The sequence below is a fragment of the Cotesia glomerata genome, linkage group LG9 (assembly GCF_020080835.1).
Source record: "Cotesia glomerata isolate CgM1 linkage group LG9, MPM_Cglom_v2.3, whole genome shotgun sequence".
NCBI classification, from domain to species: domain Eukaryota; kingdom Metazoa; phylum Arthropoda; class Insecta; order Hymenoptera; family Braconidae; genus Cotesia; species Cotesia glomerata.
In genome coordinates, this window is record NC_058166.1 from 12,652,680 (window position 1) to 12,796,858 (window position 144,179).

At 30.4% G+C, this 144,179-nt stretch overlaps 5 protein-coding genes and 2 long non-coding RNA genes across 7 annotated transcripts; 2 read left to right on the forward strand and 5 right to left on the reverse strand.

Annotated features, from left to right (window-relative positions):
- The first annotated feature begins 3,388 nt into the window (after positions 1–3,388).
- Positions 3,389–23,112, forward strand: LOC123272252. The gene is made up of 3 exons (XM_044738950.1): positions 3,389–3,611; positions 21,979–23,006; positions 23,095–23,112. Exons 1-3 carry the CDS (start codon positions 3,389–3,391, stop codon positions 23,110–23,112), a joined length of 1,269 nt encoding a protein of 422 aa, XP_044594885.1.
- An 874-nt stretch (positions 23,113–23,986) lies between these two features.
- On the reverse strand, positions 23,987–26,083 carry LOC123272253. The gene has a single exon (XM_044738951.1). The coding sequence runs from the start codon at positions 26,081–26,083 to the stop codon at positions 23,987–23,989; it is 2,097 nt and encodes a 698-aa protein (XP_044594886.1).
- A 1,154-nt stretch (positions 26,084–27,237) lies between these two features.
- Positions 27,238–29,515, reverse strand: LOC123272254. The gene is made up of 3 exons (XM_044738952.1): positions 29,509–29,515; positions 28,946–29,055; positions 27,238–28,463 (listed from the first exon to the last, which is right to left on the reverse strand). The coding sequence occupies exons 1-3, from the start codon at positions 29,513–29,515 to the stop codon at positions 27,789–27,791; spliced, it is 792 nt and encodes a 263-aa protein (XP_044594887.1). The 3' UTR covers positions 27,238–27,788.
- Positions 29,516–33,413: 3,898 nt separating this feature from the next.
- LOC123271603 (general transcription factor IIH subunit 3) lies at positions 33,414–42,553 on the reverse strand. The gene is made up of 6 exons (XM_044737985.1): positions 42,443–42,553; positions 41,568–42,067; positions 37,264–37,386; positions 33,873–34,008; positions 33,612–33,648; positions 33,414–33,530 (listed from the first exon to the last, which is right to left on the reverse strand). Exons 1-6 carry the CDS (start codon positions 42,456–42,458, stop codon positions 33,455–33,457), a joined length of 888 nt encoding a protein of 295 aa, XP_044593920.1. The 5' UTR covers positions 42,459–42,553; the 3' UTR covers positions 33,414–33,454.
- Positions 42,554–56,457: 13,904 nt separating this feature from the next.
- On the forward strand, positions 56,458–82,568 carry LOC123271484. Its single transcript, XR_006510885.1, has 4 exons — positions 56,458–56,469; positions 56,663–56,669; positions 72,287–72,299; positions 82,364–82,568. It is a non-coding gene; the product is annotated as an uncharacterized LOC123271484 (long non-coding RNA).
- On the reverse strand, positions 73,863–88,075 carry LOC123271483. Its single transcript, XR_006510884.1, has 2 exons — positions 87,193–88,075; positions 73,863–74,057 (listed from the first exon to the last, which is right to left on the reverse strand). It is a non-coding gene; the product is annotated as an uncharacterized LOC123271483 (long non-coding RNA).
- Positions 88,076–111,496: 23,421 nt separating this feature from the next.
- LOC123272255 lies at positions 111,497–113,025 on the reverse strand. Its single transcript, XM_044738953.1, has 2 exons — positions 112,567–113,025; positions 111,497–112,510 (listed from the first exon to the last, which is right to left on the reverse strand). The coding sequence occupies exons 1-2, from the start codon at positions 113,023–113,025 to the stop codon at positions 111,497–111,499; spliced, it is 1,473 nt and encodes a 490-aa protein (XP_044594888.1).
- Between the last annotated feature and the right edge of the window lie 31,154 nt (positions 113,026–144,179).

The window sequence follows — 144,179 nt, forward strand, 5'->3', positions numbered from 1 at the left end:
TAGCAGAGGATTCTTATTCAGCACCAGTATTCCGTAAAAATACAGCCGATCAAGTACAACCGGCGATTCAGAGGCGATAGCCACCCGAGTTCAAGTCGGGGGCCATTTATATGCGCACCAAGGGGTCTCCGCAGCACAAACCTTACACAGTTATTCAACATCACTGTTAGTTTTTTCTCAAGACCGAGACTGAGGTTTGTAAGTACAACAGCACAGTAGTCAAAAATTGGTAACACTAAGCTGGTGATTAGTTGCCTCTTAAGTGCCACATTCAGACAATTTGTGGATTGAATAAAATAATAATAAATAAATATATTATTATTATTATTACTATCTAATTCGTAACAGGTCTGTTTTTGATCTACAGGCGATCAAAAACCGACTAAAAATTATGCAACGTTTTGGTCTGTTTTTGACCTTGATGCGATCAAAACCAGTTAAATGATTGTGACAAAAAAAGTCTGATTTTGGTTTTGAAACAATAGAAAACAATTTTATTATAACATTAAAAATGATCTGAAATTGGTCTGAATTGGGAATAGTACGGGCAAAAACAGATTAAATTCTTATATAAAATAGATTCACATAATAAAATTAAATTGAATGAAAAATATTAAAAATTTTTATTAATCATAAAACAGACTAAATTTTTTGACCCCGGTTCTACTTTTATAAATTTCCACTTATAAAATATTTATAACAATTGACATCAGCACCCCACGCTTTTTTACGATTAAATGAATTTTACCGAGTTGAAAAAGTTAACTTAAATGAACTTAACTGCTATATTAAAACAATTGATGTTAGCTCATCTAAGTTCATTTCTTTAACTCGGATTTTGTTAATCACTCTTTTCTTATTTTAAATTTATTAATTATGTAAATGTTATTTTCAAGATTTAAATTAATTTGGTTTTCTATTAAAGCGTATTTTTTATTTTTTCTAAAACTATCATTTTGAAAACTATAATTTATTTTTCCTTGTTTTTTTTTTTTTTGGAACTCGAGAAATCTCAATGTAAGTTGTTATGTACGTTCGCTTCTTCTACTTTCTTCTCCTCTCTACAAGACTTTGTCTCCCTACTACTTTACATCAGAAAAATGTAGACGACCTCGTCTACTACACGGAAAGAACAATAACCCACTGTACATCCTTGTATATATAGTATACTCCGTGGTATTTGTAGTGAAAAAAAATTTCAGACTATTGTCAATATCCTTCAAAGTATACTAAATTATTTTTGGACTGTACTCAGTGAAGTCTCCGATTTAATCGATTAATTTTTCTGGTTATATCGCGTAAAACTTCACGGGATATAATCTGAAAAATTATTTCATGTAAATTAAATTATACTCGGTTGAAATTTGGATTATGCCCACGGTGACTCCGCCATTTTTTTTTCTAGGGCCTGCGCGTAAAGTGCTGTTTATAATTTGTGAGTTATAGTCAATCAGCATATTGGACATTAATTAAAATATAATCAGTGAATTATATGAGTGTGTGACTATTTATATATTTTGATATGTAAAAATATTTTTTTCTTAGCCTAACATTTTTAAGTTCGAAAAGTCTAAGAAAAGAAAAAAAAGAAAAAAGAAAAAATCACTTTGATTAATGCATAAATTAACATTATAAATTTTTTAATCATAAAAACTTACCCTTTAATCTTTGATAAATTTACGATATGTATTATTGTAAAAATTGCACAGAAATTCAGCTACCGAACACTCTTTGTACAACCGAGTTACAGCACCGGAACAATGAGAAATTAATATATTATATTCGTTTTTCTAGTCGAACTATACCGAGCCTAATTACGTTCAGAAGTAAGTCATTAGGTTTTCTGTATAGACTGTTCATCACCTGGCGCCTAAGTAATTGTCAACTAAGTTAAAAGATCATTTGGTCTGCGTAATGCGATATTATCTTTGTCAATCTACGGTTGTCCGTGATTTAAACCATGTACTTTAAGATGAACTGATTCATGGCATTTTTAAAATACTAACATATTTCTGAAAATATCAACTTTTGTATTTATCGTTTTTTTGAATAAAAAATTATCTTTCTGAGAGGTTTACATACGGCCACACACACACACACACACACACACACACACACACACGGGGGGGGGGGGCAGAAGAGATACTGCTACCGGGCGCGTCTCCCCAAGCGGATGGGAGAACGCTCGCTGTCCTTGTATGACACTGAGTCTCTTAGTTGACAAGGTACAGAGGGTAGGAGCTAAATAAAATACGCTCCCGTGGACAAAACTCCCCTTAATGGGTTGGTCACACTAACTGACCTAGCAAGAAGAAGATCGTTCTCTGTTGTAACCCACTGGGAGTGTCCGGAACCTGTGTCGTAGTTTCCGACGACGCAGGCCACGACTGATGTGAGCTTGCTCTGCCGAGGTGTAAGTTACAGCAGTAGATCAGGAGCCAGCCACCTCGGGCCTTGATCAGGGAGTACGCAGTGAAAGCTAGAGATCGGAATCTTCACCGCTCCGAGCGAGTCTAGTCCGTCCGTGTATTCCGGGACTGGCTAAGTGTCGACTAGGCCTCAGGAAACTGGGGTAGGAGTACTATCTCCGAGGGTACACTCGTTCCTAGTTATGACAACCCGCTCCACTCCGTACGATGCGCTGGTAAATCAAAAAAGTATGAGTAATTTACAGGAAACAAACAAGAGTGGAAACGGGCTACATGCCCAACAAGCAGCGATTGAAAAGCTCAAACGCCTTGAAAAGCTGATCAGTGAGTTGAATGATTTCGTCCACCCAAAGGTCAACATTCACAAAGAGATAAAGGCCAAGACGACTGGTGTAGCTAACGCCCTTCAAAGATTTGAGAAGCTGGACGAGGAGTGGCGCTAATCATTGCAGCGCATTTCCTATGCTACACCGGAGAAAGCCTGTCAGGCTGTCGTCGTGACTGACGAAGCAATGGACACCGGAGCCGAAGGTGACGGTGAATCAGTCGCGGAAGACAAAAGTAAAGCCAGCAGCAAGTCAGGTAAGAGAAAAGATCGACCTTCTCCTGACCCAGCAATCAGCCAAGTCGTGAAGAAAAAGGATTTGAAGAAAAGCCCTCCGCAAGGAGCGGCAGTACGAAGCGACGAACAGGAAAAAGCGTCGGTTTGGCAAAAAGTTCAGTCCAAGAAAGAGCTAAAGCGACAGAAGAAAGAGGTGCTCCCAAAACAGATGACAAAGAAACCCCGATCTGAACCCAAGCGAAAGAAACCGCGAAAATGGATCAGACCGGATGCCCTTATCATCCAGCTGACAGAGACAGCAAAGTACGCCGAGATCCTGCGCTGAATAAAACAGGACGTCCCTGATGATCAGGTCTGTAGTACGGTAGAGAAGATACATAAGACCAATGCTGGAGATATGCTGATAGCTCTTTCGAGGAAGAACACCGACAAAGGCCAAACATTGAGAAAGACCATTGCAGACATACTGAAAGAAGTCGCAAGAGTAACTTGCAAAGGACCACAGGAGGTAATTGTGATCCGAGACGTTGATGATGACACAACGAAGGACGACATCCAGGGTGCCCTACAAAAGGAAGCTGGAGATGGCTGTGAGATACCACTAGAGGCAATCAAGATCCGTAAGGTCTATAGAGGTACTCAAATTGCCACAGTAATTCTACCAGCAGCAACAGCACAGAAACTACTGGATGGAAGTAGCAAAATCCGGATTGTTTGGGTTAATTGCCGAATAAGGGCAACGAAAAGACCTATTCAATGCTTTAAATGCTGGCATTTCGGACATCATGGATCCCAGTGCAGAAGCAAGGTGGACCGGTCGAAGCTTTGCATCAGGTGCGGACAAGAAGGGCACAAGGTTGCTGATTGTAAAAATCCAGCCAAATGTGCATTATGTGCTGAGATTGAAAGTGCAGAGAATGTTGCCCACCATGCCGGTACTTATAAGTGCCCGTTATTTCAGGAGGCACTCCAGAAGTTGACGAACAAACAAACATGAGGATACTGCAGCTCAATCTCAACCATTGTGAGGCAGCGCATGACCTGCTCATGCAATCCGTGCGAGAACTAGAGCTTGACTTGGTACTGATAGCAGAGCCATATAAACACCTGAGTACCCAACCCTGGGAATCTGACAGCACATCCAAAGCTGTCATCTGGTCATGTGGCAAGCTCCCTTTCCAAAATGCAGTCAACAACAGCAATGCCGGCTTTTGTAGCAGTATCAGTAGAGGGCATCCGCTTCTATAGCTGTTACGCACCACCTAGCCTCTCTACTGTCGAATTCACCGCAGTTCTGGATCGACTTACCGAGGACGCGAAGCATTATCACCCAGTGGCAATAGCCGGGGACTTCAACGCCTGGGCAGTAGACTGGGGCAGCAAGCATACAAACGCGCGAGGAAAGGAACTACTAGAAACCTTTTCTACATTAGATGTAGTACTGCTCAACAGTGGTGATACACCAACCTACACCAAAGGAGACGCAAGTTCTATTGTAGATCTCACTTTCGTCAGTAGCAGCCTCACCAGAGGTAATATCAATTGGAAGGTGATGGATATCTACACAGCCAGCGACCACAACGCGATTCTCTGGGAAATATCAAACGTCCAGAGCCCGAGAAGACCTAAAAAGCAACTTAACACCATTGGTTGGAAGGTAAAAACTCTTGACCCAAGTGCATTGTTAGTAGCTCTCAATAGTGACCAGTTTATCGCGGGCTGCGCAGAAGAGAAGACCAAGGACCTGATGAAAAGAGTGACCCAGGCTTGTGACGCCAGTATGTCTCGTAGACGTGGCATGAACACAAGACCTTCTGTTCACTGGTGGAACGACCACATCAGCGCCCTTCGTAAAGAGTGTCATCAGAAGAGAAGAATATCTCAGCGTGACTACCGACGATCTAACTCTGCGGAGCTGGTCGCAGAGTACAAAAAAGCCCGTCGATCCCTGAACAAAGCCAATCAAAAATAGCAAAAGAAAATGCTGGAAGGAGCTCATCAACGAGGCGGACAGAGATCTGTGGGGTAGGCCGTATAAGGTGGTCATGTCCCATCTTAAAAACCAGCTAATGCCATCACCCACGTGTCCTCAACTCCTACAGAAGATCGTAAACGCGTTGTTCCCCGAACAAAGCGAGTTTAACTACCTATTAGCGCAGAATGAAATGGATGACATTCCATCTGTCACGGAGGAAGAACTGATGGAGGCTTGTAATCGTGTAGGAAACAATAAAGCGCCGAGATTGGACGGGGTCCCCAATATTGCTTTAAAAACAACTATAAAAGCAGTGCCATCATTGTTCCTGGACGTCTACGACACATGCCTCAAGAAAGGGATTTATCCTCGAAAGTGGAAGCAGCAACAACTAGTACTACTTTGAAAAGGGAAAAAGCCACCAGAAGAACCGTCATCTTATCGACCACTTTGTATGTTAGACACGGCAGGTAAGATATTTGAGCGTATAATCCACCAAAGAATAGAAGCAGTTATCGATCCACTTCTGGCAGACAACCAGTATGGTTTTCGGAAAGGACGATCAACCCTGGACGCAATCAATCTGGTTGTTGCAACGGTCAAGGAGGCAATCGAAGGGATCAGATGGAAGGGTGGAGCGAAGAAGTACTGCCTGGTGGCCACTTTGGACATCAAAAATGCCTTCAACTCCGCCAACTGGGACTGCATTATGCAAGCCCTGGAAGAGAAAAACGTACCAGGATACCTACGTAGGATAGTGGCTAGCTACTTCACGGACAGAATCCTGAGATACGACACGAAGAATGGTCCAAAAGAGTATAATATTACCGGAGGTGTACCCCAGGGTTCCGTTCTGGATCCACTTCTGTGGAATTTCATGTATGATGGCCTGCTGAGACTGACTCTTCCAAGAAGTGTCAAGCTTGTTGCATATGCAGATGATGTAGCTGCGTAATCGTTGCTAAACACCTAGATGAGATAAACCACATGTTCGGTATCACTTTTGAGAAAGTTAACCGGTGGATGGACTCAATGAATCTACAACTGGCTAAACAGAAGACTGAGGCTGTGCTTATTACCAGCAGAAAAGTGATAGAGACTATAAAGCTGAAAGTCGGAGAACAAGAAATCACATCACAACCATATATCCGATATCTGGGAGTGATGCTTGATGCCCGACTCAACTTTAAGCAGCAAGTCGAACACGTGAGTGCAAAAGCATCAGCAGTGGTAGCTAGCTTAGCACGACTAATGCCAAACGTCGGAGGCCCAAAGCAGAGCAGAAGACTGCTATCATCTGTAGTCACATCAATGCTCACTTTCGGAATATCTATCTGGGCGGGCGCACTAGAGAAGCAAGAATCATGGAGAAAGGCTGGACCAGTCTACCGTCTGAGTGTCTCAAGAGTAGCGAGCGCCTTCCGCACAATATCTATGGAAGCAGTGTGTGTCATTTCCGGAACTTTGCCTCTCAGAGTCTTAGCTGAGGAAAGACGGATCCTTTACCAACGAAAGAAGTCAACCACACTAAGCGCTGAGGAGCTTAGAACAGAAGAACGGCAGAAGAGCATAAGTCGATGGCAACTACAGTGGGATGCCACAGTGAAGGGTAGGTGGACGCATCGTCTCATATCAAGGATCAACGTTTGGCTAAACCGGAGTCACGGTGAGGTCAACTATTATCTTACGTAGATGTTATCAGGACACGGCTGTTTCCGGGCGTATCTCCACCGCTTTAAGCATGATAATTCCCCAGAGTGCCCGTCCTGCCCAGGAGTCAATGAAGATGCAGAGCACGTCTTCTTTGAGTGCCCACGTTTTTATCCACAGCGAGATGAACTGGAGAATATCCTGAAGAGGAAAATCCAACCAGAGACAATAGTAGAAGCAATGCTGTCATCAGAGGCTTCCTGGAACGCCACAAACACGTTTGTCACGGGAGTCCTCTCAGACCTGCGGTCCATAGAAAGAAGAAGAGCGAATGACGCCAATTAGAAGCAGGAAAGAATAACACCTTAGTCACCAGAAGAAAGAGCAGTAGCTAGATCCTCCCCTCACGAAGTAATGACTGACGGCGGTTTCCATGAGGGATTAGGGGAAAGAGGAAAAGGGGTTTAGGGTTTAGTGGGTAGGGGCGCTAGCGTCGAGTTTTAGTATGACACTGCGTCGAGTCGCCACATATTCAGGCCAAACAGCTATGCCTAGAATCCGTAAAAAGGATTCCCCCCGTTAAAAAAAAAAAAAAAAAAAAAAAAAAAAACACACACACACACAGACATACGGACATCATCGCGAAAACATTCAGGGAAGCTTCCTAGGACCTCAAAACGTCAAGATCTGATGAGAGCTCGATTTTCGAAAAACGGGGTAAAACCAATAACTTCCCGATTTTTGAAAATTTTCAATTTTCTTAGCGGGAAGTTAAAAATTATTTTCTGATGAAAGAAAAATATTAAGGAAAAAAAATAGATTTATTTATTATAATTAGGATATACAAGAATATATATTCATACATAATATGCACTTATGGAGGTATTAAATCTGTCTATAGGCCTGATAGTTCACACATCTATTTATAACATTTATTATTTGTTCAATATCATGCAAATACAACATTGCAATTCAATTACATAAATTAAGAAATAAAGAAAATTGATATCAAACAATAAATAAAGAAAATTAATATGAAAAGAAATAAGACAAATCAGTGCACTGTAAATCGAAGTGTTTTAAAAGTGACTAAAAATTAGCATTTAACATGGGAAATTAAAACACATGGAAGTGTTTTAAAATTATTTTTCGCCTTATTTCGTTAATTTCTTAAATTTACTTCTTAAGCTGTATTTACTCTTTGACTTTCTTACAATTTTTTTCCTCTGAATTTCAATTCATCCCACAAATGTCATGTCTGAGGTATTATAAGATTATGATAATTACTTTTTTTTTTTTTCAAATTTAGAAAAATTTTTTTTCTCTATTCTATTGGACGGACAATCACAAAAATCCCTAAATTCATGGAAGAGTTTTTGATATATATTGAATAATATCCAAAAATAAACATTTTTTTAACTCCGATATGTAAAAAAAATTACGCCATTACATCTTTATAAAAATTAATAAACTTATACGTAAATTGGATTAAAAAAATAAGTCAAGAGAAGTTGACGTGAATGAAATTAGTTACTGATTGATCGGAATAATCTGTGAATGCAATAAAATGATGATAGTATTAACAATAATGGTAATATGAAAATGATGAAGAAGAAGATTATGATGATGATGTTGATAATGATGATGATGATGATGTTGAACAAAAATGAAATGGATGAAATTACTTACTTATTAATCCAGCAAAACTGTCAATACAACAAAATGTAATATTTTTATGTAAAATAAGGAATTACATATAGCTACTTAAAAAAATATCTTTCGGTATAATTTGACAATTCAACATTTTTGCTGTTAGGTTCAGTGTTTGTTGTAAAATAGATAAATAAATAAATTTTTCGTAAAAGGTAAAAAATCACTGTTATTATCTTATCGAAATTTATTAATTTTGTAGAAAGTATTTTTATATTTAGAAATACAATTCGTATTCTTTGTACAAATTTTACCCAAATTCATACAAGAAAACGGGTGTACGAGGGTGTAGATTACGTACGTATCACTAATACTATTTACAGCCCAGGTTGTTGGGGAACAGTGGGCACAAAATTTGGGACTATCTGAGACAATGTCTTTTTAGTTATTTCCTGATGAGTCATTGAACTGTCTATGCGCACTGTAAATTTGTGTTACAATTTATCTGGCATACTTGAAAAAGGTAATTATATATAGACGTAAGACTACACCGTTTTCAGTCATAAAAAATTGAAAAATAAAATATCTAAAATTTTTTTTTAACTGTTTGTTTTCATTTTGTGGTCATAAGTATATTTTATTTTGAAATGTAAGATGTAATTTGTACCACAAAGTAAATTTGAGCGTTGAACTTTAAAACGCGACTGTAAATAAACTGCATAAAATTCATGAACTCAGTAATAATGAAGTGGAAGTATAAAGAATTGTAAACAGACAGAGGTGTGAAAACTGTTGGAAAATTCAACGAAAACTTACGAACGAAGAACTGAAGTAATATCTGGTGTCATAATACACACGTCGTTGTGTGAACTACTACTTGTTATACGTTAGAATTGGCTGAATCAGCACAAAGTTGCATGCGCAAGAAAATATAGCATGAATCGCGAGCTTTCATAGACAAAAAGCTCAGTCCCAGCGAAACTATACGATCAAGTTTACCGCTCTCTGTATGACGTTCGTTCTCTACCCTTTGCCGTCCCGCTTTATCACTAAAGCTCTCAATATACAACTGTCTTTCTGCTCTGAATATCCCAAACTTGTTCTCTGCTTGTCAAAAGTCAACTGTTCTTTCACTTCTAAATGACAGTTCAATACATTTTTTTACCTTCTTTCGACTATTATTCGAGAATTTTACTTTAAAATAAGGTAAGAGCCCCAGTAGCTGCTCAGGCACCAGTACCTCCTCACTCCATGTATTTGTATATTTGCATTTGTGAATATAGATATACAAATACATGGAGTGAGCAGGTACTGGGGCTTTTACCTAACTGACATAATTTAAGTGATCAAAATTATGGTTATAAATTTGCTTGCATGATTTAAATCAGCGTTGGGCCATGGATATTTTTTGTAATTTTGTAAGAATTTAAAATTCAAATTGAATATTACTCTCATCATTGTTGTAAATTTTCTTGTTATAAATAATAATCACAAAGAAAATAACTAAAGCAAATATTTTGAAAGTTTATTTGAATTTAGATTAAAAACAAAAATGAGTAAGAAAATGCTATTGTAATAATTGCAATAATAAATTTCGTTTAGTTGAAATGGGACAAAAGTTTCTCAAGTTTAAATTCCATCATTCTCAGTTGGTGGATTTGTAATTGTAAAACCGTCAGTTTGACTTTAAATGAATAAAGCTTAAATGCCACCACTAGCAATGCAAGGTAAAGGTAAAAATAAAGTAAAACTATCAACACATTATTCACTCTCTGATCTTTTTCTATTATCGTAAAATTCGATTCAGTGGACTAAAATTTAATCCATCTTATCCGTCGTATGGAATTGACAAAGTAAAATAAGATAGAAAAAATATAATAATAACAATAGTAATGAACTTATTTTTAACGGATGATTTTTGGTCGATAGTTTTGCAGTATATATTTTAAATGTGAAAAGGTATTGTAGAAAAATTTATAAAACAGCGATCACGAATAAAAGAAACGAGTGTAAAGAGAGAGCGATAAAGCTTTCTCGAGAGGATTTCCTCACTTTTTAAGTAGAGAAAGAGAACGATCGGGTAAACTACCAACACGCTATTCTTATATTAAAATACATAGCCATGTCAGTGCCGTAAATCTTTTAGTATTTGAGAAAAATATATGGCGTGCAATATTGTACATGAGAGTTTATACAGCAATATGCTAGGTCTCATTCGCGCCATTATAATCATTGAGCTCCAAATAAATATCTTTTAGAAATAAAACCCGAGTTAAAATTACCATTTTTTGAGAAACACTCAACACATTTTCGATGTATGATTTCATTCATATAATTAATTCAACAAACTGTTTTATAAAGATTTCATTTTCCATATCAGGCTTCATTGAAGGGTACTTGGTAGTATGTCAGTAAAAATACATCCGAACAAAAACAGTTTCACTGTAAAAAAAATCGCGCCAAGTCCACGTTCATAAGACTATTAAGAAAAAAAAATTTCTTTTTTTCTTTACAAAAAGATATAAAATAAAAAAATTAAAAAATCCAAGTAACCGAATATGATTGGTTATGATTTTCGGAAATTAAAAAAAATTTTGTTGTTAATTTAAAAATTAAAAAAAAAAATTTTGGAACGTATTTAGTGTGCGTGGTTGCAAAATATTTTACTTTTTATGAAATTCGTAAAATCTATTTATTAGGACTTTAAAAAAATTGAAATACACAATGACGCACACCAAGTACGTTCCAAAAATTTTTTTTTTAATTTTTAAATTTACAACAAAATTTTTTTTAATTTCCGAAAATCATAAACAATCATATCGGTTACTTGGATTTTTTAATTTTTTTATTTTATATCTTTTTGTAAAGAAAAAAAGAAATTTTTTTTTCTTAATAGTCTTATGAACGTGGACTTGGCGCGATTTTTTTTACAGTGAAACTGTTTTTGTTCGGATTTTAGTATTTTTTGTAATTATAATAAAAATTTACAATTGGTACCAACTTAACTATCGCGTTGGCTGCATTTTTTATAGCAAACTATCCCCTTGAAGCTACAATTTATGTAAAAATAATTCCAGTGCACCCTGGCGAGTGTAGATGCAAGCTGTGAAATATCTTTTTTTAACTGTAGTTTCCCATCTAGTGAAGGATTACTATGCATTCTCGGATTATTTAGTCTGTGGCAGATCACTTTGCCCATCGAAAAAAAGTCAGGATCGAAATTTTTGCGTTGCTATAGTTTGTGCTGATTAAATTTAGTAATTTCAAGCAGATTAATTGTTATAAGTGAATATAATTAATTAATAACAGTAAAATAAATAAAGTATGAATTACTGTTATAATATACAATTTAGGAAAAAAAATACCGTAGAATTAAATAAAATTTTGCAACCTCAAAATACCGTTCTGCTTACAGTAAACATAGTCGGTAGTCTGGCGCTCCGTTGACAACGGATTTGAACGGAACTTGGCGCCAGATTCTACCGAATCTGTGGATTAAAAATATGACAGTAAAAATACATTAAAAACATTATAGAAAAATTTATTACTTACAACGAGATTAATATTTTTACTATAGCAAAATATAAAAAATTAAGCGAACTAGCTTTTCTTATACAGAAAAGTGTCCCAGAAGTAACGGACGCCATTGTAGCATTTAATAAAAAAAATAATTCTGAGACGAAAAGTCCTTAGCCATTTTTTAATCAGACGCACAGATAATTAATTATTAATTAAAATAATGTCCTTTTATGCGTTAGAGAGAGAGCACCAGTGTCCAGTCAAGTGCGTTCCAAACGAAGACGCTTGCACGTGTGAATGTATAAGTAAATGTGTGTGACTACGTTAGCTATAGTAGCTAGTTAGTCATACAGTTAGTTGTGTCTTTGTTTGCCACATACTTTACTGGACACTGACGCTCTCTCTCTCTCTCTCTCTAACACATAAAGCGACATTACTTTAATTAATAATTAATTATCTATGCGTCTAATTAAAAAATGGCTAAGGACTTTTCGTTTCAGAATTATTTTTTTCATTAGATGCTACAATGGCGTCCGTTACTTCTGGGACACCCTGTATATCGATTCACATATCCTCCACTTGACTTCATGTAAATCCTAGCTGTTCCACTTTCCTAATTTTAAATCCAATGAAAATTATACGGTACATAATACATAACTCCAAGCTTTAATCCTGGAGACATGAAAATTAATATTTACTAAAAATTTCATCACAGAGAAACTCAATTCCAAAATCATTAACATTTGAAAGAAATTCTCTTTAAAGTTATTTTTATATTTTTAAGTTGTTTATCAGTATCATGACATTTGGTCAATTCTGAAATAATATTACAATAAATTCCATTTATGTTTGTTTTTCATTTCGTATACATTGTACAATAGAATAATGAATATATACTAAAACATGATAATTGATCAATAATTGATGAAATACATTTTAAACATAATATTGCTATGACAAGATCAATTACCAATAATTTAATAGAGAATTTGTGTTGAAACAAACTTTTAGAAACAACCAACTATAAAAACTCTTAAGAACAACATAGAAAATTTACTATTGTCTAAAAATATGTATAATCGTGAAAAATAAAAAATTCACGTCAAGACCTTTCTAATGATACCAAATTTAATAATAAAAATATAAAGTTTGGTTAATCCAAAAGTGTACGCTTCATAATCTTATTTTTCACAATAAAATTGATTAAAATAAAATATAAAAAGCAAAATAACAAAAAAAAAAAAACTCTGCTATGGTTTAGTGATGCCATAACTCTAAGGTGAGGAAAAAATAATACTATAATAAAATGTATAGATAGATAGATATACAAAAAAATCCACAGTCATATATTAGTTTTTTAATTAATAATTTAACGACAGTGAATTGAATGCTCATATTAATTGAGAAAGTCCGTCGTGTATTACTTTAGATAATAAAAAAAAAATTATTCCGGTACGATTATTTTTTCGACCAATTTCGTGCCACATACACCCATCCATACACGGACGTCCCGAAAAGATTATGTTTAATGTTATTATTTACTATGTTAAACAAAAAAATTGTTATTGAAATATATTTTATGTTCCTGACAAATTATTTGACTTGATATAAGTGTACTTATATTAATCTGTAAGTGCGATATAAATAACAAAAAATCAACTTCAGTTTCGAGAAAACTGCTTTTTTTGAAATGTCGAGAGTACAGCACAACCTTAATGCTTCGCTTATGAGGCGTGCAATAAATAAATTTTATCTAGTGCAAAATGAAAATCTATTCAAAATTACTCCAAAAACAAATAATAATTAACGATCTTAGAAAATTATATGAACCCTTGAAGTCACAAAGTTAAATCAAGACCTTTCCCATGATGCTAAATCCAACTTCACAAGACCCATTTTATCTTACAAATACGCTGGAAACAAAATTTTCTTTCTGCTTATAATCGTTATTTTATAGATTTATTTATAGATGGTTGTTTTTGGATCATATAATTCGTTGAAATTTATGACATATCCCCAGATATATCTCAAATAATACTTCAGCACTTCTTTACTTCAACTTCATCTATCCACGAGGAGCACGTACACAAAAATACGTAGACAGAATAGTGATCTTTCTTCACCAAACTTGCATTTTATAAAATTCATAAAACTCACGCAAAGCTTGCAAGTGTTTGCAAAGCTACCAAGTACCAACTCCTTGCAACCACTCTCTGGAACCTAAAAGACGATATTTATTCATGAAAACATTTCAAATTCTGATAGCTAAATTGCAGGGCTCCTGTTTTCTTGTTTCTCTCTTTGCTCCTCTTTTTCTTTTATTTCTGGATCAACAAAAATATTCTTTCTCTCACATTCGTTTTCTCATTCATTCAACGTTTCACTTCTTTACCAACACTACAAAACGCAATAATTCTTTCCTCAAGCACGATTGAATAGTAACCGGTATTTTCAGTACCACTATTTACTGAATAGAGTGAAATTTATAAACGTGGATAGCTGACTATTGCTGACTCAATTGTCCCTTCCATGCTAGCTTGTTATGCAACTACCCGCTATATACAGGGTGTCCCAAAAGTCACGGACGCCATTGTAGCATCTGATGAAAAAAATAATTCTGAGACGAAAAGTCCTTAGCCATTTTTCAATTAACCGTATAGATAATTAATTATTAATTAAAAATAACGTCTCTTTATTTGTTAGAGAGAGAGCGCCAGTGTCCAGTAAAGTATGTGCCAAACAAAGACACAACTAACTGTATGACTGACTAGTTTCTATAGCTAATGTAGTCACACATATTTACTTACACATTCACACGTGCAAGCGTCTTCGTTGGAACGCACTTGACTTGACACTAGTGCTCTCTCTCTCTAACGCATAAAAGGACGTTATTTTAATTAATAATTAATTATCTATGCGTCTGATTAAAAAATGGCTAAGGACTTTTCGTCTCAGAATTATTTTGTTTATCAGATGCTACAATGGCGTCCGTTACTTCTGGGACACTCTGTATTTTCCACGTGTACAATGTAGTTATAGAGCTCCAAGGCAATATATCGCGTGTTGAATAAAGGTGTGTCCCGTGGCACATGTTTTTAAATTCGTTATTGCCAAATCATTTGTCTTCCTGAAAACTTCATTTTTAGTTGTTACACCCAATCAAATAAATGCTACATATTATGAGTGAATTTTAAAGATTTATTAACAAGAATTATTATTTTTTTAAGGTAGAATTACAGATACCACAAGTTTCAAAAGTTTCGTACAAATCCTTGTTTGAATTACGTAGTTGATTTTCTTAATATATGCAATCACATTACAGAAAGAGAGATAGGGATCATTTTTTAAAGTTCTTCGTTAATTATTACTATACGAAGAGAAAAAAATTGTTAAAATGACTATCTAACTTATCCTTAAATGACGTTTCGTCAAAATAATAATCCGGTTATCTGATTTAAAGATTAATTTGTTTAACTCAAACGTACAAAGAATAGCTCTTGTAAATATATAGGGTAAAAGACCCCATTAGTGGCGAGGACCCCATTACTGACACTTTCTTTGATTTTGTTACTTATTTAATTAATGAAATCATTGATTTCAATAATGAATATATTATTTTTCTAATCTTTAAGACCCTTAGATCAAAAAAATTTTTAATTTTTATTACAAGTAGAAGATTTTTTCATTGAAAGAAAAAGTGCCACTAATAAGGGTAACAGGTGCCACTAATGGAGTCTTTTACCTTATAGTCAACTAAATGTAGAGCTTTATAATAATGATACGGATCGTCATTTTGACGATTTGTTGTATAGCTGAATTGGCTATACAGCGTACACTGATAAGAAAATTGACTTGACTCAAAAGCCAAACTCTTGAACCAAGAATAACATTTTGAAGAAAATGATTTTCTTGAGTCAAGAGAATAAATTCTTGAGCTAAGAAATTATTCTTGGTCTAAGAAAATATTACGGCGTATAAGACTAGCAATTTTGACGAAATTTTCTCAGTGTATCACATGCTCTAAATCTGTACTCTTAATTACGCAAAGTATTCAATATGTTATTTCTTTTCATCACCAAAATTTTTATTGAAATCTGAATGTCACTTTTTGTAAAATATAATAAATACTGTCATTTCTAATAAGACAATATTTTACCCTAAAACTTTAAAAGCTCAATTTTTTTACTGAGTCTCTTGAGCTTTTCAAAAATTTAATGGGTGTATTATCTTACTATAACTCACTAATATCAAATTTCATCAAATTTTGGATAGTAAATCTCGAACTGAGGATACTACCTTAAATTTTATGTGAATACTCACTTTCAAGACATGAAGTTTTTCAAAAACTCTCAAATATTTGGGGTTTTGAGATTTCGCTAATACTTTGAATAGTAACATGATACTTAGAGAGTTCAATTTGTAAAATACTACACAGTAAAAAATTTTTCTTCATTTTGTAGTGTTAAAATTTTTTTTTTATTTATTTATTTATTAATAATATATGCCAAGGCACAGGCCGAATGGCAAGGTATTTAATACAATGTAATTTGTGATGACTGTATTGTAAGATATAAATATAAATATAAATAAATAGTATAAAATATAGATAGTATAGTATAGTAACAATAATGCATAGATTATATATAAATTTTTAAGTTATAACATCATATAATGGTTTAGATTTAAGATTTGCAATTTGTTTAATATTAACTTAAGATTTAAGTAATACAATTACTAAACAATTGTTAATTTTACAATTTTTACAATTTTTAGAAGTCAGTAGAGATCAGATAATCATACATTTTCTTTTTAAATATTTCTAAGGTGGTTGCAGCTACTATATCAGCTGGTAACTTTTGCCATAAACGTATTGCCGAAATTGAAAATGAATGCTCAAGATGTAAAGTAGAAAAACTAGGAATAAAGTAATTTACATTGTTGTTTTTACTCGCTAATCTTTCTGAGCGCCTAGCATCGTCTTCTACAAATAATTCCCTTAAATAAATAGGTTTTCCAGTATGTAGCAACTTATAGAAATATGTAGCCAGAAAATATGTTCTTCTCGATTTAACCGATAACCATTTCAATTTGGATCGATAAGGAGTTATATGTTCATCTCGTTTAATATTAAAAATAAACCTTATTGTACAGTTTACTGCACGCTGCAGTTTTAAATCATTATCAGCATTTGATTTGTGTGTTGAATATTACACTCTAGTGTGTAGAATTTAACATTCAAGAGTGTTAAATCATTAAATCAACACATGAGAATGCTAAATTCTACACACTAGAGTGTAATACTCAACACACAATTAAATTTTAACACTCTACACAATGACGAAAAATTTTTTACTGTGTAAAAGATAAATTGTAATTCTTGCTATTTCTCTGAATGTTAACTGTAAATTTTGGTATAAAAATAATAAATGTTACTAATTAATGGGATGGATGTATGTAAACCTGATAACACCTAATAAACTTATGGTATCAACCTCATTTTTTTTATCAGCTTCAGAACGAAGGTGAGAAAAAGCCTATTGAAAACCATCAGTCTAATCCGTGTGGTTTTTATATAAAAGTAATATTTATTAGAATAAAACACTATACGTATGTACAAAACAACAACAGTACACAATTTCACCAGCGAGAGAAGTTGTGCCACTATTTCGTACAATAGTTATATAACTATAGGATATCCCTGGTATTGCAATGCCGCTAATTGCTTCCAGATGTCACTGTATATTGATTCTTTAATTCATGTTAAGTGTTTGATAGTTACTTTTTTATTTATTTTATTTTATCATTACTTAAATATTATTCATACGTGTTGAGGTTTACAAATATTGATTAATTTTATAAATAGATACATTATGTGTAAGTTCATTATAGATGCAATAATTAATAAATTTTTTATCTCAAGCTGCATTGTAAAAAAAAAGAATAAATAACGCCGACGATTTCAAACTTTCAAATTAACTTTATTGATTTATATGTTTATATACATTTCAATTTTTTTTTTAATTCATCGATAAATTTCTTGGCACTTATTACACTCTGGCTTGGTGAAATAAAATGATTGCATTTAATAATTTTCTATTACCATTCTAGAAATACTAAATATAAATAGTCATATAACAAAGGAAAATATCGCGAAGTAGTACATCTACATAGCTTAATGACATATATATAATCTATAAATTGATAATAGAATTTCCATGCTCTAACTATGTATTTTATTCTCCGGTGTGCAAAGCCGTTATCCAATATCCCGTAGATGTAGATGGTATTTCAACTTGACTTCAAAGCACCAATGAAATCGATAGTAAAAGGAAGCGCGGATGGAAATGAGCTTTTGTTAGAGCTCGTAAAGTAAGTGTATGATGAAAGCGATTTTCTACGCTCATTTCAGTTAGTACTCCAACACTGACGTCCAAAATAAACTCTAGAATAATTAATTCCAAGCTTTCAAAAAAAAAAAAAAAAAAAAAAAAAAAAAAAATTATTCCTATACATTAAAAGTAATATTTTCGCTTTGAAAAGATTTATTAACTGTTACCCCCTTTTTTTCAAGCAAATATTATCTTTTAAATTATTATTTTATTCCTCTCATTTTGAGTTCCTACTTTTTCCGTCTTTGCTCGATGTGGGCCCATACTGAAAAAAAATATATGCCGCATATACGGGGGCAAAAAAAAAGTATGTGGCGTATATATTTTATATGTGCGACGTATATGTATGTTTGTCAGCATATATGCGCATATATATTTTTTCAGTGTGGGGGGTATTGTTTATTGTTGTTGTTATTGTTTAGAGATGCATATAAGGCAGATTATTCGAACAATGTACACAGAGATGTATGTACATTAGTTTATTGTTACTGCAAAACATATAATATAAACTGTATATACGAGTTTATATATTCGCTATTCGCAGGAAGCGTATGCGTGAGGCGTTTATCATCGTAAATCACGCATGACATGCGCTATACGCCGTGTATATACGGGTATAGGGGCTCATTCGATCATAGCGTAAGCTCGACAGTTGCTACATATTTCAATGTCAGAAGTTGATTTTGATTATGTAATCGCGAGAATCCTTAACTTGAAACGCGTGTTTTTTTCACTTTATTTTTTTACTGGGTTTATCTTTCAATTGCTGTATATATGTGCTCATTTTTTAGAATTACACGGCTAAAAACAAAATATGAAAAACGATTGATCTTGCAGGCCATCCCTGAAACTTCCCGCTACTACTTATTGATCTAAAGTTATATTTTTATGGCTTAATTAAAAAAATAGTTCTTGATTGCATGCAAATAATTGATTACTATAAAATAGTAAAAGGACTACATTAGGATAGTCTATAAGGTTAATTTAATTTAAATTTTTATTAAATTTATTCATTTATTTGTAAAATATTAATTATCTATTAAATTCAATTGTTAATAATTGAAAATGAATAATTGATTAATTAATGAATTCAATTGAACATTTTGAATATTCAATAAAAACCTCTAGTAGTCGTTGGGCCTAGCACTCCAACTGTTAAAAAAAGTTTGGAAAATCCAAGAGTGCACGATTCATAATGCTCATTTAAATATGAAATAATAATAAGATAAAAATATGACAAAAAAAAATTTAAGCAGCTGTAATAGGACGATAATGCACAGTAAAAAATTTTGCGTCATTGCATCAAAAAATTTTGTGTTAAAAATTTTTGTCTCAAATATTTAACACTTTTATGTGTAAATTTAACATTAATTGTGTTAAATTAACCCAGAAAAATGTTAAATTAACACAAAAAAGTGTTAAATATTTAACATAAAAATTTTTAACACAAAATTTTTTCTCGCAATGACGCAAAATTTTTTACTGTGTGTGCAGGCGACTCTAGTGAAATAAATGTACATAATATATATAGATATACAGTCTTCTAAGTTTTTATTTTATTATTTGTAATTAAACGACACTGTTACATAGTCATTCGCGATAGGGAACCTACAATTCCTTCAAGGAATGAAAAAAAAAAAATTCGATTCAATTAGTGGATTTTTTCGCGTTATAACGTTTACGGGTTTCATACACAGAAAGAAAAATTTCTTGACTGGAGAACAAAATTCTTGACTCAAAAAAATTTTCGAGTGTCTGAAGGAAGACCGAAGTTGTGTTGACCGAAGTAAAAATTTCTCTTGAAATTCTACTCTTGGTGGAAGTAATTTTTTCTTAATTCAAATTATCATAAATACTTACAATAAATTTTTATATTTGATGAAAATTTTTAGATACTTTAGGGAAACAGCGCCACCTACTTCAGCTGAGAAAAAAATTTTCTCACCTTGAGAAAATTTTTCTCTTGAATATTTGATACCCATTTTATATTATTTTAGCGTGCAATTATACATATTGAACGAAAAAAAATGATTCAATATTATTTGATCTTCCCATTTGACATGTTAATCAATAAAAATATTCATGAAAATTTACTTTTATCTTTATATTTAATTTTTTGGAGCAAGAGAGAAATTTTCTCAAGACAAGAAAATTTACTTCTATCAAGAACTAAATTTTTTGGAGCAAGAGGCTGAATTTCCTCAAAACAAGAAGATTTTCTTGATTCAAATAAATTTTCTTGGATCAAGATACGTATTTCTTAAAACAAGAAAATTAATTTTGTTGGAATATGTGAAATTTCTTGTCAAAAAAAAAAAATTTTTTTCGCTCAAGAAAGTAATTAGAAAGAAAAATATTTTCTTGGCTCAAGTGAACCTTTTTTTCTGTGTACTGGATGGACGGGAAAATCTTTTTAATTATTTGATGGTTCTTTCCGTTTCTATTGCACTAAATCAATTTTTGAAAAGTATGGAATTAATAACCTTTAAATCATCTTCACAGTGGTACACAGAAAAAAAGAAATATTTGATCGAAATAAGATTTATTTGAGCCAAATATATAAGATAGTTGGATATGGCCAAATAAATATTTATTTCTGGTAAATATATAATATATTTGAGCGATTTAGTTGCGTCAAATAAATAGTTTATTCATGGTAAAGATATGGTTTATTTGTGGTAAATAAATCATAGTTGACGACAATAATGAACTTTTAAAATTTATTTTAACATTAAAGTTAGCTGTCACTTGACCAATTTTTAATTTTATTTAACAGATAAATTAATTCTAAAAAATTATTTTTTTAAATTGCATTTCAATTTTTTTAAATTTCTACATGTCAATTTTTTTCTTTTATTTTTTTTTTGCCATAATTTATTTGTTAACAAAAGTTCTACAAATTATTAAATATCTGCTAAATTATTTTTATCAATTTTCAGAAATTATAATGGCTTTAAAATGAAAAAAAAATTATTTTTTATTCTTTTAGTTGAATAATGAAATATTTAATTGTATTTAATAATGAAAGTGTTAAGTAAAGGTTAAGGATAATTTAGATTTGTTTTCATAAAATATAATAGAGATTGAGAAAGATGACCTTGACGCCACCTGCCGGGAAAAATGTAAAGCAAAGTGGTGGCAAGTGCTATACAAAACAATAATAAATTTATTAAATAAATTTTTTTTTTTAATCTAATTGAAATAAATTTTGATAATGTCTTCGTCAAAAGTTTCTTGCTGTATCCGTGGTTGTTCCAATATGCCATATAAAAACAAAAATCAAAATACAAGTGTTAAATTTTATCGTTTCCCTGCAAGTACTCTGAACTCAGCGTGGATAACCCTTAAACGTCAACAATGGATAAATGCAGTGAAAAACTATGTGTAAGTAAATTATTTTAATGAAAAAATTAAATTAATCACGATCAAATTTAAAAGGCCAAGTAATATGAAATAGAATATTAAATTATACAATGATTATTTTGTAAAGTAAATAAAAATGTACTAAGGAAAAATGAAATTTAAAATAATTTTTTTTCAGGAAATATCCAAATGATTGGGAACCAACTCAAAATACTCGGATTTGTAGTGCTCATTTTGTTAATAATCAAAAGTCAGAACATCCTCGGCATCCTTCATACATACCAACAATTTTTCCTGGTAAAGTAAATATCAAAAAATCTACTCAAGCATTTGAACGTTTCGAACGATTGCGACAACGAAATTTACGAAGTGAAATGAATATCATTAATAATAAAATTAATAATACTAGTAATAATATTATAAGTGAAATTGAAATTCAAGATGATAATAATTGGGTAGATGCTGAAACACAAAGTGTAGAAGATCATTGTGTATTTGATAGTACTCCACAAAAAACAACTCGTAGCATTACAAGTCAAACTGATGAAATTGTTGATGAAAGTGTTTTAGGTGAACATAAATATTTTTTTTGCAACATAAATTCCTGTGATGGTGTATGTACTGCAGAAGTACAAGTAAACATTCTAATTAAAAGGACAGCTGAAAAAATTTGTGGTATTAATCTGCCGCCTTTACGAAAGAACGTTGAAGATGTTGGGTGTGATCCTATTACTTCAGATTCTATTAAATCTGATTGTCAAGGTTTTCATGGAATTACTTCTATTCATGATGACCAATCCTTAAGCAGTTTAACCGGTGTTAATTTTTCAATATTTACATTTTTATTAAATATGCTTCCTGACATAAAATCTACCAAAATAGATAAAAAAACAAAATTACTTATCACTTTGACAAAATTGAAGACTGGTCTGACATTTACAGCACTAGGAGTACTATTCAGCATCCACAAAACTTCAGCACAAAAAATATTTATCAGTAACTTACAACAACTAAATATTTTATTGAAAAATTTTATAGTTTGGCCTTCGAGAGCTACTATACAAGCAACTCTACCAGAAGCTTTCAAAAAAAATTACCCTGCAACACGTGTGATTATCGATTGCACTGAAGTGTATACAGAGCAACCGCCGGAAGTAAGACAGAAAGTTTTGATGTACTCAGACTATAAACATCATCAAACAGTGAAATTCTTGGTTGGGTGTGCTCCAAATGGATTAATAACTTTTGTATCTAAGTGCTACGGTGGTCGTTCTAGTGACTGTTACATTACGAACGACTGTGGGATAGTAGATTTGATAGAATCCGGTGATGTTGTTCTTGCTGATAAAGGTTTCCCTCAAATTAAAACCGAAGTTGAAAAAAAGAATGCTGTCTTCATTATGCCTCCTTTTGCTCATGGTGGACAATTTACAGCTGAAGAAGTTGATGAAACCTACAATATTGCTTCGGTCAGAATTCATATTGAACGAGTGAACCAAAGAATCAAAGATTTCAATATTTTTAAAAAAATACCAATATCTTTACTTCCTCACGTAGATGAAATTGTTTTTGTAATCTGCAGTTTAATAAATATTTCCAAGCCTATAATAAAACAATAGTTCAAAAATAATAATATAAATACAAGTGTATGAAATTAAAAATTTATTTTAAAAATTTATATGATTTATGTAATTATTTTTTACCACATTTTTGTACATACTTTATATGTAACAATTAAATTACAATAAATATAATAATTTGTAACATTTATAAAAAGGGCATAGCCGGATTAATATGGGAATTCTGCCCCCATGGCTTTTTTGACTCATACTTAGGGGGTCGATTTGGTATCGAATGAAAATAATTCACACCAATTTTTAGCTCTTTAACTCAAACGGTATTCGAGAATTTCAAAAAAACCTGTTTTTTCAAAATTATTTTTATTTTTATAGTAAAATTCGGAATTGATTATTGATGATTTTTTTCCTAATTCTTACGAGTCCAAAACATGAAAAAATCATATGATCATGATTCTCAAATAGAAAACCGATTTTTAACAGAGAAAAGAAAATTATTTTTTTTTTTTTTTCAGCCTTTTTGAAATATTTCACTCACCAAAATTCGTCAGAAAATGTCTTTTATACTCCTCTATACTCAGGAATTTTTTTGAATTTTTAGAAATGGTGGAACAATTCAAAAAAAATTAAAAACTCATTTTTTTTTCAAAATCTTGCGTTTTAACAAACTTACATTTTTTTTAGTACACATAAATACGTAGAAAATTTTATTTTTACCAAAAAATATCTTTTCAAAAGATAAACAGAAAGATTCAGTAGGTTAAAGTGATTAGAAGGGTTATTATTGATTCAAAAGACACTTAAAGTTAATACTTATATATTTGAATTTTGATACAGAAAAAATAAAAATTTTAATCAAAATAACAATTAGGCTAGTCTTCATCACTGTCTTCATTCACGACGACACTGATTTTTTCATCAATAAACAGACGACTAAGTATCTCAGCTGGTTTTACGATTTTCGCTAAGTATCGGGCGTGAGATAAATAGTATATAATAGCAGCAATGTGTGAGCAACATCCAACAGTACGTCTACCATTTGCACAATCACAACAATATCGAGTTATTCCAGAGATATCGTTCTTATCTGATTGATATTCAACAAAACAATGATATGTCTTCGAATTAATATGTCGAGATCTGACTTTGAATTTTATAATATTAGGTGTAATTTTTAAATAATAAAGTATTATCGTTCCGTTTTCATCCATCATTTTAGCTAAATACGATACAGCTTGAGACATTTGATATGATCCCGTGAATAGAATTTTGAGTTCTTGTTCCGTTAATTCAGGAAAATCAGTTAACATATCTGAAGTTATTGTTGCAAAAGGAACTTTTCTTCTTGCCCAACGATTAGTCTCTACTTCTGAGGCTAAGGTAGTATCTTGATACTTTTTTGAGTTCATGGCGGCAATAATTTTTTCAGAAAGATCGAGATCAGAATCAAGTCTCTTACCAAATTCATTGTGCAGAAAACAAGCGATTCGACAAAAAACACCAGTTTTTGGAAGCAATTTATTGTCTAGTTTATGATCTAAAATCCTAAACTTCTGCTTAATATCTCCATGTACTGCTTCAACAACCCAACGGATTTTGGTAACAAAACGGGATTCATTTGATTCATCTGTGGTCAGTTGATTGCGTTTTCCTTTGAGAGCAGGCATTAGCACTTTAAACCTCAATTTTTCTAAATATACCATCACATCCCGGAAGCCACGATCAACTACAATAATGTCACCTTTTTTCAGCAACTTGATCAGACCATTGGGATCACTTAAGATGATTCTCATAATCTCAGCATCGTTCATATTAGCTGTATATGGCCCGAGCATATCTATAACGAAACCATTTGTAGTACATATCGTGAATGGTTTGCACAGGGGAACTTTCTTTTGACCAGAATATGATTTCCTCTGGTATTCGTTATTTGCACTTTTTTGATGACGAATATATGTTCCATCGCAAATGAATATCAACTGGTCATCTTTCACTTGATACAGCACTTTAGCAGTATTAGAGGTATTGGCGAGTAATGTCTCCCTACTAATAGCATCGATTCCGAAATACTGAGGTAAAACATCTTTTTCAAATGAAGATATTACTTCATCACAGTAGTCGGATACCATTTGTTCCCGAGCTAAACCAAAAATGGAAGATATCACTGCATTTGAATTTCCTGTTCGTAATTTGAATAAAAAAATAACGAGAGCTTGAATGACATTACGATTCACTGATTTTCTCATCGACGTTAACATTTCACGAAGTTTTATCAATTTTTCCCAGGTAAGGCTCGTAAATACCTCCAACTGTTTTTCTGAAAACGAGTGATCTCCAATTTTATCAATTATAGACGAATCAGTGCCAATAGCCAGCTGCCCAAGTAATTTTTCCAAATCACGAACTTCAAATACACTGGTATTCGAATAAATCCGAAAATTGTTAATTTCTTCATCATAAAACCGCTTTTTTATAATGTGATCTTTACAACACCGATTTCCTTCAGGAATAAAGAGTCGTCTTGTCGAAAATACTTGTTTGCGTGCTTCAAATGGAACAATTGTGATATTTGCTGATAATCCACAAAGGCAACAGTATTTATGTGGCGATATGATTCGGGGAAAACCCAACTCCACAAATTCTAACTCTTCTTCCATTTTTTCTTCAATAACATATGAAGGATCTTCAGATGATGATACGGATGAAACAGTAGTGGATGAAGACTGAGAAAAAATTGGCTGACTTTTGATACTAACTTGATCTGCAGATGAATCCTGAGTGTTCTTAAGTATAGGTGGTCTTGTTAAAATAACTCGACACTTACTACAAAAGGCATCATTAACAAGAACTCTCTTTCCAATTTTTTCTGTCGCAATATTAGCTTCATCAATTGTCATAACAACTTTTTTATAACCAACTGCTTTACGCACATATATGTTACAATTGATACATTTTTTATCAAAATCCATTCTAACATCAATATTAAAATTATATATTAGGAATTTGGACATATATAAACTGATTAAATATAAAACTTCACTTACTTGAGTCTTTGTAATCGACTGTGACACTATTTAACGACAAAAAATAGTATCTCATAAAGATGAGACAAGATAATATAACAAAAATGATACTCCAGTATAATTTTATGGTGGAACGAAGAAATATTGTCAATATAAGTACTGAATTAACTAATGCGTTAACTGCTATTCAGACAATGACATCAACCATAGAAGCTTCTTTGTTTTTAGGTTATCTAAACAAGCGAAACCTTAGAAGAAATAATAAATGGATACAGAAAATCCCGATAGATGGCGTTATAATGTGCCAACTTGGCCAAAATTTTGAAAAACATAGTTTTAACGTTATCGTTGTCTAGTATAAAGATTGAGAAGTAATGTAATTGTGAATTTTAAACAAAAATAAAATTTTCTACGTATTTATGTGTACTAAAAAAAATGTAAGTTTGTTAAAACGCAAGATTTTGAAAAAATGAGTTTTTAATTTTTTTGAAGTGTACCAACATTTCTAAAAATTAAAAAAAATTCCTGAGTATAGAGGAGTATAAAAGACATTGTCTGACGAATTTTGGTGAGTGAATTTTTCCAAAAAGGCGGAAAAAAAAAAAAAAAATAATTTTCTTTTCTCTGTTAAAAATCGGTTTTCTATTTGAGAATCATGATCATATGATTTTTCATGTTTTGTACTCGTAAGAATTAGGAAAAAGATCATCATTAATCAATTCCGAATTTTACTATAAAAATAAAAATAATTTTGAAAAAACAGGTTTTTTTGAAATTCTCGAATACCGTTTGAGTTAAAGAGCTAAAAATTGGTGTGAATTATTTTCATTCGATACCAAATCGACCACCTAAGTATGAGTCAAAAAAGCCATGGGGGCAGAATTTCTATATTAATCCGGCTATGCCCTTTGCAAAAGTCTCATAGCTTTTTTTTTTTAAACTAATAATTTAAGTTGTCAAATAAAAGGTAAGTTAAATTAACATTATTAATTCAATAATAATAATAATAATCATAATAATAATAATAATAATAATAATAATAATAATAATTATTATTATTATTATTATTATTATTATTATTATTAGTATTATTATCATCTTAAATATTGCAGATAGAAAATGCATCTAGTTTTTTTTAGAATGCATAGAAAATAATCTTTGAAGATAATGTTGGAAGTAAAATTTTTGGAGTGCAGGTATTACTTTGTTAAGAAAAGCCTCATCTCGTCCAACAGTTATTAAAACACTACCCATAGGTGAATAGATGAATAAATCACAAAAAGCAATGTTTGTGACGTACATTTGAAGCTGAATTTGAGTGTAAATTGAGTGAGTTGTGCTTAAGTGCAATCCATTTTCATCGAATCTTAAGTATTGAACGTGGATTTCCAGTGATTCTTCGTTGAAAATCGGTTGATTACGGCATGAATATGGGCATTTCACTTCAATGAGTTTTTTCTGCCAAATATTTGGCCCATAAATTAGAATACTATCTGGACTACATGACATCCACGGCTGAGGAATATTAACGATAAGACCAACTCTGACTACTTCCCAATTTGGTTGTAGTAATTTCTTGTATTCTTTGAGAGCAATTTCTTCAGTTTTTTTTTCCATAACTCATAGCAGAGGTTTCATGTTTACTAGGATTCTAAAACTCATCAATAATTTTCTCAATGTCAAAACGATTTCCTTTCACTTTGTGACCATTGCTAGCAGTGATACGCAACTTTCTTTCCTCAAACCACTCAGATTTTTCAGACTGATCAATCGTTCCAATACTTATTGATAGTGCCTTATCTACATAACAGCAGACTTTATTTTGATAAAAATCATGCCATTGTTTAAGCGTTTCACACTCAACACCATGTAAATTATTAACTAGTTGAAGAGTGAAAATGTCCAAAGTGACTTTTTTTGCTTTTTCTAATGAATTATTTTTATCTGTCATCCGCTTAATTTCAGCCAAGGTTTCAGCAGCAATAATCTCGACCTGATTTCTCTCTTCAAACTGAAGAATTTGAAATAAAGGTGAAAAAGGCACAAACTCCTTCAAGTTTTCAGTAGTAACATGAAACGGAGTCAATTTTTCGGCTTTACTACATAAAGGAGGAGGTGGAAATAAAGTTGAAATTCGAGCCCCTTTGTCATAACCCAAAAGCTGCCGATGCGAGGGTTTACCCCATCCTTGCGATTGACTAGTTTTACTAGCTGCAGAATCCGGTGAGTTAACGAAGTGTATTGCGGCACATATATGCTTGCATTGCTGCGCTACTCCAGCTTTACAGTTGCAGTTAGCACTTATAATATTTCGATTATCGTCAAGCTAAAAATAATAATTTTTAAGTTACTGAAAGTTATTTAAACAATATAACTAATATTAAAAATATAAATAATCTGTCAAGTTTTTTTATTTCATTAAAAACTGGAATAAAATTTACTTCTATACTTCGAAACTTTTATGAAAATTAATTTAGCAGATATCTTATAATTTTAAGAATTTTGTGAATAAATAAATTAAATCAAAGAGCATGAGAAAAAAAATTGACGTTTAGAAAATTAAAAAAATAAAAAATCAAATTTTTTAGAAATAATTTTTTGGAACAAATTTATTTATTAAAAAAAATTAAAAAATGGTTAAGTGACTGCTAACTTTAATGTCATAAACTTTTTACTAGGTTTATATTTAATTTTAAATTTTGTAAATTTATGAACATTAAAAATAATTTTAAATAAGATTCGATGTAGCCAGATTTGTCATATTTTTAATATTGTATAAAATAATTGTTAGAATAATTAGTAACTAACATGAATTTTTATATTGTACACCTCGGAAACTTTGGTTTGAGCGACAACTGAGCAGGTTATGGTTGAATGTTTATTTAAATCTTCTGTTTCCACAACGTTTAAAACGTGTCCTTACTCAAATAATTTTTTACCCTTGATGTCATTTTGACCCCTAATAAGGGTATTTTTGACCGGCAAGAACCCGAATTTAATTATTTTTTGCATTCTTAATGTCAACTAATACTGATTATTACATTGTGTACATCACTAAGCTTTATATTTATAACACCAGGGCGCTCCACTTTCAGCAGTAGTGCTGCCTCTACAGTTCTTTCTCAATCCCTATATTTTAAGCACCTTACCATATAGGTTAGGTATGACTTTTTTTAATCCCCAATTAATGAATAGTTATTAATTAATATTATTTATGCAAACACTATTATGTATGCAAATAAACTATTTTTTGAAACGTCGATGTAGCTTAAGTTGCGATCAAAACATTCAAGTTTTGTTTTCAACGTTCAAGTGACGTCATGAGAGCAGTAGTTGAAAGTTTTAATGCCAAAGATGGGTTTCGGACAAACTTAGCATCTTTACCATAAATAAATGATATATTTCTGACAAATAATAAAATAATTCGAGTCAACTGTTATATTTACTTCTACCAAATATATATGGTTGTCATAAAGAAATATTTAAAAAAACGACTCAAATAAATTGATTTATTTGAGACAAATAATTCTTTTTTTCTGTGTATGGAAAATCTTAATTCGGTGAACTAACAAGGGTATAACAATAAAAAGTTGCCAAAATGAGGCGAAAAAACATTTTCGATCGAAAAGCACTCTGTTCATCATTTAAGATTTAAGATTATTAGAAAATTGTATGAAATAATCAAAAAATATAAACTGTTAACAACAAAGTAGGGCATTGTTGATTGAATTTTGTAAGTAAGCTATGACGTTATTTTTAAGTTATCATCTCAGTTAAATCAAAATCTAAATTTACAAATAAAGAATTAAAACTGAATCAATCAATATTAAAATAAGTAGTTGAGTTAATAATGTATATCGTTATTTGTACTGTATATTATTAAATATGTAATTTTGTATTTGCCATCCGGCCATTATAGCCTTGGCATAAAAAATTAATATCTATCTATCTATCTATCTTATGTTTTGAATCATGAGTCATGCAATAATACACTGAAAAAAATAATCAGTAGAGGTTACCGATTTTTTTTCGGTAGCAGCTACCGATTTTAATCGGTTGCCTCTACCGAAAAATCGGTAACCTCTACAGATTTACATTTACCAAAGAAATATTTTTTGCGGCTCATTTCTGAAGCATAAATGACATGTCAACATGATTTTCATGTGACAGCAACATGATTTTCATTCGGCAGGCAATTCTTTATTAAAAAGGTGATGTAACGTTTTCATAGTTGTCGCTTTTCATTGCTTTGCCAACCACTTTGGCAATGATTACTATGGCAACGGTTAGATAATAATGAATAAAATTTGTAAAAATATTGATTAATTAAATTTTATATGATAAAAATATTGACAGAAGCGTACTCAAATGATAGGTCTCGATGAGCGTAACATCAGGATGAGCTTATATCTTAAAAAATTTCAATAATTAGGAAATTACGTTGTATTTTATACACTGATGATATTTTTAACGATATAAGCTTTTTAACTTTTTAATAAAGGATTTTATATATACGATATTACTCATATTTATGAAATATATAAAACATATTAAAAATTCATGTGAGTATTTAAATGAAAGGTCTCGATAATTAGTGTACCAGAATGAGCTTTTATTGTTAAAAATATCATTAGTGGATAAAATACAACGTCATTTCTTAATTATTGATATTTTTTTAAGTATAAACTCATCCTGATGTGACTCTCATTGAGACCTTTCATTTGAGTACACACACGATTTTTTTCATACATTTCATATGTATGATATTTTTCATATTTGTAAAATATGTAAAATATAAAAAAAATTCATGTGGGCATTCAAATGAAAGGTCTCGACGAGTGTAACATCGGGATGAGCTTATATCTTTAAAAATGTTAATATTTAACAAGATACAATGTCATTTCTTAATTATTGACATTTTTTAAGATATAAGCTCATCCCGATGTTACACTCATCAAGAGCTTTCATTTGAGTACCCACATGCATTTTTGATATATTTTTCATTTATATTTTTCATATATAAGGATAAGCTTATATCCACACCAGGATAAGCTTATATCGTTAACAATATCATTAGTGGACAAAATACAACGTCATTTCTTAATTATTGACATTTTTTAAAATATAAACTCATCCTGATGTTACTCTCATTGAGACGTGTCGTTTGAGTACGTTTCGGACAAAATCTTTATCATCGAAAATTTCATCAATCAATATTTTTACAAATTTCAATTAAAAATATCTAACCGTTCTCATGATGGTAATCGTTGCCAAAGTGGTTGCAATAGCAACAAAAAACGACATCAATGAAAACGTTACATCAACTTATAAATAAAGGATTGCCTGCCACATGAAAATTATGTTACTACCACATGAAAATCATGTTGCTGTCACATGAAAATCATGTTGACATGTCATTTATACTTTAGTTATAGGCCCCAAAAACTATTTCTTCGGTAAATGTAAATCGGTAGAGGTTACCGAATTTTCGGTAGAGGTTACCGATTAAAATCGGTAGCTGCTACCGAAAAAAAATCGGTAACCTCTACCGATTTTAATCGTTTGCCTCTACCGATTTTAATCGGTTGCCTCTACCGAAAAAAAAATCGGTAACCTCTACCGATTATTTTTTTCAGTGTACTTATAAGTTATAAAAAATTGATCTCAAATATTTAAAGTTTTTCCAAAATTTTTATCGCTAACATTTAACTTTATTATTATTATTGTCTTTCATATCGATTTCAAAAATAACAACGTTTTTTATTGGATTTTTTGGGTTTTGTCCGTATATTAGTTAACTAGCCGTGAACACCCGCTTCGCTGGGTTATTTTTAATAGAACAGTTATTTGTTAATATTTAAATTTTTTTAAAACGTTTTTTGAGGTTATAATTGAGGATGGTTTTACTTGTATCACTGTAGAGTGTTTTACAAGGGAGGGTGGGGAATTATTGTCTCTCCACTTTTTTCTCCGCAATATAGTCTCTCAACCCCGTCATTATAACTCTCAACCACTTTTTAGTCCCCACCCCCCTGCATGTCGGGATTTTTTCTTTCATGCCCGACACACATGTGCTGCGACTGTGGCCGACTTACGCGTTATAATTAGTACCTGCATTTGCATTACGGCCTTAAATAGTATGGAGGTACCTCTATAATGACATTTTACCTCCATAACTATATGGGAAAACCACAGAAAACCCGACCGGTACAGAGGATGGCAATGAAACGCACATATTCTTAGTTTATAATCATTGAAAAATATTGGTGCGCACCGGAATCGAACCCTGGTCCCACTCTTTCATAATGCAGGTACCGAGCCGATTAGGCTATTGCCAACCTTTAATTTTTTATAATGTTTTAAAAGTTTCTAAAACAATCCAACATATTTTCGACCGATAAGAATATTGACATACATTTTGAAGCTTTTTAATTTATTCGGAGTTACTCTAGATCATTCTAGAATTTTCTGGATCATTCGAGAATTTTCTAAAACAATCTCATTCGATCAGAATCCAAACATAGATTTTATAACTTCCCACATCATTCTAGAAATTTCTGGATCATTCTAGAATTTTCTAGACCATTCTTATTCAATCAGTATCCAAACGTAGATTTAAGAACTTTTCAGATCATTTTAGAATTTTCTAGACCATTCTCATTTGATCAGAATGTAAACGTAGATTTTAGATCTTGCCAGATCTTTCTGGAAATTTTGAGATCATTCTAGAGTTTTCTAGAATATTCTCAACCGATTCGAATATTGGTATGCATATTAAAGCTTTCTAGATCATTCCAGAAATTTTCAGAACAATCCAGACCATTTTAGATCCATGATAGTCTCACATTTTCGAAGTTAACATGTCTCAACCCCCGTATCTTTTACACCCTTATAATTATCGACTTGCAACCACCATAGTGCACGATGGGAGCCTTGTACCTATTGCCACATACAAACACTATTCGTCTGCGATGCGTAGTTTTGGCTGCAAAGTGAAATATAGGGACACACCCCTCCAATTTTTTATATAAATATAAAGATTTATTAATCAGTAAAATAAAAACACACTTTTAATTTAATTCAATGGCCAAATTCAACATGCAGTTTTAACGTCATACACTCTGTGCCTGAGCATCATTAAAATTCACTTTTATTATTTTTTCATAACGCGCCAAAAGAAGTATAACAAAAAAAAATTCATTGTATAGCATCTAAAAATCCCATGGAATTTTTTGGCAGGGTTATAAAAATTTTTAAATATTTAATTGAAAAATGATTTATTATGTAAAACTTACAGTAAAAAAAAAAAATTTATAATTAATGAACAACATCAGAGTGCTTCTTTTTCTTCTTCATCTTCGCAGGAATTGGCGCCGGTGCTTTGAATAATGTGCTGTAAAAATTGGATTAGTTAATTTCCACATAAATTTTTAACCTAATCGATTATTTGTAATAAAAAAAACTGAGTACTTACTGGCATGTTGTGCAAATCGGACTGAATTTACAGAAAACTAAAAAAAAAAAAAAATTAATTATTTAAAAGTGAATGCGAATAATTGAAATTGAGGGTGATTGTTAAGCAGCTTATTGAAGAGAGTGTAGTGAAAATTAATAAAATATAGGATTGATCAATAGAAAATAGAAGGTAGAGAATTGCTTAATTAATTGTTGAAGTTGGTAGCTATAATAATAATAATGATAATAACAATAAAGTTAATTTATTTTTTAAACGTACTTGAAAGACAAATTGAACAGACGTAGCCAATATCAATCAACTCGTGATGGCAAAAGCACGCAGCACGGTAATCAACCTTAACTGGCGGTGGTAGTACTAGTTTTGTACGTACTGCTGGATCTGGCAGAAATACCCACTGTAATTCAATATTTCAATTATTTAATCAAACGAATTTTAAATTATTTGAATCTCTTGGCAAGATTCAAATTCTGATGATTTTTTAACAAAAAAACAACTATTTTCTGAGACATTCAATTTTTTTGCTTCTAAAACTATTTTCCACAAAATATAAAAGTAAAAATATTTCTCCTGGGAAATTTGGGATTTTAGTATAAAAATTTTTTATGTGATATTAAAAATATATAGGTACATTAATATAATGAAAAGAGCTCACGTTTGTTTTTTTTAGATAAAAGAAAAAAAATTCTCCGCTGTTCAATACCGGAAAGCACGTCTGCAATCGTATTGTTTGTCGACCGAGCGGGAAATGCTATTTAATCTCCTCTTTGTCAGGAAATTAATGTACTTGTAACCGTTTTATTTTTGAGAATCTAATTACAATTATCGATAATAATTGTCTACTGGCTCAATTAGGTAGGAAGAAAAATTTTATATCAATTTTTAAGTGAAATAATAGTTTTTTTCCATAAAAAACCCACTCATATTTTTTTTACACATGTAGTTAAATAATAAAAAAGTATCTGTTGCTGCTAAGCTACTGGTTTTTATTCTAAAAACAGAATACAAAATTATTAATTTTCATATTGCTATTCCATAAATTCGCAATTAGTGTATTGAAATTTTTTATGGTTTCACTGAGAACTGAAAGCATTGGAAAGCTAATGTTAATAAAAATTAATGTATTTATGCTTCAGGATACATATTATTCGGCGAAATAACATTGAATTTATAAAGGAAAAAAATTTTATACTCTTCTATATTTCCCTGCTTTAGTGATATTTTTTGCTAGTATGCTTTTATAGCAGACTGCAGCAATAGTGTGAATATTTTATGGGTTTTTTTATTTTCAATTCCTTTGTATAATTATAAACGCAAAAATATGAAACAGCGATGTGACTGAAATTTTTTTTGTTCGTTAATAGCATATTTATAATCCAGAATCGAGAAATTTATTAAAAAATTGTAGTGTAATTGAATAATCACTTACTGAAAACATTTTGAACAATTTTTTATAAAATTAATTATACACTGAGAAAAAAAAATAGTTCTATTAAAAATTTCTATTCTTAAATTGAAAATTTTATAATTTATAAAAAAAAAAAAAATTGTTGAAAATATGCCTTTTTTCCCGGAGTAAACCTATGTAACCCCCTAAGCTGGTGCTTATAATAATTGAAACAGATATTGATATTCTTTTGTAAAAAAAAAAAAAAAAGTCATTTATTAAATTGTCAATTTGAAAAAGTTCTTGAGTCAAATCCTTTTCTGGACATAATTTAAATTTTTCCCAATTTACTTTAAAATTAATGAAATAATTTTTGATAATTTTAAAATAAATATATATTTATTAAATAAAATTAATTTTATTGTAAAGAAAAAAAAAACGCGGACGCTTGAAGAAATTGCTGTAATTGTTTTATTGGAAGATAATTGTAAAAGTAGAGTTATCGCAAAAATATCTTAAAAAGCACCTCAATATTTTTTTACAATAGAAAGAATTTGTTGTTAATCACTCTATTCTTATTTAAAACTGATTGAAAATTTCAAAATTATCTTCTATTTTTTAGTTTGGTTTAATAAAAACCGTGTTATTTTTCTTGAGCTAAGTATAATTTATTTTCAAATTTTTTAGTTTAATTAAAAATCAGAATTATTAAATTGTAATATTTTACTTATATAAAATAAAGACAAGATTTAATGTCATTCTAAAATCAGATATTTTAATGAGTTGCCACTTAGCTTAAAGAATCTAACAGGAAAGAAAAAATATATTAGGGAAAAGCTAACTGTCTGGTATAGGGAGGAAGGGATTTTTGCCTCGGGATAAACATAAATATTTTCACCTATATTTAGATTTACTTTTTTGTTATTATTTTTTTTATTTTGTTATTATTTTTTATATCGTTCAATTTTTATATTTTAAAATTTATATTTATACCCTATATATTATATTTTTATATTTTATATTGTAACCAGTCCCATACACAGTTGACATTTCTCAACTCTATGGGACACGACTAAATCATGTATTAATACTGGTAAATAAATTGAATTGAATAATGAAAAATTTTGTAATTTAAATTTTTCATCTTTAAAAATCACAATTGGTAATAATGGTCAATGGACGTCACGTAATTTTACAAACTTGGCTCTGTAAAAACCAAAAAGACGTCTCAAGTAGAAAATTTTATTTTATCAACTGAAATTGCAAAAATTTGTCAATTTAGTATACTAGAGTTCGATATTTTTATTAAAATATGGATTTTTATTGTAACATGTTTTTGTCTTAGTTTAAAGATAGTTTAAAGCATGTGGATACAAAGATTGGTAATTATAATAAATACATTTTAAACTTACGAGGCAATATCATAGTATTTTCATGTATGAATTATAAATTTTTTCCAGACTCGATATTTAATTTAAAAAAATTTTTGTATCCTAAAATGTTACTAGAATTGAAAAATTTTTTACAGTGTACACACCGAAAGATCCAGCTAATAAATGTGTGTTGAGGTAGTTGTCGTGGTTAAGGCATACTGTCAAAAATTCTAAATTTTTTTATACTTATTAAGGACACGATAATACAATTACCTTTAAAATTTAAAGTCGATTGACTACCTATAACCCGAGACGAATTCAATTAATAATTGGATATTTAACATTGATTGCATACACTCTCTGCAGTTCTGTACCAGTTTCTTAGTTATAAAAAAAAAACTAACTGTCAGAAACTTTCAAAAAACTGACAGTCTTTTAATGTATTTGTTGTAAGTTTGAAAAAAAATTTAAAAAAATTTTTGACCGTCTAACTATTTATAAATAACGGATTAAAGTTCAACAATTTATGAAAAAGTATATGTCTACGGAGTCGGACAGAAAAAATTGTATAGGTTGCGTCTCCACGGGTACAGTCTTGCGTAAAAATTATAGATTACTTAGCTACAAGCTCATATACTTTTGCGGCGCGTATAATCTCTAATTTTTTGAGAATATTGTACCATGACAACTACCTTAAAGAATGGATTGATCATTAATTATATAAATAACTTAAAAACAGGTCTCATCTTTTTCTCTCCTTGCATTCCTAATTTTTCTTAGACAAATGAAAATTTCGCAAAAAACACTCCGATACAAAATAGATAATTAAATAATTTATTGAGTAGCTGCAATAGATGGGACCGGTTTTTAAGTATATAACATAAAAACTTACCAACAAATACTGCAACAAACCAGCGAATTGAGATATTTTTAAATAATTTCCACCAGTAATATCACAAGCTTGTTGTAATAACGTCAATTCTTGATCGAGACTGCATACATCTATCACAACTCCCTTAAAAAAAAAAAAATAAAAAAGAAAAAAAAATGATTTGATTTGTTTAATAATTCAATATCATCTATATTATTAAGAGAATAAGCAAAATTTTGTGGCCAATGTATTTATATGATAAAATGGGTTTTTTATGTTTAAATTTGGTATCATTAGAAAGATCTTGACCTAGAGTTGTGCCTTTTCAAGGTTTCATATCATTCTCACCAATAGTCAATTTATGATGATAAGTATTTAGGATGCATTCGAAAATGCTCTATCTGTAGATACATAATTAAGAAATTACCTTGTATCTCGTAAACTATTGATATTTTTAAAGATATAAGCTCATCTCGATGTTACACTTATCAAGACCTTTCATTTGAGTACCCACATCAATTTTTCATATATTTATATGTATCATATGTATGGGGCATTCCACGCCAAATCGACCATTTTTGACCCTGACGGCTTTTGATTTGGCTGAAAGTTTACCATCCTTTTCTATCCTATCAAAAACCTCTCTCATAATTTTTTCAAATTTTTTTACCCAACCAAAAAAAATTTATGAATTTTTCAAAAAAACCGCTTTTTTATTTTTAAATTGCCATAACTTTTTCAAAAATTGACTTATCAGAACGTTTTTTTTTTTTAAATTTTTGTTATTAAATGTTCTTTTTGAGAAAAAATATAAAAAAATTATTTAAACCTATCTTCATCGTTATTTTTTAGATTTTCTGAAAAAACTCCGAATTTCTCGATGATAACCATTTTTAATTTCTTTTTTCTTTCTTTCATATAAAACTTTGACATTTTCTACAAATATCCTGAAATTTTTAGAAAGGTGTTTTTTCGATTTCTATTTTTTTTTTCAATTGAAAAAAAAAAAAATTAGGAAAACGGTTGACCCTAAAGGCCATCCCTGCAACTTCCCGCTAATTCCGTTAATACCTGGCCGCTTTTTTTGAGCTCTTCAAGCTCAAAAATACAATCTGTGTATTGTTTTGAGCTCTCCGAGCTTAAAAAGATACCTTTTCTAAGCTCTTGAGCTCAAAAGTCTGATAGAAGTTTCATAGAACACTATTTTTTGAATTTTCAAACCGCAGTAACTTTTGAATGAATATACCGATTTTTACGCGGATGGCGGCATTCTACGCGGTTTTTTAAGCCTCATGAAGAATTTCTAAGTTTCAATTTGTCAAACTAGAAATTTCGGAGTAACTCCGAAAAAACACTTTTTTTGGTTTTCTTTCGTTCACGATATCTCTCGAACGAATCAACCGATTTTGAACGGATTGGCGGCGATCGACGTGGTTTTTTGAGGTTGAAAGCTGATTAGTTTTTGAAATCGATCGGTAAAGCCGTTTAAAAGTTATCCCAAAAAAACCACTTCTGAAAAATTTTTTTTTCCTATTTTTTTTTAGATTTCTCTAAATTTCTCAAAATCTATCGGTCCGAATTGGTTTAAATTAACAGGAAATCTAAGTTTGGCGAAGCCCTTTCAAATTGCACCAACCGCGATGAAATCGGTTCGACCGTTCAAAAGTTATAAGTGGTTTACATACTTACACACACAAACACACACACACACACACACACGCACACGCACACATACGCACACACACACACGCACGCACACACACACACACACACACACACACACACACACACACACACACACACACACACCGTGACAACCTCGCGGGGATAGTCAGGGAAGCTTCCTGTGAACTTCAAACGTCGAGATCTGATGAAAACTCGATTTTTGCAAAACGAGGTAAAACCAATAACTTCCCGATTTTTGGAAATCTTAGATTTTCTTAGCGGGAAGTTAAAAATTTTTTTTTTTAATCTTATTTTTCATAACACCGGTCCAAAAATTTCCGGGAATCCTCAAAAAACAAGAAAAAAGCTCAACATGTTAATCATCGAGAAAATTAATTTTTTTAAAAACAAAAAAAAATATAGAACTAAAAGTTAACCAAGTAATCTTCTCAGAATTGCTTTTTAAATTATTAATCCTTGCGAAGGTCCAAGTTTATTTTTAAATTGCTCTAAACTTCTTCGAGAAATGATAGTTTGCGCGACCTATGAATCTTCTTCATAAAAAAAAACTGATCAAGTGCCATCTTCAGAAATGATATTGAGTTAAAGAACATTTTCTTGCTTAGCTAAGCTAAATGCCTTTATTAGTTTAAGAATTATTGCATTTGAGACATTATAATCATGTGTTAAACCATTTGATGAAAGTGTTTTAACCATAACTCAGATTATCGGAGGATTGTTTATTTAAATGCTCACCATTTATTAAGGTAGTACTACCGGTTTTAGAATTGGTGTTCATAATTTAATGAAATTTGGCATATTGGTACTTTATAATATCATAATTAAGCAGTAAAATTTTTGGAAGCCTGGCGAGTCCTGAAAAAAAGATATTAATATTTACATATTTTTGCCTTTACCATTGATCCTTATGGAAAATTACAGACTTTATTTTATTTCACAAAACTGGACGTTCAGATTCTTATAAAAATTGAGACAACGAAAGATAATAACATCTAGAACATATTTAAGAACAATCAGTATGGTTTCCGAGCATATGAAAATATTTATTAATAAAAAACATTCAAAATTTGTCTCTGTCTCTCTTTCTCCAACGTGATTTAGTATAGGGAAATCTACTACGTTAATCAAATAAGGTTAGGTTTTGGGATTTGACTCTTGCGGTAACGGTAGTACTACCTTAAGCAATAAATAAGAAAACAATTGTTTTTTAATTTTCTTTCGTTTTTTAAAAAATTAATTTTGCTCGATGATTAACATGTTCAACTTTTGCTGCTATACTTTTTTCTTGTTTTTGAGGATTCCCGGAAATTTTTGGACCGGTGTTATGAAAAATAAGATTAAAAAAAAAAATAGAAATCGAAAAAATACCTTTCTGAAAACTTCAGGAGATTTGTAGAAAATGTCAAAGTTTTATATGAAAGAAAGAAAAAAGAAAATAAAAATGGTTATCATCGAGAAATTTGGAGCTTTTTCAAAAAATCTAAAAAATAACGTTGAAGATAGGTTTGAATAATTTTTTTATATTTTTTCCCAAAAAGAACATTTAATAACAAAAATTTTGAAAAAAAAAAACGTCCCGATAAGTGAATTTTTGAAAAAATTATGGCAATTTAAAAATAAAAAAGCGGTTTTTTTGAAAAATTCAAAAATTTTTTTTGGTTAGGTAAAAAAATTTGAAAAAATTATGAGAGACGTTTTTGATAGGGTAGAAAAGGATGGTAAACTTTCAGCCAAATCAAAAGGCGTCAGGGTCAAAAATGGTCGATTTGGCGTGGAATGCCCCATATGTATATATGAAAAATATTTCAAAAATGCATGTGAGTACTCAAATGAAAGCTCTTGACGAGTATAACGTCGGGATGAGCTTATATCTTTAAAATATATATTATGTATATGTATATATGAAAAATATATCAAAAATGCATGCGAGTACTCAAATGAAAGCGCTTAATGAGTGTAATATCGGGATGAGCTTATATCATCAAAAACGTTAATAGTTAAGAAAGTACAGTGCAATTTAACAAAATTCATTATTTAATGAAGCAAAATTTTATTTATTCATAGCTCACAAGTCACGGCAGTCACATAGTGACTGCAAGGTTGCTAGTTTCAATTATACAAAAATTTTTTCAAGATGATATATGTTTATTTTTCAATAAAATCATTGTGTTGTTTTTTACAGTTACGGCTTGAATGAAATTAACACAAAGTATGCAAACTTAACATAATTTTGTATGGTAATTCGGAGCTATGCTTCTGTTGGAATAGTGGAAAATAAATGTCAAGACTGCGAATTAATTGCATTGAATATTTAGCATGAAATTAAAGTTAATGTTCACATACGTCGTGTTTAATTAACATCAGAAATTAAGTAAATTGTTCGCTCACTGCATTGAATTTGAAACAATCCAGCAACGCTTCTAATTTGTTTGACTGGATGTTTATATGAATAAAAATAGTGAAAAAATTATAATATTTAATATTAATTTATGCCTGGGCAGATAATTGTATTTAAAAGCACGCTGTTTTATTCATCCAAGACTTAATTAAAACTATATTATTATTATTATTATTATTATTATTATTATTATTATTATTAAATAAAACTTAGAAGAATAAAAAGTAAAAATAAATCTTACCATTTTTTGTGATGTGAAGAAGATATTCATATAATTCATATACTGCGTCGCAGAGTCATTACTTCCCGTAACAATTAATACTCTGGAATGTAATTTTTCACCGGGCGCTTTATCACGCTCCAAACGTGATATATAGCAAAGCGCTAATGATAACGCGCCAGATATTAAGCTTTCGTTACGCAAATTACCACACTGTAATAACTCATTGATAGTTTCCTGTAACTGAGAGCGAACTGTTCGTTCAACTAGAGTTAACTTTTCATACTGGCCATCGAACTGACGTATCTCAATCGGCTTATCGGGCTTTGGGTATAAAAATTTAGCGCCCTGGCCATGGCAAGCTAAAACTGCCAGCTCGTTCGTTGACGATTCCATCAAATGTGCATTTGCGAAGACTATAACTGCATCAATACATTGTGTCATTACTTTGGGGTCATTTCTGACCAAGCGCTGCAGAGGATTTACGTCTAGTATTATTGTTAAAACACTTTTTTCTATTTCTGTTGAAAAAAATTTAACTTTAACAATAAATATTAATATTATTAATAAAAAATAAAATTATTTACAAAGATTTATGATACTGAAATTAAAAGACGTCGGTCAATTTTTTGGTTTTTTAGAACTAAATTATTATGAAAAAAAAAAAATTTCACATCTAGAAATTTACAAGAATTACATATGCAAATTATTTAAAAATACTTTTTTTTATAATCGATTTGTAATAATAATTAAAAAAATTTTCAAATGTCTGTTAATTTCACCATAATAAATATTTTAGTTTTTTTTTAGGTTATTTTGCACTTACAACTTAATTTACTGTAAAAACAAAGGTTACTTTTAAAGTATATATATTTTATATATTCGTCATAACTTACCGTTTGTATCAGCCATAATTGACAATAAATTTATTATGTTATTTCTTCTTTAAATATTAAAAATTTCTTTATTATTGCGGACACGATCGTTTGTTTACATTTGATACTTGACTTGTATTTGCAAATGTAGTAAATATATTTTCTCTCATATGATCATTTATTCTTAGAAGAATGTTATGATGATGGTTGTAGGTACAGAAGAAATTTTATTACCTGCCGGGGAAAAGTAATTATTGGGTCATCGGTAGAGTAGGAAATGTCGGAAAAGAATAAATAGATAAATTTCTATATTTTGATCTACCACTAAAAAAGATTTTTTATGATACTGAAATTGAAAGGTATCTTTTAAATGTCACAAATAAATTATAGCAAGAAAAATTTATTTAAAAAATTTTGTCATTAGATGCTTTAAGAAATTATAAATGCAATTTTTTTAATTAAAATAATTTTGTTACTATAAAATCAATTTACTTAATTTAGTAATTTATACCGGAAAAGAGTAAGCGCGAAATATTTTGTTTTTCAATCAAATTATATGCCAATTAATCACTCTTTCAGTATTCAAAACTGCTTTAAATTTGTAATTATTAGTTAAATAGCTAATAATTTATTTATATTGAGAAAATTTTGAAAAATTTCTCTATAAAATTAAATTTAAAATACCCTCTTTTTTTGATATGATTGTTATGATGTGAGACAAAAAATATGTTCGTTTGTTGACCAAGTCAAAAATTAAATACTGGTAATTTTTTCTAATGAAAATATCGAAAGTGTTAAAATTATGTGATACTGAATTTGACAGACATCTCAAAAATTTTTAGATTTTTAGAACAATTAAAATATAACGAAAAAAATTTAGCAAGAAAATTCAACGAGTAGAAATTTTGAAAATAAAAAAAAAATTATTTACAATACTTGATTTGTGATAAAAATTCCAATAATTATCAGACATATGCTTATTTCAGTATTAGGATTTTATGTTATAATTTATTAACAAAATTTTCTTTTTTAATTACAAGGAATAGTAGATTTATTTTAGTATTATAGAATACGGAAATCAAATTTTCATGAAGGATTCGTTAACTTGTTCTTGACTAAAGAATTTTTTCTCTTGACTCAAAAAACATATTTTCTTCGGAATGGTGTTCTTGGTTCAAAATTTTCTTTTCTGAACTAAGTTAACTTTTTTATCAGTGTATCGATCGCTGTTTATGAATAACAGCTAGTAAGTCAAAAATTTTTGGGGTAAATAAGAATAAAACAATTTTGGAATTTTTTCTCAGTTCACAAACTTTCATTCAATTTTTATTCATGTTTTATATATTCTATAACATATTTTATAAAAGGACAAAATGCCTAAGACCATCTAACTTATTTAATGCTGCAAATGCTCTAAGTAATTAAATTAAAACAAGATGTCACAACATTATCAAGGATTCTACAAAGATGAAGCGATAATACATTTTAAGAAATTAAAAATTTTAATTTTCAAATAATTGTGAAAATATCACAAAACACAACGACAATCCTGATAATTTTTACAAATTTCAATTTTTTAATTAATTTATTTGCACAAATACTTTTAAAATTTTAAGTCTAATTTCTCTATTAAGAAGAAATTTATATTAAAATCTGATTAATAACTCACACAATCAAAAAAATTATTTCTTCGAGCTTAAAAGGTCTAAAATAAATACTATTAAATATTAAACCCTTGCCTTGTATCGGAACTAACGACTAAACATTTCTAAACTTGATATATCTACTAATAGCAAATGATTTTATGAAACTTAACACATAAGTCTTCTGCCAAAGTTAACGTCAATAACCTTATTGCACCATATTGCATCAGATACTAAAAAACCCGAAGAAAATTTTTAATTCATTAAACTATAAATTTTCCTGTTTTTCTTGAAAATAATTAATCTGATATCAAATTCATTACGATTCATATTCATTAAGTCGTATAAAAGTTTTATTATTTCTTTCTACGCAATCTATAATTACCGATAATCAATTAAAATAGTTACACTTCAGTAAATATTAATAACAATTACTATAAAAAAATGATAAATTAAACTGTTAATGATCGTTTATAAATTTGTTGATTCAATACAAAATCACGCGCCAGTAAATAAAAAACAGAAAAAAGTCTCAATAAAAACTATAACTTAAATGCAACTAACACATTTAAGTAATCTTATAAACATAGACGATTGAAAGTTTGATTACTTAATATTAAATGTAACTGTACAACAATTTGTATGGTTAATTTATGTACTATCGGTACTTTGAAAAGTCCGCGGTATTGGTACTAGGTTGCAAATATTAGCCGGCAAATAAATAAGAGTTATTACTTATTGACAGTAGGGTCAAACAATCCCTCAATAATAAGTAATAAAAATGTTAACGCTCGTTAATTCAATGTTCACATAAATAACATTTGCATATATATATATATATATATATATATATATATATATATATATATGGAGATTTTATTGGCTTATAAAAAGTTTTTACGACTTTATTTATGAATATCGGTTTTTACTTGTAACTTCAACGACAAAAATTTTTATTGTAAAAGAAAACATAGTGAAGTATGTCTTGCGTTATCATACTCCAAAAAATTATAAAAAAAATTTTTTTTAATAGACCGACTTTATTTGAGAAACCGTATATTTAAGTAGAAGTATACTATCACGCCATCTTTGGGTGATATTCTACAATAATCGATGTATAGTTTGAACGAAAAAAAATTATGAGTACAATCTCGACAATTTTCGTTCCGTACAAACAAATTGTTCGTAAAATATCGATTTTTTATTTTTTGCACCACTCATGATTCAAAGCATAGAAGAGAGTGCTTTACGACCGAAAATTTTTCCTCACCTTATTTTAGCAACTTTTTATTGTTATACCCTTATTAAATCACGGAATTAAGATATTTTGCATACTACTGGGAAGATAATTTAAAGAAAATTAATTCTATACTTTTCAAAAATTGATTTAGTGCAATAGAAATGGAAAAAAACATCTAAATAGTTTACAAAATTTTCCTGTCCGTCTAGTATTAAATCCGCAAGCATTATAACTTGTGAAAAAATCCATTAATTAAATCAAAATTTTTAACTTCCGGCTAAGAAAATCTAAGATTTCCAAAAATCGGGAAGTTATTGGTTTTACCCCGTTTTGCAAAAATCGAGTTTTCATCAGATCTCGATGTTTGAAGGTCATAGGAAGCTTCTCTGACTATCCCCGCAAGAGTGTCACGGTGTCTGTATGTATATGTGTGTGTGTGTGTTGTTGTTGTTCTTTTTTTTTTTTTTTTTTCAGAGGGGGGAATCCTTTTTGCGGAATCCAGGCATAGTTGTTTTGCCTGGATATGTGAAGACTCGACGCAGCGTCATATTAAAACTCAACGCTAATGCCCCTACTCACTAAACTCTAAACCCCTTTTCTTCTTTCCTCTAATCCCTCATGGGAACCACTGTCAGGCATTACTTCGTGAGGGGAGGAACTAGCTACTGTTCTTCCTTCTGGTGGCTAAGGTGTTAACTACCTTCCTTCTATCTTCTGATATTTGCTCTTCTTCTTTCGGTGGAACGCAAGTCTTTGAGGACTTCTGTTGCAACCGTGTTGGTAGCGTTCCAGGCAGCTTCTGATGACAACATTGCTTCCACTAGTGAATCTGGTTGCATTCTCTGGTTCAGGATCCTCTCCAACTCTTCACGCTGTGGATCGAAACGAGGACATACAAAGAAGACGTACTCCGCATCTTCAGCAACTCCTGGGCAGGACGGGCACTCCGAAGAGTCATCGTGCTTAAAGCGGTGTAGATACTCTCGAAAACACCTGTGTCCCGACAACATCTGCGTAAGATAGTAATTGACCTCGCCGTGATTCCGGTTAAGCCAAATGTCGATCCGAGGTATGAGGCGGTGCGTCCATCTACCCTTCTCTGCAGCATCCCATTGTAGTTGCCATCGGCCTATGCTGTTCTGCCGTTCTTCAATTCTAAGTTCTTCAGGGCTCAGTGCAGTTGACCTTTTTCGTTGGTAAAGGGCTCGTCTTTCCTCTGCTAGAACTCTAAGAGGTAGGGTTCCGGCAATGACGCACACTGCTTCTTCTGATATAGTGCGGAAGGCACTAGCTACTCGTAGGGCACTCTGTCGGTATATTGGTCCAGCTTTTCTCCATGATTCTTGGGTTTCCAGTGCATCAGCCCAAATGGATATTCCGTAAGTGAGCACTGATGTGACTACTGATGACAATAGTAGCCTCCTGCTCTGCATTGGGCCTCCGATGTTAGGCATCAGCCGTGCGAGACTAGCCCTCACTACTGACGCTTTGGCACTGACGTGTTCCACCTGCTGCTTGAAGTTGAGTCGGGCATCCAGCATCACTCCCAGATAACGGATAAATGGTTGTGATGTAATTTCTTGTTCTCCGACTCTCAACTTGATAGTTTCTACCGTTTTTCTACTGGTGATGAGCACTGCCTCGGTTTTATGCTTGGCTAGTTGCAAGTTCACCATGTCCATCCACAAATTGACTTGTCTGAATGTAATGTCAAATGCCATTTCTATCTCTTCGAGGTACTTTGCGACGATCACGACAGCTACGTCATCCGCATATGCTACAAGTTTGACTCCCGTATATAGGCAATGCTATTCTCAGGAGGCCATCATACATGATGTTCCATAGCAGAGGACCTAAAACTGATCCCTGTGGCACTCCTCCGGAGATTTCGTACTCTTCCGTACCGTTCTTCGTGTCATATTTCAGAACCCTATTCGTGAAATAGCTCGCTACCATTCTGCGAAGGTATCCTGGTACGTTTTTTTCTTCTAGAGCCCGCATAACGCAGTCCCAGTTAGCGGAGTTGAAGGCATTCTTGATGTCCAAAGCAGCCACCAAGCAGTATTTCTTCTTTCCACCCTTCCATCTCGTTCCGGCGATTGCATCCTCGGCTGTATCAACAACCAATTTGATCGCATCCAGAGTTGACCGTCCTTTTCAGAAACCAAACTGGTTCTCTGCCAGGAGTGGATCGACTACAGCCTCTATTCTCTGATGAATTATGCGCTCGAATATTTTGCCGGCCGTGTCTAACATGCAGAGTGGTCGGTAGGATGACGGTTCTTCCGGCGGCTTTTTACCCTTCGGAAGTAGCACTAGCCGTTGCTGTTTCCACTTCTGGGGAAAAGTCCCTTCCTTCAGGCATGTATCGTAAACGTCCAGGAATAATGCCGATGCTGCCCTAAGGATTGATTTCAGGGCAATATTACGGATTCCGTCCAATCCCGACGCCTTATTATTCCCTAATCGATTGCCTGCCTCTATCAACTCGTCCAACGTGATAGTTGGGATGTCTTCAGGGTTGAGCTGCTCCAACTTGTAGGTGAATACCGGCTGTTTAGGAAACAACGCAGTAACAGTCTTCTCTAGGAGCTGTGGACACGTAGGTGATGGCATTGGCTGGCATTTTAGGTGGGTCATAACCACCTTATACGGTCTGCCCCATGGATCTTTCTCTACTTCTGCGACCAGTTCCTTCCAGCAGCGTCTTTTGCTTTCTTTAATGGCTCTGTTTAGTTCTCAACGGGCCTTTTTATACTCTGCCAACAGCTCTGCGGAGTTAGGTCGTCTGTAGCCACGCTGAGACTTTCTTCTTTTCTTAAGACACTCTGAACGTAGAATGCTAATGTGATCGTTTCACTAGTGCACCGAAGGTCTTGAATTCATGCCACGTTTCCGAGACATACTGGCGTCGCAAGCCTGGGTGATTCTTCTCATTAGGTCCTTGGTCTTCTCTTCAGCAGTTTCTACGATGATCGGATCGCACTCTAGGGCTACTACCAAAGCAGTGAGGTCGAGAGATTTAACTTTCCACCCAATCGCGCTGGCGTTCCTGTTGACTCTTGATAGATTCTGGCCAGTTGATATTTCCCATAGTATTGCACTATGGTCACTGGCTGTGTAGATGTTCAATACTTTCCAAGAAAAACCTCTTCGAGCTAAGCAGCTGCTGACAAATGTGTGTGTGTGTGTGTGTGTGTGTGTGTGTGTGTGTGTGTGTGTGTGTGTGTGTGTGTGTGTGTGTGTGTATCTAAGTATGTAAACCTATAACTTTAGAACGGTTTAACCGATTTTATCGCAGTTGGCGCTATTCGAAAGGGCTTGTCCAAACTTAAATTTTGGATATAATTTGGACCGATTCGGACCGATAGATTTCGAGAAATCTAAAAAAAACTGTAAAAAAAAATTTTTTTAAAAGTGATTTTTTTGGAATAACTTTCGAACGGCTTTATTGATCAACTCCAAAAACTAATCAGCTCTTAACCTTGAAAAACCACGTCGATCACCGCTAATCCGGTCAAAATCGGTTGATTCATTCGAGATATCATGCAGGAAAGAAAATCCAAAAAAGTGTTTTTTCGGAATTACTCCGAAATTTCTAGTTTGATCAATTTAAACTTAAAATTTTTAAATGGCTTAAAATACTGCGTCGAATACCGCCAACCGCGTAAAAATCGGTTCATTCATTCAAACGTTATTGCGGTTTGAAAACTCAAAAAATAGTGTTTTATCAAACTTTTATTAGACTTCTGAGCTCGAAGAGCTCAAAAGCATAGAAATGATATCTGTTTGAGCTCGGAGAGCTCAAAACAACACATAAACTGTATTTTTGAGCTCGAAGAGCGCTCAAAAACGTCATAAGTGCAATTTTAAGCATCCAGGTATGGAATTAGCGGGAAGTTGCAGGGATTAGCGGGAAGATGCAGGGACAACAACTGCGTCAGATAGTAATTGACCTCGCCATGACTTCGATTTAGCCAAACGTCGATCTTCGGTATGAGACGGTGTGTCCATCTCCCTGTTGTCGCGGCGTCTCACTGCGATTGCCATTGTGCGATGCTGTTCTGCCGTTCTTCAGCTCTGAGTTCCTCGGCACTTTGTGTGGTTGTCCTCTTTCGTTGGTAAAGGTTCCGTCTTTCCTCAGCTAGGACTCTGAGCGGCAAAGTTCCGGAAATGACACACACTGCTTCCTCTGATATTGTTCGAAAGGCGCTTGCAACTCGTAGGGCACTCATACGATATATTGGTCCAGCTTTTCTCCATGAATCTTGCACCTCTAGTGCGTCAGCCCAAATTGATATTCCGTAGGTGAGCACCGATGTGACTACTGATGACAATAGTAGCCTCCTGCTCTGCTTTGGGCCTCCGACGTTCGGCATCAATCGTGCGAGACTAGCTCTCACTACTGACGCTTTCGTACAGACGTGTTCCACTTGCTGCTTGAAGTTGAGTCGGGCATCAATGTGTGTGCGTGCGTGTGTGTGTGTGTGTGTGTGTGTGTGTGTGTGTGTGTGTGTGTGTGTGTGTGTGTGTGTGTAAACCTCTTATAACTTTTGAACGGCTCGGCCGATCGGATCGAAATAGGTGGCGATCCAAAGAGTATTCTTGCCATTAAATTTCGTGAAAATTTGAATCGATTCGGTTTGCTAGATTTTGAGAAATCTCAAAAATAAAATTTTCAAAAAATCGTTTTTTTGGAATAACTTCTAAACGGCTTTACCGATCAATTTCAAAAACTAATCAACTCTTGAGCTTGAAAAACCACGTCGATTACCACCAGTCCTATCAAAATCGGTTGATTCGTTCGAGAGTTATCAAAAACGAAAAATTTCGAAAAAAGTGTTTTTTTCACATAACCGAGATTTCTTTTTGGATCGTTTTTGACAAAATAAAATAATTATTAGAGCTCAAAAAATCACGTCAATCGCCACCAAGAACGTGGAAATTGGTTGATTGGTTCGTGAGTTATCGTTGTCGAAAAAATTCGGAAAAAGTGAATTTTTTTAATTTCTCTAAGATTTTCAGTTCAATCAGTTTGTGTTTAAAAGTACATCATAGATTCTAAAAAACTGCGTGGAATTCTGCCAACCGCATGAAAGTCGATTCATTCATTTAGAAATTATTGCAGTTTGAAAATTCAAAAAATACTGTTTTATTAAACTTCTATCAAACTTTTGAGCTCGAAGAGCTCAAAAGCATACAAAAGCTATTTTTCTGAGCTCGGAGAGCTCAAAATAACAAACAAATAGTATTTTTGAGCTCGAAGAGCTCAGAAACGTCATAAGTGCAATTTCAAGCGTTTAGGTATAGAATTGGCGGTAAGTAGCAGGGATGGCCTTTAGGGTCAACCGTTTTCAAAATTTTTTTTAATTATTTACACTGTTTCCTAATATTTACTAAAGATACCTCAACTTACAGGTTAAAGTGAAAAAATAAACATACACACACTAGTATAAATAGAATATCGGTGTGACCAATGTTTACGATTTAGTTGTAGGTGGCGCAATTTCTAGTTTTTACCTAGTTTCGCTAGCCAGTTATTGGATTTGATTGCTGGCCAGTTACTAGATATGATCACTAGCCAGATCCTAGATTTAATCGAGTGAAAAATTGATCATTTCTACTAGGGATTATAGGTTCCCTATCGCAAATGACTATGTAACAGTCTAGTTTAATTGCAATTAATAAAATAAAAAATTAGAAGACTTTATATCTGTATATATTGTGTACATTTATCTCACTAGGGTCACCTCCGCATTATCATCCTATATCACCTGCTTTATAGTTTTGTTTTTTTTTTTTTAACATTTTTCATTTTATTATTATTCCATAATTGAATGAGCATTATGAATCGTGCACTTTTGGATTTTTGAAACTTTTTAAAAGTTGGAGCACTAGGCCCATAACCTGTTGGAGAGACTAGTGTGGTAATTCGGTACAACTGTTATTTATATTAACTCTCAATTAATTGAGTTAAAACTATACCTGCTTATAATCTCTGATGACGATCTTTGTATGAGAATGTTTATTATACCATTTGAACGAGTATAATAAATTTCATGTGTAATTTAATACAATAAAACAGAGCCGTGTTATCTTACACTCTTATGCGTTAATACACAATTAAGATATTCGTTACACTATAGTATGGCACTAAGATTACGGTAACTAAACAATCTCTCTAATCAACTAATCATCTAGAGTGAAGACTGCTTTTAATTACAACTACTTGTCTTAAGTTTTTCTTTTTGGATATCATATTAATAATTAGGTATTAATGATATTTTCATTGAAAAAGTACGAGCATCAATAATTAATCCAGGAAATCCTATGATGAGGATAAGGTAAATGATGAGAATAAAAATAAAACATACGAATTATATTGCCATGCAAGGTCGGGAAAAATTTATCGATTAACTATCGTCTTCTTGGTCGCTGTCGATTTTATTTGTGGTTTAGTTGTTTTGTTGTCGTACTTACTGGTGAGTTTCATCGATACTACTGCAATCAGTTGTATATAGATTTATTTACACCTATGTATGGACCGTTCGTGCAGGATACGTAACTTCCTATATTTCAGTGTTGGTAGTACCTATTGCGCGATTAACGATTGCTGGCTGATGTGGAAAACCGGCTGTACGTATACTCATCAAACACATTTTATTTGTACATGTATACATGTATACATTGATCAATGTGTTTAATCAAAACATTTTTTTACGATATAACTAAATCGTAAATTTGGAAAAGGCGCATCTGATTTATTGACATTTCAGTTTTTTTACGCATATGCCTTCTCTCGATAAGTATACATTACTGTGTGTGACGAATCTTATTTACTTGAGTAAGAACATATGGGTCATTCCATGTCAAATCAACGACTTTTTTCGTTAGATTCAAAAATTTTTAATTATTCGATTTAGATATAATTTATATACACTAGAAAAATAAATTTTTGAAGCTTATCCTTGAAGTTTTTGTAAAATAAAAATTTTGTACTCACATAATTTAACAATTAGAGACATGAATATTTATCGTGAAAAATTATAAGTATACAGAAAAAAAAATTTACTTGAATCAAGTAAATAATTTTGAAGAACTTCATCTTCTCGATTTGAGTAGAATAATTCTTAAACTAAGAAATTTTTCTCAGTTTAAGTAAATTTTACTTGCTTCAAGAATTTTTCATCTTGATTTGAGACAATCAAACTTTTCAAAATTACTTTCTTGGTTTAAGAATTTTTCTCTTGATTCAAGTTAATTTTTTTCTTCTGTGTATTGTTAGACCTACAAATTCTGATAGAAAGCGCATAGCTGCAAATATTTTTACCGCTGAAAAGTTTTGTCAAACATTATATCATCGAAATAAAGATGTGATAATTTTATTTCTAAAATTTTGCCATTTTTTATTCAATGTATTATTATATTTTTTGACTTCCCGCTAAGAAAATTGAAAATTTTCAAAAATCATTAAGTTATTGGTTTTACCTCGTTTTCCGAAAATCGAGTTTTCATCAGATCTCGACGTTTTGAGGTCCTAGGAAGCTTCCCTGGCTATTTTCGCGATGGTGTCTGTATGTCTGTATGAATGTATATATGTATATATGTGTGTATGTGTGTGTGGATGTATGTAAACCTCTCATAATTTTTAAACCGCTTGACCGATTTCATCGCGGTTAGTGCTATTCGAAAGAGCTTGACAAAACTTAGATTTTGAATATAGTTAAGACCAATTCTGACCAATAGATTTTGAGAAATTTAAAAAAAATTAAGAAAGGGTCTACCCCCTTCTTCTTGACAATTATTTTTGCTATTATGTCGATCTATTATGCATTTACACACATTTAGTTTGCTGTAGTCAATATATTCAAGTACAAAAACATATTTCAACAATCATATCTTTATATATATACAGGGTGTCCCAAAAGTCACGGACGCCATTGTAGCATCTGATGAAAAAAATAATTCTGAGACGAAAAGTCCTTAGCCATTTTTCAATTAACCGCATAGATAATTAATTATTAATTAAAAATAACGTCTCTTTATTTGTTAGAGAGAGAGAGCGCCAGTGTCCAGTAAAGTATGTGCCAAACAAAGACACAACTAACTGTATGACTAACTAGTTTCTATGCTAACGCAGTCACACATATTTACTTACACATTCACACGTGCAAGCGTCTTCGTTGGAAAGCACTTGACTTGACACTAGTGCTCTCTCTCTCTCTAACGCATAAAAGGACGTTATTTTAATTAATAATTAATTATCTATGCGTCTGATTAAAAAATGGCTAAGGACTTTTCGTCTCAGAATTATTTTGTTTATCAGATGCTACAATGGCGTCCGTTACTTCTGGGACACTCTGTATATATATATATTCAACCAAATTATCTACAGCCACAGTCTCAGCTGGCAGTGCATTCCAGATACGTATGCCATGAATTAAGAATGAATTATTATACATGACACAATTAGCCTGCGGTATACGAAGATAGTCTTGTCGGACATCACCTCTATGCAGTGCAACAGGCAAAAAGTCTAGTTTTGAGCCGAATAGCTGCCGATAATTTAGTCGAATTTCCTTATAAAACAGACAAGCAATGAAATAATCTCTTCTCGCTGCAAGCTTTAACCAACCTAACTTTTTGAAATATGGAGTAACATGTTCATATTTTGGTACTTTAGAGATAAATCTAACACATGAATTCAATTTACGCTGCATCTTTAATAATAATTTGTTTGACATATTTGTATACGCCGCACAACAATAATCAAAGATAGGAATTATTAAAGTAGATACTAGCTTAATACGTAAACTTTCACTAAATATTTCATTGTTTATTTTTAGCTGTGCTAGAATACTCATAGCGCGATTGCACAAATTTGTTACTTGATTCTCCCATGAGAGAGTACTATCTATAATCACCCCAAGATATTTTACAGTGCTACTATAAGGAATAGCACACCCCTCCACAAAGATTGTGTCGGCTAGTCTGCACTCATCACTACTAATTTTTGCTCTACTTCCACAAATAATTGCTTTCGTCTTCGAAGGATTCATTTTTAGATGATTAGTTCTGCACCAATCTGTGATTTTTATTATTTCACCGTTAAGCTTATTCACACAAACACTGATTTGAGAAAGATGGCAAGAAAGGTATATCAGTAAGTCATCAGAATAGAATAAGTATTGGCAATCTAAACGTTTAGCTAGATCTGTGATGTATAGTGAGAATAATAACGGACCAAGCACACTTCCCTGAGGTACACCACTTACAATTTCTTCCCACGACGAGTTACCTTCGCTAGAGCGTACGGACTGCTTTTTGTTTGCTAAATAAGATCCAATCCAATCAACGGCTAAATTCGACATGTTCATAGATGACAATTTACATAATAATCTTTTGTGATTAACAGAATCAAAGGCCTTGCTAAGGTCAAACGAGATCGCAATTGAAACCTTTGACTCATTCACCGCTTGTCTTATATCGTCACAGAACTTTACAATGGCAGTCTGCGTACCCAAACCTCCACGAAATGCTGTCTGATATTCATCGAAGTAATTATTGTCATTGATATATTTAACAATTTGGTCATGAGCACACCGTTCCAAGGCTTTTGACAAATTTGGCAACAGCGATATAGGCTTATAATCTTCACAGTTTACTGGATAAGCCTTTTTTGGAATAGGAATCACATGTGATAGCTTCCAATTCTCCGGATAGACTCCTGTAGTTAATGACACGTTGAAGAGGTCTGTAATTGCTTGCTGAAAAAAAAGCAGCTCTTCGAGCTCAAAAATACAATTTATGGGTTATTTTGAGCTCTCCGAGCTCAAAGAGATTGCTTTCCTATCCTTTAAAGCTCTTCGAGCTCAAAAGTCTGATAGAGATTTGATAAGACACTTTTTGAATTTTTAAACCACAATAACTTTTGAATGAATAAACCGATTTTTACGCAGTTAGAAACATTCGACGCAGTTTTTCAAGCCTCACAAAGAATCTCAAATTTTGAATTGATCGCGCTAGGAATTTTGGAGTTATTCCGAAAAAACACTTTTTTCGGTTTTCTTTCGTTCACGATATCTCTCGAATGAATCAACCGATTTTGACCGGAATGGTGGCGATCGACGTAGTTTTTTGAGGTTAAGAGCTGATTAGTTTTTGGAATTGAACTATTAAGCCGTTTAAAAGTTATTCCAAAAAAACCACATTTGAAAAAATTTTTTTTTTCAGTTTTTTGAAGATTTCTCAAAATCTATTGATCTGAATCGGTCCAAATAGTTTTCAAAATCTAAGTTTGGTCAAGCCTTTTCGAATGGCATCAACCGCGATGAAATCGGTCAAGCCGTTCAAAAGTTATAAGAGGTTTACACACACACACACACACACACACACACACACACACACACACACACACACACACACACACACACACACACACACACACACATACATACATACAGACGCCGTGACAACCTCGCGGGGATAGTCAGGGAAGCTTCCTGTGACCTTCAAACGTCGAGATCTGATGAAAACTCGATTTTTGCAAAACGGGGTGAAAATAATAACTTCCCGATTTTTGAAAATCTTCGATTTTCGTAGCGGGAAGTTAATAATAAATTAATAAATATCTTAAAATTTTACAATACAAAAACACATAGTCCTCAATTTACAAAAAATTACTGCGCATGACATTTTAATATATAAACAAATTTTTTTATTTTATTTTTATATGTAGAGTCCGTAATAAATAAAATGAACTATATCCAATTGAATAGATTAAAAAACTTGTCAAAAATTTTTTTTCATTCAAATTTGTAATGAATTTAGATTAGATTTTTTTTCAGAATAATATTGATACATAATGGATAATTTTACTAACTCGTATTTGCAAGGCTTCGGTCGATGATTTTTTTCAAGAAAAATAACTCAACAATCAAATTCAAAAATTCTGTCAAAACTTTCTTTTAAATGAATTTTTCTAATCGTGTAACGTTATAAATGAAGTTAAACTCATAATGAAGTTAACATTGCGACGAAATAAACAATTGAAAATAAATTTAAATCTCTTCTCATTTGATGGTTAACAATATAGAACCCAATTTTTAAAGAACAAAGATGCTTTACAATTGGAAGAAATTATAACAGCGAAATTAATTATTTTTGTATGTTTGAAATTACAAAAATTACCCAGATTCTTGATATTATTTGTTAAATTCGATTGATTTTCTGCTAATGTTCAGTAGCTTAAAAATTATGAGTTTTTCAATGCAGGCAGATATAATTTTTAGTGAAAATGACATCCTGTAAATTCTTTTAAATCTTTTAGGTCGGAATTTTTTTGTCATTTTCATTAAGTACAACTGTCAATACTTGAAAATTCTTAATATTTTTATTAGTATTTGTGAGATTTTTGATTTTTAAGAAAATTGATATCAAATTAAATGCTCCAGTTGAAAAGAAATTTTTTTCAGTTTCAATTTAAAAAAAACATCATTATAAAACAAATGTTACAATATAAAATGACAGTTTAATCCTCACGTGCATGTAAATAATAAATACTTTCATTTGCCATCAGTTGGAGTTCATCATACATATTTTCTCTCTTTGATTTTTGTTATTTATGTAAGTTTACTTTTTTGAATCATCTTTAATCTCCTCCCCTTAATTTTAACATTTTTCGTGTACGTATTAACTCATCTGCTACAAAACTGGCAAGCTGCGTTGTTTTTTGTTTATTTTACTTTTTTGGTATGAGCGTATATATATATATCGAATGCCCTAATGTATATAATACATAATGTAATGGTCGGCTTACAAAAAAAACTTCGTGAAAATTGAGAGTAAGTGCGCATGAGATATTATTGAAATTGACTGGGGGAGAAACGGACTTTTTGTGAACGCCTCGATTCGCGGTCATATGATAAAAAACGTTTTTTTATGGTAAAGTTGAAAAGTGAATGGGAAAATAAATGTCCGGATGTGAATTAGATATACTTTTTTGTCACAGGAAATGAATATACTAAAACATTGTATGAATTTTTCGATTATTATTTATTGGATTTATTCTTTTGTGAAAAGATGTAGCTCATTGAATTACTATATGATTTTTCAAATAATTTCGATTTAAAATATTAAAGAACAATTTCCAAAAAATTTGAAAATGTACTAATAATTTGAAAGCTACTTGATGATTATAATTATAATTAATTTCACACCGCTGCTTTTCAGATCTCCCCTAGTAGAAATGATCAAGTTTTCACTCGATTAAATCTAGTATCCGGCTAGCGATCATATCTAGTAACTGGCCAGCGAAACTACACGGAGAAAAAAACATAGGGATTTTTCCTATTTTTGCATTGGAAAAATTCCTATGTTAACATTGGAATAATAACTATGTAACATAGAAAAACTTTCTATGTGTAAAAAATTCAAAATTCTACACTGTAAAAAATTTGTTGGACTCGGTGTGGTGTTAATGATTTGGTGTAAAAATTTTTAACACGGACGGTGTGAAAATCGCACTAAGTGTAATGTTAAATTTGAACGGTGTGAATCTTAAATTTCACACCATCACGCGTGTAAATGTATTTCCCGAAAATTTCTCATTAATTAATATAATTTGATTGTTTAGTTTCAGGCATGTACGATATTAGATTATAAATATAAGCATGTAGAAATAAATATTTAAAAGTATATTTTTTTTTAACGTTATGCTATTTTACGGAGTAAAATAAAATTTTTATAGTTAAATTTAGTATCGTTGGAAAAGAGTTTTGACCTGGAGTTGTACCTTTTCATGGTTTCATATAATTCTCACCAACAGTTAATTTATGATAATAAGTATTTAGGCTGCATTCGAAAATGCTCTATTTACAAATACATAATTAAGAAATGACCTTGTATTTTGTGAACTATTGACATTTTTAAAGATATAAGCTCATCTCGATGTTACACTCATCAAGACCTTTCATTTGAGTACCCACATCAATTTTTCATATATTTTATATATTTATTATATATATGAATATATGAAAAATATATTAAAATGCATATGGGTACTCATATGACAGCTCTTGATGAGTGTAACATCAGGATGAGCTTATATTTTTAAAAATGTCAATAATTAAGAACTGACATTGCTATCTTGTCAACTAATGATATTTTTAAAGATATAAGCTCACCCCGACTTTACACTCATCGAAACCTTTCATTTGAGTACCCACATCAATTTTTCATATATTTATATCTAATATATAAAATTCTCGTGTCACAATGTTCGTTCCCATACTCCTCCGAAACGGCTTGACCGATTCTCATGAAATTTTTTATGCATATTCAGTAAGCTGAGAATCGGCTACTATCTATTTTTCTAACCTCTAAGTGATAAGGGGTGTTCACCCCAAAAATTTTTTTTTTATTTTTTTGATAAAATTTTTTTTTTTTTATTTTTTTATTATGTGGCATCAAAAAATACATACAACTCTAAATTTGCACTTTTTTATCACCAACCCTTGCTTTTTAATAGTCATTTTCATAATTTTATCATTTTCTATCCCGCTCGATAACATCAATTATTATCACTTGGTAAGTTATCCCCTCCATGTGTCTACCGGCGTCACCTTTCACCCTGTAAACAGCACGGAGTAGGGATGTTACCTCTACAGTTTTCGGCTATTATTAGTGTTTATGCTTCAAGCGTAGTAGTTAAACATTTTTACTATCTCAGTGTAACTCTCATATCAAATATATTCTCGAGTAACTTTATTATTTATTTATTAATAACTAATAAAATTATTAATTTTGAGTGTAAATCGCACGATCAGTTAATTAAGTGACTTACATAACCTCTAAAATAATCAACACGTGTCACGAGTTCCCGCAAACAACGGCTATTGAGTTGTAAGTATAAATTATTTTTTACGTTTATTATAAAATCAAAAATTATTCTTTCTTATTTATAACGAAAATATTGTTGGGAATGGTGAAAAACGAATTCGGTGAAAATTAGATTTTTATAACAATTGGGAAATTTTTTTTTGTGTTTACTTAGAAGAGCTCTAACTTCGACAGAATTTTTTTTTTTCACTATTTCTAACAATATGTATTTTCGATATAATTAAGAAACATAAAATTTTTCGCTTTCGTGAAACTATCTAATTTTTACATATATATTTAATGTAATCAAAGATAAAATAAATGATTAATATAATGATTAAATATAATAATTAAATAATTCAATCAGTTCTATTCATGTGTGTTTTCTATTGTACAGTGAACAATGCCAACAAAACGCAAAGGGGCCAATTTGAGCCATGATACAAATAAATCTAGAATCATTCGAAATAGAAGAGCCCAAAGAACCGAAGAACAAGTTCAGGAAGAAAATACTGGAGCGCGTGTGAGAATGGCGTAATTGCGTCAAGAACAATCAGACGATACACGAGCTGAACGCAATGAAGTCATGAGATTAGAACAACGACAATCACACCGTTTTACTGTCAATAGACGCAGAGCGAATGACCAACAACGCCAACAGGCACATCGAGCACTTGTAGCTACATCATTTCTGCGTCTAGCATTCCAGTATGAGCCCGATATTGAATATTATGCTCATTAAAAAGTAGTAATTGGTGCTATGGACAAAGAATGCCCGTATTGTCATGCTTTGAAATTCAAAAATGAACCAGCCGGGATGTGTTGCGCGTCAGGGAAGGTACAACTACCTGTAATTGAAACACCATCAGAACCATTAAACGGTTTGCTTATCGGCACAGATCCAGATTCTAACGTGTTCCTGAAGTCCATTCGAACATTCAACTCATGCTTTCAAATGACATCGTTCAGAGCAACAGAAATAGTTCAAAGTACTAATGCAAATGGTCAACAATACAATTCTACATTTAAAATCAGAGGCCAAGTTTATCATAAAATGTCTGTTTGTGGCTTAGATTTGAGCACACCATGTTTTTCACACGGACAATTATACGTTGCATGCTCTCGAGTGGGTAAACCATCAAGTTTGTTTGTATTAGCTAAAGACGGGCTAACAAAAAATATTGTTCACGCTGCAGCATTAAGAGATTAATATTATGTAATTAATTAATTATATAAATAATTATTTCTTTTAATAAATTAAAACAATTAATGTTTGGTGTTTTATTATTTTTAAACAACATTCCCTCATCGTTCACAGCGCTCCAGGCCTTTTTCACTCATATTCCACATCCTTATACACTTCCAATAAGTTAGTAATTTTTTTTCTACACTAGAAATTCTCTAGAAATTATTCACATGGCAAAACAACGTTTGCTGGGTCAGCTAGTATATTATATTTATTAGGATGGCCCAAAAAAACCGACCATTTTTTTTTTTTTTCAGTCTCGAGTGAAAAAATGTTAGTTTTTGATGTTTTAAAACCCCTCTTCAAAGGACAGCTCAAAAGAAAATTTTTAGAGCATTTTTTTTTTTTTTTTTATTTAGTACAATAATCGATAAAAATACATCACGAGATGAACTAAAAATCAAGCACAATATAGAAAACATAATTTTTTTTTAATTTAATAATTTTATTTAATCAACTTCCAGGCGTGGGTTCGAATCCCAAGCTGGTCTTAGAAACCAGCTTGGTTGAGATTTGACCCTTGCTGCGTAGGTTAAGATTTTCACAAACCAAAAAGACTCCAACGTACCACTCCTAACAGTTAAAGTCGGCGATTTGATCACAGCAGTTAAAAACGACTCCAAATAATAATTAATTATAGAAAAAAAAATTATGAGCGACCTTTTAAAATTTAAATTTTGAACTGAAACTTTCAGAAACTTATTTTTTTTGGTCTATAAAATTATACCGAGACGAGAAAAAAAATTAAAAAAAAAAAAATTTCTGACGATTTTTGAAATTTAAAAAAATTTGGAGCGACCTCTTAAAAATTTTTTTTTTGAGCTGTCCTTTGGAGAGGGCTCTTAAAATATCAAAAACTAACATTTTTTCACTCGAGACAAAAAAAAATAGTCGGTTTTTTTGGGCCACCCTAATATATATGTATATATGAAAAATATGTCAAAATGCATGTGGGTACTCAAATAAAATCTCTAAATGAGTGTAACATCGGGATGAGCTCAGATCTTCAAAAACGTCAATAGTTAAAAAAGTATAGTGCAATTTAACAAGTCATTATTTAATAAAGCAAAATTTTATTTATTTATAATTCACAAGTCATGACAATCACTTAATGACTACAAGGTTACTAGTAATAGTTATTAAATTTGCAAAGTTATAAATAATAACACGGAATAGTGTAAAACAGTAAATTACACCGTGTTAAATTTACATGAGTCAAAATTTCACACCGACTTCTCACACTTACACGACGGTGTAAAAGTCTCTGGGTCCAACTTTTACACCGAAATTTTTTACAGTGTATATCCTTTTCATATTTTATTCAATTTTATTTATTTACATCATGTTAATAAAGAAAAAATTCCCATGTTACCATTGGAAAAATTCCTATGTTAACATTGGAAAAATTCCTAAGTTGACATTGGAAAACTTCCTATGTTAACATTGGAAAAATTCCTATGTAACATAGGAATTTTTTCTATGCAAAAATAGGAAAAATCCCTATGTTTTTTTCGCTGTGTAGGTAAAAACTAGAAATTGCGCCACCTACAACTGAATCGTAAACATTGGTCACACCGATGTTCTACTTATACTAGTGTGTGTATGTTTATTTTTTCACTTTAACCTGTAAGTTGAATTATTTTTAGTAAATATTAAGAATCAGTATAAATAATTTTAAAAAATTGTATATTTAAATATAAAAATAATCTGTCATATATTTTCAAAAATAGATGAAATTAAAAAAGTCGACATAATCTAATTACGGATGTGGGCAATCAAAACAAATACTCCAGACTGTCACCTCGAGTTATTACATTATTAAAAATTTTACAAAGAGTTTTTCCAAATTTGCCAATGTGTGGAAAAACACTTTTAAAAATAACCGTAATTTTTATTATTTTATTATTAATGTTTTTAGTTTTATATTTAAGAATATAATATAATATAATAAGTTAATAGCTTATTTCATAGTTTTTAATACTTTTATAAATGAAACTATTCCATTTTTAAATAATTATTACTATTGTTATTACGATTATTATTGTTATTATAATTTTGAATTGTAACAAACTTATCCATATTTAATTTTAAATAACTTCCAAGCTTACAAGTGCCACCATGTTTTATTTGATGTCTAGTAAAACTGGCCAGTAACTAGTTAGACAAGTTACTGGATATTATACTAGCCAGTTCCTAACTTAAGTCTAGTTAAACTAGCCAGTTACTGGCCAGATGCTTGATTACATTTCTACTAGGCGTTAAAAAGTGAAATGATTTATTTCGCGAATGATAGATGGTAATTTATAGCACGAAAATTTTTCATTTTCATATTAATTGATAAAATGTTTAAATTCTGGATGAACTTTATTTTATTCGTGAATTTCTTGTGAATGTTGAGCTCAGATAAAATTTTTCGTCGAAAATGAAAATTTTTGAAACGTTCAAAAGTTTATTTATACATTTATAAAAATGAATTTTAATTAATGTAATAACCTTAATTTAATCTAATACGATAGAAGTCGGTGTATAATCTAAATAATTATACTCAATACAGGGACGAAAAAAATGACAAATTTTATTGTTATGTTTTTCTTTGATGGCGTAATAATTATGTTAATTAATAAAATACGAGGTTTTCTATTAGTTATGAAGTTCTACTTATATTTTTCCGAGAACATTTTATGACCACCCATTAGTAACTATTTTCAGAAGTCCCAAAATGTAGCCTATTTGAATACTTAAGATGACTTTTTTTTTAAACTACGAAGAATGGTGCGATGATCGCATAGATGTATTATGGTTGATTATCTTAAATTATTGTCATATCGATTTCATGTAAATTTTGTGAGATTTTTACGTAATCTTTACTCATATTTTAATATCTTAAATAATATGAGATTTTGTCAGTGTTATGCTATCATGAATATTTTCCTTAAAATGCTTATCTTTTTTTTTTTTTCGTTTCTGACGTTCAAATCTAAAGAACTACTAAAATTTTCTAAAATTTTCTGGTAGCACCTTCTTTACGACTTTTTTCTATTTTGTCTGAAAGATTCCTTTGGTGCTACTACACAGAAAAAAAATGTTCTTGAATCAAGTATATATTTTTGAAGAGCTCAATATTCTTGGTTTGAGTAGAAAAATTCTTGATTTAAGAAATTTTTTCTTAATTTAAGGAAATTGTACTTAATTCAAGAATTTTTCGTCTTGATTCAAGATAATTACCCTCTTCAAAATTATATTCTTGGTTCAAGAATTTTTCTTTTGAATCGTTAATTTTTTTTTCTGTGTAGAAATTTTTTCTTTATTACAATCGGTTCAACGGGTATGATGCCAGAACTGGCTAATTTACATGGATATGTTGATTTCATTTCAGAGATCAAAACTATCTATGTTCAATTGAGACTTTGAACCGGAAAATTGTCAATCTAATCCATCAAAGCACCAAATTTATAATATGTACAATGTACATAATTATATAAATTAACCAGAAACTTTATTTCCCAATCTTAAAAGTGTCCCATGTAACCTGAAACACTTGTTCGTTTCTAACCGTCTTGCGTTGTGCAGGTACCCTCTGTAAAATATGGTTAAGAAGATAAAATCGGTTTATAATAATACAAAATGACTTGAATAAGTACAATATAAAAAGAAAGTAGACTTTTACTTCAAATAAAAGGATTTTGATACAATGGATTACTGAACACATATGTTTGACCACATTATTTTCTCCGACAGAAATAATAATATATTACAAATAGCACGTGTCTTCTTAAGTTTGCTACGAAGGGTTAAGCGCTCAATCAGAAGAAGAGTGAGTGAATACTCATGTCATGTCACGACATAAGTAAAAGTAGGCACCACAAAACCGCAATAAGACATCAGACATGCTTTCTAGAAAGTCGCTTTTTCTTACATTATTCTTAGAGGGTATGTTATTATTCCTATTGTGAAATAAAGAAATGGAAAAAGACTCAACATGCGAATTGAACTCAGGAAACGGTTGATCGAACTCGTGTTTCTTAAATATATTTTTAAATAAATGTTTTATTTAAAGTATACTTATATATCTACTTGAGAAATGAATATCGCGGTCACGCATATCTATAAGACAATCGCGCAAAAGCATCTTGTCTGTAAAACGAATGCGGAACGACTAGTTCATTGTTCGTCCCACAACTATTTCTTTTTTATTATTTGCTTTCCTTCCTCTCCGATCTTTTTTTTTTTTTTTTTTTTTTTTTTCCACTGATTTTTATCGATACCTGTCGCGTTCGGAATAGCATAAATCTATTTCTGTATCGACACCCACTAGTCAAACTAGTGCGTACTCAATTTGGCTTAAAAATTGTCTAGACTCCAAGCAAAAAATTGCTTATGCTATTTAATTTGGATCGTACCAAAAAAAATTCATTTTCGCAGGTTTGAATAATTCATGACAGTTTGCATTTTTTTTTTTTTAAGTTCAAGCGTCTGTGTATATTTTTTTATGACCTCTCACCTGAAATTTTGAGTGTATTATATAATCATTGGGATACTAACATCCGAAATGAATGAATTTCACCCCAAGGGTTGATCCCGTAACGGTTTGGTGCGAGGGCGAAAAAAAATAGTGGTCACAGGTATAGAAAAAACTCAAGAAGAACAGAGAAAAAAATAAGCGTAGATCCTAAAATCGTAATGGTTTAAAATTTAAAAAGAGTTTAATCCTTAAATGTATTTTGAAAGACCTTTTACGTTACCGCCCAGTACTTTACTTCTATTTATACATCTTCTTTCTTTTAAAAACTTTTCAATGCTCTTTCTCCTTTCTGTCTACTGAAATTCTCATTACCTTTTATTTTCTTCATTTATTATTTTTGCTTCCATCTTATTCTTACCTTATACCGAAGTACAGTAGAAACCGAGGAAGGCGCATAATATAAAAGTATAAAGTCTCTTCCGGGTACTTTTTTTGAATCCACGACTCGGGTTTTTTATTATTATATTTTTCGTACAGTACACCGCATCATCAAGGGAAATAACACACGCAACCAACTTTCTCAAGTGGCTTTTTTACTTTGATGATGTTCCACCTCCAACCAGGTGTCGTTCTGAAAATTTGCCGGCTGTTTCCTGCCAACGAGAGACGAGACGAGTTTTCGCGGGTGATCAGGACGTTACGCCCAATTTTTCGTTCATCTTTTTTTTTTTCATCATTACAACTCGCTTTTTTTACTACGTCGTTTTTTATTATCGTCATTATGGTAAGAGTATTATGTAATAAAAAATACCGGTAAAATTTTATTTTTCCCGGAAAAAATTTGAAATGCTCGAATCGTTTATTATTTCGAGTACAAGAATTAGATAGTCTTTGCAATTTTTTTTTTCTAACTTAATTAATTTCAGATTATCAAATTTTTGGCATAAAATTGAAACTTATGCTGTACGCTGAAAAAACTATCCCGAGGCAAAAATTTGAAGACTGGAATGGAACTGCCAAAACTATCGATTATTATTTTTGCAGTTTTAAAATAAATATAGAAAACTGTATTTAAAGATAAAACTGATTTGAACTTTCTAGTTCCGAATATTCGACGATTCAGGAGCATCAGGTTGAACTCAAGGTTCATTTTGATGATAAAAAAAAAGTCATTCAGTTTCAAAACAGGTTGATAATTTAAGCAGTCGGAGAACGATTTTCGTTAATAAAAATTTGGTGTAGTTGATTGTGTTCACGGTTGTGATATCAATGAGATGTATTCTATTGATGTCGTAGTTTTAATTAATGAATTTAGAAAATTGAATGGCGTCTTTTATAATAAATTAAATATAATAAATTTTCTAAAAATATTATATACCTGCTTACATTTTTTTTTATTATTAATTTTTTTTTTTTTAATGAATTGAAATCACAACGATAATCAATGAACTTCATTGTGAATTGTACGTATGAACATCCCATTTATAGACAATTAATTAATAATGCTGAAAAATCAAATAGAAGAAATTTACTCTGGACGGGACTCGATCGCGGAACCTTAGGACCCGAAGTCTGGAATGTTAACCACAAGGCTGCACTCAGATTTGAAAAACTTCCATTATTCTTAACTTTTAAGACTCAAAGATATCTGACTTAGAAAATCAGGTTCTCCAGTTCAAAAACAGAACATTCAATTTGATAAGATAAAAGAAATGAGCTTGATTTCAACCTTATCAGACTGACTCGAACAAATAATTTGGTCAGCATCAATTCAGGTTCATATTTTATTGTACAGAAGGTCGTTCAGTGTCAAGAAAGCTCAAAAAGTTGATGCTGGTTTGAAACTGGAAAGCCTAAATAATACTTTAGTTCCATTCAGTTTCAAATCAGTTTGAACCTTAATGCTTATATCAGGCTGAACAGTTTGATTTTAGTTTCAATTCAGCTTAGTCAGTTTCATATTAAGTTCAATTCAGCTTGAACAGTTTAACCTAAGTTTGAAATCAGCCTCAACAGCTTCAATTCAAGCTCCAAATTCTTGCCTCGGGTAGTTGATCCAAGAATTTGTCATCTTGAAACTCGTTTTATTAGCTTGCAAAATTTATCTTCTTTGCACAAAAAAAAAAATTACTTTAATTAATAATTTAGAAAAATATCTTCTTGATTTGAGTAGAAAAATTCTTAAAATAAGAAATTATTCTTGGTTTAAGTAAATTTTACTTAATTTAAGAATTTTTCGTCTTATTCAAGACAATAAAACTTTTTAAAATTATTTTCTTGGTTCAAAAATTTTTCTCTTCATTCAAGTTAATTTTTTTTTTTCAGTGTGATTAATTTTCGTGAAAAACAAATAAATTCTTCATTAAAAAACATAATTTTCACAATCTAATAATGAATTCGTTTTCTCTTTTTTTAAGAATTCTACATTTCTACTAATCCAAAATAGCAAGAAAAAGTAGAATGAATGTTAACAGGTATCTTGATTAACGAGAAAAAAATTATTGGGTTCAAAATAGGTTGACTTGTTAGAAAATAGCAAACTTCTTTATTAAACTCATGAATTCTTAAATGATGAACTTTTTAATCCTTTTTATTTTTAACTTCCCGTTTGGAAAATTAATAATTTTCAAAAGTAGGATCTTGAAAACGATCAACCGATCAAGATGAACGACACAGCGTTTGAAAGTGTTCATATAGACTTCAAGCTGATTATAGATTTTGATGTCAATTGATCGAGCCATTTTAAAGATATTCAAAAAATTAAAACGAAAAAAAAATTTTTTTTAAGTTTTTGAAATAACTTTCAAAATATTAGACTAATCAACTTCAGTAGTCAAAGACACTTTTTTTATTTAACTTAAAACACTGCGTCGAATGCCGCCAAGTAAGTAAAAATCAAATGACGCATTCAAAAGTTATAGCCATTTAAGAATTTCGAAATAATTTTTTTTTTGATATAACTTTTAAATTTTAAATAGAGCTCGAAGAGCTCAAAAATCAACCAGTGAGGAGATTTTTGAGCGTCTCAAACTCGAAAAAAGTGAAAAGTTTCAGGGTTGGCCTGCTGGTCAACCTTTTTTCTGATTTTTTTTTTTAATTACAAGTGTATTTCTTAAATTAATTCAAACTTAATATCTCAAATCATGAATGAAATTTTGAGTAAAATATTTTTTGTGAGCCAGGTCATTTTTTTTTTTTAGTGTATAAATTTTGATAATGCAAAAATATTTTTTATTTTTTTCATAATTGGCTGATCGCAAAAAAAAATTATTTTAACACTATCCATCGAATGTTGAGTATACCACACTTCATTTAACTTGTGTAACCCCCAAAACTTATCGAACACTTGATTTCGAGTTCCAGGTCGAATTCCGATAGTCAATTCATGAAATCAAGCCAATTGAATAAATTAATGACTTATCAAGGCGAGTGTTTATTGACGCGTAAATAAACATTATTGGTGGTCGTTATTTATAGACAAGCAGTAAATTTGTTTTATATGTATATTTATATTCATATTAGTCGCCTTGGGTTAAAGAAGAAACACGCGAGGCATTGATTGACTGAAGGGAGTAATTTGTGATCTAACTAATCGGGCATGTCGCCATTCGCCATGTCTAGACAGTTTTACGATTAGCACATTATTATCAATTTATTTCGATAATTTATATCATAATCATTTATTATAGTTAAGAGAATGGAGAAAATTTTGTCTTCAGCGTATTTATGTGATAAAATTATTTTTTTGTAGTTAAATTTGGTATAATTGGAAAGGTATTGCCTTCAATTTATTTGTGCCTCTTAAAGATTTCATTTGGTTTTCAGCAATATTTATTTTAAATAATTATTATGATAAGAGTTTGGAGTAATTTTAAACAGATTTGAATTTTACGCTAAATAAAATTTGTTTATTTTATTTTGAATCTCAATCCATATTATTAAGAAAATAAGAAAAATTTGTATTATAAAATTAGTTTCGATAGTCAAATTTCGTACACTGAGGGAAAAATTTATTTTGAAAAAAATGAGTCGTGTTATAGCAAGAAATTAATTTGTTGAAAATTATCAACGATTTTATTTCTTAGCTAAAAAATAAAAATTTTTTTCGTAGTAACTTTCTTCTTAAAAAAAAGATTTCTAGTTTTGGAAAAAACAATTTTGAATGAACAAATTAATATCTTATTACAACATTGTTCATTTTCCAATAGAAATTTATACCATCAGAAAGGTCGTAACCTGAATTTATGTCTTTTCATGTTTTTATATTTTTTTCTGCAACAGTTAATTAATGATCTAAATAATTAAGAGAATAAGAAAAATTTTATGACGGACACATTTTTATTTTAAAAAGGATTTCTTTAGTGAAATTAGGTATCATAAGAAACGTTTTAAGTTGAATTTGTACATTTTCACAATTTTATATATTTTTTCTGATGATATTCAGGTTTTTTATGCTAAGTTACTAGAGGAGTTTTGAATAGTTTGTTGGTTTTATAAGTTTTTTCTGGAAGATTTCACATTAAATTATTGTTAATTAGTTCTATCATAGCAATATCTTATTTTTAATGTACTAGCATAAATCGCACGTTACGCGCGGGTAATATATATATCTGCAATAAAATCACACTAAAATAAAATTAAAATAAAAATTACACACAAATAATTTGTACACTAAAACTGATATATAATTATTAAATACAAAATATGTAAAAAAGAAAAAAAAGTTTTCGCTTACCTAATTTATTTATTAGTGAAGTTAATAACAAATAAAATTAATACAATCAAATTAATGAAAATAATCTCGAGCGCTTACTACCCTTATAATGTTTACTTCTACTACCCCCCCCCCCCCGATAGATGACCCCATAAAAACCGCACATCAACCCAACAGAAACCTCAATAAAAACCTCATAGAAAACCGCATAAAAACCCCATTACAACCTCCCATCTAGACAACACCCCCATAGTAACCGTTGCTACTCTCTTAAATCGAAATAGTGACTTTCGACTATGAAGTAGTGACTATTCACTATTTAGTAGTGAAAAGTATACCACTATTTGAATTAGTGATCTATTCTACACTGCAAAAATAGTGGATAGCCACTATAGTCACTATTTCGATTTAAGAGAGTAGGTAACGCTCCCATAACAACAGTTGATTAGCAAAAAGGCTTTACATTTTACCAAACCAACTTTTTATTTGAAGATTTTAAAAATACTTTTATTATGTATACTGTGATTAAAAATATCGATAAATGATTAGGACAAAGTCCTTTTCTTCAAAATTCGTAATTAAGACAGTCGCAGTGAGTACAGGTAGTTTGTAATCAATTATAATTACAGTTATATGCGTTAGTTCAACTTAGAATTTATAAAGATATTAGTGACTACTAGTACAAAAAAACGCATTTAACTCAGCAGACACCACGCCGAATAACTCTAATGCATTGCATAATAACATATTATTATACTAAAAAAAAAAAGAATATTTTTATAAATTTAAGTACGACTTAATAAAAAAATTTTAGTAGTTTTATTTTAGTACGTTTTTTCTTCCGACAATGCAGTCGTAGTACAAGTACAGTATCCGAAGTCTATTGAAACTAAAAATGCATAATCACTTGTAGGCCACCATTAAGATCCTTATTATATCGCATAACAGTTATATGTATAATGATGTTGCTACGAAAGACTTGTTGCATCTGTCGTTGGTGAATTATTTTTTCCGTATTGTTCTCACATTATTCCTATTGTTTTGTTATTCATTATTTTTTCCATAACACATGTCCATTTAATTTTTGATGTTTAAATATAACGTTTTGGGGATAATTGTCAAAAATAATTAAATTGCACACAATTTCACAGTCCGTTAGATGTAACAGTTACAGAGTACCAATTTTATCAATTATCAAAAATAAAAATTGTTATTGTTCGGGTAAAATTACATTAGAAGTACAATTACTCATTTTAATGTCTTCTCTAGTATATTACATATTGTGTTAAACGAATAAAATGACCTCTTGGCTTTTTTATAATAATAAATCGCTAATAGTGTGTGTAAACTGATCGATACTTAACGATTTATAAATGTTGAGATATTCGATGTCCTTGGAATTAATGTTAATCACAAATGCAAAAAAATCCTTGGTATAATTACACGACGATCCATCGGTGATTAAGTAAAACAAAAACTTTTAATAATAATAATAATTAAAATAGTTATAATAATATGTAGATACAACGATATTAAATGAAATCTACATGGATGTGTATAAAAATAATATATTCGCATATATTTATAAATATATTCATTCTACGAATTATTTCTACCGTGTCAAGGACATTAGTCACATTTTTAGTTATTTTTCTATTATAATCAAAATTTATTAAGCTAGGGTTCGAAAGATATATATTTTAATTTTAATGAAGTGATTCAAAGGTGCAATAAAATTTTTTTTTCTTTTTTGCAATATACATACTTTTGTTTATTTTTCGTTTAATCTAATAAATAAAAAAATTTTTAAGTTATGGACAATACATTCTTTTTAATTAAGGTAAAAGCCCCAATAGATGATCACGTACCAGTATATGATCACTCCATGTATTTGTATATCTATATTCATAAATATAGGTATACAAATACATGGAGTGATCATATACTGGTACATGATCATCTATTGGGGCTTTTACCTTACTGACAAAGTGCAAAATAATTTTCTCACAAAAATTTAGAAAAAATTAAATTACCTTTAAGTCTAAAGAAATAATTGACAGTTAAAAAAAAATATTGCAGCAAAGTATTGAAAAATTTAGAATAAAATTTTTTTTTTCAATATTTTACCATACCAAATTTATTCTTTTTTTAATAAATTTGGCTTTCAAGTATTTTCATTTAATTTTGAACCAAAAAAATTTCCGTCTTTCGATCTAATAAATTTTCTTCTTTCAATTTTTTATAGTAAATAAAATGGAATTGAAGTGAAATATTATTTTCAAGTATTTTACAAAAAAATTAAAAGACAACTTTATTACATCTATAGTTAAGAGCATTTTTGGTAAAATTTTATAATTTTGAATTTTGCTTCAAATTTATTTAATTATTTAAAAGAAAATGTTTTTTAGAATATGTTGTGTTATTTTTTAATAATAAAAACTCTTTGTTTCTTTTACTTAACAATTTGAAATCATGTTAATTAATCTGCATTCAATTTCAACTATTACTCTTCTATATGATTGTTTTGATATAAATAAACAAAATTTAGTGTAACCTAACTTAAATGTTCAAAGGATTAAAAAAAATTTTTTAAAAAGAATATATATAATTAATATGTTTATTGTACAAAATTGACAAAATTACATTAAAATATTTTGTCAAATACACATAATATAAAAAAAGGTAATAATTTAAAGTTCATACACCGTCGGCCTTAGTCGAGGTAACGTTAAGAATCAGTAACTCTCTCAATTAATTTATTTCATACAAAAAAAAAAAAAAAAACTAACAAAAAAAGAACAATCACATCATAATTTGACATGACGTGACATTCCAAACGCTACCTCAAGTAAAAGAAAATTTAAAAATAAAAATAAAAAAATACCGTATTATTAAAATAAAATCTTCGATTAAAATTGGTACAAAAATATATCATATATCATATATATGTTTGTATAATTTACGTGATATTTATATATAAATATATGTATTCTACATTTATATTTATATATTTGATATACACACATACATATTAATAATAATGATAATAATAACTATTACAATCACGCAACAAACATTAAACAATCAGTAATTACGTAGATTAATAAAAAAAAGAAATAATAATAGTGGGATAAAAAATAATTAGTCAAGATATAGACGTAAATAATAAGGTAACAATTAGAAGTTAAAAGGTCATGAAAAAAATAAATATGTTAATTAAATAATTAATTTATTAATTAAATGAAAAAAGAAGATTTATAAATGAATTAATTAAAAATGATAGGATACAAAATTTGACTCTGGTAACTCGTACACTTTCAGGCATGCTTTAGCGCTCGATTAATTTAATTAATTAACAAGTTCGATTAATTAATTAATCGAGCGCAGAAAGCTAATGTTTGTTTATTATTACAAACAATTAAAACGACAAACATGACGGTGTTTAAATACAATAAAAAAATAATATTAATAATAATAATTAATTAATAATACAGTAAATTATAAAAGTGATTTTTAACACACACTTTTAGTGTCAAAATTTTAGTGACAGTCTTTTGTCCGGTGGTTTAATAATTTCTTACAAAAATAATTTCGAACCAAATTTAAAGACTGTTCCGTAATAATTTTTTTTTTTTTTTTTTTTTTTTTTCAAGTAATTGAACAATTTTTTGTATAAAAATTAGAATTTAGAGTTGAATAGTGAAAAAAATTTTTATGTGTATGGAAGTTAAAAAATTATTAATCATTGATAGCTATTACTATTGTTATTGTTAAAAATTATTCAATATCTTTTGCTTCGTTTGTTATTATTAAATAAAATAAAATAAAATAGTAACATCTTTGTTTTAAAACAAATAGCGCGATCCTATTGTATGAGCGTTGAAAGCAGTCGTTTTATTTATTTACTTTGAACTTTATCGTGGGCAGCTTTTTTCATCAGTTCTTTTCACGGTTCGTTTTTTTTTTCGTTGTTTAAGTATACAGTCATTAAATTTTGTTTTTTTCATTTTTTTAATAAATAGTTATTATAGTGATTAATTGTAAATTACATTTAAATAAATATAAATAAAGTGACATAACAGGTAAATTTAAAGAAAAATTTTTCCTAATTTTCGTGGTCCATTTTAGTCTAAAATATCCTTGTAAAAAAATAAATCCAATTTTTAATTAAAAAAATAAAAATTTCTCATCACCGAATCGCAGAATTTAGGACTCAACTGTAAATACTTAAAAAAATTTTAAACCGTGTATTATGTTATACACTATCATATAAATGACATGTCTCGTCATGAAAAAAATAAAAGCTTAATTTTCCATGGCAGTAACAGGCAGTGTTGTTTCTGAAGTAAGATTCTATTGTTGCTGTCTCACGTGCAGGTTTTGGATTTTTGGACGTCTTACATCAAAGTCTTATACTTCTCGCGTTGGCAGTGATCATTTTGCTAATCGATGTCTGCAACAAAAAAATAAATAAAATTTAATATTTTATAAGTTGGAAATTATTTAATAAAGAAATATATTAATGAAATAGATATAGAGCGCTGAAGATATTTTAACGCGGGGCGCGGTGAGATATCCTGATATTGGTGAAGGACGCCTAGTACATTCTAGCTAAAAAATGCACTAAAAAACCACGCCCTATTCACGGTGTCCTCGAGTGATATCAAACTGTCTTTAAGTACATTTAATACTTATCATTTACATTTAATATCATGCTTGTAAGCATAATTGGCAATTGGTATTCAACACTTGAAAGTGTCGACTACAATGTTGGATTATTATTCTAATTATTTTTTTCTCTAATTACAATCATTAATAACTATTTACAAAGCTTAAGTTTGTATTAAAATTTCTAGCAAAATTTTGTTCAATTTCAAAGATTTTTTTCGGTCATCGGGAATGCTAATTTTTACGCTGGGAAGGTGTAATTTTTTTTCAAGATAAATACTTAATAAAAATTCTTAAATTGCAGTAAAAAATATCACATAAGAGTGAAATAATGTAGAATTGATGTTTTAAATACTAAATAGAGACAAAAATAATAATTTGATTTCGCTAAATGAATCCGGCTTGAAGGCTGTCAAGCCTATTGATAGTTACACGACTATTTATTGTCTGACGGAGAGATTGAAACATCTATATGAAAAATCAAGGATTTACTTTTCGACAAAATTTAACTTGAGGTAATTATTTACAAGTGGGGTCAACCCAACTTTGGACTATAACGAGGTGAAAAATTAAAATTTTCAAAATTTTTTTTGATTCTGCTTGTTTTTACGGCGCATTTATGATAAAAACGTCGTGAAAGGAAAAAAGAAATTTTCTACAGGTTTTTTTGTCTTTAAAAGTTGGAAAAAATTTTGGCTCTCATTTTTTTGGATAAAATTTCTATTTTATCTTTTTTTGATATATTTTTTTTTGAAAAGTACTCAAAAAAAGGAACAATTAAAAAAAGAAAAGTTGATCAATTTAATAAAAAAAAAATCTAGCATGGGTTGACCCCACTTTTAAATAACTACCAAGTTTAACAAGTTAATTCTATAACTTTAATCTATTATTAAAAAAAAAATTTCTTTTTTTTTAATAATTCTACAGAAAAATTTTTAATCTTCAAACCTAATTTTGATAAAAAAAAAATCTTTAGAAAAATTTAAAAACTTTCTCTTCCTAGAAAAAATTTCTCCCAAACATTTGCAAAATTAATAAAAAAATTTCACCTTGAAAAAATTTCTCATAATTTCACTTTTTGGGTCCCCCTTTTTTTTTTAACCGACTTATGTAAATTAGTAATTTGAATCAATATAATTAGTAATATATGAATTTAAATTCAATAAAATATGCAGATTAAAAATTCCGCGAATGACTATCGCAATTCTCAATAGAGAGGCAGAAATAATTAAAAGAAAAAAAAGATGGTAATAACTTTCATTTTTTCATTATTTGTAGGTCAAGTTTGTCTCGAAAAACGGTACTCGTTTTTTTTATTTGATATTATATTTTTCATACATCTCTGAGCGATGCATCTTATATCTTAGGGGAAGACTGGGGCACACCCGAAGCACGTGAGTAAGGAAAGAGAATGAGAAAAATAAAAATTAAAAAAAATAAGTTTAATGCGTAGGGTCAGAAATTTTTATATATAGATATGCTTGTAAGACGAAAAAAAAGATCGAGAGATTGGGGAAGAAGAAAGAGATTGTTGGATGGGTTACTGCCGACTGTAGGGATGAGAGGCTTATGTATGTTATGTAGCAGTCTTTACTTTTTTGACTCGCAATAACAAGCCAAAGGTTTTCGTTTTTGTATTTATTTGTATCCCGAATGAAGGAGATCAGTGTTACATGTGTGTACGAACACAAAGAGAGCAGGAGTATGTAATCCCTGCAGGAATCGGACAAAGAGGGAAGTAGAGGGAATATTGGAGATCTGTCGTCCGAAATAAAACTTAACGTGCTCTTACTTATTCTCTTATATTTTACTGAGGAGGAACCGTTATGTAGAATTAAATACAAGAACAAGTATAGTTATATGCCACAGGCTTTTTCACGCGTTTATATTTTCGAGACCAAGACCTAACCCAATCCCTTCTACTTTCTCTAAGTTTCATTCAATGGTTTAATGGTTTGTTTATTTTTTTCGACGGAAGTTTTTGGTGGAACGAAATTACCTTGACAGAATTAAATTATTTTGTGACAAAATTACGGTATAACAGATGACCGATTATAATTTTATCATCAACTATAAATCATTTCAAGTATTTTTATAAATTTTTTAATCTTCATAATAAAAAAAAAGTTTTTGAATTAACAAATTGGAATTTTTGGATTAGATGAAAATTTTGTAGCAAGACTGCTATGTAGCAAAAAATTTTCTATTGTTGAAAAAATATTTTGTTTATTTAAAATATATTTCTTTAATAAATAATAAAATATTACTAAACTATTGATGTGTATTCAAGTAATTTATTTATATCAAGTTCTGCAGTAAGAATTGAACAGAAATTTTTATTAAAATTAATTATGGAGGAATATTTGTCACAGACATTAAAAATTCCAAGTAATTGTAATTACAATATAAAGTATTTATTTTTAAGAATAAATTTTCTGTTAAAAAAAATTTCTTAATGTTCGAGATTAATAATCATTATGAGATCTTGATTTCGAGCCTAGAAATTGAATTATATTTTTTTAACGACGAAATCTTCGAGAGTATAAACTTTTGTAACCCAGTTAATTAAATATCGACAATTGAATACATTATTAAAATCTTTAAAGTAACAACACAGTAATTATTAATTATATGTTCGGTTATTCTATTAAAAAATTGTATATATTTAAATAATAATGATATACTGCAAGTTTTATTATGTAGAGAAAAAAAACTAATCGAGAAAAATATGACTGTCATTATTAAGATGGGTGTGTGTACTTCCGCGCCATTTACCGTTAAAATTTAGACTTTTTCCTCAAAAATTTGTTCTTCGTTCGAGAATTTCGTTATATTCAAATTAGAATCCTGGGTTAGAGATTTACCCTTCAGAATTTGATGAAATTTTATATATTTGAATCCTGCGCAACTAATTCTCTAAAATTTTGATTTATTTTCCAAAATACTTTTCTGGGTTCATTATTTTTAACTTTCCTAAGCAAGATTAGGAATAACAAATAACAATTGCGTAAAAATTCCTCAACACCAATACAAAAAAATGGTGAATTAATCGTGTGATTTGACCTCAGCTGAATTCCCATAAAATTAGACACGATCACGAATACGAATCGAGAGAAGAGCGGATTAAATGCATAAAGATAAAACCGAACGGATAATCATAAGTTTATATAACGAGTCATTTCCCTTGATTCTTGATTCTTGATTTGCGACCACGTGACAGTCAGTTGTCAAGGCAATCTGCTCGCGGTACACAGTGTATACATATAATAGAGCTAAACGTTGAGCGTAAACGTTAAAGATTAAACCATCATCCTTTAACAGGAGATCCTGCTTGCAGCTGATACTGTCTACCGTCGATTAATGTTAATGACATACACCCATACCTCTCGGCACCTTTTTTTTACACCCCTCACGATGAATGGTAATGTGCAGTGTGCAATGGCATAATAATTATTATTCTACAGACAATTTAACTATATTCTATGCTGTAATCGGTAGATAATAGCTCGCTAATAATAATAGTCTTGATTGTAATGTAATGAATTAATTAAGTCATTAATTTCCTTTATTAACATCTATCAGTCTTATCTGTTATCTATTATCTGTCGCGGTTTTATCAATCGGGTCAATATCATTCATTTACAATCAAGGATGTTGTTTATCATTTTTTATCTATCATGTCAATTACTTTTTTATTTCGTTAAAAATTAATTGCTGGTAATGCTAATTGATTTCTAATTTTATTATGTTATATATTAATATGACATGTTTGTAAATTCTATTTATTTATTTTTACATTTCAATATTAAATGAAACGCTTCAGGATTTCAGTGTTTCGCTTTGAGGATATAAGATCAAACAGTTCAATTTACTTTGGCACGTGGATATATACTTGAAGTCCTTGGTAGGACTAATTTTTTTGTTTTCATTGAGTGTTTAACTTTTATGACCGCACACCTCAAACGCTTAAGTATTGGGTGGGTTATGTTAGATTTATTTGTCAAAGCTTTAATTTAAAATTTTTTTTTATTAGAGTAAAAAAAATTTGTATACTAAATATTTTATACTTGTGTGCGACAATTTGATACAACTGTGTTAAAATGAGTAGGTAAAATTATTAAATATTTAATATAAGAATTTTTTATACAAATTTGTTTTGACGCAACGAGGAAAAATTCTTTACTATGTACTTTAATTAAGCAAGAAACTGGAAAAATCGTATTTTTTTAAGCAACTTTTTTCCGGTGAAATTTTCTATAAAATATTTTTGAACAATTTTTTCTATATCTTGAATATTTTATCCAGGATTTGAATCAAAATTACTGTAATCATTTTAAATTCTCTAAGAAATTTCTATAAATTTTTTCATGACGAAAAATTCGATAGAATTGATAAGGACCTTTTTTGTACACAGAAAAAAAAATTAAATTGAATCAAGAGAAGAATTCTTGAACCAAGAAAATAATTTTAAAAAGTTTCGTTATTTTTAATCAAGACAAAAAATTCTTTAATCACGTAAAATTTACTTAATTCAAAAAAATTAAGTTCTTCAAAATTATTTACTTGATTCAAGTAATTTTTTTTTTTGTGTAAGAAATCAAATTTTCTACAAAAAAAGTTTGTTTCATACTTTACTAAAAATTTTAAGTTCGAATTTTGACAAATAAACTCTAATACAAACACGTGTCATCTTCTTTAATAAGAAAAATTTTGATTATTAATTAATAAAAAAAACCATTATTGCCAAACTATTAATTGCAAATAATAATAAGTAAAATAATAATGGATAAAAATGAAATAATTATTTCAACATATATGAAAATTATAAATTATAATAAAAGATTGAGCATATGATTTATATGAATGGAGTAACTTTTGGTTGCATTAAATTATATGTTGAAAAAAAGTTACCCGCGTTTAATGTGCACATATGTCGAGTGGTCGCGTGATGTTTAGTTACATTATTATAATAGTTTAAGACTCAACGAGTAATGTAATCTAATGTAATAGTCTGCATTATATTTTATGTATGTATAGATACATATATATAAATGTAGAGTGCGAATAAGGTGCAGAGGTGGAAGTATATTGTCCCGTGCTGGTAAATGCCACTGGTTGGCATTATAACCGCACGAGTCGAGTACGAGAAGACCTTCGATACCGTGTATTTTATAGTACAGACTAAACTATTAAAAATTTTTATTACGTACTCTATTATATGGTATCGCGATACCCGTGTGTCTACTGGTTCTATGTAGGCAACAGTTCAATAGAATACATCTCAATTATTTTTATCATGAATTTTCACAAGACTAAATTATTTTTTTGAGTAAAAATTTGATTTTTACACTGAAAAAAAAAATGAACTTGAACGAAGATGAAAAATTCTTGAATCAAGTAATATTTATTTAATTCTCAGTTTAAGAAATTTTCTACTTAAATCAAAAAAATGAATATTTTAAAAATTATTTACTTGATTCAAATATATTTTTTTTTTTTGTATAAAAATCAAAATTTATTTATTTTTTTTTTTTTTTTTGAGTGAATGTAAAAATTTTTTTGATCTTTAGTAAAAGCACTAAATAATGATGGTGTACTGAAAATGAGAAAAAAACACTTTTGCTCAAATAACAATTTCTTGGTTCAAGAAATTCGATGAAGATAAAATATTCTATTATTATTATTAATTTCTGAAGAGAAGAGCATCAATATTTACCTTTGGATAATAAATAAATAAGAGAGTAGCTTCATTTAAATTAAGTAAAAATTATTTCAATCGATTTAACAAGTTCTTGAGCTAAGAAAGTATTTTTTTTTTTTTCAGTGTGCACTACTTGATCTATTTGGTTTTAACCAACCATTATTAACTGGCTCTGTTGCATCCATACTCATATCTCTGCGCAGTGATAACTATCTATAATTTTTTTTAAATAATCCTAATATTGTGCATAAGTTAGATTTAATTAATTGAAGTGATTTATTATTCATTTAATTCATTAAAAATTTACTTGAGTTATTTAATTTTAGTTTAGATAGAGCCGAATTATAACGAAAAAATCTTTTATAGCTTTGCTAGTATTATAAACTAATTATAAATAACTGTATTGGGTGACCTTATCATTTGCCTATGGCTGTTGGGTCTTAATAAAAGAAAAATAAAAGTAAATTATGGAAATTTGTGAAAAATAAAATTTGTTTTTGAATTGAAAGCAAATAGAGATATCTTGAAGTTAATTTTTTAAGATCTATCAGACCCAAAATAGAACCAGATAAGACACAAGGCAAAATCTTTAAAATTCCGTGTGCTGGTATTTGTCTAGACGTTTCATATATAAGCGAGATATAATATGTCGGCGGTGTTTCCCCTCTTAAAGATGAGCCCATCACGATGATCACGATGAGCTCTAGACAAGCAAAGAGAGGTGAACGACCCTCGAACTTAACTCTTCAGTGAGTCCCTGGCCCCGGCCCCGGTCCCGGGTTCCAAAGAAAAGAGAAGCGCAAAAAATTATATATTTTATGTACGCGTTACAGCCACTTTAATTACTAATTTAAAACCCACCCATTTAAATCGAAATCTGCATACCTTTTTTTATTGCACTACGCTGACTGCTTTCAATAAAAGTCAATCAATTTGCTCATAATAAATAAATAAATATAAAATAATAAATAACGATTTAAAGAGATTTACGATGAATTATTTATACTACATTACACTTAACTACAGTGTATCGAAAGGAATGACCGTGAAAAGTTAATATAAAACACTTTCACTTGAAGGAGAAACAAGTAGAGAGAGAATGAAAGAAATAAAATGAAATTTTAAAAATGAAAGAGAAATTCAACTCAAAGTGCTCTTTACTTTTAGTTATTCTATTCATTCATTCATTCATTCATTATTATTATTATTATTATTATTATTATTATTATTATTAACAAAATTAAAAAAAAAAATTTTTTAACTTAATGCTTAGCCGTTGATTTGGCAACCACCAGTTTGCCAAATTGACTCTGAACATTGACACTATAGCTTCTTATAAGAAACGACAACACCGAATTGAAATCTAAAGTAGTCGATTGGTATTCACGATAAGACGCTTAAGACAAACTCGAACCTGCCGATCGATAGCACTCCGAACGTGCTCTATAAGCTTTATAGAGTCAAGACCTTCTTTGTACATTGTTTAAAATTCGACTTCCGTCTATCAAAAAAATATTCCTTTTATTTATCAGTTTATCATTATTAATTTAATACTCATATCAATATTATTGCTCAACTTTTCTTTTTATTTTATCCTTTGCATTTTAATTTTTTTTACTACCTGCATGCTCATTTTTTAAAACAGGTTTCTTCAGGATTAATACTCCAGTGAAGTTTAAATTTTGTTTAAATTTTTTTCACTCGAAAATTAAATGTTTTTCTTTTTCATCACTTCTTTAAAAAACAATGGTAATAATAGAAATAATAACAACGATAAAAATAATAATAATAATAATAATAACACCATGAAATAGAAAAAGGGAAAAGAATGAAGAAAGTTGATTGGCATGCAGGTCACACTGTTGTCCTAGGTCACGCGTGATCCTTTCTATATATAATATATATTATTATTTTTTCTCACTTTTATTTTCTTTTCACTCTCAATTGATGTTATACTATTATATATACAGTAAAAGGTTTGTTTATATCCAACGGAACTCTGCTTAAAATATTTTAATTAAAAACCTTAGATCATCCTTGTATCTACTAAAGTAATTTTTTTTTATATATTTATTTAAAATTGTATTATTTCTTACTCATTAATTGCTAAATAAATTTTTTCATCCCTTTAATGCATGTTCATTTCTTCGTCTGACTTACTTGTTATTTTATTTCAAATAATTGCACACAAAGTATACTTTAAAATATATGTTGCAAATAATTATAGTCTTGAAATGAAATGGGTCTACATATGCACGAACTGCAATAAAACTGCTTACTTATGCATTTTTCTTCTTCAGTCTTTTTAAACTGCATGGAAATATCATTGTTGTAAATAATAATATTTTATAAAAAAGTTTGGAAAATTCAAAAGATGACATAATAGATAGATAGATAGATAGATAATAAATTTTATTTGATCCTGGAGTTCTAAGCTCCTTCAGGACCATCAACAATACATAAAGTTAATTGTTTACAAGTATACATTTGATACAGTATTTGCAATAAAATTTTAAAGACCGACATTAATTAATAACTATCATGTTAAATTATAAGATCAATGGTAATTATATTGCTTGCAAGAAGAAATTAAAACAAGCCTGTTTAAAATTTTCAAAGGTGTCAATTTCTGTAATATCTGCCGGTAATGAATTCCAAATTTTTATGCCGTGAAGTAGGAAAGAATTTTCATAGACAGCAGAATTACTTCTTGGCAAATGCAGATAGTCATTCCTGACGTCGCCTCTCCTTAATGTAATCGATAATAATGAAATAAGAAATGTGAAAATAGTTGCCGAAGTCAAGCGAAAAAATTTTTCGATCGTAAAGCACTCTCTGATGCTTCGCATTATGAGTCGTGCAAAATTTTAAATCAATATCACAAAATTAGCTAATTCATTAATTATCTGGTATTCTAATAAAATAATTATAAAAAATAAAGTGAGTTCAATGGCTACTAAGTTATACCAAGTATGTATAGATATATAAAGCTTGAGAAGTAAGGTTTGACAAATGAGTATTATGTAAAGTAATCGATGACCATAAAATGATCTGTATTATTGATTACATAAAGATAATATTGATGAGGAGTTATTAATAAAATTGATGGCTATTTTTATCTCATGGACTCTTTTATATAAATGAGAAGAGGGCGTGATGGGCTACCGACTACCGAACAATTTTATAAGTTTATGATCAAATCAACCATCACATTTTATCGTGTTCGATCTAAGATAAATTTTTCCTGACATTTTTATAGGCCTTGAAAATAAAAAATGTGGTTTAAGCGCCTACCAAAAATTTTCAATCAACTTTTCACTTTTTTATATCTTTTATCTGTAATATCGATATCATTTCAATATTCATTTACAAAAGTCAACAATATTCCTGTCTTTTTTATTTTATCAATTTAAATCAGAACGAAATTTTTGATTTTTTTTTTATTAAAATTATTATTAGTAGCAGCAATAGTTATTACGTTCAAAATTGATAATTATTTAACTTTTAACAATAGTTTAATAACATGAAATCCTTCTCAATCCTTTCAATTTGATATTTATTTTATTGAAAATTTTAATCACAATATCTTAGCAAAAACTTTTAGTTTTTTTAGTGATTTTATTAAATTAATAATAAAAGTTATAATGAAAATTCACTGAAAAGTACAAAATTTCGGATATGTAAATCGATCATCATAAAGATCCAGGTTCGATTCCTGGCTTGGTTCAACCCTAATATTTTTTCATAGTATCATTCTTGTATTTTTCACTAAATTTACATTATGCCTTTAATTGTCAATTTAATAAAATCATCAAAAATAGCAAAAATTATTGCTAAAATGTTTTAAACAAAAATTTCAATTGTTAATAAAAATAACATAAAACTAAAGGACTGGGAAGGCTTTAATAATAAAAAATTAATGTTATAAAATTATGACCATCATTAAAAAAAAAAAAAAAAAAATAATAACTAAAGAAGTAAAGTTGAATAAATTGCAAGAGAGTATAAAAGCATAGTAGAGGATCTCCGAATCGACAGTACAGTGAGAAAGAGTCAAAAAATGAGGATGTTGATTAAAGTGTAAGTGAGAGAGGACCAATGCCGAAAAGTTTGTGTGGTGTCAATGAACTCGGCCATGTGAGGAGTCTCAAGTAAACGGAGGTTGCTCTCGAGCCAGAGCTTGCTCAGCTACTCGTATCGCATCGGTGCTGGTTGGTGCCTTCTGCCTTGTGCCTTGTGCCTTCTGCCAGCACAGCTCTACTCGGTACGGCTTTACCTCCTCATTGCTGCCCACTATATCGGGGTCTTGTCTTTCCCATGGAAGCGAGACTAATTCCGTGCCTCCTTTACGAGAGCGCCAACGACAACGAGTCAACGACGACGATCAACTCTGATTGCTCAAGATCATCTCTAACTATTAAGCTACTACTCTCTTTATGCTATACTCTTTACTATCAATTTTTTTTCTCTTTCTTCTATCTTTCGACTCTCTATTATTCTCTATCACTGTGCACTGCATCATCCTCTCTTTACTTGTATTACTGAGACTCTAACTATACCACTCATCTCCTCATCTCCTCATCTTCAGATCTCCTCATCTCCATCTCTCGGTATTATTCTTATTTATATTTTTACTCATCGACATTGTCGTTATTACAAACTACATCCTTTTTTACTTAAACATTTATTTTTATCATTATTGTTATTGTTGTAATCTTATGCCGGATAAGTTAATGCTTTATTTCATTTTTTAAGCCCCGTTTTTAGTATACCCATTAAATTACTCTCTTTATATTCATATTATTTTTATTTTATGGTAAAAATAACTAACGTTTAAGGTCAAACTTGATTTTTAATCAAAATTTGCAAAAAATGTTTTTTGGTAAGTCTTGTAATTTTTTTTTTTTTCATTTTTTATATTGAAGAATTTTTTCAATCAAAAACAAAATTAATTTACAATTACCAGTTTATTTATGAGATATTTCTAAAAAGAATTATCACAAGTTACAATTTTTTTTGGGATATGATTATAAGTTGCTTTTTTTTTTTTTTTGAGCTTACCACAAAATCTTTTAATTTATCCCATTTTAAAGAACAGTAACTGCAAATTTATTTGTTGCATTTTTTATAACTATACGTAGGCAATCTGAAATTTTTTCTTAATAAATTTTTAATTTACATGAATATCTTCTTTATATGATTTTATCAATTTAAAATGTTTTTTTATGAGAAAACTTTTTCAAAATCTTCGAAACGTTAGTTACTGTGTTTTGCATGAAAACAGCCGGATTATTTAAATAATTAAATAGATTTAATTTATTATAAATTAAAAATTTTCCAAATTTACGTTCAGCTTCTTTTATTTTAAAAAAAAATTTGTTAAATTTTGGTATTCAAAAGTTAATTCAAATCTAATTTTTTTCTTACTTTATTAAGAATTATTCGACAAATTTAATTTTGTCCTAAAAATTTTGTCTTCATGAAATTTTAATTTTAAATGAAATTTAATAAAAAAAAAATAAATCTTACATGAAATTCATATAATTTATAGATTATGGATTATAAAGTCAAATCTAAAAATTTTTTTGACTAACACAATAACCAAAAAATCAAAATCTTCAAAAATCTTTTTTACAGTCATTAGTTAAAAATACAGTCAAGTAATTAACATAAAAAAAACAATACTTGTCTGGTGGCTTGTATAAGTATTGAACAATCTCTGAATAGTTACTTTGTAAAAGAAATATAATTGAGGTTTAATTGTAATTAAATAACAAGTTTTGTTGGCCGGTTAAATTAGCATGAAAATTTACATTTCCGGAGTCCTGTGAGGTCATGGACTAAAAGTAAAGCTTGCATTTTAATAGACTAAGTGAAAAATTACATCACATACGAGCAGTCGGGTTTTTTTTATTAACATCTACACACTTTACATCCCAACTATCAAGTCTTGGCATTTGAATTACATATTACATATAGGTATACGTATATACATATATGCAGTCACGCGATAACTGATGGCGCCTTGACATCGTGACAGAACATCCAAATGTTTGATTTTAATCTGGTACTTGTGAATTTTTGCTCACTAAAATTACTTGTTCTCAGGACGTTAAAATTAAATTACTCGTTTTTCGTTTTATGAGATAGAATGTACGAATCCAGTTTTGATACAATGCAAAAAATTCGTTATTTTCAGCTTTCTATTTATAACTTTTTTTATTGTTCATTCATTATTGTCGATATTTTATTTGTTGAACCATCAAATTTTTATTTTTATTAATGTCGTTTTCTTGAATTTTTAATTTAATTATTTTTTATTAAAAGTTTAAAATAACCTCAACAAAAAAATTTTATCATTTTTCAAATAACAATACGAAAATTATTTAGATTTTTCTGTGCAAAATTTTAAATAAAATTTGTTTCGAAAAGACTACAAAATTTAACAATTTAATAATTATTTGTACAATCGTTTAAAAAGTGAAAGTTATTTTATGTTTGCCATATAATCCTAACATTCATTATTTGTCAAGTGACATTGATTAAAATAGACTTATCCCCAAAAATATTGACCCATAACCGTAAAAAAATTTGAATTTTATCTATAATCCTTAATTAATGTTTAAATTTTACAGATTAAAAAAATTTATTTACTTATAAAATTATTAAGTGTATCAAGCTATTTTTATACATTTCTAAACGCAAATTTACCGCGAACATGTGATCTTACAGAACAATTTAAAATTTTAAATGTAAATCTTTGTTATCCATATTCCTTAACCAATTTCTATAACTATAGTTTTCGTTATCAGTCTTAAAATTCCGGAATAATTTATTTCTTGAATGTGATTGATGTTTTTCTAGTGTTTTTTTTTTATTGAAAATAATAAAATAAACTTTCCAATTTTTTAACTTTTAACCTATTCATTTCCCTAAAAATTAAACAAATTAATTATATCAGTTGAACCCAAAAAATTTTACCAATTTCTTTCCTACATTTAAAAAAACTCAGATAACTTTTCCATCAATTTTTAAAATTAAACCCGAAGACTCAAAAATTTTTCGCGATAAAATTTTCGATAATAATTGACATGAAAAAACTGACACAAAAATTTTTCAAGCAATTTCTAACATTTCCATTAATTACACATTTAAAACCTAAATATTTGCAAATTTTATCTTAAAAATCGATAATAATAATAATACAAAAAAAACTCACCTTAAAAACAGCAAAATAACTGATGGTGTCTGCCCTTGCGGATATGAATGCTCCAGCCCCATCTCCTTAAATTCGTCGAAGAAACTTCTTCTCGGCCTCTGAGAACGTTTATCACCATTTGAATGTTTCCTACCAGTGACGACATCACTATCAGTGCACCTGCCACACGGGAACTTGGTACTCGGTATATAATATTTTTTACTTTATTTATTTACGTCTACTCTTGTCGACTGTCTCCAGGACTTGTTCCTTTTTCTTTTTTTCTACTACCATACTACTTATTCTTATTCTTATTCTTCTTCTTCTTCTTCTTCTCCTCACCTTCCTCTTCCTCCTCAATATTGCCCGGTAGGATCGAGCACCTCAGCCATGTCGTGACCTTGACTCACGTCTTCCGCAGTCTCACCTCAACTTTGCAGATAAGAATTAGCCTCAGTACTCCCCCGTGGGGTCCAGTTTCCCCATCAACGTCAACATTGTTAAATGATTTTTGTCTACTAATTAGTATTAATTCTGACCTTTTATTCTACTTGCAAATTTCTGTCAACTATTAATTAATAATTAACAATTACAATTTGGTCAGTAGAGTCCAGTCGGGTCCAGAACATTAGCCATCGTACGTTTTTTAACTGACACTTTTTTCAATTAAAAATTTATTATTATTATTATTTTTAATTATTAGTACAATCCAGTAGGATCCAGAATGTTTTCCATTTTGTAAATAAATATTTATCACTTTTTTCTAGAATGAAATAAATAAAATGAGAGCTTAACTCGACGAACTATCGAACTATCGGATGAAATATAATTATTAGTTAACTATTAACTATTTATTTAAATATATTTAAGAGTGATAGTCGTGGTACGCGCGTGACCGTGCCCCACAGAGCTCTGACAGCTCACGGCGAGTGGCCTCGCTTTAAGTCGAGAGCTACCCCCACTCGGTTGCATCGCTCGAATCCTATTGGATGAGGCTGCCGGTTACTGTCTGCTCAATTTAAGGATTATCAAAGAATAGAGCTTTTGGGTATGGTATCATATGTACAAACATATGTCTGTGATATACACATGTGTTAATGTGTGTGGAAGAGTTGGAGTTTTGGCTGATGAGGCTGCCCGGTGACTACTTCGCTGATAAATGTAAGATATTGTAATTGGGGATGGGGAGTGTGTCACTGGTGGGTGCATTCCATTACTTGTATACACTGTTTTATGTTATTCATGGTGTTTATAGATTGTAATTTTAGTAGTTTTAATCAACAGATATTTAATCTACACAGAAAAAAATTTATTTTTTGCGATTTTTGAGATGAAATTTTAATTTTGAGACAACTGTGACTTATTATCAATTTGATATAATATCGTTATAATTTTATTATAAAAATGTAAAAAAAAGAAAAAAAGAGCCAGCGGAATTTCATGAACTTTTTTTTTTATACCTTAAACGTAGTTAGTAGATTATATACGGAAGTTTATTTACGTATAAAACTAATGAGGCGAAATATTTTATAGAATTTTATGATATTGGAATCAACAGACATCTAATAATTTTTGGGATTTTTTTAACAAATCAATTATTTTGAAGAAGAAAAATATATTTTTATAAATTAACACTTAATTGCTATTAAATTTTTTTCTGATTTGAAATTTAGTATTTGAGTATCTCAAATTAGTATTTGAGGTATAAAAAAAAAATTCACGAAATTTGACTTTTTTTTTTTTTTTTTTTTTTTTTTAATAATTTTATACCAAATTCGTTATAAAGTCATATTCAAGAACATAGTTTAGTTATCTGACAGTTAAAAAAAAATTTTTTTAACAATTAAATTGTCAGAAAAAAAAATTTTTTTTCTAATTTCGCACATAAAAAAATTAATAAATACTATGAATGTAATTATTCAAAAATATTTTATTTGTATTCATTCTTAAATTTTAAGCAAAAAATATACAGGTGTCTAACGATTTCAGCATTCAATTTTTACAGAATTATTTTGTCACAATTATAGACGTGGTTAATTCTTAAAAAAATTTTCGTAGAATTTTTGAAAAATTTTATAAGCTATAATTTTTACATTGTAAGTACTGAAAAGTATGTACTGGTTGGTAAAGAGCTGAAGTGTATTGGTTGGCTTAGTATTGCAAGCCGTGAGCGGTCATTGATGAGTAGCGGATGACCTATTATTTATAAGTACAAATATAAATACTTTGATGGTTTAGTTGTTATGCTGAATATTTACAGGGGAGCTGGTGCATAACTTGTGCATAAGTTGCGTAACATTAACGGCAATTATTTTTGCTTGAGTGTTGGTTTTGAGAATTGTTTATGATTTGAAGATTCTAGGCGGTAATAGGTAGGCACGAAACAAAGAATATTTAGGTAAAATAGAGGAAATTTAACGCTATAAATTAAAACCACATAGGCAGAAAAATCTCTAAATTATCATTTTAACAAAATAGAGTATTAAGAGAAAAAAAATTCTTGAATCAAGATAAAAAATTATTAAATCAAAATTATCTTCAAAATATAATTTTTCCGTTTTTAAAATATTTTTCTTTAATCAACTTATTATTATTTTGTAAAAAATAATACTTTCTTATTACTAAACATAAATTTTGGATCAAACTTGATAAACCAATAGCTTCAAAACATTTTTTTTGTTTGTCAATTTATAAAAAAAAAAATATCCAAATAACGTCAGGAATCAAGTTTTAAAAATTAAATATTCCTTCACTTTCCACAACTTTGAATTATTATGTTTAAATTAATTCAACCACACATAATACCTGAATTTAATTAACCGATGACGTTTGCTGTTGACGTATCCAATAAAAACTAATGCATTGATTTAATAACAAACTTATGTATAATATATAATTGTATCTTTGAAATTACAGTTATTTAATCTGTAAAGATCGATGATAAAGTAAACAAAATTATAAGTATAAGAATTCTCTATAATGATATCCGGAAAGAACTAATTATTATTGAGAAAGTCTTAAACTTTCATTCAAGTATAAACACGTTGTCGTAGTAAGTTTAAAAAATAGAATAATACTTACAACTAGTAAACATTTTTTTATCCTCACGTCGGAGAAGAGAAGTGAAACATTCACTTCCTCGAAAGTTTATGAAAGTTTGCGTCAGACAGGTATCATCGATTATTTTTCCGTGGAAAATTTAATTATTGCTAGCGAAAAAATCATCCGGAAAACGAAACAAGTTTTAGGTAAGAGTACACTCTGAAAAACTAAGGCCCATGTACTGGTAAAGTATTTCTTTTTGCCCAAAATCGAAATGTAGAAATACGTGTGACCTGCAGCATTAAACACGATGGTCTAATAAAATCTTTCACGGTTAAGGTTGAAAATAAATTAACCTTAAAAAAACGAGGGTTTAATTTTTCTGACTTACAAATTTCTTTTTTCATGTTAAGTTTTATTGCCAATAAATTAAAGATTATTTTGAAACTGTTGTATACATAATTGTTGCTCTAATGTTATGAATTTTCAATTTGAGCTACTACATTTTATTCATTTTTTTTTTTTTTTTAGTTGTATATTTTAAACATAAACATTTTTGTTGTAATTGCATGTTTATGTCGGTGCTATTATTAATGAGTGACTCATGCAGGTACAAAACTTTCGAGAAACATTATTTCACGCAATAAATAGTTTTTTTGCTTACTGTTCGCTATTCGCTATTCGCTATGCTGAAATAAATCAATTTAATTGATGGATTATAAAAGTAGCACGATGATTCGCAGATATTGTATGCGCTAGTAAGAATTTTCCACGTCAGCTAAACTTTCTATGATGAGTCAATCATATGTACTATGTGTACTAGTGAAGTTTAAGAACATTTTCGCGGTGATTCAAGAGATAAAATGAGGATTTAACATCTGTGATGATACTAATGGTGATGTTATAAGATAAATATTCCAAAATAAAAATAAAATGATTTTTAGTTTGTGTGGGTGAACAAATTGTAAATCGTAGTTTTACGTGAAATTAATTAAAGTTAATAATTGTGATTGATTCAGTAAATTGGATCAAAAAAATTTTTTTCTACATTTTTGAGAAACATTGTGAAATTTTGAACATTCTGTATTAATTTTATAACATTAATACAACTTTACAAGATTTAAAGATTGAAAACTTCTAAAAAGACTTTTTTTTTTATTTTTTACCATATAATTGGCATATTTTCTCAAAACAAAAATGTAACCTCTATAAAAAATGCCACTGAAATAAAAACTACTAGCTTTAAGAGAAATATTCTTGATCGAAAAATAGTTATTTTCGATACGTATACGCAAAGGCAGGGATTTTGACGGCTTGAAGTGACGTCACGAGTTTGAGGCTATGGCGCATTCTTATCAAGACCGAGTTATTTATCCGGACGAGCGTAGCGAGCACTACCTTTGAGCATAAAGTATCGAACATAATTTTTTGTCATATCAGTTGTGAAAGTTGGGTTTGAAAGAACCGTGAAAAATGTCTTATCATTGTTTATTTTATTTAAAGTAATTGCCATAGTAGTTAAATTAGGTGGAGTTGATGTTTTTGTTAATAGTTCACTCATTTTTATTAACAGGCGAGACCATCTTTTTCTCGCTTTGCTCTCACGGAGTTCAACGGAACTATCTCTGTCGTACTCTCAACAGCAGAGCAATTGCAGTTTCGATTGGTTTCACGAAACGAATGAAATTTTTGAAAAAAAAAAACGCTTTGTGGTGAAATAGTTTATTAAATTATCTATTATCTCTAAAAACGTTTTTTCAAAATTTCCATTCGTTTCGCTAAGCCGATTGAAACTGCAATCACTGGTCTCGGCTGTTAATAACTTTATAATTTAAACACAAAGCCTGTCACACGAGATTAAATAGCGACGGATTAAATCTACGTATATGTTGAAGTCGTTTACAAGATTCGACTATAGCGTATTTTAGCAGCCGTGCATAAATGTAGAGACAGGTAGAGAGAGAGAGAAGTTACTTTTCGATACTAGTACGAGGTAAATTAGCTAAATTATAGAGTGTCAGAAATCGTATTCTTTGCGCCCTCTGTGTGTTGCTTGAAAATCCAACTTTCACGGTTGATATGTCAAAAAATACTTTTTCAGTAAATTCATTGTCTTGATATAAGAATTTTTTTTCTAAAACTCTTTTTTTAGTGAAGAGAAATTTTACATTTTTTATCATGATAAAATACCCTTTATGAAATACAATCAAAATCTTCGTCGAAAAATACTATTCTTCAAAACTTATAATAATTTCATTTTCCTTTAATAATTTTATATCTTTTTATTAAGAACAAGTTTCTTCGTTCAAAATACACTTGAATGAAGCTACTTAATTTCATACTATCTTCATCAGGTACGCTGATAAAAAAATTAACTTTATTCAAGAAAAAATCGTAAATTAATTTTAACTCAAAATAATGAAATTCTTTAAAAAGATGTTTGTGGTTTAATATTTATTTTTTTAATGATGTTGATTCTTTTATCATTGTACAATAAAATTTTTCAATTAAGAATTTTATATTCTCGGTTAACGATCAAGTTTACTCATTACAAAAAAACAAATTTGTACTTGAACCCATCTTGAAAGGTATTTGTGATTTATTTTTGTGAATGCACAAAGTAAGAAAAAATTCGAGTATTTTTGGAATTTAAAAAGAAGCCGGTGATTTCTTGAATGAATATTTCCTTTTATCTTAATATTTCCTGAATATTTTTTGAGGCCGCCATTTTGTTAATTAAAAAAAAAAAAAAACTTCAATCAGGGACTAGATTATCTATTAATAAAACTAATTTTTTCGTCCGATGGATTTTAGATGAATCTCGAAGGATTTGTGATGATTACCACAAAGAACTTCTGTTGGAACTCGATCAACACAAACGGCCATAACTTTTGAAATTATGAACATTTTTTTTTTTAATTTTTGTGAAGGCAAGTCGAAACATTATGTAATAATGCCATACTATTACTTTTATAAAATAAGATGATTTACTGGCAAAAAAAAATTATTGAAAATTCTCATTTTTTCATGTCTCCGACTACCCCTAATCCCTTAATCTTCAAGAAAAAAATTTTTAGGTGAAACATAGGTTATCTAATTTGAAAATGGTAAAAGTTTCATTAAATTGGTTACATTCTTGAATAGCGAAGTTTTTTTTCTTCAAGTTTTACTTTCTTTATTCAATAGGTAATTTCATGAATGAATTCAAACTGAACATCTCGAAATGAGAATGAAATTTTAGAAAGAATATTTTTCTTGAATCAAATAATTTTTTTTACCATGTACTGAAAAATACACTTACTTTACAGATTTATTTATCTATTTATTAATTTATTTAATAGTGAATTCTAAGAAATAGTGAAGTGGAAAAAAAAAATTAAATATCGATAATAGAAAAAGACAAAGAAGTTTTCTCTGAAAAAATTCAAAATCTTTAAACTTGATCCACTACTAAAGAAAACAAAGAACATTGAATCACTTATTCATTAGATTGAATTTATCATCTAATATACATGCAATGTCCAACTATACATTTCTATATATTTATAGAAGATGTAGATATTGTAGACGACAAACCGGAGTTGAGTGTCTAGTGACTAGATTCTAGTATCTAGTTTCTGCACACTGCAAAAAGGATAATAAGGATACTGTTCACATCTTGACTATGCTTATATTGTTTCAAAGTGTCTTTATTTATCGAGCTCTTGTGTATTACACTGTAAAAAAAAACTGGTGTGAGTCCATGCGGTGTACGGTGTTAAAAATTCCGTTGTTAAATTCAACACCGAAATCGGTGTAGCAGTAACACCGGTCGCGGTGTAAATATTTTTTTTCGGTGTTAAATCGGTGTTATAAATTTTCCGGTGTTGATAATATTTTAACTAACACAATTTTTATAATTAAATTTTTTATATTTAATAATTAAAGATAAATAATCAAAAAAAGTTAATATTTAATTTAGAAAGTTTAAAATAATAAAATATTAAGTAGATAAAAATATTTGATTACAATAAATACACTGTAACAAATTTCGATGTAAAAATGGACCCAGAACACTTTATACGGCCGTGTAGTGTGAAATAATGTTGTGAAATTCTCTCGGTGTAAATTTTCGATCCGTGTTACTTTAACACCATTATTAAAGGACAATTTTAGGACATCATATAGATAATCGGAAATTCTAAAATAGTGGATTTTAGTAATTATTTAATAACTTTTAAGTATTTTTTTTAAGATTTTCGGAATACTTCTAAGATAATTTTAGAATCAATGCAATTTATTTGAAACAATTTAGTTGAAATTTTGTCTTTAAATTTTATGTGGAACCTTTTTTGAATAATCTTAAAACATTTTTTTAACTATTTGAGAACAAATTTTTAACACATTCAAGACATTTTTTGGATATTTTTGAGACAATTTTGGAATATTTCTTGGACAGTTGTAGAGTGTTTTTACAACAAATTTGAAACATTTTTAGAATAATTTTGAACGTTTTTAAAATAATTTTCATAGAGATAATTTATTTTTGCACAGCTGTAGATTTGTCATGTTTAAAACATCCATTATACTGTGAGAAACATCACGGTTACGATAAAAATAATTATTATATTGTCCCTAAACATTTAATATTGTAAATACTATTTAACTTGTTGTATAATATTTATTAAATCGATTTCTGCGTAATTTTATAAATTGAAAATTCTTAAATAAATGTTACTTGTCTCATTTTGATAAATATTGAATATTAATTGTGTTTTATGTATCATGTAATATTCATACTCCGGTACGGTGTAAATTTATTTTACTGTTACACCGGTATTACACCGATATTACACTGGTTTAACACCGGATTTTTAACACCGCAAAAGAGCACCGCTACATCGGTGTTAATACACAGGTGTTACATAGCGGTGTTAAAATGAGTTCATTTTAACACCGCTTTTTTTACAGTGTATGTATTTATTTCTATTGTAAAATATGTTTCAATACTTAACTTCATTTTTTCCGCTTCGGGGTTGTGTAAAATTTCGAATTACTCTGACTTGTAGCTGCTGATGTACAAGAATTTAATGTACAAAAAGGACAATAGGTATATAGATGGGATATATAAGACATGATATAAGGTGGTCCGGAGCAGTCTCATCGAACATCTAGTTTTTGGCCAACTTATTGTATTTCGGTGAATGAACCCAGGATTATTTTGGCCTTGAAAGATCCTCTAGTTTAGAGTGTCTAGACCTTAGGCCTAGAATCAGGAATTTTTTGGGATATAATTTACGTCTGACTGATGGTTAAAATACGACGATGAGCACGCTCGAAAAAAAAATTATATCGAACAAAAAAAAATGCTATGCCAGATAAAGAATATTCTTTTTTGAATTTTTGTAACAGATACATCCATATATTTATTTATTATACATTTCATTAAAAATTGAATTAATTATTCAGCAATAAATTCAGTTTGACAATTGATTAATTAAATTAAAAGAACAATAAAGATTACAAGATAATTTGAGCTAAATAATTTAGTTTAGTTCAAATAAGAGTGAAAAATATTTTTGATTTTCCGATTAGTAAAACCAAAAAAAGAAATAAAGAATTAAAGGTTTTTTTTCTAAAAATAAAAAAAAAAAAAAAAGTTATTTTAAGTATCCGACGGTTTGATTAAAATAATTATTTATTTTATTTAGGCTTTAACTCAATTTTGACATGCGCTTACCTTGACGGTCGGCAGTTTGGTTCTGGTCCACGGTTTTGCTTTTCTTTTTTTGATGTTTAGTGTTGTAATTCTCAATACCTAGAAATCATTGATTTTAAATAAATTTGATTCTTTTTTTTTTGAATGTAATAATTTTAAAGGTTTAACTTTTGGTATTTTACACCGAAAATTATTGAACATCAAGTTTTTTAATAAGAAAAATCATTGCAATGAATTTGAATTGCTTATTGGAATGTGTTTAAAAGAAGGCCTTATTTGACAACCGAAATGGAAGTAGAATTCTAAATTATTAATTTGTAAAATTAATACAAACTATCATTAAAGGGGCAAAAATTATCTTAATATAAAATTGAGTTGAAATGTATGTGGCATTAATTTATTCGTGATGTGATGGGTCAAATATATCATAAGCATAAAAATATATGTAATTCTATACGTAAAGTCAGGTGCGCGCACATTAAATTTAGTTGTAAAATGATAAGTAAAATTTTGTTAAAAAATTGGTTACCGTAAAATTACTGAAGAACTCCTGTAAAAATTTTTCCAATATCGTCACATCAAGCTAGGGTAGAAGTACCGTTTGTGGCCAGTGTACCTTTTTTGGCCACTTTATTTTCAAATTATTGTATAAATATTTCTATAAGCGCAACTTTATGAATTTAATTCGTATAAATGTACTAATTCATAAATTCTATAAAAATTCTACTTGAATAGTTAAATTTTTTACAAATTAACTAAAATATCAAGTGGCCAAAAATGGTCCTAAGATGGCCAAAACCGGTATTTCTACCCTATATATAGAGTAGAAGTACCGTTTGTGGCCACTGTACCGTTTATGGCCATTTACCCGTGCAAAAAAAAATCTGATTCAAAATGAATTTCAGATTGAAATTCATATTTTGACACAAATATGAATTAGTTTATTAAAGTTCTGAAGCAGAATCTAAAGTTCTACATACGTGCTAATTTCTATCTACAAATCAATTTCAAAATTGGATTGATCTCGAAACTAATTCATATTTGTGTCAAATTATGAATTTCAATCTGAAATTCATTTTGAATCAGATTTTTTTTGCACGGGTATTGTTCAAATAAACGATAGAAATGAATTTATATTAATAAACCATTACAAACTCAATTTGTTTTAATATTATAAATTTTTTAAAACTCCACAAAAATATGGTTTTAATATTATAATTTTTATAAGAAAAAATTCAACTATCTATTTCATTGGAATTTCAAAAAATATTTGAGACTGAAGTTGAGCATGAGAAAAAAAAATCAAAATCTACAAAAGTGGTTAAGCAAAAAATAATTTAGTAGTTGATTGAGCTAGAAACCAACATCAGATAAGCCCCTTAGAAATGTATAATAATACTTTTTTACTTTATGACTTAACATCTCAAACGTAAATTTCTCGTAAGAAGACAATTCAGCGATCATGTGCCCTCTGATATAAATTTCCAATACTGCTTTTGGTTGATAAATTTTATATAAACACATATATAGAACCATATTAAGTCATAAAAGGATTTCACAATTCATATCACGCCAGAAATTTTTTAATTTACCCAGATATTGTCTGGTTGGAAAATTGGCCATATCAAGCCACATATAAGCATATCAGACTATATCTGACTTGTTGAATTATTTCATGATTCCTTTTCCGTAAAAAAATTTTTTGATATTGCCTGATATGTTCATAATACAATCTTTCACATCCCTTGATATAAAAATTACCCATATCAGGCCATATTCGACTTGGTATACCCATATCTGACCCAATATGGTCACATACGCTCATACAGTAGCGCTCAAAAGTATTTTGACAACATTATGAATTATTTTTTTTCAACAATGTCAAAATACTTTGGAGCCACCATTTTCCTAATATTTTAGAAATTAAACTTTCTTTTGTTCGAATAAGGACGACTTTGACACTATTCTATAGATTATTCAAAAGCTGTTAAAAAAATAAATAAATAATTATTGTGTTTCATATTTATTTTTAATTAAACCATTAAATATATTTGTCAAAATACTTTTGAGCGCTACTGTATATAATTTTTTAATCAAAAGTAGACAGTAAAAAATATTGCGTCAAAAATTTTTATGTTAAATATTCAACATTTTTTTGTGATGACTTAAGGAGAATAAGTGTTGGTCAGAAGATTTTTTCCCTGGAATTTTGAGTATCTTGAATATTTTCAATCCAAAAGAAAAAAAAAAAAGCAAGTCCATAAAAAATAATCTAAATAGATAAAAATCACAGTAAATTATATCTCAAGTCTCGCAAAATATAAATAGCTTATAAGTTATAAGATTATCCTCATAAAACAAAAAGTCAGATACAAAGTTGTAACAACTTAAAGCATCAGCTGTTGATGATGCTTACATTAAAGATACTTATAGCAGTCGTTCCTGTTGTATATATGATCTCTTAGGTCTCGGATCGCCCTTACCTCGATATACCATGTACTTCCGCGGAAAGGAGACACGCCGGCTCCAGCGTTTAGCTGGAGCAGGAGCAGCAGCAGCAGAGTATAAGATCGATATATAATACAAATAAAGCACACGGTGGCTTCCTCGTTCTCTTTTATTGTACATATGAGTATACGTATACATGTATATGGTGAATGCAAGTGCATATAATAGTACACAGTGATATGAGTACGAGATGAGAGTTAACACACAGTACGTGTATTAGTAAACAAGTAAGTAAGTAAGCAAGCGAATAAACGACCAAGACGAACAGATATAGTACGTATGTACGTAACAGCCCCGGTAATAGAATCCTCGTTAGATCTGTGTGCGTACTTACACTCACATTTATATTATACTTGTATTAATCGTAGTGTTTGTAAAGTTTGTAGTTTGTCGCTCTACTCGTATCTTCCCCGCGCACGCCGGATGACTACGACGCCGTGTTACTGGGATAAAAGGTGAACGGACTCGATCTGATCGTGTATCGTGTATTATATATAAAAGAGCTAGTATATAGTATAGCATATATAAGAGTTCCCTGCCCGCGCTTATTCACTATCCATCCGTTCAACTCACTCAGCGCCCACCGTTTACATAGTATATCTCTCTAACGTATCTATAATTCATCTCCCCGATTTTAAGGGTTGTTAACTGAGATACGCTTTATTATTATTTATCACCTTGTTTTGTTGGCGACACTTTTGGTGATAGAGCAAATTATTGATAATTATTAATGACTGAAAATATTATTAGAAGATTTTTTAATTATAATTGTTTGAAAATAAAAAGTAGAAATTTCAAGAACAATTTTCATTGATTAAAAATTTTTTATTGAATCAATAATATGATTTGGTCATAAAGAAAACTTTCTTCTATCTAATTTTCATTTAATTTATACAGAAATTTTTCGAATTTCGTTTAGCACAAAATTGTTTCATTTTAAATCGATAAAATTTCAAAGAATAATTTTTTTGTCATTGAAAAAAAAAATTCTATAATATTTTAACTACCATGAAACTTTTAAATTTGTCCTTATTTTAAATAAAAAAAAAAAATTAAATGTGTGATGAAATAAATTTTCCTATTCCAGGGACTTTTAATCATTATTTCTTATTGAGATTTAAGATAAAAAATTTTATTTCTGTAAGTTATGTGGTAAGTTAAAATGAAAAGCTTGTGGTCTATAGATCACTGTGATTTTTTATTATACTTTTTATTGATTTTTAGTTAAAAGAAATCGGGTTGGCCTTTTGATCTTAAAAATGGACCCCGGAAACCGGAAAAATGGGAGCGTAGAATTTGAGATTGTAAAGGAAAGATATACCAAGGAAAACTTTTATTATTTTCAAGGTTTTTAGCCTTATTTTTATGGTTTTTTAATCTTGATTATTTATGTACTGTGATCTACATTTAATTCTGCGTCGTAAAAGAAAATTTTCTCACCATGTCGCTTTAATCTTCAAATTTTAACGTAACTATTGTTTGATCGTACGTAAAATCATTGAAAAAGAATACATTTTGACAGTGTTATTTGATTCATAGTCAAAGTGTAGAATAATACAATTAAAATATATTGTAACGTTAATAAGATATGTATGTGAAGATACAAAAGTAGATGAGTAGATGAATTTTATTATTGAAAGATTCTATACAGATAAATAAATCCCTATTATATATAAAATATGGCCTGTTACGTAAATTAGATAGGTATGTACTGACTGTACGTAAGTACTATGAGCGTCTTCTCTCTTGCACCATCGTCTATCCATTTAACTAAGACTTGTGTCTAGTCTCTAAGCCTGGTATCTAGTCTCTAGTTTCTAGCTAGCATGTATACATGAACATTTTATACATATATAGAATAGAAACTAGCGCCTATATCTACCAATAGAAGTTAAATAAAATTAAAGACATCCGAAGAATGCTGTAAAACGTTTTTAAAATATTATCTGCTTAACTGTTTTAATAAACCTCTAATCATACTTAGATTATAATCATTATTATTTCATTTTATTCGAGCATTAGTTCCGTCTTATAGTATTTCAATTTTAATGACTTTGAATTCATGTCATTTAAATATTTTTCAAATTATTAAAAACCTATGGAAAAATTTTTTGATGTGGTCTAATATGTCGATATATAATTTTTAGTAGTTCCTGCCATAATCTGATGTAAAAATTGGCCATATTAGACCATATATTAGGTATTGGCTAGGTGCACGATGGTGCTGCTCTCATTTTTCATGCTTTTCCTATGTTAAATCAAACGGAGTGATTTAGTTCCAGTGGCCGCCATTAGCGTTAAATCATGCTGTTTTCATAAGATTTACACGTAAAAGTGGTAATCAGCGCCAGCCCTCCCCACACGGAAAAAAAAATTTCGTTCTGGTAACCTAACTGTAGAGTTACCACAACTATACACAGTTTACTATTCGTTATAGAGTTATAGTAACATAATGTTATTTAGTTCTGATAACTCAATGTTGTTGAGCTCTCAGAGCTCTACGGGATTGTTCTCAGAGCCAAACGGTATAGTTGGGAGCGCCCTACGTTGCGCAGTAGTGGAGTGCGCTGACATATTTCATAACCTTCTAAAATGACAAACAGAATTATTTTGTTACTCATCCATATTATTAAAAATATATGAGGACAATTAAGTTTCCAGTTTATTTATTTAAGGAAATAGGTTTTTTTTTTTTGTCAAATTGAATTTCGTTAGAACAGTTTTGTATTTGTGGTTTTTCAAGGTTCATTTGCAGTGACTGTTAATTAAATTTATTAGTTGAATATATTGTGATAAGTAATAAGTTATCGGAATACATTCAAAAGACCCCATTTAACACAAAATAAAATTTGTTTTCGTTTATTTATTTTTTCTTGTGCATATACGGTAGTGATTTTATGTCCAATATTTATTAATATAATCAAGAAAATAAGATAATTTTGTGACGACCATATTTTTTTTTACAAATCATTTTTATTTGTAATATAAGTTCTATTATTATTTTATTTCTATTATAATACTATTCTTATTTGTCATATACAATTATTGTTGGAAATATAAATTCGTTCTGTCGCATTTATTTATTAAATTATCAATGCTAAATTGTAAAAAAAATTATTAATCAGACTGCCAAAAATTTGTTATAGTCTTAGAACGATCCTGTGGAGTTGTGAGAAGTAAATAACGTTTAGCTCTCAGAGCTCAACGATGTAGAGTTGCAGGAGCCAAACGGTATTGTTACCATAAGAAAACGTTAACCTACTGGAACTTTTTACAACTAACTAACTACTATAGAGTTCCTATAGCAAAATTTTTTTCTCCGTGCACCATATACTTCGCACCCTGCCAATACTAGCTGTTACTTGCCTGTTCCGCTGGGCACTTTATAGAATTGCATTTTTAGATCTACAGTTGAAATTTAATTAGAGTATTGTTTTGACTTGCACAGATTCCCAATTCTATCAAATTGGCATGCACCTTTTATCCATGTAATTATTCTAGCGAATATTCATTAAAACTTTCAATGTGCAATCATTATAATATTCTCGTGTCTTTTTTACAAAAATGAATAATAATTGATATGAAAAAAAAATTGAAAAGCATTGAAAGTTTCAGTTAAAGAAATTGCAGGTCTCACAAGTGAGGAAATCTGCCTAGTATATAAACATAACCAATAGAATTCAAAAATTTATTTTAAACAAATGACAATCGAATAGAATAAATTTAGTTATAATAAAAATTCATTATTTCTAAGTCAAAAAATATAGATTCCAGATAAGTAATCACCAACGTATCATATACTAAAACCTGCTTCTCCGAAACACGCATCTTATGGTATAAGTATTATTCCGATTGGTTCAGTAGTTTTCGCAGTATAATCGAACAAAAAAACCGGATCTCCATTTATTAGTATAGATTCGACCATATCTAGATTAATATATCTTGATATATTCATATTAGGCTTGATATGCCCACCTTAACTCCTTTTTCGACCAAAGATAGTACTTCAAATCTCCGACAGAAGTCGCATGGTTGCCGAATCGTTTCCTTTCTAGAAAGTTAACTGTCAGGTATATAGTTCTAGAATAAAAATCATTGTTTTTAACTCTAATGTGTTAAATTATAAATTACAACGAATGAGATTTTTTCAAAAATTTTCACCTATAAATAACAAAGACATTATATTATTCTACACAGTAAAAAATTTTTCGTCATTGTGTAGAATGTTAAAGTTTGTGTGTTGAATATTACACTCTAGTGTGTAGAATTTAACATCCTAGTGTGTTAAATCATTAAATCAACACATGAGAATGTTAAATTCTATACACTAGAGTGTAATATTCAACACACAAATTTTAACACTTTACAGAATAACAAAAAATTTTTTACTGTATAAAAACTACATCTTAAATAAATATAATTAATAAAATACGTTGAAGCCAAACGGCCAGGAAGTATCAAAACATAATTAAAATTTTATATATGTAACATAACATGTAGATACAAACCAATATAATCAATAGAGAGATTCTTGAAACTGAAACATTGTTTCTAACTCTCCTAAAGAGCTTATCTGAGACTTACTTCAGTTCAGTAAGCTGCTAAAAAAATTTTTGATTAATAAAACATATTAATTGACGTACCTATTTTTGGATATACAGTAGCGCTCAAAAGTATTTTGAAAAATACATTTAATGGTTTAATTAAAAATAAATATGAAACATAATAATCATTTATTTATTTTTTTTAACAGCTTTTGAATAATCTACAAAATAGTGTCAAAATGGTCCTTGTTCATGACAAAAGAAAGTTTAATTTTTAAAATATTAGGAAAATGGTGGTTCCAAAGTATTTTGACATTGTTGAAAAAAACTAACGCATAATGTTGTCAAAATACTTTTGAGCGCTATTGCATATGTAAATTTTTTTACGGAAATATGATTTTACTTTTACCATAACTTGAATCTATCAATCTATCTATCAATTATGATAATAATGCTTCTAAGTTGCGTAAATATAAAAAAATCATGACTAGAATAACCACAATGTCTACAAAAATGAGGAGGCGGAAAAAGTGTGAGCCATTCTCTGATAAACCATGAAAGGTGACGCGACTATTGTCCGTAAAAAAGGGTGAAAAAAAAAAAGAACAGAAATAAAATTGTTATGAAAAATGATAGAAATTAGAATATACATATACAAAATGTCCATGTACGCAAAATAATATTGTAATTACCTTGACCTAAACAATCGACAGTGAGATCTTTAGCTCATCACAAGCTTATCGTCACGAGGATCTGAAATCCATAATGAGACAGTAAATTAAAAAGTAAAATAAAGTAAAAATGAAACTAATGTCTTGTCTTACATCTTACATCTTACATCTTACGTATCATGTATATTCCAGTAGTCTGCATGCATGTAACTTGTCCGTCATTGCGGATATTATATTGTAATTTATGGGAATTACTATCGATTTTGCACCTTCGATTTTTATTTATTTTATTAACTATTTATCTCATACTATTCGTACTGGTTGGTATATGTATAGTTACCAAAGTAACTAACTCGTTAATCATGAATTAATTTAAATTTCACGAATGACTGAGTAAGACGTATGAGAGTGAGTGAATGAGCATATATATGAGCTAAGTGAATTAAGAATATATCGGGTATTTAGTTACGTATAAACATGATGATTGCGATAGGTCGGCTACAACTAAACAACTTACGTTGCTTTATTATTCAAGGACTCATTATTACTATTATCTTACTGGATTATTATTATTGATATTTTTTTATTTTTTATTTTTATGCATACCAATATTATTATCGTTATTATTATGATTATCAATATCACCATTATTATCATTATGAATATCAGTATCATGATTGTTTTTGTAATAATTATTAAAACTTATTAAATAAATGTCATGGAAAGAGCGGCACTGACATGTATTATGTATACGTTATTAATAATTGCTATCAATTAATTATAATTTAATAAAGGTGAATGATAATGATGATTGAATCGTTTACAGTAATATATTTCATCAAAATATAAATATTAATTGGAATAGTAATTGCTGAAAAATGATAAGCAAAAAAATATTTAATACTCTGTTACTTTTTGTGGATGACTGTCAGTGAGCAGTGGAAGCGGCGTAATGTAAGAGTATATGGTATTGCTGTGAGAGAAAGACAACAGACGCGGAATTGAGTTGAGAGACGAGAGTAGCCTCTAGGTCGGACGTTCACCCTGTCGACAATTCCATACCACGCTACACTCTTTACTTTACTTACTTGGACTCCGTGATGATGCTGAATGCTGGATGCTGAACGATCAGTAAAACGAGTACATACCAGTATCTGAGACTGGTTAAAAAAAATCCACCGAATATTGAATCTTTTTTATTTTTTACTCAATTTACATATTTGTTATATTTAAATATTATATTTTAGTTGTTAGACACATATTATTAGATCTATAGAAACTCGCGGCCGAACATCTTTTAAACGGTCGGCTCTTATCCTACTATTCGTTTTAAAATATTCTTTTTATTCATACATTTAAAATGTTTAAAGAGTGATAAACAATTACTTCGAAATAAATTTATATTAGAAGTTTGAAATTTTTATTCTTTTTTTCTATAATACAGCATTAGACTCAAAATTAATTAATGGTCAATTATATATAATTAATTCAGCTGTAGTGTATTTATTTATAAAATTAATCAATATTTATAAACCTTAACAACCGTAGGAATAATATTTAAGTAATGATAAAAATGAAATAAATAAAAAAGTAACTATAAAAACACCTCCGGGCTATTGTGTGCCGCGCAAAGAATTAAGAGTATCAAATTTGATGCAAATACACAGTAAAAAATTGTGCGTCATTGCGTCAAAAAATTTTGTGTTAAAAATTTTTGTGTTAAATATTTAACACTTTTATGTATAAATTTAACATTAATTGTGTTAAATTAACACAGAAAAATGTTAAATTAACACAAAAAAGTGTTAAATATTTAACATAAAAATTTTTAACACAAAATTTTTTGATGCAATGACCCAAAATTTTTTACTGTGTATAGCTTCTGATTACTTCAAGAGTCAACCTGTTGTTTTCTTCTTTATTCTCAGTTTTTTATTCATTTTTTTCTTTTCTTATTAAATGAAGTTATTTTTAAAGTTTAAAAATTTTATTTTCTTCTTTACAATACAGCATTTGGTTCAAAATTCACAAATGGTTGATTATGTAATAAATTCACACATACTGTATTTATTTATAAAATTAATCATCATTTGTAAACCTCAACAACCATAGAAATAACATTTAAGTAATGATAAAAATGTGATAAATAAAAAAATAACTATCAAACACTTAAGATGAATTTAAAAAGTATTCGAAAAAGAATCAACGTATACACTGTAAAAAATTTGCGGAGTGAACGCGGAGTGAATGAAGAGTGAATGATTTTTAATTGATTCACTCCCAGCGGGAGTGATATTTACTCCGAAAAGGATTTATTAATAATAAAATTCACTCCGCATTCACTCCCAAAATAAATGAATTTAGAAATAAATAAATTTTTGTAAAGAAAGTATTTTTATAAACTCTTTTTTTATTTAATTATTAAAAATTTAATTTATTATTTTTAATAATATTTCATTTTAATTATTATTATAATGTTTTTATTTATTTTTTTTTATAAATTAATTATAATTAAAAATTGTCAAATGTCTCAACAATAAAATTTGAAATTTTTTTTTATATTCACTATCTCAAATAGTTAATAAAAAAAATATGTAGATATATATATATATATATATATATATATATATATATATATATATATATATATATATATATACTAGCGGACCCGACAGACGTTGTAATGTACACACGTCTTAAATTTAGAAATTTTAGGAATGAGCTTGTATAGTTAAAAACATCATTAGTTAACACTATGCAATGAGCATTCTTGAATAATTAACATTTTCGTAAATATAAGCCCATTCTGATTTTATACTCATCAAGAGCTTTCATTTGAGTACCCACATGCATTTTTGATATATTTTATATATTTCACAAATACCATATATATATATATATATATATAAAATATAAAAAATGTTATGTGGGTACTCAAATGAAAGAACTCGATGAGTGTAACATCGGGATAAGCTTATATCTTTAAAAACTTCAATAATTAAGAAATGACATTGTATCTTGTCAACTAATGATATTTTTAAAGATATAAGCTCATCCCAATGTTACACTCATCAAGAGCTTTCATTTGAGTACCCACATCAATTTTTATATATTTTATACATTTATATATATATATATATATATATATATATATATATATATATATATATATATATATATATATATATATATGTATATATGAAAATATATCAAAAATGCATGTGGGTACTCAAATGAAAGCTCTTGATGAGTGTAACATCGGAATGAGCTTATATTGTTAAAAGCATCATTAGTTAACAAAATACATTATCATTCGTTAATTATTAACATTTTCATAAATATAAGTCCATTATGATTTTATACTCATCGAGACGTTTCATTTGAGTGCCCACATGAATTTTTTTATATATCTTATATATATGATATTTATAAAATATATGAAAAGTGTATGTGGGTAGTCAAGGTCAACAACAATTTATAAATAAAAAATCTATTAAATAAACATTTTCCCGTGGACTGAATTGTGAATCTAAACCATTCTGGAATCCACCGGAAGCACACAAAAAATTTCATTAAAATCGGTCCAGCCATTTAGGAGGACTTCAGTGACAAACACACGCACAGAAGAAATATATATATAAAGATTAATTTTGAGATTTTTTTTGTAGAACGAAAATTCATCCTTATTTTATTTATTTTAAAAACTCCGAACGCGGATGTTTTTCGAAATGAAATTCGAAATCACTCCGAAATCACTTTGAAATAACTCCGCAGATAAAAACTCCGGATTCACTCCCTACGCGGAGTGATTAATTACTTCACTCCGGAACTCCGAGTGATGGGAGTGAAATTCACTCCCGATTCACTCCGGATTTTTTACAGTGTAGTGACACCTGTAAGCAATTAGCGGCATTGTAATACTAGGGATAACTATTTTACAAGCTAGTGGTGTCACTGCTCCAGTCGGCGAAATCGAGTACTGTTGTTATGTTTTGTTCAACTGTCATGTTTTATTTTAACAAATATTACTTTTATAAACAAACCATACGGATTAGACTGATGATATTCAATAGACTTCTGCTCACCTTCATTCTGAAGCTGATTAAAAAAAATTGGGTTAAAACCATAAGTTTATTAGGCTTTATCAGGCTTGCATACATCAATCTCATATAGACTGATTAACGTCCAAGAAAAATTTTTTTCAATCACTCTTTCTCATAATAAACACATGCGATAAAAACTAAAGAGAAAATTCTTTTTTAGTTTCTGTTAGTTTAAATTCCAATAAGCCATTGATAACTTTCTCGGAACAAAAATAAATTTTTTTTACAGAATCTCTTGTTTTCTATTTCAAACAAATAATACGCAAACAATTTTATCATAATTCATTGTCAAGTTTTTTTTTGCCATTTCAAAGAATCTGGGAAGGAAAATCGACGTTTTCTTTTTATCAAGTCGATTATTTAAATGAAGTAGGCGATTAATCATCACTGTCGATTATTGATTGTTCTCATTGTCAAAAATTAAACAGTTCCTTCGATTGTTGCAACTGATTTAAATTCATAAGTATCATCAAAATTGAAACTGGATAATCAATAAGCTTCCACGCTTCGGAATTTTTAAGCTGATTAAAAATAATGGGGTTGACAACATAAGTTTATTGGGCGCTATTTAGCTTACAATCATTTATTACACACAGACCTGAGTTAAAATTTAAATCGTAGATTGAACGTATTGAACGTTCAAATCGTAAGATTGGCGTATTAGACATTGAAAACGTAAGTTCAATGTATTGGACGTTAAAATATTTATTTGAACGTATTGAACGTTAAAAACGTTAGTTGAAAACGTTAGTTTTGGTTGAAACTCTACCATCTGTTCGATGAAAATACTTAGTCTGAATTTTTTACTTGTGGAATGGTTTCCAAAATGTTTTTTTTTTTTTTTTTCGAATGTATATGGCTATTTAAGAAGACTACTAAGTGCTTAATTAAGAACCAGTGATATTTGGAGTATCTTTGGGCACTCTCATAGCTAGAAAATTTGGCCTTAGAAGCTATCAAGCTCAGTTTTCTTTCAAAAAGAGTCTATCAAACGTCAAATGATCAGCTAGAAAGATAATTTTGAGTATGTGAATAACGATCTTTATAACTTTTGATTTTTACTACGGATCATATATTTTTTCAAAACAGTTGAATTTATTCTTTTTTGAAAATGTTGAATCTATATTTTTTACATCGAATAGGTTAAACTGACGTTTTAAACGTTCAAAATGTTGAGTTTACGATTTTAACGTTCGTTGCGTTCAACTAACGCTTTTTACGTTCAATACGTCGAATGTACGGTTTGATCATTCAATACATTGAATCTACGACTTAAATTTCGACTCGGGGAGACGTCCAAGGAAAAATTTTTTTAATCACTCTTTTTTACAATGAACTCGAATCTCTTTGAGGCGTGCAGTAGCATTTGCATTCTTTATCAACCGATTTTTCATGCAAGCATGCTGGCAAAAGAGCCATAATTTCCAATGAAATATATTTTATCATTAGATATTTAGGTTTGATACCTCTGCTAAAATAAAAAAAAAAACCATGATGAGCAATGGGACAGTATAGTTAAAACGACATGAGTGAATAAGCGGTGATAAGTAGGTAGGTGGGTAGGTAGGTAGGTAGGCATCAAGCAAGTCTAATATAACCTCTACTCTGTATCTGCAAAGAGTATAGTGGATTCGTATTTGTACTTCTATTACACCTAAACATATACGAATACTAACACAAATTCAAATACATTTATACGTTTAGCGTGGTTCAAACTAAGAAGAGTCACGTTCGTCAGGTGACTATATAGGTACGTTGACCTGGCGCAATCTTCAACCACGTCTAATAGATTGTATATAGTTAGACGGTGACGACGATCTAATGGTATACGCTATTATATGCCAAAAAAAAAAATAAAAAAAAAGCAACAGAATTTTTTACAGTTTACATTCCGAGAATAAAAATTCAAATACACCAAATTTAAAGTGTAATAAATTGGTTTTTTCTTGCTTTTTTTTTTTTTTTATTCTAACGAATAAAATTTTTATTAAATTAACATTTGAACAGTTATTTGTTGGCTGTTGAACACTGACAGGATTGTAATTAATTGATTATTGTTGAATTGGTTATTAGTTATGATTAAAGCCGTTTTATCTAACAAATTAAAAACGGTGCCTTGAAAAATATTATAAATCAACAATATTAATAAATTTAATATCCAACCAAGGCCTTTGTAAGTTAATATTCGCTATTACATTTATCGTTTTATCTTAACACAATAATTGCGAATTGACAATATTTATAAATTTAAATTACTTTGAATTGTAAATTTATGATATTTAAGAGTATTTATTTATAATAGTTATTTATATTTATACAATGAATTATTTAGGAGTTCATTGTTATTTTAAGAACATTTTGAAAAAAGTTACTTGTTGAAGGATATAGCTCATTTTCCTTGGGGAAAATAACAGCGGAAGATAGAAGAAATAAAATGAAACCAGAATCAAAGGATGGACCATTTAGAGAAAGTTTAATGTTCTATTTTATTTTTTATTCGCATGCGATTCTATGCACTTTCATTTTACCTTTCTCTTTTGTAAAAAGTTATTAATAATATGGAGGTATAATTAGTGGAAAAAATTAATTATGGTTTTAATGAAGAATATTGTTTTCTCTTCATTACGAGCGTTGATTAATCAATCGTTTATTCGTTTTTTATATGAATATGATGTATATTGTATAATTTTATAATATAATAGCTAATTGTTAACAATAAATAAAAAAAAAAATTGCTAAGAAAAGTGAGTCTTAAATTATCCTTGATAATTTCTATCTCATAAAGCCATGAAGAAAATAGTTCCGTCATGGCCAATAGGTGACGAAAAACAGCAAAAAGTTTTCACTTGCAAAGCAGTAGGTCAAGAAAATAACTTGAAATTTGATTGAAAATTAATATTGATTTTATTTTATTCATGAACAAAATGAGTCTTTTTGATCAATAAAAACCTGTTGATAGGTATTATGATTACCTTGATATTGCTAAATTTTTATAAATTTCATTTATAACTGCCCGCTAAGAAAATTGAAAATTTTCCGATAAAGGGAAGTTATTGATTTCGATCCGATTTTCGAAAGTCCAGTTTTCATCGAATCTCCACGTTTTGAGATCCCTGGAAGCCATTCTGACTATTCCCGCCGAGATGTCCGGCCGTGTGTTTGTGTGTGTGTAGATATATTTGTGCACTGATAAAAAATTTAACGATTAAACGAGCACGCTGAAGGCGTGCGAAGTTTGATCATAATTATACGAAGAGCTTCGTTCGAAAGATTATAAAAATTTATATTTATATTAACCATGTAGTTACCTCTTAACTCGCTAGAGTGCACAACTTTTAGAGAGAGAGAAAGGAAACCTCTCTGCTGCTATCTACTCACCATCTCATACTTTTTTAGAGTAACACTAAGTGATTCCCAAAAAATTCTGCTGACTCAAGATTAGTTTCTGGGTAGGGTGTTGCAAAATTAGCCGAACTAAATTTTGTTGGGTGGGAAACTAATCTTTCGAACAAAGCTCTTCGTATAATTACGATCAAACTTCGCACGCCTTCGGCGTGCTCGTTTAATCGTTAAATTATGCTACGAGCTTCGTTCTCAAGATTATAAAAATTTATATTTATATTAACCATGTAGCTGTTCAGAGCAGTCAGCGAAATTTTTTTTTTTTTTTTTTTCATTCTGCACACAATCCTTACATAATATACTGACAAACAAAATGAAAACCTTTTAATTATAATAAATGATTAGTAATCCACTTGTTTAATTGTTTATACCCAACATTGCTTTTGCAAAGACTTGATTGTCCGATGTGATCGGTCTATTGTAAACTTTTGCAAACATTCCTGATTCCTTCGACCATCCCACTGTCTTCCTGATTGTATCCAAGTTAACACCTTTGATAAAGGCCGCTGAGGTAGCTGCGTGTCTTGTGGAATGTTCCGAAAAGATAGCTGTGTCCACTCCACTATCTGATAACACCACCTTAATCCAGCGACTAATCGTTTGACTGGAAACCGCTTTGAATGGTCTTTTTACAGAGATAAACAGATTCGGTAGGTTGCCTCTTGCTTTTTTAGAAGCTTCTATGTAAGCTTTTAGTGTCGAAGCTACACATAGCCCCGGTTTTTCCACAAAGAACGATATGACCAACAACGGTTGAAGACGTCCTGGTCCCGAACTTTTGACTAGCTTTGGAATTTTTATTTCCAAGGCATTCTCCTTGGTTACTATATTTTTAACCTCAATACTGGCCAGAGTCTGGGCCCTATGTGCCGTGCATAAAGCCAATAGGGTGACTGTCTTCAACATCAACTGAGCGATTGATAATTTGTCTAGCGGGACGAGTTTTTCCAGATATCTCAGTACCAGGGAGACGTGACAAGTGGTTCCATATTTGGGTGTTGCTGGCTTTAGTTTGAAGGCTCCCTTCATGAACCTTGATACCAGTGGGTCCTCATCAATCTTTTCCCGGGCAATCAGCGACACTGCAGATCTCAGGGTGTTCAAAGTTGAGTATGACGCTCCTTCTTTCTGCTTTATTGACAAAAACCGTAACAGTTTTTCACTATCCGGTTCCAGAATCCTTAGCTTGTTCGCACCGCAAAAGTCACTCCATTGTTGTAAGGCTGATTCGTATTGTTTTATTGACGAGTCTGATAATGATGCCAGGATGACATCTATTGATTCCCCAGGTGAGCCTTTCTGGAGAAAGGCCGCCCTGATAATCTTCCTACCATCAACTCTAAATGACTTGCTCTTGGGTGTTGCTTCTTCCTGCAAGGAGATAGTAACAAATTATAATCTGGTCTTAGCAATAAAGGTTCTTCTACCAACAAATCAAGGAAAAGAGGGTACCACGGTTGGTTCGGCCAATTAGGCACCACAACTATACCCGATGCCTTTTCTACTTTGATCTTATTTATCACTTTTAGGATCATTGCAAACGGTGGAAAAGCGTAAAACCTAAATTTTGACCAACTAATTGTAAAGGCGTCAATCTCCATTGCCTCAGCGTCTGGAAATCGAGAGCAAAAACAAGCACATTTCTTGTTCAGCTTTGTGGCAAACAGATCTACGTCTGGAAGTTCAAACCTACTGACGATCATCTTAAAGGCAAAGTCAGCCAACTCCCACTCCGCATCATCGTTGCTTAGTCTCGATAAACTGTCTGCCTCAGTATTTTCTTCCGACAGGATATAGGAGGCAAATAGAAAATTCCTTCTTGCTTCAGCCCATTGCCAAATTTCTCTCGTCAATTCATTAAACCTCTGTAACCTAGTGCCGCCCATCTTGTTTACATAAGCTATAGCTGTTATATTATCAACACAGTAGAATCTGACTATCTGATAACTCAGATACCAAAGATTCTAACGCTAATTTTACGACATACAGTTCTTTATAGTTAATATGCCAGGTTGTTTGTATTTCGTTCCAGAACCCATAGATGTTGTTTGTTCCATCTGTGGCTCCCCAACCTGAATCCGACGCATCAGTCAAAATTGTTTTTACATATTCTCCCCTTTTTATTTTACTGCAACCTAACCTCACTTTTTCCTCCCACCAATGGAGGTCTGGAACCAACCTTCTCGGGATAGTTACTATAGATTCATAATTAAGATTATTCTCTGCCAGGCTCGCAGATTTGAAGTTTTCTAAAGGCTTGAGATACAACCAGCCATAGTCAACTCCTGGACAGGCTGCTACCAGCTTTCCTACCAGCTCCGAAATTTCTTTAACCGAACGCGTTGGCTTTGCGATAAATGCCTTTAATAATATACTCAGCTGTATCTTTTTGTCATCTGTCAGTTCTACCGTTTGTTTTTCAGAGTCTAACACAAAGCCTAAAAAACTACATCTCTTTTCCGGCACTAAGTTACTTTTTTTCCTATTTATCAAGAAGCCCAACGATTCCAACAACGCAATGGTAGCCCTAACACTATCCTCACACCTTTCTTTTGATTCTTCAATAAATAAAATATCATCTAAATAAATCACCGACGTATATTTTTTAGATCTTAGTATTCTAACGACAGGCTTCATAATCTTTGTGAAGATATATGGGCATGTGCAAAGTCCGAATACCAAGCACGTAAATTGGTACAGTTTATTTTGAAACCTGAACCTGAGATATTTCCTACTTACTGGGCGTACTGAGACTAGATAATAAGCATCCTCTGCGTCTATTATGGCCAGATAGTAGACAGAAAAAACTAGACCCCGAGCTGTCCTCAGGTCCTCCATTTTAAAATGTGAGGCATCGACGAACTCATTTAAAAGCTTCAGATTTAAGATGAATCTGTCTGAACCGTCTTTTTTCGGAATTAGAAAGTAGGAAGACAGAAACTGTCCCTCTTCCGGACTACATACCTCTATAGCTCCCTTCAAGAGCAGTACCTGAATCGCCTTTTCCACTCTCGTGGTCTCACTATCTGTAAACAATACTTTAGGTTCTCTCAGTTGCACCGGCGGCCTGTCAAATCTTAACTGATAACCTTTAATACATTCTAATACAAATTTATTGTCTGTAACCTTTCCCCACTCTTGGTAGAAGAACCTTAAACGACCTGCTACTTTACTTACTGTGGAGTCTATTGGTTTCTCTGCTTGCTCTTCCCCTGGGGTACCGAGCTCCTCAGTGCCTGGTTGTTCTGCTTGAACGGAATCCTCTGGTTCTGACGGAATGTCAGACGAGGTCTGAACTGGCCTACATTGCCCTGCTGGTATTGGCTCGACTGACGACCTACCGGGCGAGGTCCATTTAAATTTTTATTTTGACTAGAACCAGTTTTGGAGTTCGATTTGGGGTTTGCTAAAATCTTCTCCGCAACCTTGACACTCTTGATATTATCTATCAAGTCTTTCCCGAACAGATATTCGTCTGACTTAGCTTTATCCAGAATATCTTTAGTGGACTTATCGAAGGCTGGCGTGATAGTTGCTTTTCTTGACACTGACTGTTGATAGAAGGCATCAGCCAGGATCTTGGACGCCTCAAAGAGCTTCTCGAAGCAGTCTTTGACGTCAATGCTTTCTGTCTCCGATATAAGAGTCGACGCCTCCGCTCCAACCGCCATCACAGCCGATCCGATCGAATTCTGCGCTTTTACCCGGAGTGTCGCGTTTCTTTGCACTTGCAGACAATTTTGCTTCAATTGCCGTGTTAATTTTTGGAGCTTCGAATACTTTCGAGCGCTTATACTTTTGGAGTAGTTCTTCCCGTTCTGACGCTTTAAGACCTTTTTCGGTCCAGTATTTTAGGCGAGACTCGATTCTCGGGTGTAATTTTATATCTAAACCTTTTAGTTTAGATGGATCTTCACCCAAAATGTCTGCCAGCTCTTCGGGTAAGTCCTCCTCTTCACTCAATACAGCTTCGTTCTCCTTGTTGTCTACAACCAGAAAACGAAAAATAATGTCAACAATTTTTGGTGACCATTGTGCAGTAGTCTCCATGTACTACTTGGAAAAAATTAATTTTGCTTTATCTCGTCGCTAGTACAAGCGTAGCAATTTAACTGACTTGTCCTGCCGCTCGTGCAGGCTCAACAGTTAAACCACCTCCATCTGGTGGTGAAAAATTACAACTCAACCGCTTGCCGTCTTACCGCCAGTGTAAGCGCCGGCGTTCATCCGCCATTTTTATTGCGTGTTGTCGTTATTTTGTTACATAACTAGGTTTGTTTAATATATACTTGAAATTAAGATTATTACCTTTTGCCTCGTCGGCCTTTCCGTCGTCCTCTGGTTGCTCAGGCAGTTCTTTCTCTGAGTCCGAGGAGGATATAAACTCCTGAGCCGGATCGACCTCATGGGTCTTACCGCTGGCTTCCCCTTCGTTGTCATCCGACTGTTCTTTATCAATTCTCAGTTTTTTAACTATTTGTTCAATAGTTTTCTTGTTCTTACGCTTACTCATCGTTTCTTGAACTGATCGTAATTATGCAACGAAAAATTATTACCGCGAAATATGCAGTTATTATTTTACCAAAATATCTACGAAGTACACTCTAGCGCACAACAAAGAAGTATGAGATGGTGAGTAGATAGCAGCAGCAGAGAGGTTTCCTTTCTCTCTCTCTAAAAGTTGTGCACTCTAGCGAGTTAAGAGGTAACTACATGGTTAATATAAATATAAATTTTTATAATCTTGAGAACGAAGCTCGTAGTATAATTTAACTTGGCTCAAGAACAAAAATCTTGAACCAAGAACACCATTTTTAAGAAAATGAATTTCTTGAAGCAAGAAAAAAAATTCTTAAACCAAGAAAATTTTCTCGACTCAAGGATTTTTCCTCTTGACTGAAGAACTTTTCCTCTTGGCTCGAGAAATTCATTTTCTTCAAAATAGTGTTCTCGGTTCAAGATTCTTGCTCTTGAGTCAAGTTAAATTTTTTATCAGTGTGTAAATAAATTTTGTCATTACGGTTTCTCAAAAACGAATCAACCGTTTGAATTCTACGACACGTCATTCGAAAGGGTTTATCACAACTTAAATCTCATTAAATTTGAGAATTAATCCATAAAGCCATTCCGAAGAAATTAAAAAAAAAAACCAACAAAAAAATTTGAATTTTTATTTTTTTTTTAATTAACTTTAAAGTGTGCGAAAAAATTATGATAAAACCATGTATACATTTTTTGTGCTTAAAAAACTGCTTCAAATGCTTTTTTGAAAATGAAAATCAAACGACGTATTCAAAAGTTATAGTTGTTGAATAAATAGATTTTCGAGCTCAAAATGTGAAAAACGGGGCTTTGAGCTTGAAAAGCTCAAATTTTAACCAAAAAAGCACATTTTAAGGCGCTTTAAATTCAAACTCAGTGGAAAGTTCTAAGGTTTGCCTGCGCGGTCAACCGATTTACAGATTTTTTTATGGGCATTTTTGAGCATTTTATTTTATACTAGGGTAAAAGACCCCATTAGAGGCGGAGACCCCATTACTGACACTTTCTTTGATTTTGATACTTATTTAATTAATGAAATCATTAATTTCAATAATGAATATATTATTTCTTTAAGACCTTTAGATCAAAATTTTTGAATTTTCATTCCAAATAGAACATTTTTTCATTGAAAGAAAAAGTGCAACTAATAGGGGTTAAAGGTGCCACTAATGGGGTCTTTTACCTTAAATAGATTGAAGAATATTGTAAAATTTACTTTTGAGGGCTATTAGAAAAATTAGTTTTTTCGAACAAAAATAGTTGAATTTTATAGTAAGGCAAAATAACTACTTTGCAAAATTAATTCAAAATAAAATTTTGTATTTATCATATTTTTATATTTATAATATAACTATGTAGTATTGAGATTTTAACTTGTGTCTAGTTTTTGGCGCGTTTGTGAATATCTCTCTTACTTGTCATTTAAATTTGATAGAATAAATTAAACGAGAGACAAATGATTTATTGAGAAAAACAACAGAAAAATTTGTTAGAGGGTAGGCATGTTAATTGTTTGAACTGAGTAAATCATGATTTTTTTAAAATCCTTATCAATAAACTTTAATAATTTTTTTTAAATCTATCTATTTATCGGGAAACCAAATTATAGTCTTGTAACTTTTTTTCCTTAGTTTGCGAAAGCTGCATCATTGAAATTACTGAATTTTTTCTTTTGTAGCTATGTAAGTGGTCTCAAATTTAACACATTTGTTGAATTCTATTTTATACAAAATTATAGTTGCTTTTTAAATGGCTCTTCCATTTTAAAATTTATTAACTATAAATCGAAACCATTCTCCAAAAAACCTGACCAAAACAAAAATGAATTAACAATTCAAATTACCAAAAAAAGTTAAAGTTAAAAATGAAACTTACATAAGAGTTAAATAATGATAATAATAAAAATACTAAAATAATATTCAGGAATTTGCTGAAATATATATAAAAACCGGTAGAGAAGACAACTATTTATGTATTCCAGCGATTACTCGATTTTTGCAAGCGCGAAAGAGAAGGAAAGTTTTTCCATTAAGCAAAAGCGAATCCTATTGGCATTGAAATTGGCACAAGTTAAAGGCAATATATTTTTTAATAAATAAAAAGAAACCGATGCGAACCAAGTTGTGCCGAAAGAAAGAGAAAGAGAGTAAAGAAAAATGAAAAAGAACGCCCGAGTCCGAGACAAGACGTATTACATATTATATCTATATTCTGTATTGAAGAATATGGATATATGTATATATGTATATTGAGGCCTAGGCTAAACTGGCACAGTGTCAAGGTGACCTCTCGTGTCCTCTCAAGCGTTCACTCATACTTGCTTATATTATACTCATAGTGGAGCCAATGACGCTAATTCTGCGTGTGCGAACCGGTTACTTTCACGCCTTTCTTTTCTATTCTCATTTAAAATTTTTTTTTTTTTGTTTTCTTTGTGTTATCTTACTATTCACCCTCCAGCTCTTCTTTCGGCCAGGATATATACTCATCCATGTATACATAGCTAATATTTAGGGATCAATGACTACATAATGTCATTAGACGAAATAAAATATTTGTTTCTTTTTTTTTAACATAAAATCTAATTATTTAATTGAACTTGTAATTATTATAATTTTAAATGTTAAAATGAGTTGCTCTGTGATTATAAAAATAATAATTATTGCAATTATTTTATTTAATAAATTCTGCATATGCTAAATTACTAGTTTCTATAATGTGCAATATAACTTATGCGTATACATATACATTTATTTTTGTAAAACATGACAAACTTGTCGTGAATATCGGTTGATAGTAAACCCAATCTTCACTTAAAGTATACATATATATGTATGGTATCTGCGAACAAAAAAAGGTTTTGCACAGTAAGTACATCCGGAGAGAAAGGCAGGAAGCAAGAGTAAATATGTTATGGGGAAAAACGATAATTTTCTAACTTCAGATATAGATTATCTATATCAACATACTTATACATACACTTGTACTTGCAGTGTATAGAAGCCTGGTACCTGCATATTGCTTGGTGTAGATATATCTACCACTGATAGCTCATAACTTACTCAGGAAATCCGCGATTGACTTTTACGAGCATTCTTTTTCGACTTCAATGTTTATTATTACCTACTAGCTTACTAGAAAGATGAAAATTTATTCGATTAGTTTTTCATACAGTTATCATTATTTTTGTGGCCACTGCAAAAATGAGTGATTTTTGTTTGAGAAGTATTGTTTGACATCGATAAATGATAAAAAATGACATGCATTATAAATTTTCCACAAAGAAATATATCTGAAAAAGATATGATAGAATATAAATATTTAAATTAATTTTTAAATGAACGATGGGCAAGACTAAGAATAAAATAAAACTGCGTTAAAAATACTATCAAAAATTTCTATTGTTCGATTTTTTCTATTCAGATTAAATTTAATTTAAAGCCAAATTAAATTCAGAACATGAAATTTAATAACATTGAAATTGGCAGACATTTGACAATTTTTTTATTTTTCTTATAATACTAAACTAGGTCTAGAAAATTATTCTAAAAAAATTGCACTTCTAATTTTTTAGAGGTTCTAAAGATGGAATTTTATAAACAAATTTTTCTTGCTATAATATATTAGTTAAAAAGTTTCTAAAAATTGTCAGACGCTTCTCAATTTCAATATCATGAAATTTAATATTAACCTCAATCTTCCGTTCTGCACGCGAAAACTTTTCACTAGCTCTCGCCATCTATCAACTGTCGCTAAACTACTTTCTACCAACACGACTCATTTCACCGAATTAAAAAAAATATTAAATAAAATTAAAAATTCTATAAGAATTACTCTTACTACCAATCGGCTTCTAACAAAATGGTGTTTTCTGGATAACAAATCGTTACAACAAGGATTGCATTTTTTGATTTTGAGTCAACTCTCAACTTATTTAATTTGAATAGTTTCTTAATAACAGCTTTAGTTAATAAAAAATATTCCGATGCATAAAATTAAACAATTGATCAGTTTAATTTGATTCAAGATTTTTTTTCGTGAACAAAATTTCAAAATTTTTTTAATCTTTCTAAGAACTTTCTTTATATTCCACCATAAACATCACAATAATCATAAAATAAATTTGAATACTCTGTTATTAATATAAATCCCCCATCTCCAAAGAAACCAAAAGCAAATCAAAATATTTCGATAAAAACAAACGCAAAAAAAGTTGCATATAAATTTTCTTGAACTTGAACTTGATATATCTTCATATTTTTTATTACCATTCGCAGGTGGTATTTACACGTGCGCATTTCTCCAATCCTTATATACTCACACATATGTATAAGCTTTTGAGTATTATTAAACGAGCGCACGGACGTAAGCCCTTTTATGCATGAGGTGCACTCTTCTTAGCTTGGTATGTACTTGAATTATTTTTTGGCAACATACTAATACTCTTACCCATCACCCATCATGCTCTTTACTCAATAAAAAACCATCTATATACCTATATACATCATATATACATATAGTAAAGAGCAACGAAAGAGCAAGAGGAAAGGTAGTAAACCCGGTAATATTCTGCTGAGCATGTATTTCGACAGTTTCAAGTGTCATTAACCTCTCTAGCGTTCGTGCCGATGGAAATTAATTGTCCAGTTGTCTAAGCCCAGCAAAAAAAAAAAATATATATATATATATATACACATTTATCTCCCGTAATAGATAAACCATCATCTGAAAGCTCCTTTATCCACTTCTTCTTTTCTATCTTTACTTGTAAAAAGAACATAAAAAAAGTTATAAAATAAAAATCAACTTATGTATACATGTATAGTATGTATATATATTTCGTGAGATGAAATTGAATTTGGGAAGTGAACTTCTTGATGGGCGTTGGCCCCGTCATGCAACCAATTTTATGTCACTCTTTTTTATTTTATGGCTTTTTTTTATTTTATTTTTTTTTTTTATTTAGTTTTACTTTACGAATGCACTTTAAACCAACTTCCTCTATCTTTCTTTTTTCCTCTTAATGTCTTTGTACAAGACAACGGCGAAGAAACGGGACACAATTGGAATGGGAATGAAATGAAAGGTATGGTATGGTGGTATGGTATATAAAGAAGAATCAAATGAAAAAGAATATAAAATAAAAAATTTATATATATCTTATAAGTATAAGAGTAAGTATTGAGAGATGAGAGACAGTGATGTATAATGGAGTGAGATTCAAAAAATATTACGGACCACGTGGTGTGCGTGGAGCCCACGAATTTTATAAGACACGATAAGTGTTGCAATAACCACAGACTTTGTAATAATAAAGCCCTTCTACTTTATATCTTATGCCTTATGCCTTAAACATTATTTATTTAAAAAAAAAGAACCGCTAATCGGCTCTTTCTTCAACAAAACTTCTTCCGTTATACTTCTTCTTTCAACTTATGCAAACCTTTATAACCTTTTTATTGCTGGATCATTGTGTCTATTCGTGTATTGATGAATCTTTTTGTTTAATTAATTGTTGAGAAATTTGTGCTCCAAAATATTGATCGTTGTTTGAATTTTTCAGAATAAAACTCAAAATTTGGACCCTCAACGCTTTAAATGGAAAATTATTCATAAAAAAAAACATTAAAATTAATCGGCTATAAATAAATTACATAAACCATTTACTGGATATATAAATTATTCAATAAAAGTACCGGTTAAAAAATAAATGATAAATTCTTTAGGTACTCTCACGAATGGAGAGTCATTTTCGAAGGCGGTCATGAACTTGAACTTGAATTTAATATATGAATGAAAAAAAACTAACTGTAAAGAAAGTGACGGGTGTTACTTAACTCTTACGACTTATAAATCTATTCAATCTGATAACCGATTAATAATTCAATTGTCCATTAAAATACCATATATATCTCTGTAATCAGTAACAGTCTATAAAATACAGAATTTGAAGTGTAAGTACCGAGAAAAGTAACAGTTAAGTGATAATTAAAGAAATTTGAATTTATGATTAAACGTCATCGATTTTTCGAAAACCAATTAATAAAAACACTTCTGGGAAGTAAGGATAAACGTTTATAAAAAGGGAGTTATAATTTAAAATTTTAAATATTTATTTTGATATAAACTAATAAATGCGTGTACGTTAATTTTACGATGTGTAGCTCATTGGGTCTTGGGTTTTCTTACTCGAATAAATTAACTTCATTAGACCCAGAGAAGAATAGATAGTAAAGTAAAAGATACAGAGGAAAAGATTCGGAAATAGTTATGAAAAATTTCAAGAAAAATCTTATGAGCTACCTATCATAAAATTAATAAAAAAATATTTATGAATTAATCCTAAAGTGTATTTTACATTTTCTAAATCTCGCCAGCTGCAGGATTTAGTTTCTTTGCAAAATTTCGTTAAATAGGTTTTTAATGACGAGGACTGCTCCGAGCCGACGAGAATTTACCAAATTTCCCCATCATTATTTAAACTATAATTCAATATCATTTATTATGATTAATGATGTTAATAATGAGAATAGTAATATTAATAATAATTTTTTTAGATATTTTCTGACGTAAGTCATTAAATTTTTAGTTTATTGGCTGCCGAGACTAATGCCACATTTTTTTCTCTAATTTTTCGTAAAATTCTTATTTTCAATATTAAAGATTTAAAAATTTTTTGAACTGACAATTTCGTCAATTTTCAATGATTTTACGAATTCTCTCAAATGCAGGGCTCATACGAAAAAACAGAATTTGTGAACCAATTACAGAATAGTTTTTATGAAAAATTAAATTATCTTAATATATAATTTAGCTCTGACTAATTTTGTGTTTTCGTTAATGATTATGATTATTGTCAATAAAAATACTTTGGGATTTTATTAATTAATTTTTTCTATTAATTTTAGTACATAAAAATTACTTCTTAGTTATTTTTTCATAGTAAGAATCACCACAAGAAATTTCAAAGTTCAAATCGTAAGTTTAACGTATTAGAAGTTGAAAACGTAAGCTTAACGTGTTGGACGTTAAAATCGTTATTTGAACGTATTGAACGTTAAAACCATTAGTTGAACCGATTCAAGCTGATAAAGAGTGAAAATAAGTAATATCAAAACTATTCACTGTAAATCGAAGTGTTTTAAAAGTGACTACAAATGGGCATTTAACATGGGAAATTAAAACACATGGAAGTGTTTTAAAAGTGACTACAATGCTTCAAAATAGGAACAAAACACTTTATAAGTGTTTTGTTAAAACACTTGGATTTACAGTGTTCAGATAACTACATGCTTTTAAACGGAAGTACGATAAAAAATATTTTTTCAATTCTGTTAGGCAGAATTTCAATTTTTTGGTTGAAATTCTACCATCTGTTCGATAAAAATATTTAGTCTGAATTTTTTATTTGTGGAATAGTTTCCAAAATGTTTTTTAACTTCCCGCTAAGAAAATTGAAAATTTTCAAAAATCGGGAAGTTATTGGTTTCACCCCGTTTTTCGAAAATCGAGTTTTTATCAGATCTCGACGTTTTGAGGTCCTAAGAAACTTCCCTGACTATTCCCGTGAGGGTGTCACTATGTCTGTATGTGCGTGTGTGTGTGTGTGTGTGTGTATTTTTTTTTCTAGAGGGGGGAATCCTTTTTGCGGATTCCAGGCATAGCTGTTTCACCTGGATATGTGAAGACTCGACGCAGCGTCATACTAAAACTCGACGCTAACGCCCCTACTCACTAAACCCTAAACCCCATTTCTTCTTTCCTCTAATCCCTCATGAGGAACTAGCTACTGCTCTTCCTTCTAGTGGCTAAGGTGTTAACTACCTTCCTTCTATCTTCTGATATTTCCTCTTCTTCTTTCGGTGGAACGCAAGTCTTTGAAAACTTCTGTTGCAAACGTGTTGGTAGCGTTCCAGGCAGCTTCTGATGACAACATTGCTTCCACTAGTGAATCTGGTTGCATTCTCTGGTTCAGGATCCTCTCCAACTCTTTACGCTGTGGATCGAAACGAGGACATACAAAGAAGACGTGCTCCGCATCTTCAGCAACTCCTGGGCAGGACGGGCACTCCGAAGAGTCATCGTGCTTAAAGCGGTGTAGATACTCTCGAAAACACCCGTGTCCCGACAACATCTGCGTAAGATAGTAATTGACCTCACCGTGATTCCGATTAAGCCAAATATCGATCCGAGGTATGAGGCGGTGCGTCCACCTACCCTTCTCTGCAGCATCCCATTGTAGTTGCCATCGGCTTATGCTGTTCTGCCGTTCTTCAATTCTAAGTTCTTCAGGGCTCAGTGCAGTTGACCTTTTTCGTTGGTAAAGGGCTCGTCTTTCCTCTGCTAGAACTCTAAGAGGTAGGGTTCCGGCAATGACGCACACTGCTTCTTCTGATATAGTGCGGAAGGCACTAGCTACTCGTAGGGCACTCAGTCGATATACTGGTCCAGCTTTTCTCCATGATTTCTGGGTTTCCAGTGCATCAGCCCAAATGGATATTCCGTAAGTGAGCACTGATGTGACTACTGATGACAATAGTAGCCTCCTGCTCTGCATTGGGCCTCCGATGTTAGGCATCAGCCGTGCGAGACTAGCCCTTACTACTGACGCTTTGGCACTGACGTGTTCCACCTGCTGCTTGAATTTGAGTCAGGCATCCAGCATCACTCCCAGATAACGGATAAATGGTTGTGATGTTATCTCTTGTTCTCCGACTCTCAACTTGATGGTTTCTACCGTTTTTCTACGAGTGATGAGCACTGCCTCGGTTTTATGCTTGGCTAGTTGCAAGTTCATCATGTCCATCCACAAGTTGACTCATCTGAATGTAATATCAAATGCCATTTCTATCTCTTCGAGGTGCTTTGCGACGATCCCGACAGCTACGTCATCCGCATATGCTACAAGTTTGACTCTCGTGGACAATGCTATTCTCAGGAGGCCATCATACATGATGTTCCATAGCAGAGGACCTAAAACTGATCTCTGTGGCACTCCTCCGGAGATTTCGTACACTTCCGTACCGTTCTTCGCGTCATATTTCAGAACCCTATTCGTGAAGTAGCTCGCTACCATTCTGCGAAGGTATCCTGGTACGTTTTTTTCTTCTAGAGCCCGCATAACGTAGTCCTAGTTAGCAGAGTTGAAGGCATTCTTGATGTCCAAAGCAGCCACCAAGCAGTATTTCTTCTTTCCACCCTTCCATCTCGTTCCGGCGATTGCATACTTGGCTGTATCAACAACCAATTTGATCGCATCCAGAGTTGACCGTCCTTTTCGGAAACCAAACTGGTTCTCTGCCAGGAGTGGATCGACTACAGCCTCTATTCTTTGGTGAATTATGCGCTCGAATATCTTGCCAGCCGTGTCTAACATGCAGAGTGGTCGATGGGATGACGGTTCTTCCGGCGGCTTTTTCCCCTTCGGAAGTAGCACAAGCCGTTGCTGTTTCCACTTCTGGGGAAAAGTCCCTTCCTTCAGGCATGTATCGTAAACGTCCAGGAATAATGCCGATGCTGCCCTAAGGATTGATTTCAGGGCAATATTAGGGATTCCGTCCAATCCCGACGCCTTATTATTCCCTACTCGATTGCCTGCCTCTATCAACTCGTCCAACGTGATAGTTGGTTTTTTATTTAGCTGGATTTTTACAATCAGCAATTTTGTGTCCTTCTTTTCCGCACCTTATGCAGTGCTTAGACCGGTCGACTTCGCTTTTGCATTGAGATCCGAAGTACCCAATGTGCCAGCATTTGAAGCATTGTATGGGTCTCTTCGTTGCTCTCATTCGGCAATTGACCCAGCCGATCCTTATTTTGCAGTTTCCCTCCAGTAACTTTTGTGCTGCAGCTGCTGGTAGTAACACTGTGGCTGTCTGCGTACCCCTAAAGGCTTTACGGATTTTGATTGCCTCTAGTGGGATTTCACAACTTTCTCCAGCTTCCCTCTTTAGAGCGGTCTGAATATGCTCTTTCGTCGTGTAGTCATCGACATCTCGGATCTCGATGGTCTCCTGTGGTCCTTTGCAGATCACTTTGGCCTCCTCCTTAAGGATGTCTGCGATCGTCTTTTGGAGGGCTTGGCCTTTGTCAGTGCTCTTCCTCGAAATCGTAATCAACAAGTCGCCACTTCTGGTCTTGTTGATCTTATCTACCGTTGAACGAACCTGCTCATCTGGGACGTCCTGCTTTATGCGACGCAGAATCTCGGCATACTTTGTTTTCTCGGCCGGGCGGATGATCAGTGCATCGGGTCTGATCCATTTGCGTGGTTTTTTCCGCTTAGGCTCTGGCCTGGGCTCCTTCGGCGGCTGCTTTGAGAATTGCTCTCTAGCTAGCTTCTTCTTCTCCTTCTTAGACTGTACTTTTTCCCAATCAGTCGCCTTCTTAGGTTCGTCGCCCTGCCCTGCTAGTTGTTGGGGAGGGCTTTTTTTCAAGTCCTTCTTCTTTGTGACTTTGTCGGTTAGCTCTGGCGAATTTCGGTCCTTTCTCTTTCCAGGCCTTGTGTCAGTTTCACCCTTGTCCTCAGCAGCAGATTCGCCGTCACCGTCGGCTCCAGTGTCCATTGCTTCTTCCGTCTCAACTTCAGTTTGAATGCGTCATCGTGATGACTGCCATTCCTCGTCCAGTTTCCTGAATCTTCCAAGAGCATTGACTACACTGGTTGTCTTGGTCTTTATCTCCTTGTGGATATTGATCTTAGTTTGGACAAACTCTTGCAGCTCAACGGTGTGTGTGTGTGTGTGTGTGTGTGTGTGTGTGTGTGTGTGTGTGTGTGTGTGTGTGTGTGTGTGTGTGTGTGTGTGTGTGTGTGTGTGTGTGTGTGTGTGTGTGTGTGTGTGTGTGTGTGTGTGTAAGTATGTAAACCTCTTATAACTTTTGAACGGTTGAACCGATTTCATCGCGGTTGGTGCCATTCGAAAGGGCTTCACTAAACTTAGATTTCCTGATATTTTGAACCGATTCAAACCGATAGATTTTGAAAAATTTAGAGAAATCTCAAAAAAAATAAGAAAAAAAATTTTTTCAGAAGTGATTTTTTTGGAATAACTTTTAAACGGCTCCACCGATAGATTCCAAAAACTAATCAGCTCTCAACTTGAAAACCTTGAAAACCACGTCGTTCGCTGCCAATCCGGTCAAAATCGGTTGATTCATTCGAGAGATATCGTGAATGAAAGAAACCGAAAAAAGTGTTTTTTTGGAGTTACTCCGAAATTTCTAGTTTGACCAATTGAAACTTAGAAATTCTTCATGAGGCTTAAAAAGTTGCGTAGAATGCCGCCAACCGCGTAAAAATCAGTTCATTCATTCAAAAGTTATTGCGGTTTGAAAATTCAAAAAATAGTGTTCTATGAAACTTCTATCAGACTTTCGAACTCAAAGAGCTCAAAAGTATAAAAAAGGTATCTTTTTGAGCTCGGAGAGTTCAAAACAATACACAGATTGTATTTATGAGCTCGAAGAGCTCAAAAAAAGCGGCCAGCTATTAACGGAATTAGCGGGAAGTTGCAGGGATGGCCTTTAAGGTCAACCGTTTTCCTAATTTTTTTTTAAGGTATATGGCTATTTAAGAAGACTACCAAGTGTTTAATTAAGAACCAGTGATATTTGGAGTATCTTTGGGTACTCTCACAGCTAGAAAATTTGGCCTTAGAAGCTATCAAGCTCATTTTTCTTTCAAAAAGAGTCTATCAAACGTCAAATGATCAGCTAGAAAGATAATTTTGAGTATGTGAATAACGATCTTTATAACTTTTGATTTTTACTATGGATCATATATTTTTTTAAAACAGTTGAATTTATTCTTTTTTGAAAATGTTGAATCTATATTTTTTACATCCAATAGGTTAAACTGACGTTTTAAACGTTCAAAACGTTGAGTTTACAATTTTAATGTTTGTTACGTTCAACTAACGTTTTTTACGTTCAATACGTCGAATTTACGGTTTGAATGTTCAATATGTTGAATCTACGATTTAAAATTCGACTCGGAAACCTATTACCGATTTTCAATAATCTGTCTTCGTTTTCAAAATTACATTCTATAAAATTAAGAAGTTTCTTCAATTATTCAGATTGTTTATTTTACTTCAATTGCATGAAATCATTCTTCAAAGTAACAGAATTAATTTCCATCAACATCATCCGGTGGACAAATCATCATGACGACCAAGACTAAGAGAACAAAAGTAGTGGCGGTCCTGTCAATAGAATAATCTTGTAGCTCTCATAAAAAATTCATAAAGTACACAGTATTGTCGTATGTGAGAATAATAAATCCCAACAATTAAAATTATAAATCCCCAACAATACTATGATATGGATATAGACATAGGATATAAAATCGATCTCAAGTTAAAATTCTCACAATACAAAGTATGAAGTGATCAGTAAATAAATCTCGTGTAGGCTGGTGCTGAGGCAAGTTTGACTCGGCAGTTCTCAATACCAAGAAAGCATTTCTTTTTTATTCTCATAATCCGTTTGTTCGGCGAATAAAATGAAAGACGCAGAGGTATAGCTACAGGTATAGATATAGGTATACGATACAGTATTAGCTGTAGCCGTATGTATACAGAGCTCTTCTACGTCTTGTTCGTCCTCCGGTCGTGTCTTGATCGTGTGTTGTGTTGTTGTTCCTGTTGCTGTTTCTGTTGGACGGTCACGACTAACTGTATTTTGACTTTGTGGCCTGAATTGCGGTAACACGGTAACTGGCTCTGCGACACCCCGAGTAACGGATCCAGCATACGGATATCTCGTCGTATCGAGGGGGAGTATATACTACACAGGCGAACTGAGAACTGAGCCTCACAAGAAACCATCAAGTGAGTCCGATTTCTTGGTACATACATAACTCCGGCTGCACACATCAGAACATTCGGAGAAAAAAATTTGATTGTCTAAATTGCACTTCATGACTCGAACGTTTGTTTTACGATAAAAATAATAGATGCAATGAATGAAAATTTTATGCCAATGAATTATTCATTATTTTTAATTCCTACCATTTCTTCATCTTTTGATTTGCTTATAAGGTTAAACAAAAAAAAATTACTCTCGATAAATTATAATAAAAGAAAAAAAATTACTGTTTTAAGGACATGAGTTTAAATAAATAAAGAAATAGTGACGTAAATTAAATTCCAAATATTTCGCACCTTCTCTGCTCAGATGATAAAAATAAGGCACATGCGCTGAAACTATCAATCAGCTGATTAATGACGCACATAAGCGTCTGAGAGTAAACTCCAATTATACACAAATATAGACACACAGAAGACCACATAATGTTAGTTTGTTAATTAATTATAATTTACTAACTCTAAATTAGACAGCCATTTTCGAAAAGCTTCCAAAGGTTCAAAAGCTTCAAAAGGGTTATTTTGAATCTAATAAAAAAAACATCTTGAGAATATATCAAATATTTTAACGGCCAGAGTGTTTACAATAAGAACAGATATGCACCGTCCCATTAAAATCCATTATAATCTTTTTTTTAATCAATTTTTTTTTTTTTATTGTAATTAATGAATAGTATATTACATACCTAGGCCAGTAAAATAAGAAAAGTCTCAGATCACATGTAATTGTTGGCCGAGGCGAAGCCGAGGTTGACAAACATGTGATCTGAGGCTTTCTTATTTACTGGCCAAGGTGTGTATACTATTTTTCTGCTCGACGTAGCCGGAATGTGGCAACTTTGTTTAGCGCAGCGGCCAGAAAGTTGCCACTTTCCGGCCGCAGGGCAGAAAATGAAATTTTTTTTTGAAATATTAAATATTCATGCTTCGTGATTTTTTTATATTTTAATAATCTTATTATTCTACAAGTTCAATACAAATATAGTAGCAAAGAAATTTGAACAAAAGTTTGGAAAATCCTAAAGTGCACGCCTCATAATCTCATTTTCCATAGTAAAATTGATTAAAATAAAATATTTATATTTTTAAATCTTTCACGCCATTGTCCACCCAGAAAAGAAAGATACGGCGCATGTGTTGTAAACGAACCTTATTTACATAGATATAGATATACAAACGATAAGTAGATTTTAGTCAATTGCTAATTATAATTAAACTACATTGAATTAGACCGTGATCTTCGAAAGGACTTACTTTTGGATGATACTGAAGCGTATAAAATAAAATGGACTTGATCAGTTAAGTTTTTTGGCAGTTATCGTGACCTCGCCAATTTCCATACATACATCAGACACACGGACGTCCACGGAATAATTTTTTTTATTTATTTAAAAAGCAAAATGTCTTTTAAAAATGTCATAAGCATTGAAACTAGTATTTTTCCATGACATTTACGTGTAAATATTATTCTACAAGTGCGATAGAAAATAAATAGAGATAATTTTAGTTCAAAAAATCACTCGATTTGTGTAAGGCGAGAGTAGAGAACTGCCTCATCCACTTTGCTTATGAGGCGTACGATTGCTTGACCTTAACTAATTGGAAATATTTCATGACCTCAAGTTTTGCGTTGTAGTATCATGGTGCGCATAACCTGCAGAAAGAACCAACAAAGTTGTTTTTTGTAACTTATACCATTTAAGAGTATATAATGAATATTTAATGTCAAAATCGACGTCTTTCAGGGTGTAAAGCATAGCACTTAAAACTTGTGATGTTTGAAAGGTACATTGAGATCCGCTCGTGCCGTTATAAGCTAAAACGCTCAGTTATTATTATACCTCGTGTTAGATACATGTTTGCAAGTATGTGTGTATTTTACTACTCAACTATTATATTGTGTGCTTGTATTAAATGTATACAAAAGTATGAGTACACCAGTGACCTATATAGAACAGAAAGAAGGAAGTAAGGTATACACGCAAAGAAGACGAAGACGAAGAAGAAGGTAAAGGCAGTGAATAAGAAGAAGAAAAGAAGAAGCGCACGGCCGTTAATGCTTGCGTCCATCCAGCAGCGGTTGCAGCAGAATAAACAAGTGTTATGTAGTTGTGTATAGGTACTGTTAGGTAATGTGCCCACCAACCGAGTCTGTAGGTCATAGGGATAGGGAGAGAGTGAGATGGAGACGGAGATGGAGAGGCGAAAGGATATAAAACAAATGTGAAGAAGACCGAGAAGAAAATAATCGAGTGAAGAATGAAGAAGGTGCTCGGTTCTTGCTTCTAATGTAACATTTTATTTATGTTTTGTTATTTTTTATTTTATTTATAGCCCCGGATTTTTTAGGTTTGTTAACAGTCTTTTTATGTGCTCTTCGATGGGATGTTGATGGGACGCCTGAGATTTATGCCGGGTTAATTGTAATGAGCTGGTGATTGAATCGGAGGACGTTAACATGGAAAGGAAGAAAGAGGAGGATGTTATGGGATAAATTTATGTAAGAAGCACTAAGACATGATGCATGTTAAGTGTTACAGCATCAGCATTACGTGTTGGTGCTGTTATGTGCTAGAATTTATAATATAAGGTAAATAACCACACTCTACTCTATGCTCGATCGTTCTAGAAAATAAAGAGAATTGTGTGAATAGAAGGGATTAATGACATTTTTTTGGGTTGGGAGTTTTTTGTGGAGAGTATTGGGATAAATGGAAGGGCTGAATTGATGATAATGTTTGTCATGGTGGAGGCAGAGAATGTAAGGTTGTTTTGGGTAAGATACTTTAAGTAGGACATTGAATAAGTGTGAACCGATGACGCACGGAAATTTATCAGTTTGGAACGTAATATACGCTTCTGGTTTAACTTAGTAATAGTCTATTCGAAGTAGTTCAATAACATCGCGTAAAAAAATCGTTTGATACCACCTCAATATGTCCTTTAGGGTGTTTAAAAAAAAAAAAAAAAAAAAAAAAAAAAAAAAAAAAAAACAAAATTTTTTTTTTCTTTCCAATTGTGTCTGAAAATCGACAATACGCCGTAAGATAAAAATTTTGGTCTTAATCCGAGCTCTTAAAATTGAAATCAAGTTTAGATTTAATGCATTTTTCTATTGTCTATTTAATTGAACTAAGAAAATAATTCATAAGAGTTTCATTGTCTTGAATCAAGACAAAAAACTCTTGAATGAAGTAAAATTAACTTAAGCCAAGAAAAATTTCTTAGTTTAAGAATTTTTCTACTCAAATCAACAAAATGATGTTTGTCAAAATTATTTACTTGATTCAAGTAAATTTTTTTTGTGGAGACAAATTTGTTTTTATTTTTGAATTTTTACAACTTTAGAACGTTCGATGCTAAGAAACTTTTAAATAATTAATTTTAAAGGAAATTTCACAGTCTACAAAAAAAAAGTTTTCAAAATTCATTATTATTACATACATTTGAAAATTATTAAAAATTTGTCATCATTTAACCACGAGACTGTTTTTTAACAATAAATTTGACTATCGTGCATTGAGTTCATTATCTTAATTCGCGTTCTGGAACGTGGTGGAGCGTTCGACTCGCATGATGATGAACACTATTCGCGGGAGAATTTAAATCGAAGTTTAAAATTTGAATATAAATTTTTCGTTCTACTAAAGCTCTGGTGAGTTATTAATGTATATATTATTATTTAATAACATATTGTTTTATTTATAAGTTATAGCTATTTTAATTCGAAATATTGAATTAAAATTTTTGATATTTACAAAAACTTATTCATTTTATTTATGTCTTATTTATTTATTTATTATATGATGTTTATTTTTTTTGTCATACTTTATAAATTATAGTCTAATTTAGCTTCCTCTTTTAACTTAACCTTTAAAATAAAAATTCAGTCTTTCAATAAAGGGACACGAAATTTAAATTTGAATGACTTGAGTGTACTATTGTTTAATTTGCCTAAAGAGTTAATAAATTTCGTGCTACTACATGGCATTCAAAAAAAAAAAAAAAGAACCTACAAAATGACAACCGATTACATGGACTATTACGACGACAAACACGAAATAATAAATCTAAAAAAAAAAAGATGTTTATATAAAAATCTCGAATATATGAGTCGATTTTTTTTCTAACATCGAAGAATACTAAAGACGAGTATAAAGACTTAGTAAATATAAAAGCGAGTTCACGTGCCCTGGCACGCGACACGTGACTCGGTGATTCAGTCTCAAGACAGCGGTAAGAAAATCACACACTATAATATCTACTACACATGTATAGAGACATGAAAGAAATGCCATGAACGGTGTCTATGTTAGTACTACCCATCTATTTAAAAGTAAACACACAAAAGGATAACTCGTTGAAACCATCCTCCTGAATGATGTTAAATTTCAACAAAACCCGCAGATTCACGTAACCCTTTCTTCCTTTCCTTTTCCTTACACTTTTACGCCTCTTCCTGCAGCTGCGTAATCCTTTCTTCGAGCATAACATCACCATAACATCGGCGTCTTGTGTTATGAAATTCAAACAAACCCTCCAATTCCCCAATTGTCCTTCAATATGAGATAAATCCTCTCATCTATTTATCTCGGATTCCATCTTGAGCGTATTCCGGAAAAAATTTATATATATGTTAAAAAACTTGTACGTCCCCCTCGAGCTATTACATCTGTCTGGGTACGAGGTAAAAAAACGGGTAAAAAAATAGTAGAGTCCATCGTGGCGTGTGCCCGGTTTCATTGTCCTTTTTTTAACGCACCGATCATATTTTATTCTTAGTTTAGGGTTTTTTTAACCGAGGTATCGATTTCTTCCGGGAAACCTGGACAATCATTCATATATTCTCGTTTATTATGTTTCTTTACCAACTACAGCGTAATCCGGAAGTCCTTGATGCTACCATACGCAGATGTAATATAGATCTTTCTAAAGTATTATTAGGTATTGATCGATTTCATTTAAATTTTTTAGTAAACTATAGACTTGCTTCGTTTTTAATTTTGTTTTGTAGAGCTTGTTTTCTGGTGAGTTGACGGTGTGTTAAAAAAAGGGATGAATAGATTCTAAGATTTTCTGGTTACTCTTACTTAATAGAGACCTGAAATGTTCGAAACACCTGTCAATGAAAATAAGAATTATTCTATTGTTGAATTAATTTTGATCACTCTTAGATGTTTTTAAGTTATTTAGACTAACTTTACATGAACATCCGTATGCATGCGTGGGAAAGGATAAGCTGTGAGGATCTTTTGAACGAATTGACCATTCAGGATCCGATTACATTATTCAAAAAAGGATTAGCTGTATTCAAATTTTTGAGAAATTTTGACTTAATCGCTTAATTCAATCTTGAGTTATTTTTTAGAATACATCTTATCCGTTAAATAAAGAAATCACGAAAAAATATGTATACAGAAAACAAGATTTACTAGAACCACAAAAATTTTTTGAAAGACCTAAGTTGACTTAAAAAAAAAGTTTGGAAAATCCAAAAGTGCATGCCTCATAATCTCATTTTTCACAATAAAATTGATTAAAATAAATGATAAAAAGCAAAATAATAAAAAACAGATAACTCTGCTATGGTTAGTGGCGCCATAACTCTGAGGCGAGGAAAAAGAATACTATAATAAAATGTATAGATAGATATACAATAAAATCCACAGTCATAAATTAGTTTTTTTTAAATAATAATTTAACGACAGTGAATTTAACGCTCATATTAATTAAGAAAATCCCTCGTGTGTTACTTTAGATAATAAAAAAAAAATTATTCCGGTACGATCATTTTTTCGACCAATTTCCCTGCCACATACACCCATCCATACACGGACGTCCAGAAAAGATTATGTTTAATGTTATTATTTACTATGTTAAACAAAAAAATTGTTATTGAAATAAATTTTATGTGCCTGACAAATTATTTGACTTGATATAAGTGTACTCATATTAATCTGTAAGTGCGATATAAATAACAAAAAATCAATTTCAGTTTAGAGAAAACTGCTTTTTTTGAAATGTCGAAAGTAGAGCACAACCTCAACGCTTCGCTTATGAGGCGTGCAAAAGAAGAAATATTCTTAGGACAAACAAATTTTCTGGGCTATCGATTGATGAAACTTTGCTGAAGCCAAGACAGAATTGGCGTTTTCTTAAATGTTTTTTTTTTTTAGTCAAGAAAATTAGTTATTTTATCGAAAATTTATCCTTTCTACACTGGAAAAAATAATAAGAAAAATTACCATTGTAACATCGTAATTCGCAACCAAACTTTCAAAACGTTCACTTTGATAATTGTACGAAAGTAAAGATATTGAAGTCTGGTACCGGATTACAATGTGTCAATTGTAATTATTCCTATAATTTTTTTTCCATCGATGAATATTTTACATATAGGTAAACATTATAAAAAATTTACATCGTCACATACATTTATTTAAAATGTATTATGGTCGAAAATCTGAATAATTTTCTATATGTATTATATATGAGTAACATTTTTTTTTATATATTTTGGATACATTTGATGGCAATAATTTTGTACTTTTTCCCAAATGAACGGATATATATCCAACATATATAATTAAAATGAATAATTTTTTCTTCTATAATAAGTTTTTGATTTATATTAATTTCTTTAAGAAGTTTAGATTTTGAAGCAAATATGACTTTATAATGAATTTGGCATAAAATGATTCTCATTTTCTAAAAATTAATGAACAATAAACCGAATTTCATGAATTATTTTTTTATATGTCAATATGGATTCCAGATTTTATATAGAAATTTTATATATAATTGAGTTATTTTGTAATTTTTCAAGGTTGATCTAGATTTACCCATAGCATTTTTCTGTATTTATCCAAAACTTTACTTACATATCAATTTCTCAATTAGATGCTGATACAAAATCATTTGTATTTATCAAAAAATTTCATTAAATATTTTGCCTCGTTAGTTTTATTTGAATAAAACTTCTATAAAATCAACGTTATTATATGTTAAAAATATAAATATATTTTCAATGCTCTAGCATCCTTGTTAGTATCTATGAAATAATAGCATTGATTTATATAACGCTGAGTTAATTTGAAATTAATTTTAAATAACATTTGTGATACAATATTTATATGTGATAAAATTTATATAAATTTATTATTTGTTTTCCTGTATATTTTTATATGTATTAAAAATGTATATATTTTTTGATGGAGTGTAATGAGGTTTTTTTCTTTTCATTTAGGTAGATATTATTTTTTTCGGAAACTTGCGAAAAAAAATGTATGTTAGTTAACATACAAAAAATTTTTAAATTCTGAAGTATAACAAAAATTCGAAATGCAAAACAGAACGTAAAAATAGGATAACACGGTGGTCGACACTCATATGTATGCGTGTAATTCATGTGAACTCGTTTCTATAAAGAGGATATAAAGAGGAATTGAGTGATGTCACGCGTGGCATTAGCATTGTGCTACTGAGAGTGGACTTACAAGAATCTCAGCGTGAAAAGGTGTCCAGTTAGTTTTAAAAAAGGTGAAAAAAACCCAGGTGTCCATCTCATCTCGAGTGGACAGTTTAAAAGAGTAAAGGGTTCAATAGTGGGACGTTTTAAGGATAAAAGGCCCGACACTTAATACTCGACAGTAGGCTCAAGCCTTTGCTTTTACTTGGGTGCTTGGAATTATCCTGAAAGGTCCTCGAGTTTTTGGAGCAAAGAGAAAATCAGATGGAGAAAAATGTCTTTTTAATTGGCAATTAGTCGCACCAAGTGACTCAGCTGTCGTCAGATCCTTTCAAGATGACCATCGGTCTTCGGGTGTTGGAATATTTATAAATATTCACATTTTCAATAATAGACATTTCGAGTGTCCACTTTTCATCACCTTCACCTTGATAGTTGATGAAAATGTACGTACTTCACTCGAGTGATTTTTATATTCATACATGCATATAAGTTTTCAATTTTAGTCTATTCTCAGACATTATGATCTTCAGAGAAAATGTTGTTTAATATAGCAACCAGTTTTAAAACTTCTTAAAATCATACTTTTAAATCTGTTTAACAGATGGGCTAAATTATTTGAATTAATTTTTTCTAAAACAAAATTTGCTATTCTATAGGAGAAATAATTATTTGACTCGAAAAAAAATATTCTCTTAAAAATTTGAAGATAAAGAGACAAAATTGGCAATTTAAGAATTTCACAGGTGCGCAGTAGCCCTATCGGATCCGGCCCTTGCTTACCAAAGCATTTAAGCAAATTAGAAAAAAAAAAAAAAGAATTTCACGAAACCAATGATGTACTTTATCTTGAAACTGCATACACTTATATTTGAGAATATTTCACTCAATATTTTTTTTCTCGAGAATTAAATCATGCGATAACACTGATTCAAGACATTATCAATTTGTTCGATAAATAACAACAATCCTCCGGTTTCTATCATCTGATCGACGGTCTAATTAGGAATTGGTCTAACTCCTTATTTTTTAGATGGTGGTTTTTTAATATTTTGATGCAGCAGAAGTCTAATTATAAATTATTTGAATGATCCAAACTAAAATGTTATACCTCTATTAGATATTAAATTGTTTTTTAAAGTGATAATCAATTTTGAACTAATTGTTTTTTCGTACAAATGGAAGATTCTCTGAAATGGAGTTAGACAATTTGCTAATTAGAACGTCGTTATATATCACAAAGAGTAACTTTCAAATGAGTCTTAGAATAGGTTCAAGTAAAAAATTGATTTTTTTTGTCTTTCAAAATTTTTTTCTATTTTAAATAAACAAAAACTTATTATTGAAACAAAAACATAAAATTCTTAAAAAAAAAAATTCAATTATTATTAGTGTTACAAACTTGCGTATATGTATGTATATCTATATATCTATGTATAATTCTTCCTATTTATTATATATAATCCGTCGACAAATTATATTTTAGTACTAAAAATCTCCGACAGATGGTGCATGCTCTCTAAATTGTCTCTCAATTACAAAGTTAAGTTTGTGGTATTAAGTTAGAAAATAGAAATCATTTTTTTACTCTATTAGAAAGCTTAATTGACAAATGTTTCTGAGTTTTATCAATTACTAAACCAATTTTTGCGTAGTAAAATATGTTAATTGAATTACAAGTTTTTAGGAAAAATAAAAAATTGAAAAATCTTAATCAATTATTTTTTTATTGTCATTATAACTTATTATGGCCATATATGACCAGATCAGACCATATCAAAAATTTTTTTAACGAAGAAACGAGTTTTAAAACAAAAAATTCTTGAATCTAGACAACCGGCTCTCTTCAAAATAATTTTCTTGAATCAACGGTATTTCTCTTGAATCGAGTAGTTTTCTTGTTCAATGTTATTTCAAATAGTCTTGAATCTAACGGCTCCCGGCCACACCAGCAGTAAATTTCTTTTTCATCACCTGTCTCCCTAAAATGAGTAATTAGCGACAAAAAATGTACAAATCAATCTCGTAATAAATCTTTATGTTTCGAGAACAGTTATGTGGAAGTCTGGGTCACGAGGCGTGGCTTGAGCACTTATATTCTGACACTGTCAACTGTCCCATAGAACGACACACAGAGTAAGTTAAGAGTCTAAGAGTCCCATTGGCCAAGAAACGATCGCGAATCACCGCTAGAATAATTATAGGGATCGACTTTGCTTCGACTCCTTTCAAAGGCTCCTATACTCATCCTCATCTATTTCCACACCATGAGACACCGTCACATATATATATATATATATATTACAGTATTGATGCACCCAAACACCACCACTACCACCTCGTGCTGCACACTCGGTGTGAGAATAATAAAGTGAATAAAAAAAGTCAACGCATATTCCGTGAACGTCTCACGTACTCTCTTATGCATCCAACGAAAAAAAAAGGAGGAAAATAAAATGAAAATAACATTCGATGCATGTCTGAGCATTTGTATTACATACCATTTATATATAAATAAATAATTACACTCCCTTTTATTTTATTCTTCTCACCTGCGAGAAAGTTCTCAATACTATTGCTTGCTTGTTTATTTTTACTTGCTTTAGAATGTTGATAAAATATTCAGTCTAGGTCATCCGGAAATTCAGTTTTTATGAACACTAATACAAATACGATTTAGCTTGCAAAAAATGAGAACACCTGTACCGTTATTTCAGCGAATGTCCGAATCTTATTTTTTTTTATTGTTTCAACCTTGGAATGTGGATCTTTATTGTTGCAATGAATTTTTTTTTATGTAAGTGTTATCTCAATCTCAAATTTTAAGCATAAATATTTTGCTAAACACAAGTACCCCAATTATTTCGATCTGAAAAATCGTTGTCGCACTTTAGGGGTATGCAACAATTTTTTCTTGATAAGCACTGAAACAGAAATACGTAACTTTAAACAAGTGTTTATAATTATTTCTAAAAAATAAATGAAAATTTTTAAGAATAAGTTATTGCGGTAAAACTATAAAAAAAAGTAGGTTTCCGAACGTTTTACGGATATATTTTATATTTTTTATGAAAAATCACAAGGAACTTTCATTCTTTAAATTCTTGTATTTGACTTGGCAACACCGCTTGCGCAGTTACCCGGCGCATAAGTAACGCGGTTTTTTAAATGCTAGAAAATCTTAGTCATCTTAGTTAGACAGTAAACATATTTTTTTTAATAAAGTAAGTTACACATACAAAGATACTTAGGGCCAGTTTTTCCAATCCGGGATAAAATTTTTTCCGAAATAAAAGTACTGTCAATATAATAAAAAAAAAAAAAATAAATAATTTAGCGACTATTTAGTTAGTTCTCCATGAATTTGGTCATTTATTTAAATAAAAAATAAATATATCATAAAAATAATAATAACCTCTTATTGTGTCATTTAAATTATTTTAAATTAATTAACACAATTATAGATTAATAATAGATATGTAAAACGCAAGATATGCGCTCGAAGAGCTCAAAAGCATAGAACAGCGACCTCTCTGAGCTCAAAATAACACATAAATTGTAATTTGAAGCTCGAAGAGCTCGATAACGTTACAAGCGCTTAGATATGGAATTAGCGGGAAGTTGCAGGGATGGCCTTCAGGGTCATCCGTATTCCTAATTATTATTTTATTTATTTACAATCAGCAAGTTGTCACAGTTGGAGATTAATATTTCTGTGACATGCGGCTAATGTTTATTTATTTTAATTAAAAATAAGTAACTGATTCAGGGAGAACTACTCGTATGCAATATCACTGTGCTGAATTATTTATTTTTATTATTATATTCGCAGTACTTTTATCTCGGATTGAAAAACTGGCCCTTACAATTAAAAGTTGGAAATCATTTAATCGATGAGTAAGCAATATAATTTAATTAACAGGATTATATAAATAAAATTATATATTTCTTTATAAAAAAATATACATTTGTATGCAATTTAATGCAAAAAAAATTTGATAAACCAAACTGTTTTTCACTCTGAATATTTTTAAGAGATAAGGGAATATCACATTTAAAACACCACAATTATTTGGCAAGTGTACTTATTTCAACTATTCTTCGACCCCAATCCGTCGAATTTTGTTCGTGAACTTTAGATTTATTATATAGTGCCTCGTATGTTCTTTTTTTAGTAGTTGTAATAAAACGTGTAGAAAATTTTCCAAAATGCGCTCGTAAATTATGCCGGTTTATCTCAGACATGTTTACAAATAAATAAATTTCAAGGTTAGGGAACTGTTGCGGTGTTGTCAAGAGTTTACCGGTAATTCAGAGTGCTATATTTTTTTTAGTCAATTAAACAATTATTAAATGTTAATAACTATTTAATGCGTAAATTTTTCGGAAATTTCCGCAAAAATGTTATTAATTAATTTAAAAATTAATTTTGAGATGCATAAGAAAAGTATTTCTACGCATTATTTTTTTTTAGACATTCTTTACACTAGCAGGGTACTTGGATTTCCTTAAATAAGATACTGATATGAAATACAGCACCAGTTTATCGAATTCCGGAACTAAGAAAAAAAGCCTGGTCTCGATACATCAATTTTTTCGGGAGTTATCGCGAGTAAATACAAAATCAGCGTACGGGCGTTCGGGTGTCCACGTAAAATTTTTTTGGAAAAGTTTTTTTTATCAACGTAGCAACATAGAATGATTTTTAGAAACTATAAGATAAATTGATTATAGTGTTTTCTCGATCTACGTTTCCTCATATTATTGAATAAGTGCAATATGGTTGTGTTAGAGGCATTTGAAGATCTGGAAGATCACAAAATTACTTGACCTTGACGTGTCGGGAGTAAAGTACTACCTCAACTGCTTCCAGATATGAGGCGTGCAAAATTGATACGATAAAATTTATTTCAAATAATAATTTACAAAACGTCAATTTTTTTATTTTTTATTTTCAACTTACATTATTGATAAACATTAAAAATCAAATTTGATCATGTTCATTTTCATATTTTTGTGCAAACAATCAAGTTATAAAAAATCACTTAAGTATCAATTAATGCATTATTTTTACTTACTTTAGCTCCAACTCGACCACAAGGTCCACAGCCATTACAAAAAGCTATGAGTTGCAATGACAAAATTATAAGCAACAAACAATAAGTTAAATTAAATTTAAGCATCCTCAAAAATTATACAGATTCGTGTAATTATGGAAAAAATTCTTCGGTGAAAATTTATCTCTGAAAAAATAGAAAATTGACAAATTAATCCAAAATAACTGACTATATTTTTCTTACGTCGAGTTTGTAATAGCTCCTGGGTTAAAAGTTTTAACGTTTTAATTCATTACTGAGAATTTCGTATGACTCTATCAAGTACCATATCCATAAAATTAAGCAAAATAATTAATTAAAAGTAACAATGGGCTTTCAGACCTGACCATGTCTGATCGGGCCTGATCAGGTCAATTCATGCCTGATCAGGCATGGTCATTTTTTATGTCTGATCAGGCCTGAAGATTCATGCCTGTTCATGTTTGATCAAGTCTGATCATTTTTTCCCGGGAGTAAGAAACTCGTGAGTGAACTACTTTATTTAATAACATTCCATTTAGCAAAAATCCCGAGTTAAAAAAGAATACATGTTATTATATTATCTTAATATGCTAAATGCTGACTCACCATATGTACTTTTGATATAAATATTTGATATAACGATTCTTCATTCGTGGTCAAGGTGAAAATTCCAAAAACTGATAGTCCTAAGTTGTGATAAACTTGTCAACTATTTTTTTAGATTTATAGTCTTTATTTTATCGACGAGTTATATTTATATTTATTAATTTCCTCTAAATAAATAATATTTCGATGCGGATACTTATATTAGTTCAATATGAGTAATAAACTCTCACATTGTGTTATAATTATTTTATATCAATTTATTTAGACTATGATAATTTAAATACCCGTTATCTAAAAATTTTGTTTACAATTATATATTGTGATATCTTTATAAGTAACATAATTAAGATTAAATCATTTTTATTTAGAATCAGGCTTGAAAAAAAAATTTCCAATTCGTTTTTTATAAAAAAAAATTATAATGTGATGTTACATTATTTAATGAAATTTTTCGTTTTTTTTTGTGTGTACACCGTTAGAAATAAAAATTATCGGTAAAATTATTAAAAATTTTTTTTGATGGATTAATTGGTTTTACATAAAAAAGTAATTTTAACGACTTATAGTGTATATCTTTCAATTCTTAGTGAAAAGGGGGTAAACACAATAACTTTTGAAAAAATCAATTTTTTAACTCATTTTTTTTATGAGACTAGTGCTAAAAAGAAGAAAGAATTTCGATTCTTTGTTCTTATAAGTTATCGAAAAGAATTTTTCTTTTTTCCGTTTTACTTTATAAGCCAGGAATTTATTTTTTATTAAAAATTCAAGTCATAAAATTGACATAAATTTTGCATGCCTTAAGCGCGAAGCGCGCAGGTATGCTCTACTCTCGCCTAAAAATCGTGATTTCGATTAAAACGTGATTTTCATAATTTAAACGAAAAAAATTATGAATAAAAAGCATATTGAAATAAATAATAGTAACTACAGAACACGTTAAAAAATTTTTCTTATCGATTAAATAAGATTTCTCAGAAAAAACTCGTTTTTCTGATGAATTAAATGAATAAGGGCGTGGTATTCACGGGAGCTATGGGCTTGACAACACCACAACTTTGTCAAAAATCACTTTCACGATTTAATTTTTTTTTTTGTTTTATTCCTGAGGAAGTTTATCAAAACCCTTGTGAAAATTGCGTGTCAAAATAATTCCGTTTCGATACAGTTAATTTTTTTCGATTGTCAGTTCGGTGATTTTTTCTGCGATTTCGACAGCCATATATATTATTTTTCATAAACAGAATTGAAATAACTATAAACAAGCAGAAACTATACATACATGATGGTATAATTACTAACTGTTTTATCATCTGTTAAAATTTTTCTTTAGTTCGATCTACAGAGGGGATAATACTACTCGCGGGAAAATTCAAATTAAAAACGAATAATTTTTGTTATGATCTAAATAATTTATGTATGACATGAGCGCTTAAGGCATGCTCATTTGGATTTTCCAAACTTTTTTAAAAATTTTTTCAGTTAATAATGGCTTGTTAATTCACTAATAAGTATGCAAAAATCGCGAATCAATTACCACTGTGATGAGCGAACGCTTAAAAATAAAAATAAAAAATTGAAATTAAAAGATGAGCCTAATGCCCCAGTAACAGCGTAAACTCTCTTTAGCACCATCCGGTGTAAATTTGCAATTCAAATAATTAGGTATCATCCGCAAAAAGTATCCGCGTTCCTTTATGCATAAATATATATGTATATATATATATATATATATATATATATATATATATATATATATATATATATATATATATATATATATGTAGAATAATAATGATACTGATAATATATTTAGAGGAATACAAACACAAGAGGATATATAATAATTCGTGTACGGAAAGAGTATAGCTACAAGATGAGTAGAGGTAAAGCAAAGGTATTAAACGGTTTCGATAGCTTCAGGCAGTGACGATACGCTTCGTAAAGTAGGTATATACGCATGATAAAACACTTGTAATTTATACGTACACGTACAGTGTTAGATACACGAAGAATAAATAAAAGATGCATCTGGTTGTTAAATAATAAGTGGCAATATAAATATAAACATAAATACGTATGTGTATAAGTAATATATATAATACATCTTCGAAGCTTCTCTTGAGGCTAATAGCGAACGTTATACACACAGCGATGACTTTTTGACCTAAATTCTTTAACGGCCGATCATGGCGTCACGACTCGACCAACGAGGCTTTACCTTGACCGTCGTTGCACTTATCGGCTTGCTGGTTCTTCTTCTTCTTCGTCTTGTCTTGGTCTTGGTAGTCTTGGTCTTAGTTTCATTTTATTTTATTTCATACTTCTTTCTTTGTCTTCACTCTCAAGCCGCTTGTGTAAAGAGAAAGGAACGAGTATAGATACTGCTTTTTAAAGAGTAACGAAAAATTACAATAATTATAATGGAGATAAAAATAATATATTTTCAAGTATGACGTAAATTATTAACAGATTGCTGT

Excerpts from the sequence above, each read along its gene's own strand:
- LOC123272252 (XM_044738950.1), top strand. The coding sequence starts at position 3,389 with ATGCTGATAGCTCTTTCGAGGAAGAACACCGACAAAGGCCAAACATTG. Across the intron at positions 3,612-21,978 it reads ACTAGAGGCAATCAAGATCC|ATGATAATAATTGGGTAGAT; the intron begins GTAAGGTCTATA and ends TTGAAATTCAAG.
- LOC123272253 (XM_044738951.1), bottom strand. The coding sequence starts at position 26,083 with ATGGATTTTGATAAAAAATGTATCAATTGTAACATATATGTGCGTAAA.
- LOC123272254 (XM_044738952.1), bottom strand. Across the intron at positions 28,464-28,945 it reads TGTACAATATAAAAATTCAT|CTTGACGATAATCGAAATAT; the intron begins GTTAGTTACTAA and ends TATTATTTTTAG.
- LOC123271603 (XM_044737985.1), bottom strand. Across the intron at positions 33,649-33,872 it reads CTGTTCAATTTGTCTTTCAA|TTTTCTGTAAATTCAGTCCG; the intron begins GTACGTTTAAAA and ends TTTTTTTTTTAG. Across the intron at positions 33,531-33,611 it reads CCGATTTGCACAACATGCCA|CACATTATTCAAAGCACCGG; the intron begins GTAAGTACTCAG and ends CAATTTTTACAG.
- LOC123272255 (XM_044738953.1), bottom strand. The coding sequence starts at position 113,025 with ATGGGCGGCACTAGGTTACAGAGGTTTAATGAATTGACGAGAGAAATT. Across the intron at positions 112,511-112,566 it reads CTCTTTTCCTTGATTTGTTG|GAAGAAGCAACACCCAAGAG; the intron begins GTAGAAGAACCT and ends ATCTCCTTGCAG.